The sequence below is a fragment of the Pelobates fuscus genome, chromosome 5 (genome assembly GCF_036172605.1).
Source record: "Pelobates fuscus isolate aPelFus1 chromosome 5, aPelFus1.pri, whole genome shotgun sequence".
Lineage (NCBI taxonomy): Eukaryota > Metazoa > Chordata > Amphibia > Anura > Pelobatidae > Pelobates > Pelobates fuscus.
The window spans coordinates 336,418,811-336,562,989 of record NC_086321.1 but is presented as its reverse complement, the minus strand read 5'-3'; the positions used below and the strand labels follow the sequence as shown (position 1 = coordinate 336,562,989).

At 42.8% G+C, this 144,179-nt stretch overlaps 1 protein-coding gene across 4 annotated transcripts; it reads right to left on the bottom strand.

The window, feature by feature from the left end:
- Positions 1 to 37,549: 37,549 nt before the first annotated feature.
- Positions 37,550 to 106,938, bottom strand: RALGAPB (Ral GTPase activating protein non-catalytic subunit beta). 4 transcript variants are annotated; one of them, XM_063455743.1, is made up of 31 exons: positions 106,821 to 106,938; positions 102,237 to 102,448; positions 99,033 to 99,235; positions 90,829 to 90,992; positions 88,670 to 88,856; positions 84,938 to 85,069; positions 81,020 to 81,198; positions 79,929 to 79,976; positions 77,290 to 77,438; positions 76,315 to 76,531; positions 65,089 to 65,290; positions 64,351 to 64,518; positions 63,185 to 63,299; positions 61,921 to 62,068; positions 59,365 to 59,429; positions 57,468 to 57,594; positions 54,015 to 54,148; positions 53,121 to 53,303; positions 52,521 to 52,675; positions 51,591 to 51,778; positions 50,247 to 50,353; positions 49,125 to 49,277; positions 47,587 to 47,796; positions 45,639 to 45,797; positions 44,996 to 45,161; positions 43,311 to 43,433; positions 41,376 to 41,509; positions 40,821 to 40,929; positions 40,536 to 40,614; positions 40,308 to 40,456; positions 37,550 to 39,958 (listed from the first exon to the last, which is right to left on the bottom strand). In XM_063455743.1, exons 2-31 carry the CDS (start codon positions 102,420 to 102,422, stop codon positions 39,765 to 39,767), a joined length of 4,533 nt encoding a protein of 1,510 aa, XP_063311813.1. In that variant the 5' UTR covers positions 102,423 to 102,448; positions 106,821 to 106,938; the 3' UTR covers positions 37,550 to 39,764. The 4 variants fall into 4 exon arrangements, with proteins under 4 accessions (XP_063311813.1, XP_063311814.1, XP_063311815.1 ...); XM_063455744.1 differs by having other exon boundaries at positions 54,015 to 54,136; XM_063455745.1 differs by lacking the exon at positions 79,929 to 79,976.
- Positions 106,939 to 144,179: the final 37,241 nt, after the last annotated feature.

Genomic DNA, 144,179 nt, shown 5'->3' with positions numbered 1-144,179 from the left:
CACTTTGATAAAGCCTATTGTCTGGCAAAACGCATCAGTGTATTTTTACTTTGCCTGTTTTATATAAGTATATTTTATATACTTTATACTTACCTTGGACCTTCCTGACTGTTAGAATATTTTATCAAGAGGACTCTAACTTCTAAATCCTTGCCGGGGATACTACCTAAGTTATAAGGACTGAGCAAAACCTATTTTTATTCTCCTCTTGTGAGTATCTCTTCGTTTATACTGTTGTATCTCTTTTTAGCACAGAGCACTATTTTTGTTTTATTTTTATATAACATTTGCATCTGTGATTTGATGCTACTACGCTTGGAAGCAATGATTCCTATATGCTACAACCGGGACCGGATCTACACACATCTTATGCTGAATACCAGTTCAAGACTCCACCATACCAGCATATCCACAGGCGGAGATTGTACCGTCCAGGCGCAAACATTTGGAGCTGATCAGAAGCTCTAAATAACAGTAAATTGCATTTCTTTACTTACCTCCCGATTACCTATGTTGTGTTTCCTCTTTTTTGCATATTGACTTATTTTGTTTTGGATCTGAGGACACCTACAACGCTGCTACCCTGCCACCATGAAGCAATTTTGGTGTATAGATCATGCCTCTGAAATCTCACCGCTCAATTATCTGCCATTTAGGAGCTTAAATTTAAGCTAAAATTGTTTTGGTGCCTATAGTGTCCCTTTAAATTTAAAGTGCATTTTGAATTCTCATCAGTGAATATCTCTGATAGGCTTCATCACATTATAATGTCACTCCTGAATCATGTAGTCAAACAGAGAGCTATTCAGACACACAAATAATCTACAGCCATCTTTTATGGGAAGGAAGTAGCAATGTTTGGGCTCTAAATTAGAGCTTTCGATACCACTAGCCAAGGTGGGGCTCAAACGACGCTGCTCTGTTCCAATTTTATTGCATTATTGGGTGTTTTGTCCACTTCAGTCTGCATGGCAAGATAAGGAATAATTCCATTACATTGGCATGTGCAGTCCTATTCCCAATGCTTCTACACTTGAATCTTTTTGACGGTCACCCTCTTATATTTTTACACGTGTTATGTGTCTTGATAAAAGTCTCTGTAGTAGATTAAAATGTTTGATTTAATGAACCCACTGAAAATTAAATCCAAATGCACCTTTCCTTTGATACTTTCTCTCTCTCTGTCTAAAAGTTTACAAGGGAACTCTCATTTTTTGGAGACCAATACATACCCAATAGCCCAATTTATTATTCAAGAATATCAAATGATACAGTCTTTTAATTTGAGGAAATTTACACTACAAACTACTGTAGATTGTTCTGGTTTATTTTGCAAGATCGCCACCTAGTGGCTTTATTAAAGGAAACATTTCATTTGTTTAAAGTTAATCAGTCCAAAAACATGTCATCATGCAAATTAACCACTAGAAATGAACAATGGTCGCAGTGCATCAGACAGCTCCTAAAATGTGGGCGCAAGCTAGAAGCGGCAGGATGTCTTGTGGAGTTGCCTATCAAAACCATATTTGTAGTTTTTACTGCAATGCACACGATATAACAGTAAAGGGTACGGAAGTAAAAAAAAAAAAAAAAAATGGACATAATGTCCTCGCTCTAAAATGTATAGATAAGATTTTAATTATGCAGTACATGATTTAATGGAAAACTGTCATCATCTTACTTTATTACTGCAATTAAAAGATTCAGTGTGCATTTTGTTTGTAATGAATATATGAATAACTTATTAGAACATCTTGTGACTTACACTTGCCATGGTGCCCTGGTGTCATGGTGCAGAGATCTTTAGCACTCTTTGGTCAGAATAACTGCGTATCTGCTTATATCATGTACAATTTGATGATGTGAAAGCATCCTGCAGGCCATGTTGTAAGTGCCCTTTCCTTACTCCAATAATTCTAGGTTTTATGAACACACTAGCACTTGATCAGTGGCGTCTCTAGGATTCATTTTTAGGGGGGGCACATGGCGGGCCAGGGACAAAAGTAGGGGGGCACATTTAACCCCGCCCTCACCGCAGTTTGACCCCGCCCCTGCCGCATGTTAAGCCCCGCCCCCGACACAATGTTTTTTTTTTTGCTTTTTTAAAATAATCCCTGGTGGAGAATTCATTATTTTTCACCAAGGATTATTAAAAAACAAACACATTTCCCTTGATACAGTCCACACACACACACACACACACACAGACTGCTGAGTCCTTACACACACAGAGACACAGACTGCTGACCATACACACACACACACAGACTGCTGATTCCACACACACACACACACACACACACAGACTGCTGAGTCCATACACACATACAGACTGCCAGGGGAGGGCTGGCAGCCTTAGGCCTGGGGGGCAAAACCAGTCAAGTGGCCCATTGCGCCACCAAATCAGTTCACCATCCATGCCCACCTTTTTCTGGTTTTATAACGGATATTGATGTTATGCTAATCAGTAGCTCTTTGCCATACCCGCTCCTTCACGGCTCTGACTTTCAATGTTGTCAGAGCACAGGCTGAGAATCTCTGAGCCTGTGCTCTGACTCACTAACTGAGCGCCGGAACCACGAGGGAGAGGATATGATCTGACTGCACCTACTGCTGGTGCGCACCAGTGGACCACCAGCGAATCGTTTAAATTAAATATGCTGGTGTACCCAACTTGTGAGCTGGCCCTTGTGGGCTGGCCCTGCTGACACACACTGATGTTACTACTTAGACATCCCTCAATATTAATATTGAGATGAGAGTAAATACCAATAAACTGTGGAAACAGAGCTGATCCCCCCAAATTTATAAAGGTTTGCTTAGAGGATTTATTCAAGATTAAATCATGCCTCTTCCTCTCTCCCCCATGTGCTGCTCTGTAGGCTGGGAGGAAGTGAAGAGTAATCACAGTCTCCCAGCACAACGCCACCTGTGGCTGCATGGGGAACAGCTGTTTAATGTAATGCTTGCAGGACGGCCAGCTGCCGCAGAACCTCTTTGTTTCCGTCTCTGCAAAGGGCTCCAGGCACTGCTTGTTGTGAGTGTGAGCCACTGTAAATTAGGGGCAGAGGGCACTTGCACTGCGGTCAAGACGGGTCTGGGCAGGAGGAGAGTGCAGTGCAATCAGTGCACTCCCCTCCTGTGGGTCACCAGTAGACTGGTGCACCTGCCCAGGATCAGAGCCGGTGCAAGGATTTTTGCCGCCCTAGACAAAATATAAATTTGCCGCCCCACCCCCATGTGACATCACAATGCCCCACCCATATGATCTGCCATATGAACTAACGCCAGTGCTGCACACAGTGTGTGTTTACATTAAAAAGCCTGCAGGGACCAGCTATTGACACCAGAACCACTTCATTAAGCTATAGTGTCCCTTTAATGTGAGGTAAATTATAGATTAGTGTCACTAATAATATACTAGATTGCCTACTTACAATTAGAAGAGGATGATGATGGGCTGCAGTTTGGCTCCACTGGTCTGGTGTAGAACAGGACCTCTGGAGGCTGTTTGCAACTGTGGTCACAAAATTCAACGTTCTGGGAGAATTGGAAGCAGCTCCATTTTTTGGGGGCCTCTTACACAGCTCATGGTCTGGGCCCCAGTGCCTGACGGTGAGTATGCCCATAAGGCCCGCTCATAAGTCCACTTATATGTTCCACCCACCCATGAGCTCGCTCACAGGGAGTGGAGTGTGTAGGGGATGTGTTATGTGTTATCTAATATGTGTGCTTATGGTATGTAGTGTATAGGGATACCAGTTTGTGCAGGTGATGCAGTGTGTTTGTGTGTAGTGGAAGCAGTGTGTATTTGTGTATAAGGGATGTATTATGTGTTTCTGGTTGTGTGTGAGGGATGCATTGTGTGAATCTGTGTTTGTAGGCATAAGGGATGCAAGGTGTGTGTCTGTATGTGTGTGCATTGAGTGTAAGAGATGCATTGTGTTTCTGTGTGTATGTAAGAAAACAGTGTGTGTGTGTTTGCATGTGTGTGTAAGGGTTTGCATTGTATGTTTCTGTGTATGTGTGCAAATGATGCATTGTCTTTGTGTGTAAGGGTTGCATTGTGTGTGTGCAATGGATGCATTGTGTGTTTCTCTGTGTGTAAGGGAAGCATGTTCTGTTTCTGTGTATGTATAGGGATGCATTGTGTGTTTCTGTGTATGTATAGGGATGCATTGTGTGTTTCCGTGTATGTATAGGGGTGCATTGTGTGTTTCTGTGTATGTATACGTATGTATAGGGATTGTGTGTGTGTGTGTGCGCGTAGTGTTAAAGAGCTCCCTGTCTTGCCCCCTGTCCTATAGAGCTGTCCCTTCTGTCCCTTAGAGCTCTCCCCTGCCCCTTAGTGGTCTCTCCTCTCCCCCACCCTCCCCTAGCGGTCTCTTCTCACACTCACCCACCCTCCCTGTGCTCTTCTCATCCCCCCTCCACCCTCCCTGTGTTCTTCTCACTCCTCCCTCTGTGTGTTCTCACCCCCCCTGTGTTCTTCTTACACCCCCTCCTCCCTGTGTTCTTCTTACTCCCCCCTTGTTCTTCTTACCCCCTTCTTATTATTAATCCCCCCTTCTTCTTACCCCCCTTCTTCTTCTTAACCCTCCTACTTCTTCTTACCCCCTCTTCTTCTTCTTCTTACCCCCTCCTTCTTCTTCTTACCCCATTCTTCTTCTTACCCCAATTCTTCTTCTTACCCCTTCTTCTTCTTACCCCCCTTCTTCTTCTTACTCCCCCCTCTTCTTCTTACTCCCCCCTCTTCTTCTTACTCCCCCTTCTTCTTCTTACCCCCCTCTTCTTCTTACCCCCTCTTCTTCTTACCCCCTTCTTCTAATTACTCCCCACTCTTGTTCTTACTACCCCCTTCTTCTTCTTACCCCCCTCTTTTTCTTATCTCCCCTCCTTCTTACTTCCCCCTTCTTACTCCCCCCTCTTATTATCCCCCCTCCCCTCTTCTTACTCCCTCTCTTCCATCTTCTTACTCCCTCTCTTCCCTCTTCTTACTCCCCCCTCCCCTCTTACTCCCACCTCTTCTTACTCCCTCTCTTCCCTCTTCTTACTCCTCCCTCCCCTCTTACTCCCCCCTCTTCTTACTCCCCCTCCCTTCTTCTTACTCCCCCTTCTTCTTACTCTCCCCCCTCCCCTCTTCTTACTCTCCCCCCTCCCCTCTTCTTACTCTCTCCCCCTCCCCTCTTCTTGCTCTCCTCCCCTCCCCTCTTCTTACTCTCCCCCCTCTTCTTACTCTCCCCCCTCCCCTCTTCTTACTCTCCCCCCTCCCCTCTTCTTACTCTCCCCCCTAACCTCTTCTTACTCTCCCCCCTCTTCTTACTCTCCCCCCCTCCCCTCTTCTTACTCTCCCCCCCTCTTCTTACTCTCCCCCCTCCCCTCTTCTTACTCTCCCCCCCTCTTCTTACTCTCCCCCTCCCCTCTTCTTACTCTCCCCCCTCCCCTCTTCTTACTCTCCCCCCTCCCCTCTTTTTACTCTCCCCCTCCCCTCTTTTTACTCCCCCCTCTTCTTACTCTCCCCCCTTCTTACTCTCCCCCTCTTCTTACTCTCCCCCCTCCCCTCTTCTTACTCTACCCCCCTCTTCTTACTCTCCCCCCTCCCCTCTTCTTACTCTCCCCCCTCCCCTCTTTTTCTACCCCCTCTTCTTACTCTCCCCCCTCCCCTCTTTTTACTCCCCCCCCTCTTTTTACTTCCCCCCCTCGTTTTACTCCCCCCCTCCCTTCTTTTTACTTCCCCCCTCCCCTATTTTTACTCCCCCCCCTCCCTTCTTCTTACCCCCTCCCCCCCTTCTTCTTACCACCCCCCCCCCCTTCTTACCCCCTCCCCTGTAGGTGGCCGAGCTGCACTCCGGTCCGCGGTCCCGGCCGGAGTGATAGGATGGTGCTCAGTGTGCACCTTCCTGTCAGTCCGGCCGGGTACAGGAAACAGAAACTCCTGTTCCGCGCGGAACAGGAGTTTCTGTTTCCTGTACCCGGCCGGACTGACAGGAAGTGCACACTCAGTGTGCACCTTCCCATCACTCCGGCCGGGACCGCGGACCGGAGTGCAGCTCGGCCACCTACAGGGGAGGGAGGGAAAAGCTGTTGCAGCCGTCTGAGCGCTCTTTACAGAGCGCTCGGCGGCTGCAGCATTTAAAGGGCCGGCCCGCCGCGGCCGGTCCTAAAAGAATTTCGGGCGGCCTGGGGGGCAATTGCCTCCCTGCCCCCCGGCCCAGCCCGCCCCTGCAGACTGCTGAGTCCATACACACAGGGGCGGACTGAGAACCCTCAGGATCCCCAGGCAAAATAAATCAAGGGCCCCCTTACAGGCCCCACCTATACTCCGCAGCAAGCACCACCCATGTCCCGCCTCCATGCACCGCCTCCAGCCACACCCTACACAATCTTTAGACACAAGGAACAAAAGTGTAATAATCCCTTCAAGGCCCCAGTAGAGACTACAATTGAGGGCTAATGGGCCATGGAGGGGGGTCTTTCTAGCAGAGGCTATCTCAGTGTCCTTTAGAGAGTGTGTTAGAAAGAATCCCCTCCAGGCCCTATTAGAGACTACAATGGAGTCTAATAGGCTTGGAAGGGGGTCTTTCTAACAGAGGCCATCTCAGTGTCCCTGCTGGAAACAGTCGCCTCCAGGCCCCAGTAGAGACTACAATTGAGGGCTAATGGGCCATGGGGGGGGGGGGGGAGCATTCTAGCAGAGGCTATCTCAGTGTCCTTTAGAGAGTGTGTTAGAAAGAATTTCCTCCAGGTCCCATTAGAGACTACAATGGAGTCTAACGGGGCCTGGAGGGGGTCTCCAACACTCTGGTTCCTATTCACAATATAGCAACACAACATAGCTCGCTGATACCTAGGCCAAATTGGCTCCTCTTACCTTAATTACTGTTGCTGGCTGGCAGTCTGTGGGCTTGCTGGAAGGCTGTGGGCTTACTGGCTGCGGCTGGCAGGCTGTGGGCTTGCTGGCTACTGCCGGCAGGCTGTGGGCTTGCTGGCTGCGACTGGCAGGCTGTGGGCTTGCTGGCTGCGGCTGGCAGGCTGTGGCTTGCTGGCTGTGGCTTGCTGGCTGTGGCTTGCTGGCTGGCAGGCTGTGGCTTGCTGGCTGCAGTTGGCAGGCTGTGGGCTTGCTGGCTGTAAGCCTAACTGGTGGCCTGTGGGCTGGCTGGCTGGCTACTGGCCAGCCTGTGGGCTGGCTGGCTGGCCGGCCTGTGGGCTGGCTGGCTTGCTGGCTACTGGGGCACTTGTAGATTATTTAAAGAAATAATCCATGCACAATAACCACTACTGCTCTGTGTAGTCGTTATGGTGCCAGGAGGGCCGGGCCCCCCTCCCAGAGTAAGTAGTCAAACCGTTTAAGAACAGTTTGACAACTTACCTGGGGTCTGCTGGGATGTGAGGCTGTAGTAGGGTATAGGAGCAGTGTGTAATGTGTGTAAGGTGCAATGTGTAAGGGGTGCAGTGTGTGTGAAAGGTTCAGTGTGTGAGTGGGTGTAGTGTGTGAATGTGTAGGGTGTGTGGGGCAATGTGTGTATGAGGGAGCTGTGTATGTGTGTGGAAATTTTAGTATGGGGGGCTGTGTGTGTATGGGTGGGCAGTGTATGTGTGTGTGAGGAAAAAACAGGTTATGCAGACCACATAGCTTGCAAGAAGCAGGTATATGGGCTGCAAGGTGTCTGGAAATCGTCAAGTAATCAAAAATAGTAATAATGTAATGATAATATCCCCTTTAACCCCTTAAGGACCAAACTTCTGGAATAAAAGGGAATCATGACATGTCACACACGTCATGTGTCCTTAAGGGGTTAAATCAACAATATATTGGTATCTTAAAAATAGATAGGGTAAATCTAATTCTTCCAAATAATATTCGTGTAGAGTCTATCTATGCATATCATATATCCAATGAACTGAGCTTTAATGTGTCAGGCTCAAAATGGTCCTTACTAGATATGCTGACTCATGAATTTAGAAGTAGGAAGAAAAAATGCAAGCTTGCCACTTAGTTAGAGTTGCCAGAGTGGATACTTCTATCTGTGGATACAACTGTATGTGCATAAATATGCCTCCATTATTTAGAATAAAGCCGATTTAAGGAGTACATTTAAGGAGTACATATGTATGCTATACGAGTTCCACCTAGGACCCAGAGTAGTCGCTGTATATATCAAGAGAAAGTAAAAAGATATTATGGATATCGTGATGCTTAGAATGCCCACGGCATATCCATGTATAGTATAGCAGTAATAAAGAAAGATATATATACAGATTTAGTCCCTTAGAGTTGCTAGGTTTGTAATACAAAGTAATATTCTCAATGGCAACACAGTCTCCAGTACATATAAGTCTGCTTGGTCAGACCTCCTCAAGTGGCAAAAGTTTGCTACTATCTATCAATACCAAACATGAAAAAACAAAAACATAAGTGCCATAATTATAGTGTCATACTGTGAATAAGTGAAGAGAAGTGTGTGCTGTCTATAAATAAGACAGACAGGCGTTATGTACTGGAGACTGTGTTGCCATTGAGAATATTACTTTGTATTACAAACCTAGCAACTCTAAGGGACTAAATCTGTATATATATCTTTCTTTATTACTGCTATACTATACATGGATATGCCGTGGGCATTCTAAGCATCACGATATCCATAATATCTTTTTACTTTCTCTTGATATATACAGCGACTACTCTGGGTCCTAGGTGGAACTCGTATAGCATACATATGTACTCCTTAAATGTACTCCTTAAATCGGCTTTATTCTAAATAATGGAGGCATATTTATGCACATACAGTTGTATCCACAGATAGAAGTATCCACTCTGGCAACTCTAACTAAGTGGCAAGCTTGCATTTTTTCTTCCTACTTCTAAATTCATGAGTCAGCATATCTAGTAAGGACCATTTTGAGCCTGACACATTAAAGCTCAGTTCATTGGATATATGATATGCATAGATAGACTCTACACGAATATTATTTGGAAGAATTAGATTTACCCTATCTATTTTTAAGATACCAATATATTGTTGATTTAAAGGGGATATTATCATTACATTATTACTATTTTTGATTACTTGACGATTTCCAGACACCTTGCAGCCCATATACCTGCTTCTTGCAAGCTATGTGGTCTGCATAACCTGTTTTTTCTATATACAATTTGGGGTTAAGCCCCCTGAGATCTCTGGAGTCTCTAATAGGTACTAAACAAGTTTATTGACACCGGTAGAGCCAACCTTGTCAGGCACTACATGGTAGAAGTTTACTTGTTACATGCATGTTATGTGTGTGTGAGGCAATGTGTGTAAATGTGTATGGTGTGTGTGGGGGCATTGTGTGTGTGTATGGGGGGCAGTGTGTGAATGTGTATGGTGTGTGGGGGCAGTGTGTTTATGGGGCTAGAGTTCACTCTCACCACTGCGACCACCAGGAATCCCTGGTGGTCACAGTGTTGAGAGTGAACTCTAGCCCGTAGCTCCAGGGCTAGAATTTACTCTCGCAAGAGCCGTAACGTTGCCGTGGTAACCGCGGCAACGATCTGTGCTCGCGCAAGAAGGACCCAGAGGAGCTGCAGGCTGAGCTCCCGGGTCCTCTCTTCCTCCCTCCCCTGCCGGCTGCCCGCACGGTGCCTGCGGACAGGGGAGGGGGCAATTGCCCTCCTCTTACTCCCCCCTCCCCCTCTTCTTACCCCCCTTCTTACTCCCACCCTCTTCTTACTCACTCTCTTCTTACCCCCCTTCTTACTCCCCCTCCCTCTCTTCTTACTGCCCCTCCCTCTCTTTTTTATCCCCCCTCCCTCTCTCTTCTTACCCCCCTCCCTCTCTTCTTACCCCTCCCTCTCTCTTCTTACCCCCCCTCCCTCTCTATTTTTACCCCCTCTCTATTTTTACCCCTCTCTCTCTTTTTACCCCCCTCCCTCTCTCTTTTTACCCCCTCCCTCTTTACCCCCTTCCCTCTCTTTTTACCCCCCTCCCTCTTTACCCCCTCCCTCTTTACCCCTTCCCTCTTTACCCCCCTCCCTCTCTCTTTTTACCCCCCTCCCTCTTTACCCCCTTCCCTCTCTTTTTACCCCCCTCCCTCTTTACCCCTTCCCTCTTTACCCCCTTCCCTCTCTCTTTTTACACCCCCTCTCTCTTTTTACCCCCCTCCCACTCTCTTTTTACCCCCCCTCCCACTCTCTTTTTAACCCCCCTCCCACTCTCTTTTTAACCCCCCCTCCCACTCTCTTTTTAAACCCACCACTCTCTTTTTAACCCCCCCACTCTCTTTTTAACCCCCCCTCCCACTCTCTTTTTAACCCCCCACTCTCTTTTTAACCCCCCCCACTCTCTTTTTAACCCCTCCCACTCTCTTTTTAACACCCCCCACTCTCTTTTTAACCCCCCCTCCAACTCTCTTTTTAACCCCCCCACCCCACTCTCTTTTTAACCCCCCCACCCCACTCTCTTTTTAACCCCCCCACCCCACTCTCTTTTGAACCCCCCCTCCCACTCTCTTTTTAACCCCCCCCACTCTCTTTTTAACCCCCCCTCCCACTCTCTTTTTAAAACCCCCCACTCTCTTTTTAACACCCCCAATCTCTTTTTAACACCCCCACTCTCTTTTTAACCCCCCCACCCCACTCTCTTTTTAACCCCCCCACCCCACTCTCTTTTTAACCCCTCCCACTCTCTTTTTAACCCCTCCCACTCTCTTTTTAACCCCCCCTCCCACTCTCTTTTTAAACCCCCACTCTCTTTTTAACCCCCCCTCCCTCTCTCTTCTTACCCCCCTCCCTCTCTTCTTACCCCTCCCTCTCTCTTCTTACCCCCCCTCCCTCTTTACCCCCTTCCCTCTCTTTTTACCCCCTCCCTCTTTACCCCCTCCCTCTTTACCCCTTCCCTCTTTACCCCCCTCCCTCTCTCTTTTTACCCCCCTCCCTCTTTACCCCCTTCCCTCTCTTTTTACCCCCCTCCCTCTTTACCCCTTCCCTCTTTACCCCCTTCCCTCTCTCTTTTTACACCCCCTCTCTCTTTTTACCCCCCTCCCACTCTCTTTTTACCCCCCCTCCCACTCTCTTTTTAACCCCCCCTCCCACTCTCTTTTTAACCCCCCCACTCTCTTTTTAAACCCCCCACTCTCTTTTTAACCCCCCCACTCTCTTTTTAACCCCCCCTCCCACTCTCTTTTTAACCCCACTCCCACTCTCTTTTTAACACCCCCCCACTCTCTTTTTAACCCCCCCTCCAACTCTCTTTTTAACCCCCCCACCCCACTCTCTTTTTAACCCCCCCACCCCACTCTCTTTTGAACCCCCCCTCCCACTCTCTTTTTAACCCCCCCTCCCACTCTCTTTTTAACCCCCCCTCCCACTCTCTTTTTAAAACCCCCCACTCTCTTTTTAACACCCCCCCACTCTCTTTTTAACACCCCCACTCTCTTTTTAACCCCCCCACCCCACTCTCTTTTTAACCCCCCACCCCACTCTCTTTTTAACCCCTCCCACTCTCTTTTTAACCCCTCCCACTCTCTTTTTAACCCCCCTCCCACTCTCTTTTTAAACCCCCCCTCCCACTCTCTTTTTAACCCCCCCCTCCCACTCTCTTTTTAACACCCCCCCACTCTCTTTTTACCCCCTCCCATGTAGCGTGGCCGAGCTGCTGTGCGGTCCGCGGTGCCCGGCCGGAGTGATAGGAAGGTGCACACTGAGCACCTTCCTATCACTCCGGCCGGGCACCGCGGACCGCACAGCTACAGGGGAGGGGAGGTGAGAAGCTGCAGCCGCCTGAGGCTCTTAAGAGAGCGCGCAGGCGGCTGCAGCATTTAAAGGGGCGGCCGGGCCCCCTGATGGCGGGCCCCCCTCCCGGCCGGGCCCTCGGTCAGTCCGCCCCTGCATACACACATATAGACTGCTGAGTCCATACACACATACAGACTGCTGAGTCCATACACACATACTGCTGAGTCCACACACACACACACTGTAGCGGTACTTACCTTATCCGGGGGCCGGACGCGGTCCTCTCTTCAAGCCGCGCGCGGTCCTGCGGCTGCACGAGCCGCGCGCGGCTCGTCCGACTGTTCTGACAGGAGGGCGGGCAGTGACCGCGAGAAGCGGTCACGTGTCCCGCCTGCAGCTAAGAGCGCGCCGCGAATCTCGGGCGCGCTCTTAAAGAGACAGTGGGAGCCTAAATTGCAAAAAGGCTCCCATTGGCTCCTGTCATGCCAATCACCCCATACACTTACCTGTTGGGGGAGTGGAAGTGACAGGAGCCAATCACATTAGTTTGAAGGCTACTTATACTTACCCTTTTCCCTTAGTTCCTTGCCCTATCGTGGTTTCTGCTACAGTTCCCTTTAGTGCTTGTTGTGTTCAGTTGTGTTTCTCCGTATTTGACCTTGGCTTTGTATTCTGACTTCGTTTTCGCTTTATCCTATTCTGTACTGTTTGCCGGCTTGCTGATTCCTGTGTACCAGTCCCCGGCTAGTTTTCGTTTACGCTGTCTCTTTGTGCCCTTGACCTCGGATCGTTCCTGACTCTGTCTTATCCTATTACGTCGAGTCCGGCCACTCTAAGGTCCGGTAGACGTATCTCTCCTCTGTACTGTCATCTGTTAGGGCTGGATCCTGCGTGTAGGGGTATATACTCGTTACATTACGATAGGGCCATGGACCCAGCAGATTTAGCTCAACAGATGGCGACCCATGAGGCTAGATTTGTAGAGCAGGATCACCGTATGGATCAAATAGCTCAGGCTCTCCAGACGCTCTTAGCTAGAACCATTCCAGCAACCGCACCTAACCCTCCTGCTTCCTGAAGTATCGACTATGCCTAACGCTACAGCACATTTAACGCCTCCTCCTAGGTATGGAGGGGATTCTAAGACATGCAGAGGGTTCATTAACCAAATAGAGTTTCATTTTGAAATGTATCCACGTTCATTTCCCACAGAGAGGTCTAAAGTTGGGTTCTTTATGCACCAACTTACCGACAAAGCACTTGAATGGGCAAACCCTATTTGGGAGGCTAATGGACCTATGGTGCATAACTTTCACAGTTTCCTAACAGCTTTTCGCAGAACTTTTGATACTATGAAAAGGTCTAAGAATGCCGCTAGAGCATTAATGAGGGTTAAACAGGGTTCTAGGTCTGTGGCTGATTACGCTATACAGTTTCGTACCCTTGCCTCACAGGTCGATTGGACCAATAATGGGTTAACTACGGCCTTCATGGAAGGTTTATCAGACTCTATATTGGATGAGGTAGCAGCTAAGGAGCTTCCTATTGCCTTAGAGGACCTTATTGACTACCTCATCGATATAGATAATAGGATTCGTGACAGGCTCTATACTAAGAACAGGAATAGACGTTTTGTTACACCTATTCAACCCAGAGTTAATATACCGGAGAGTGTTAAAGTACCTGAAGAGGAACCTATGCAATTAGGGGTTGCCAAACTCTCAGATACTGAGAAATTACATAGGAGAAGGGAGGGACTCTGCCTATATTGTGGTAAGAGAGACCATATGGTAAAGGAGTGTCCTCTGCTCCCGGAAAACTCTCGCACCTAAGACCTTATAGGGGACTGGCCTTGGGTGTGATTTCTAAGTCTCCTACATTGCCTCCTAACCGACTGCTTCTCCCTGTTTCTTTACATATGGGAGAGAGTTGTATAGTTGAAAACATAGACGCCCTGGTTGATTCTGGGGCAGCCGAGAACTTTATAGACTCTGGTTTTGTAAAGAGAAACAATATTCCCATCAGAGAGAAGGAGATACCCTTGGCCGTTGAGGCCATAGATGGTAGACCATTGATATCTCCAGTTGTTACTCACGAGACTGCACCGCTACACATGTACACAGGGGTTCTACACTATGAAACCATTCGGTTCCAGGTCATCACCTCTCCCTCTTCACAGTTGGTGTTAGGGTATCCATGGTTACGTGCCCACAATCCCATTTTTGACTGGGAGACAGGGCAGATAAAATCATGGAGTGAAGCCTGCTGTCACGATTCGGGGAACCCAACACGCTAACATACACACAGACACACACACAGAAAGTGTGCAGTACCGGTCCTTAGAGTGGCCGGGCTAAGCACACACAGAATAGTCAGGAGACAAGCCGAGTAAGGGGAACCAGAAAACAGAATAACGAGAAACAAGCCGAGGTCAAAGGGTAGGAGAAAGTCACAAAGTCAGTATAACAAGCCAGAGAGTACGTAACCAGAAATCACACGTTCAGAATCAATACTATAAAGCAAAGACCACAACAGGGCAGGGAGGAACAGGAAAGGTAAGTATATAAACCAGAAGGTTAATTCTGATTGGCTAATTTCCAATCAGAATTAACAATCACACGTGGGAGATATCTAAACCTCCCACTGTGATTGAGGCACTGTGCCTTTAACGCCGGGTCAGGTGACTGACCCCGGCGTGTAACAAATTGGCCGGTCTCCCAGCGTGCAGCGTCATGCATGCTGCCACTGGGGGACCCGGAAGAAGACGCGGACGGCACCCGTGGCTGGGAGGATGCCGCCCGCCGAACACCTGGCAGGAAGGGGACCGTGGACGGCTGGAGGGTGAGTGCCGCGAGCGGACTGCAGCCTCCCCTTGCAGCCGCCCGCGGGGTCCTGACATTACCCCCCCCTCGAAGACCGCCCAGAGGGCGGGAAGCAGAAGGCTTCAAAGGAAACCGGGCATGAAAGGAGCGGATCAAAGAGGGAGCGTGCAGATCAGAGCACGAAACCCACGACCGGTCCTCAGGGCCGTACCCCTTCCAATCCACCAGATATTGCAGCCGACCCCTAGAAACGCGAGAGTCGAGAAGGGCAGCCACTTCGTACACATCACTGGGGACAGCGCGAGGGGAAACAGGCCGCCCGAGGGGACGAGAGAACCGGTTGCAAAGCAAGGGCTTCAAAAGCGAAACGTGAAACGTGTTCGGAATGCGCATGGAAGAGGGCAAGTCCAGGGAGTAGGAAACGGGGTTAACCCTACGTAACACCTTGTAGGGACCAAGGAACCTGGGAGCGAACTTCATCGAGGGAACCTTGAGGCGGAGGTTCCTAGAGGACAACCATACCCTATCACCCGGAACATAGGAAGGGGCCGCACCCCTATGGCGATCAGCAAACTTCTTCTGAGCAGCCGCTGAACGGGACAGCGCAACATGGACCTGATCCCACATCTTCCGCAAAGAGGCGAGGTGCTGGTCCAAAGCGGGCATGCCCTTGTCGGAGAACGCACCGGGAAGGACGGAAGGCCGAAACCCATAAGCAACCTCAAAAGGACTTAAGCCAGTAGACGAATGAGACACCGTATTCCTGGCAAATTCAGCCCACGGAAGGAGGCGAGACCAGTCATCCTGGTGCGCATTAGTGAAGCAGCGCAAATACAACTCCACAGACTGATTAGCACGTTCGGCTGCACCATTAGACTGCGGGTGATAGGAGGAAGTAAACGACAAGGAGACCCCCATCTCAGCACAAAAACCCCTCCAAAACCGAGAGACAAATTGAGGACCCCTGTCAGATACAATATCCTCAGGTACCCCATGCAAGCGGAACACTTCCTTGGCAAACACCTGAGCAAGCTGAATCGCAGAAGGCAGTTTCTTAAGCGGAATAAAGTGCGCCATTTTAGAGAACCTATCCGTCACAGTTAATATCACTGTCTGACCATCAGAAGGAGGAAGGTCTACAATAAAATCCATGGATAAGTGGGTCCATGGTTTCTTGGGTATCGATAGAGGCATCAGGAGACCCTGGGGTCTCACATTAGGGGACTTACACTGCGTACAGACCCGACAAGCCTGCACAAAATCCACCACGTCTCGTTTGAGTGAAGGCCACCAGAACTGTTGAAGGAGGCCCTTATAAGTCTTGGTAACCCCTGGATGACCAGCAGTTTTGGCGGTGTGAAATAAAGTTAATAACTTCTTTCTGTCATTCACTTTAACGTATAGTCTGCCAACAGGCGTCTCAGGGGGTGCTTGAGTTTGGTATGTTTTAATATTATCAAGAACAAGAGACGAAACAACCAAACGGGTAGCAGCTATTATCTGAGACGCAGGTACAATAGGTTCAGGGGTCGGGTTAACAGATTCTAGAGGTTCATACTGTCGAGAGATAGCGTCAGCTTTGGCATTACGGCAACCAGGTCTATAGGTAATCACGTATTGGAAGCGTGAAAGGAATAGAGACCATCTAGCCTGCCGGGCGGACAACCTTCTAGCATCAGCTATATAGGAGAGGTTCTTATGATCTGTTATAACCATAACTTTGTGTCTAGAACCCTCTAATAAGTACCTCCATTCCTTAAAAGCCAACACAATAGCTAATAGTTCCCTGTTCCCAACATCGTAATTCTTTTCTGGATCAGATAACCTTTTTGAAAAGTAGCAACAGGGATGGAGGGGTTCGTCATACGATGATCTCTGTGACAGTACTGCTCCCACGCCTGATTCAGAAGCGTCCACTTCCATAACAAAGGGAAGGGAAGGATCAGGGTGGCGTAGTACTGGAGCAGAGGCAAATGCCTTCTTGAGAGTTTCGAAGGCCTTAAGGGCTTCAGGAGTCCAAACCCTAGGGTGTAGACCTTTCTTAGTCAGCTTCGTTATAGGGGAGATAAGTGGTGAAAAGTTTCTTATAAATTTCCTGTAATAGTTGGCAAATCCTATAAAACGCTGGATAGCCTTAAGACCTTGGGGAAGCGGCCAGGATAGTATGGCTTCTAACTTAGCAGGATCCATACTGAAACCCTGTTCGGAAATTATATATCCTAGAAATTGCACCGAGGTCTGATCGAACAAACATTTTTCTAATTTACAATAAAGTCCGTTCTGTAATAACCTTTTCAGCACCATCCTAACATGATTATGATGTGTCTGCAAATCAGGGGAATATACAAGGATGTCGTCAAGGTACACCACGGCACAGACATGCAATAGATCCCTGAGGACATCGTTTATTAGGTCCTGAAACACAGCGGGAGCATTACACAGTCCAAAAGGCATGACTAGATACTCGTAATGTCCGCTACGTGTATTGAATGCTGTTTTCCACTCATCATTCTCCTTTATACGAACAAGGTTATAAGCCCCCCTGAGGTCTAATTTAGTGAAGTATTTAGAACCTTTGACCCGGTCAAATAACTCCGTGATGAGGGGAATAGGGTAGGCATTTTTAATCGTTATATTGTTCAGGCCCCTGTAGTCTATACAAGGCCGTAGGTCACCCTCCTTTTTGGCAACAAAAAAGAAACCAGCCCCAGCAGGAGAGGAAGACCTTCTGATAAAACCTTTACTTAAGGCTTCCTTTATGTACTCCTCCATTACCTGGTTCTCTTTTTCAGAAAGAGGGTATACCTTACCCCTAGGCGGCATAGTACCAGGTAAGAGGTTTATGGCACAATCATATTCACGGTGCGGTGGTAGTTTATCTGCCTCCCTTTTTTCAAACACCATAGCTAGGTCCGCATACTCAGGAGGAACATTAACAGAAAGTGGCTTGGCTGTGGGTACATTAAGCAAGCCAACAGGACAAACACGAGTCATACATTCCCTTTGACAAGATTTCCCCCAGGAGAGAATCTCCAAACAACCCCAATCAATCATCGGATTGTGTTTAACCAACCAGGGGAAGCCCAAAACGACAGAGGCTGTAGGGGAGTTGATTATTTGAAAGGACAATCTTTCCTTGTGCAAGGCACCCACAGACATAACCAGTTCTTTGGTCTCATGGGTCACCAGAGGTTTCTCCAGTGGTCTACCATCTATGGCCTCCACAGCCAAGGGAGTGACCTTTTGGATCAGAGTCAAAGATGCGGTTTTAGCAAAACTCTCATCCATAAGATTGTCAGCAGCCCCTGAATCTATCAAGGCTTTGGTAATCACGGTAGTATTACCAACAAAAAGGGTAACCGTAATAAACGGTCTAGTAATGGGGACGTGAGGGGTAAACGACATAACACCCGAGGCCGACCCCTCTATAGGCCTTGGGTGCTGCAGTGTTCCCCGCAATTCAGGGCAGGTTCTTAGAAGATGTCCCCTTTTCCCACAGTAAAGGCATAACCCTTCCCTTCTTCGGTATGATTTTTCTACCTCAGTTAACCCAGTAACACCCAATTGCAAGGTTTCAGGGGGAGGTTGGCTAGAAGGGGGTAATGCCAGTAACGCAGTACTGGGTAAAGCAGGTAACATCTGAGTATACATACGCCTCTGACTACGTCTCTCTCTAATACGATTATCAATACGGATGATATAATCTATAAGATCATCCAGAAGGACAGGCAATTCCCTGGAGGCTATTTCGTCCAGGATGTAAGCGGCCAAACCCTCCTGAAAGGCTGTAACGAGGGCATCATTATTCCAAACCACCTCAGCTGCTAGAGTGCGGAATTCGATAGTGTAATCCGCTACAGATCTGTTAACCTGTCGGACCCTAAGCAGAGCTTTGCCAGCAGAAGCAACCCTGCCGGGTTGATCAAATGTGCGTTTGAAAGCGGTCAAAAAGTCTGCAAAGGACATTGGGGAAGCATTCTCCCACATGGGATTAGCCCATGCTAAAGCTCTCCCTGACAAGTGGTTTATCAAAAAGGCTATTTTAGATCTGTCAGTGGGATAGGAACGTGGATTCATCACCAAATGGATGTCAATTTGGTTGAGGAAACCACGACACAATGCCGGGTCACCGCTGTAGCGCTGTGGCGGCGTCATATGCACTACATGGGCAGGAACGGGTGCCGGAGTGGGAATGGGCTCGGGCACAGCAGCAGCCACCTCCTGAACGGCAGGCTGCAAGTGTGCAGTGCGAGCCAGTATGGTTTGCAAAGCTGGAGCAAACTGATCCATGCGGTGGTCCAAGCCATCCATTCTAGCCTCCTGATTAACTAGGAGCTGTGGTATGTCAGCAGGTTCCATTATGGCCCTGTTGTAATGTCACGATTCGGGGAACCCAACACGCTAACATACACACAGACACACACACAGAAAGTGTGCAGTACCGGTCCTTAGAGTGGCCGGGCTAAGCACACACAGAATAGTCAGGAGACAAGCCGAGTAAGGGGAACCAGAAAACAGAATAACGAGAAACAAGCCGAGGTCAAAGGGTAGGAGAAAGTCACAAAGTCAGTATAACAAGCCAGAGAGTACGTAACCAGAAATCACACGTTCAGAATCAATACTATAAAGCAAAGACCACAACAGGGCAGGGAGGAACAGGAAAGGTAAGTATATAAACCAGAAGGTTAATTCTGATTGGCTAATTTCCAATCAGAATTAACAATCACACGTGGGAGATATCTAAACCTCCCACTGTGATTGAGGCACTGTGCCTTTAACGCCGGGTCAGGTGACTGACCCCGGCGTGTAACAAATTGGCCGGTCTCCCAGCGTGCAGCGTCATGCATGCTGCCACTGGGGGACCCGGAAGAAGACGCGGACGGCACCCGTGGCTGGGAGGATGCCGCCCGCCGAACACCTGGCAGGAAGGGGACCGTGGACGGCTGGAGGGTGAGTGCCGCGAGCGGACTGCAGCCTCCCCTTGCAGCCGCCCGCGGGGTCCTGACACCTGCCATGAGTCATGTACTATTGAAGTCACGCCTGTGAATTCTATTAACGTTCCTACTGTTCCTCCTTTATCTACGACTATACCCTCTCAGTATTTAACTTTAAAGACTGTCTTTGATAAAAGAGAGGCTGACAAATTACCGCCTCACAGACCCTACGATTGTGCTATTGATTTGTTGCCTGGTACTATACCTCCTAAGGGCAGGGTGTACCCCCTATCGGTTCAAGAAAACCGTGTCATGGAGGAGTACATTAAAGAGTCATTAGACAAGGGATTTATTAGAAGATCCTCTTCTCCGGCTGGAGCGGGGTTCTTCTTTGTATCAAAGAAAGAAGGTGATTTAAGACCTTGCATTGATTATAGAGGTCTTAACAAGATCACCATCAAAAATGCTTACCCTATACCTCTAATAACAGAATTGTTTGACAGGCTCAAACATGCTACGGTATTCACCAAATTAGATCTTAGAGGAGCATACAATTTGATACGTATTAAAAAGGACCACGAATGGAAGACAGCCTTTAACACTCGGTCAGGTCATTATGAGTATACCGTCATGCCATTTGGGCTTTGCAATGCCCCAGCAGTGTTCCAAGAATTTATTAATGATGTCTTAAGGGATTTTATTCACTCATTTGTTATTGTGTACTTGGATGACATTTTAATATATTCTACAGACATTCACGCTCATCACAGACATGTTACAACAGTTCTGAAGACCCTTCTTGCTAATGGTCTTTATTGCAAATTAGAAAAATGTCTATTCGACCAGTCCGAGGTCCAGTTTTTAGGGTATTTGATTTCCGCCGAGGGTTTTCGGATGGATCCCCAGAAGCTCGCTGCAGTCATAGAATGGCCTCTGCCGCAAGGTCTGAAAGCCATCCAGCGTTTTCTGGGGTTCTCTAATTATTATAGACGTTTTATCAAAGGTTTTTCGTCTATAGTAGCGCCTATAACTCGTATGACTAAAAAGGATGGCAATACACGTGTCTGGTCTACTGAGGCACTTCAGGCTTTTGACTTTCTTAAGACTACGTTCGCCTCTGCCCCTATTTTAGAGCATCCTGTCCCCTCATTGCCATATATACTTGAGGTTGATGCTTCCGATATAGGGGTAGGTGCTGTCTTATCCCAAAGAGAGTCTCCTGACAAGCCATTGCATCCTTGTGGCTTCTTTTCTAAACAAATGTCCAAGGCAGAGAGGAATTATGATGTGGGTAATCGCGAACTCCTTGCTATCATTTTAGCACTCAAAGAATGGAGACATTTGCTAGAAGGAACTAAGGATCCTATTCTCATATTTACAGATCATAAGAACCTATCCTACCTTAGCGAAGCTAAAAGATTGTCTTCAAGGCAGGCTAGGTGGTCACTGTTCTTGTCTCATTTTAATTATATAATCACCTATAGGCCAGGTGACCGGAACACTAAAGCGGACGCTCTGTCCAGACAATTCGAGACTATTGACAAACAGGAGATTGATGTCACTCCTGTCATTCCCCCAGACAGGATAATAGCAACTACTATATTGTCTATTTCCTCGTCCCTCTTGCAGGCCATACAAGCGAAACAAGGCATGGCACCCAGCGAGAGGCCTAATGATAAATTGTTCGTTGACATTCCCGAGAGACGGGATATTCTGTCACTTTATCACGATACTAAGACTGCTGGACATCCTGGTATTTCCAAAACAGTGTCAGCCGTTTCTCGGTATTTCTGGTGGGATACCTTACGTAAGGATGTTACTGACTATATAAGTGCTTGTACTACTTGTGCATGTATGAAAACCTCTCGTAGAGTTCCTTGTGGGCTGTTGCATCCGTTGCCCGTTCCCGAGAGACCTTGGTCTAATCTATCAATGGATTTTATTGTTGAATTACCCCCTTCGAATGGTAACACAGTCATCCTAATGATAGTAGATCGATTACATGGTATTCCCTTATCTATTGTATCCGATAGGGGTAGCCAATTTATTTCCAGGTTCTGGAAAGCCTTTTGTTCGGAGATGGGTATTTCCCTCTCATTTTCTTCCGCTTACCATCCCCAGTCTAATGGAGCTGCTGAACGTGCCAACCAGTCTCTAGAGCAGTACCTCCGTTGTTTTGTGTCTCACCATCAGGACAATTGGTCTGACCTGCTTCCTTGGGCTGAATTTGCTCGGAATAATGCCACTCATGATTCTTCCGGCAAAAGCCCTTTTTACGTTGTCTATGGCCAGCATCCCGTTGTTCTTCCGGCTGCATTCTCCTCTCAGGGCATGCCAGTTCTGGATGAGCATTTGGCTGGTTTGCGTAATACTTGGGAGCAGGTTCAGCGTTCTTTGGTGGACTCTGCTGCCCGCCAGAAGGCTCAGGCTGACAAGCATCGAAGAGCGGCTCCTTCCTATGTTGTGGGGGACAGGGTTTTGCTTTCCACACGGAATATTCGCCTCCGGGTGCCTTCTATGAAATTGGCTCCCCGCTTCATTGGTCCTTATCGCATTATACATAAGGTTAATCCCGTTTCTTATGCCTTGGGTCTGCCTAAGAATCTGCGTATACCCAATGTATTTCACACCTCTTTGTTGAAGCCTTACGTACACAACCGCTATACCCGGCATACTCCCCCTCCCCCTCCTGTCTCTGTGGAGGGTCATGAGGAGTTCGAAGTATCTGCTGTTATTGACTCTCGTTTTCTTAGGGGTCGGCTTCAGTACTTGGTACATTGGAAGGGTTATGGGCCTGAGGAGCGCAGTTGGATTTCTGCGGACGCTGTTCATGCTCCCCGCCTTGTACGTTCTTTCCATTCGCGTTTTCCTGCCAGGCCTGGTCCTGCCCGCCCGGAGGGCGTGTCCTCAGGGGGGGGTACTGTAGCGGTACTTACCTTATCCGGGGGCCGGACGCGGTCCTCTCTTCAAGCCGCGCGCGGTCCTGCGGCTGCACGAGCTGCGCGCGGCTCGTCCGACTGTTCTGACAGGAGGGCGGGCAGTGACCGCGAGAAGCGGTCACGTGTCCCGCCTGCAGCTAAGAGCGCGCCGCGAATCTCGGGCGCGCTCTTAAAGAGACAGTGGGAGCCTAAATTGCAAAAAGGCTCCCATTGGCTCCTGTCATGCCAATCACCCCATACACTTACCTGTTGGGGGAGTGGAAGTGACAGGAGCCAATCACATTAGTTTGAAGGCTACTTATACTTACCCTTTTCCCTTAGTTCCTTGCCCTATCGTGGTTTCTGCTACAGTTCCCTTTAGTGCTTGTTGTGTTCAGTTGTGTTTCTCCGTATTTGACCTTGGCTTTGTATTCTGACTTCGTTTTCGCTTTATCCTATTCTGTACTGTTTGCCGGCTTGCTGATTCCTGTGTACCAGTCCCCGGCTAGTTTTCGTTTACGCTGTCTCTTTGTGCCCTTGACCTCGGATCGTTCCTGACTCTGTCTTATCCTATTACGTCGAGTCCGGCCACTCTAAGGTCCGGTAGACGTATCTCTCCTCTGTACTGTCATCTGTTAGGGCTGGATCCTGCGTGTAGGGGTATATACTCGTTACACACACACACACACACACAGACTGCTGAGTCTATACACAAACACAGACTGCTGAGTCCATACACACACACACTGCTGAGTCCATACACACATACAGACTGCTGAGTCCATACACACACATAGACTGCTGAGTCCATACACACATAGACTGCTGAGTCCATACACACACATAGACTGCTGAGTCCATACATACACACACAGACTGCCGAGTCCATACACACATACAGACTGCCAAATCCATACACACACACAGACTGCTGAGTCCATACACACATACAGACTGCTGAGTCCATACACACACACTGCTGAGTCCATACACACATATAGACTGCTGAGTCCATACACACATATAGACTGCTGAATCCATGCACACACACACACACTGCTGAGTCCATACACACACACACACACTGCTGAGTCCATATAGACTGCTGAGTCCATACACACATACAGACTGCTGAGTCCATACATACACACACACACAGACCGCCAAATCCATACACACACACAGACCGCCGAGTCCATACACACACACACACACACCGCCGAGTCCATACACACACACACACACCGCCGAGTCCATACACACACAGTGGCGGATCCAGAGCCTGATCTCGGGAGAGGCACTTGTAGATTATTTAAATAAATAATCCAGACACAATAACCACTACAGCTCAGTGTAGTGGTTATGGTGCCAATAGTGCCTGGACCCCCTCCCAGAATTGCCCCGTTGCCCCCCCCATTGGTACGCCAGTGTACACACACACACACATACTGCCGAGTCCATACACAAACAGACTGCCGAGTCCATACACAAACAGACTGCCGAGTCCATACACACACAGACTGCCGAGTCCATACACACATATAGACTGCTGAGTCCATGCACACACACACACACTGCTGAGTCCATACACACATACAGACTGCTGAGTCCATACATACACACACACACAGACTGCCAAATCCATACACACACACAGACCGCCGAGTCCATACACACCGCCGAGTCCATACACACACAGTGGCGGATCCAGAGCCTGATCTCGGGAGGGGCACTTGTAGATTATTTAAATAAATAATCCAGACACAAAAACCACTACAGCTCAGTGTAGTGGTTATGGTGTCAATAGTGCCTGGACCCCCTACCAGAGTAAGTAGTCAAACCGTTTAAGAACAGTTTGACAACTTACCTGAGGTCTGCTGGGAAATGGGGCTGTAGTAGGGCATAGGAGCAGTGGTGTGTGTGAGTGGTGCAATGTGTGTGTGTGTGTAAGGGGGACAGTGTGTGAGCAGTGTGTGTGTGTGAAGGTTGCAGTGTGAGAGTGAGGGGTGGCAGTGTATTTCAGGGGTGCAGTGTGTGTGTGTTAGGGAGCAGTGTATGTGTGGGTCAGTATGTGTGTGTGGATTGCAGTGTATGTGTGTGTGGGGGCAATGTGTGTGTAGGGCAATGTGTGTATGGGGGGCAGTGTGTGTGGGGGGCAGTGTATGTGTGTATGGGGCTGTGTGTGTGGTGGGAAGTGTATGTGTGTGGGGGGCAGTGTGTGTATGGTGGGCAGTGTATGTGTGGGGGGGGCAGTGTGTGTATGGTGGGCAGTGTATGTATGGTGGGCAGTGTATGTGTGTGGGGGGCAGTGTATGTGTGGGGGGCAGTATGTGTATGGTGGGCAGTGTATGTGTGTGGGGGGGCAGTGTGTATATGGGGGGGCAGTGTGTATATGGTGGGCAGTGTATGTGTGTGGGGGGCAGTGTGTGTATGGTGGGTAGTGTATGTGTGTGGGGGGCAGTGTGTGTATGGTGGGCAGTGTATGTGTGTGGGGAGGCAGTGTGTGTATGGTGGGCAATTGCCCCGTTCCCCCCCCCCCCCCGGATCCGCCAGTGTACACACACACGCACATACAGACTGCCGAGTCCATACACACACACAGACTGCAGAGTCCTTACACACACAATGCTGAATCCATACACACATACAGACTGCTGAGTCCATACACACATACAGATTGCTGAATCCATACACACACACACACAAGCTTCCTCACTAGCTGTAACGAGAATATACCCCTACACGCAGGATCCAGCCAAACAGAAGACAGCACAGAGGAGAGATACGTCTACCGGACCTTAGAGTGGCCGGACTCGACGTAATAGGAGAAGTACAGAGTCAGGAACGATCCGAGGTCAAGGGCACAAAGAAACAGCGTAAACGAGAACTAGCCGGGGTCTGGTACACAGGAATCAGCAAGCCGGCAAACAGAACAGACAAGGATAAAGCGAAAACGAAGTCAGAATACAAAGCCAGGCGGGCAGGACCAGGCCTGGCAGGAAAACGCGAATGGAAAGAACGTACAAGGCGGGGAGCATGAACAGCATCCGTAGAAATCCAACTGCGCTCCTCAGGCCCATAACCCTTCCAATGTACCAAGTACTGAAGCCGACCCCTAAGGAAACGAGAGTCAAGAACAGCAGACACTTCGAACTCCTCATGACCCTCCACAGAGAGGGGAGGGGGAGGGGGAGTATGCCGGGTATAGCGGTTGCGTACGTAAGGCTTCAATAACGAGGTGTGAAAGACATTAGGTATACGCAGATTCTTAGGCAGACCCAAGGCATAAGAAACGGGATTAACCTTATGTATAATGCGATAAGGACCAATGAAGCGGGGAGCCAATTTCATAGAAGGCACCCGGAGGCGAATATTCCGTGTGGAAAGCAAAACCCTGTCCCCCACAACATAGGAAGGAGCTGCTCTGCGATGCTTGTCAGCCTGAGCCTTCTGGCGGGCAGCAGAGTCCACCAAAGAACGCTGAACCTGCTCCCAAGTATTACGCAAACCAGCCAAATGTTCATCCAGAACTGGCATGCCCTGTGAGGAGAATGCAGCCGGAAGAACAACGGGATGCTGGCCATAGACAACGTAAAAAGGTCTTTTGCCGGAAGAATCATGAGTGACGTTATTCCGAGCAAATTCAGCCCAAGGAAGCAGGTCAGACCAATTGTCCTGATGGTGAGACACAAAACAACGAAGGTACTGCTCCAGAGACTGGTTGGCACGTTCAGCAGCACCATTAGACTGGGGATGGTAAGCGGAAGAAAATGAGAGAGAAATACCCATCTCCGAACAAAAGGCTTTCCAGAACCTGGAAATAAATTGGCTACCCCTATCGGATACAACAGATAAGGGAATACCATGTAATCGAAACACTTCTCTAGCGAAGATAAGAGCCAGTTCCTTGGAAGTGGGCAACTTGCGAAGAGACACAAAGTGAGCCATTTTGGAAAACCGATCTACTATCATTAGGATGACTGTGTTACCATTCGAAGGGGGTAATTCAACAATAAAATCCATTGATAGATTAGACCAAGGTCTCTCGGGAACGGGTAACGGATGCAACAGCCCACAAGGAACTCTACGAGAGGATTTCATACATGCACAAGTAGTACAAGCACTTATATAGTCAGTGACATCCTTACGTAAGGTATCCCACCAAAAATACCGAGAAACGTCTGACACCGTTTTGGAAATACCAGGATGTCCAGCAGTCTTAGTATCATGATACAGTGACAGAATATCCCGTCTCTCGGGAACGTCAACGAACAATTTATCATTAGGCCTCTCGCTAGGTGCCATGCTTTGTTTCGCTTGTATGGCCTGCAAGAGGGACGAGGAAATAGACAATATAGTAGTTGCTATTATCCTGTCTGGGGGAATGACAGGAGTAACATCAATCTCCTGTTTGTCAATAGTCTCGAACTGTCTGGACAGAGCGTCCGCTTTAGTGTTCCGATCACCTGGCCTATAGGTGATTATATAATTAAAATGAGACAAGAACAGTGACAACCTAGCCTGCCTGGAAGACAATCTTTTAGCTTCGCTAAGGTAGGATAGGTTCTTATGATCCGTAAATATGAGGATAGGATCCTTAGTGCCCTCTAACAAATGTCTCCATTCTTTGAGTGCTAAAATGATAGCAAGGAGTTCGCGATTACCCACATCATAATTATTTTCTGCTTTGGACATTTGTTTAGAAAAGAAGCCACAAGGATGCAATGGCTTGTCAGGAGACTCTCTTTGGGATAAGACAGCACCTACCCCTATATCGGAAGCATCAACCTCAAGTATATATACTTAGAAAGTCTCACTCTGCATCTGACTTTGTCCACTATAAATTTATGCTGCGCTCCTACAGCATGGCTCTTTCCTCTGCAAAAGTAAACTACTTCAAAACCCTCATAAGCACACTGTCCCATCAACCCAAACACCTGTTTCACACTTTTGATGCTCTTCTTCGCCCTGTGACTACCCCTCCTTCCACCACCTTGTCCGCCACAAACTTTGCATCTCATTTCACTGAGAAGATCTCTACAATCAGGAAAGAGATCTCTAATCTCTCTCCTTCCCCTATCATTATATCACCCAACCCCACTCCCCCTGCCATCCTATGCACATTTGCACCTGCTACAGCACAAGAGGTTTCTGCACTGCTCCTGTCCTCCCGCCCCACCACCTGCTCTCTCGATCCTATTCCCTCGCATCTCATCCGCACTTTGTCTCCCTCTCTTGCTCTTCCTCTCGCTAGCATTTTCAATCTCTCCCTTTCCTCTGGCACATTTCCCTCACCCTTCAAACATGCAACCGTAACCCCGATTCTGAAAAAGCCCAACCTTGATCCCAACTCCCCATCCAACTACCGCCCTATCTCGCTACTCCCATTTGCCTCCAAGATCCTCGAGAGAGTTGTGTACGCCAGATTGACAGACTTTCTCGAATCCAACTCTCTGCTTGACCCCCTTCAGTCTGGATTCCGCGCTGGTCACTCTGTCGAAACTGCTGTGACCAAAGTATCCAACGACTTAATTGCCGCTAAATCTCACGGCCAATACTCTATCCTAATCCTCCTTGATCTTTCTGCCGCATTTGACACTGTTGATCATCAACAGCTTCTTCACATTCTTCGTAACTTTGGTCTACGGGATACTGCTCTCTCCTGGTGCTCCTCCTACCTCTCCCAGCGCTCTTTCAGTGTTTCTTTCTCTGGTTCTGCCTCTTCTCACCAACCCCTCTCTGTCGGCGTCCCCCAAGGATCTGTCCTCGGCCCCCTACTGTTCTCTATCTATACTGCCTCCCTTGGTAAACTCATCAGCTCCTTTGGTTTCCAATATCATTTATATGCAGATGACACGCAAATCTACCTGTCCTCCCCTGATCTCTCTCCGCCCACCTTGACTCGTGTTTCTGACTGCCTCTCTGCTATTTCCAACTGGATGGCTGCTCACTTCCTTAAACTCAACCTGTCCAAAACAGAACTTCTAGTTTTTCCTCCCTCAAGTGCTGCTACTCCTGTTGTCTCCATCCAAGTCAACGGCGCTACTATCACCTCTACCTCGCAGGCTCGCTGCCTAGGGGTTCTTTTCGATTCTGACCTCTCTTTTACTCCCCATGTCCAATCGATAGTCAAATCCTGTCGCTTCCAACTCAAGAACATAGCGCGCATCCGCCCATATCTAACGCCGGACGCGGCTAAGATATTGGTTCATGCTGTTGTTCTCTCTCGCCTCGACTACTGCAATCCCCTTCTGACCGGTCTTACATGTTCCCAGCTTGCACCGCTGCAATCTGTAATGAACGCGGCTGCGAGGCTTATTTTCCTGTCCGGTCGCACCTCCCACGCCTCCACGCTCTGTCAGTCCCTGCATTGGCTTCCAGTTAGATATAGGGCCCAATTCAAAATTCTGGCACTTGCTTACAAATCCCTACATAATGCTGCTCCAACATACCTATCCTCCCTCATACACAAGTATGTCCCGTCGAGACCCCTGCGCTCATCCCAAGACCTACGCCTATCCTCTGCCCGGATCCCCACCTCTGACGCTCGCCTTCAAGACTTCTCTAGGGCTGCACCTATTCTGTGGAACTCACTTCCCTCCTCAATCAGACTTTCACCCAGCCTCCACTCCTTCAAAAAATCTTTGAAAACTCACTTCTTCGTTAAAGCGTATCAATTAAACTGTCAGCAGGCTTCTCATCCCCCACCCCTTGACTCCTTCCCTGCAACTGTCAAAAATGACCTACCAAGCACTCAATAAACCCTTCTCTAACAAACTATTTAATTCCCCTACTTTAACCCGTTTGTGTCACTATACCCCACTCCCTCTAGCATGTAAGCTCATTGAGCAGGGCCCTCAACCCCCTCTGTTCCTGTACGTCCAGTGGTCTGATCTCAATTATGTGTCTGTTAGTCCACCCATTGTACAGCGCTACGGAATTTGTTGGCGCTATATAAATAATAAAATAATAATAATAATAATAATATGGCAATGAGGGGACAGGATGCTGTAAAATAGGTGCAGAGGCGAACGTAGTCTTAAGAAAGTCAAAAGCCTGAAGTGCCTCGGTAGACCAGGCACGTGTTTGCCATCCTTTTTAGTCATACGAGTAATAGGTGCTACGATAGACGAAAAACCTTTGATAAAACGTCTATAATAATTAGAGAAACCCAGAAAACGCTGGATGGCTTTCAGACCTTGCGGCAGAGGCCATTCTATGACCGCAGCGAGCTTCTGGGGATCCATCCGAAAACCCTTAGCGGAAATCAAATACCCAAAAAACTGGACTTCGGATTGGTCGAATATACATTTTTCTAGTTTGCAATAAAGACCATTAGCAAGAAGGGTCTTCAGAACTGTCGTAACATGTCTGTGATGAGTGTAAGTCTGTAGAATATATTAAAATGTCATCCAAGTATACAATAACAAATGAGTGAATAAAGTCCCTTAAGACATCATTAATAAATTCTTGGAATACTGCTGGGGCATTGCAAAGCCCAAATGGCATGACGGTATACTCATAATGACCTGACCTAGTGTTAAAGGCTGTCTTCCATTCGTGGTCCTTTTTTATACGTATCAAATTGTATGCTCCTCTAAGATCTAATTTGGTGAATACCGTAGCATGTTTGAGCCTGTCAAACAATTCTGTTATTAATGGTATAGGGTAAGCATTTTGATGGTGATTTTATTAAGACCTCTATAATCAATGCAAGGTCTTAAATCACCTTCTTTTTTTGATACAAAGAAGAACCCCGCTCCAGCCGGAGAAGAGGATCTCATAATAAATCCCTTGTCTAATGATTCTTTAATGTATTCCTCCATGACACGGTTTTCTTGAACCGATAGAGGGTACACCCTGCCCTTTGGAGGTATAGTGCCAGGCAACAAGTCAATAGCACAATCGTAGGGTCTGTGAGGCGGTAATTTGTCAGCCTCTCTTTTATCAAAGACAGTCTTTAAAGATAAATACTGAGAGGGTATAACCGTAGACAAAGGAGGAATGGTAGGAACATTAATAGAATTCACAGGCGTGACCTCAATAGTACATGACTCATGGCAGGCTTCACTCCATGATTTTATCTGCCCTGTGTCCCAGTCAAAAATGGGATTGTGGGCACGTAACCATGGATACTCTAACACTAACTGTGAAGAGAGGTGATGACCTGGAACCGAATGGTTTCATAGTGTAAAACCCCTGTGTACATGTGTAACGGTGCAGTCTCATGAGTAACAACTGGAGATATCAATGGTCTACCATCTATGGCCTCAACGGCCAAGGGTATCTCCTTCTCCCTGATGGGAATGTTGTTTTTCTTTACAAAACTAGAGTCTATAAAATTCTCAGCTGCCCCAGAGTCAACCAGAGCGTATATATTTTCAACAATACAACTCTCTCCCATATGTAAAGAAACAGGGAGAAGCAGTCGGTTAGGAGGCAATGTAGGAGACTTAGAAATCACACCCAGTCCCCTATAAGGTCTTAGGTGCGAGAGTTTTCCGGGAGCAAAGGACATTCCTTTACCATATGGTCTCTCCTACCACAATATAGGCAGAGTCCCTCCCTTCTCCTATGTAATTTTTCATTATCAGAGAGTTTGGCAACCCCTAATTGCATAGGTTCCTCTTCAGATACTTTTACACTCTCCGGTGTATCAACTCTGGGGTGAATAGGTGTAACAAAACGTCTATTTCTGTTCTTGGTATAGAGCCTGTCACGAATCCTATTATCTATATCAATGAGGTAGTCAATAAGGTCCTCTAAAGCAACAGGAAGCTCCTTAGCTACTACCTCATCCAATATAGAGTCTGATAAACCTTCCATGAAGGCAGTAGTTAACCCATTGTTGGTCCAATCTACCTGTGAAGCAAGAGTACGAAACTGAATAGCGTAATCAACCACAGACCTAGAACCCTGTTTAACTCTCAATGCTCTTGCGGCATTTTTAGACCTTTTCATAGTGTCAAAAGTTCTGCGAAATGCTGTAAGAAAACTGTGAAAGTCATGCACCATAGGTCCATTAGCTTCCCAAATAGGATTCGCCCATTCAAGTGCTTTGTCGGTAAGTTGGTGCATAAAGAACCCAACTTTAGACCTCTCTGTGGGAAACGAACGTGGATACATCTCAAAATGAAACTCTATTTGGTTAATGAACCCTCTGCATGTCTTAGAATCCCCTCCATACTTAGGAGGAGGTGTTAAATGGGCCGAAGTAGTAGGCAAAGTGGATACTTCAGGAAGCAGGGGTGTAGGAGGGTTAGGTGTAATTGCTGGAATGGTTCTAGCTAAGAGCGTCTGGAGCGCCTGAGCTATCTGATCCATACGGTGATCCTGCTCTACAAATCTAGCCTCATGGGACGCCATCTGTTGAGCTAAATCTGCGGGGTCCATGGCCCTATCGTAATGTAACGAGAATATACCCCTACACGCAGGATCCAGCCAAACAGAAGACAGCACAGAGGAGAGATACGTCTACCGGACCTTAGAGTGGCCGGACTCGACGTAATAGGAGAAGTACAGAGTCAGGAACGATCCGAGGTCAAGGGCACAAAGAGACAGCGTAAACGAGAACTAGCCGGGGTCTGGTACACAGGAATCAGCAAGCCGGCAAACCGAACAGACAAGGATAAAGCGAAAACAAAGTCAGAATACAAAGCCAAGGTCAAATACGGAGAAACACAACTGAACATATAACAACCACAATAGGGCAAGGAACTAAGGGAAAAGGGTAAGTATAAGTAGCCTTCAAACTAATGTGATTGGCTCCTGTCACTTCCACACCCCCAAAAGGTAAGTGTATGGGGTGATTGGCATGACAGGAGCCAATGGGAGCCTTTTTGCAATTTAGGCTCCCACTGTCTCTTTAAGAGCGCGCCCGAGACTCGCGGCGCGCTCTTAGCTGCAGGCGGGACACGTGACCGCATCTCGCGGTCACTGCCCGTCTTCCTGTTAGGAGAGTCGGATGAGCCGCGCGCGGCTCGTGCAGCCGCAGGACCGCGCGCGGCTTGAAGAGAGGACCGCGGCCGGCCCCCGGATAAGGTAAGTAACGCTACACTAGCAGACAGTCAGACAGACACACACACACAAGCACATTAAAGGACCACTATAGTGCCAGGAAAACATACTCGTTTTCCTGGCACTATAGTGCCCTGAGGGTGCCCCCACCCTACCCCCTCCCGCCGGGCGCTGGGGAGAGTAAAGGGTTAAAACGTACCTTTATTCCAGCGCCGGGCGGGGAGCTCTCCTCCTCCTCTCCGCCTCCGATCCTCCCTTTCGGCTGAATGCGCATGCGCGGCAAGAGCTGCGCGCGCATTCAGCCGGTCTCATAGGAAAGCATTTACAATGCTTTCCTATGGACGCTTGCGTGCTCTCACTGTGATTTTCACAGTGAGAATCACGCAAGCGCCTCTAGCGGATGTCAGTGAGACAGCCACTAGAGGATTTGGAGGCTGGATTAACTCTAATATAAACAAAGCAGTTTCTCTGAAACTGCTATGTTTATAAAAAAAAAAAGGGTTAATCCTAGAGGGACCTGGCACCCAGACCACTTCATTAAGCTGAAGTGGTTTTGGGTGCCTAGAGTGGTCCTTTAAGCCTACCTGTCACTGGAGCCTGTTGCTGGGGGTCAGGCAGCCATCTTCCATCCTTTCCAGCAGCAGCATGGGCTGCTGCTCAAGGCGGGGCTTATGTGCGGGAAGCGGGGCTTCGTTTGGGGGCGGGGCCTGTGCCAGGGAAGCTGCTGGGTTCTGAAAACACCCAGCACTGTTCCAGCTGCTCTGCCCTGCATTCCCTGGGGCTATAACAGACTGTTACAGCTCCAGGGAATAGAATTTAAACACATGGCCAGCAAGTTGCTGGCATTTGGGGGGCCCAAGGAGGGGCACAGCATGATGTAGGGGGGGGGGGGGGGCATGGCCCCCTCCCCCCCCCCCTAGCGACGCCACTGCATTTGATTACCTGCATGTTTTTTTGATTGGATACGCTCTCCTGCTGATCAAATGGGCTTTAAGATGGCTGCTCTCTGTCATGATACCGGTCCATCGCGGAGCTGTGCAATCACAGATGATGCACACCCACTCATCCCTAGCTTCCTGGTGCCTCATTATGACATGACATAATACATGGAATCCTTCGATTGGTTTTTTATAATATCAGTCTATGTGGCATTTGTGACATCATGATCCTCTGTAACCAATCACAACCCAGTATAGGGTATATATACTTCCTGGTTGTCTTTGTTTCCTTGACCTGTTGTGGTTCTTGTGTTTTATATTGTTTATTGGATTTACTATTTTCTGACCATGGCTTGACTATTCTTCTTCTCTGTTATCCTACACCTTGGTTTATCTCTAGTTTATTCTCTGTCTGCTTGCAGTCATTTAATTTACCTGTCTTAAGCACTATCCCGACCACTCTAAGGACTGGTACATGTTCCTTTACGGTTTCCTTTGGCTTTGCATGTTAGGGCATCTCCATTCCTGATACCCCTCCTGATACAGGGCCGCCACCAGAAATTTTGGGGCACTAACTCAGCTCAGGGTCTGGGCTCCCTTGGGCCCGCCTCCAGTGCTACCCACAGGGTCCGCCTCCAAATCCCACCCACAGGAATACACACACAGACACAAACACACACACACACACACACACACACTGATACCTACACACAAATACATACTAACAGACACGCATATAGGCATACCTACTGACACACACATACTGAGACATACACACATATACAGACACACAGGCATACATAGTGACAGACAGACAGACACATACTAACATACATACAGACATACATGCATGAGGACATACAGACACATACATAGAGACACTGACATACACATATGGACATATGGATTGACACCTGTCCTCAGAGACCCTGATACACACTGACACAGAGCAGAATAGGGAATGTTCCCCCTACCTAGGGTCACTTGGCAGATATGGATTGACACCTGTCCTCAGAGACCCTGATACACAGCAGAATAGGGACTGTTCCCCCTACATAGGGCCACTTGGCAGATATGGATTGACACCTGTCCTCAGAGACCCTGATACACACTGACACAGAGCAGAATAGAGACTGTTACCCCTACATAGGGTCACTTGGCAGATATGGATTGACACCTATCCTAATGATCCATGATACACACTGACGCAGAGCAGAATAGGGACTGTTCCCCCTACACAGGGTCACTTGGCAGATATGGATTGACATCTGTCCTCAGGGACCCTGATACACACTGACACAGAGCAGAATAGGGACTGTTACTCCTACATAGGGTCACTTGGCAGATATGGATTGACACCTGTCCTCAGAGACCCTGATACACACTGACACAGAGGGCGGACAGGAGTGCTTGTCCGGTGTGACTCTCTGCTTTCAAGCAAGTCAAACCCAAGACGGCCGTATCCGGGATGTGGAATAGTACCTGGGGAGCTGGGGGGTGCCGTTGATGTGGAGCAAGACGCAGCAGCAGAAGAGGACTCAGCCGAGGAGGTTATGGAAAAGGATGGAGTAGGAGGAGTAGAGGAGGGTAAGTAGAGTAGAGTAGGGGTAAGGTTAGAGGAAGGTTGGGGTAAGGGTTAGATTCCTATCATCATTCCCTTAATTTTACCTCCCCTCTCCTGTTTTGCCACTTTTCATAAATCCAAAGCACTTTGGCAATTCGGTTCATATCGGGGCTTCCGAAATTCGGAAGCATCCGAATGTCTGAATTTAAATTCGGACCGAAACAAATTGCACATATCTAGTCCCTACTTTTTATTAGTATATCTTTTGACTGGGCTGGAATTTCAGTGAAATTCCAACATAGTCAATGAGTATTTCATAAAGATTTTGCCTTCTAAAGACATTTTTGATTACATTAAAATTAAGGGATTTCTAGATTCAAACCTATACACCAATAACTGCAATAAAAAATTGGAGACATTTTTTAACGATAAATGCCACTCAAAATATTTACGAAATGCTTTAGACCATTTACCTCAGAAAATCAAGAAACACCAAGTCCTGTAAGCATAAGGTGGTCTCAAGTTTAAAATATTCCCATTGATTATAAGGAATGGTTGATATCTATCAGATTAACCAACAATCTAATACATTGTATGAATATCATAGAAGCTACATAGGTGGTATCTAGTTCCTTCCGAACTTGCTGTCATGTACCCTTAATATTTTAACAGATGCTGGAGGTGCAGAACCAAGGAAGGTTTTCTTTTGCACATTTGGTGGGAGTGAGATTTAAAGGACCACTATAGGCACCCAGACAACTTCAACTATGAAGTGGTCTGGGTGCCAGGTCACTCTAGGTTTAACCCGCAGCTGAAAACATGTTTCACTGAAGGGTTAATCCAGCCTCTAGTGGCTGTCTCACTGACAGCCGTTATAGACGCTTATGCGATTTTCAGTGTGAAAATCAGTGAGAAGACGCTGGACGTCCATAGGAAAGCATTGAGTAATGCTTTCATATGGGCTGTTTGAATACGCGCGCGGCTCTTGCGTCGGTAGGGGGTGGAGAGTTCTCCAGCACAGAAGGAGCCCGGCGCTGGAGAAAGGTAAGTGGCTGAAGGGGTTTTACCCGTTCAGCCCAGCGGGAGGGGGGGCCTAATGTCCCTATAGTGCCAAGAAAACACAGTTTGTTTTCCTGGCACTATAGTGCTTCTTTAATTAAACCCTTATGGTTACTAGTATTTGATAAGTTATAATTACTTACTAAACTCAACTTAGAAAAGACCAGAAACTGCTTTGCTCCAATTAAATTGGTACAGAGTCTCTAACCTAAAAACAATGGATAATTATACACTTTTTTGCTGCTACAATTTTTTTTTGATATCCAGAAACTGGAGTGAAACTAACCCTATAACCTGGTTACACCTAAAAATCAAGTCCTATATTAACACAGGCCTTAGATGGTTAAAACTTCAGTCATCACCAAAAGCAATTATGCCTAAAAGTGGTGGGAGTATTATCAAAAACAATAATATTCTCTTTATCCATTCACTTACTTATCTTTCCTTTTTTCTTTCTTTATCAGGAGATGTCCTTCTTATGGTTCATAATTTGTCTTATAAAAGTTTAACAGTATGTTAGTAAACCAATAACATTGAGTATTGCTTGTGTATATGTATTGTTATGATTATGTTAAAAAAAAAAAAAAAAGGAAAAAATGTGATATATATGAAAAAAGTTTTTTTAAAAATATTTAATCTTTACAAAATACTAATTTTGCAGGGGGGGTTACAGTGCTACTTTAAATATAATTTATAAATATCTATCTATATCGAAATAGTCTGGATAATTAATACAATGTTAAACAAAAATCTGCACACCAGTCAAGTCATAAGACTTGCTTTTCCCACAGAAATCACAAATCTGCAGTGATGTTACTATTGCAAAGGGTTCTGGGTGGGCATATGCAAATAAGTTTAACAAGGAATCACATTTTTACCTCATTCAATTTTAAACATGGGTGTATATATAACACACCTCAATCTATAAATTAAAATGTTTTTTTGCGTAACTATGTTGACTGACACCAAAACACCAGATTAGAGATGGGGAAAAAAGACAAACAAAATAAATAACACAACAAGTACTTAAATAAGAATGTTCTTTAAAATTTATTTGACTAAATGTGTTACATTCAATATTTGATGTGATCCTTTATGGAGAAAGGAGATTGGCATGAATAGAAACCATTTTTCGTGGCCTAACAGGAAAGAGGTAACAGGAAACCCGCAGCACGGAGCCCAAGTCTTTCTATATACAGTGACTTGAAAATTCTGTGCCTACGTCTCTTATTTACATTAAAATACAGAAAGTGGGGAAGGTTGTGCGTTTGCAACACACAAATATTCATATAGTGTATATATGATTACAGAAGTGGGACATTAAAAATTACATACACATAAAGCTACATTCTATAGTAGCAAACCGTGAGCTACTAAACATAAAATTTCGCTGAGATCTGAAAAAAAGTAATTGCTTTAATAAAACGTTTAATAGCTTAAATTAAATGTGAAATGCTAATAATATACTCAGAGTTTCAATTAATCAATTAAACGGGGAGAATACGTCCGTGCACAAATCTTTTGATCCGCACTAAAATATGCAATGGGTCAAATTTGGGAAAAGAAGACTTTTTTTTTTTAAAAAGGAACAATATGAAATATATTCGGAAACAAAATGCCACGTGCCTAAATTTTAAGTGAAAAGTATTTCAGGCAAAAAATTAAATAAAAAATAAAATAAAAAATTGAAGGCTAAATCTAACAAAATGTATGTACATTTAAATGTCAAATATGCTTAGACTATTTACCCTTAAAGAGGGACCAGCCCCCTGAACAGCAAAAGTGTGAATTCCTGGCATTTGGCTCTGCATGTACATAATTTGGATCACCCTAGATCGTTGAAGGAATTTAGGAATTTTTTTTGTAAATCATGTAGGTTTGAAAAAAAAAAGACTTTTATTTCAGATTGCATTTATTAATAAATACGATAAAGGCTAAGCAGGCTGGAAATTTGCATGGGGAGTCCAGAGCTACAGTGCAGAGTACAGGGACGGAAGGATTTGTTTTGAAAATGGTGGGTCAAGTTACAGGTGTCACATCCAGAAGTGATTGAACCATTGCCTAGGTTGGTGCAACCATGACCACATTTTATGTATTTTTCTAGATGTGATCTTCGGATATGAGCCTATATTAGAAAGAATGCTTGAATGTGATTTTATAGTAGGATGCAAATAAGTAGCTTGGCTGTGCTTAGTACAACTGACTCTGAAGAAGACTGCTGGAGAGGTAACAGAACAAGGCATTGTTCAATTGTGGAGTTTTCTATATAATGTCAAATCCAGAAAATACAAAAGGTATAGTGATTTCAAGTAATTGAAAGCATCTAAAAGATATATTAGAGAAATATTTCTGGCTTGATACAAGTATAAGCCTTATATAGAGTGTTTTCTTGTTGAACAGCTGCAGTAAAAAACAAACAAAAAAAAAATTGGAACTTGAAAGGCAGACACATCTATTTAAGATTGTCACAAAACAATTTCCAGAGGTTCACACTTCCCAAAATATTTAAAACTTATGGGTAGTGGCAGAAGCATGAAAAGTGCAGTCCTACATTTTTCTCTTCATTGACAAATATCGACTGATATTATGACCTGGGCATTGCCTACATCAGGCCTACCCAAACTCCGGACCTCCAGATGGTGCTGAACTATTTATAGAATCATGGGAGTTGTAGTTCAGCAACATCTGGAGGGCCAGAGTTTGGGGAAGCATGCCCTACATGATAGAGAAGATGGCTTTCTAGAATGCAACCACTTGTGATCCAGAAAAATGTGTTTCATCAACCATTACACTACTCAAAAATGACCAATGGTTTAACAGAATAAGCAAACACATAAAACATTATCAGTCATAACTAAACACACAAAAAACAAACAAACAAAAAAAAAACAGTTCTTAGATTAAGAAGAGTGAAATTAAAATACACAAACACACACACATAACTGCAGTGTCAGACTACTTAAAATATAAATATGCAGAAGCCATGTTTAATATGGTAGTCTCTTTAGAGGCACTGCCCAATAATAACCACATACATACTTCCAGCAGGAGATAAATGGAAATAACCCTGAAGATTACAAATATGTTCTCATATCATTCGCTAAAGTGAGATAAAGAAATAGTTCAATTGAAGTGTAAGGTGCATATGGTCTGCTGAGAAATTACTATGGCAGATATGTTTGTCTGTGAAAAACAAGGATTGCATACATTTTGTGAGTACTGAACTTTAACCTCAGCTAAAAAAAGTTTCCTTACGATCTCCTTGGTTGCTAGCAGAAGACTGCAAATTTACCAACAGGCTGCCCTTCTCCTGCAGAACAGGTGTGTTATCTACACGATGTGGTCTATTAACACAGTGCATGTTTGCATGGGATATCATTCCTTTTATACCCTACCTAGATGGACTCCTCTCATATCAATTTAGTCAGTCCTTTCAATTAATGGATTCAGTAGACCATTAGCCATTAAAGGACTGCAAATGCATCTACAATACAAGATTCAGTAAACAGGTTCATCTTGGTTCTCAGGTAGCCCAGAAGGCAAATGATTGTAAGATGATCCACATGCGGCATAACAGATGAATCTACAGAGGGTGGTTGGTGCCAAATTCATTGCTAGCGCAAGCCTTTATGTTAATCCAGAGAGTCAATTTCAGTTTGGATTTCTCGGTGGTGTGTTACAGAGGCTTCTCCATGACACATTCAGTGCATCAGCTCTTTTTTTTTGGTTTCCAGATACTACTGGAGATGTCCATTCAGTGTAATCCCTTTTCACGTGGAGCCCCATTAGGGGCTGTGGTTTAAGGGGTGCAGCTTTTCAGGCCAACATCGTGGAAAAGAGATGTGTAAAACTCAGGTTCTAACTGTCTGTTTCTGTATTTGTTGACTATGTCTGTGATCTTCTGCTTTCGTCGCACATGTGGGGGGTTGTAGGAGTCACTCTCTAATCTTTTCCTCCGGCATATATTGATCACTGTCTGTCTTACTAAAAAGCCTAAAAAGAAGAAAGAAAAACATGTTCAGTTGGACTATGAAAACCCATAGAAGAACTGGTCTAATTTTCTATTTATGAGTTTAAAGTATTTGACTTTTCTCAGATTTGATTTAGATTTAACCGCGTTTGTCAGATGGGAGGCAAGACAATTCTGAAAAGCAACTCAAACACCAACTACCTAGAACAAGAAATAAGGAGGCAAGGCATTTAATGTAGGAGACAGAGATTTAGATAATTATAGCTAGAAGGAAGACTAAAACTTGGGATGACCATTGAATGATAGGATGATTATAAACCCCACTTTCCCCACTCTTTTCCTCCAGCCCCCTAAGAAAGAAAAACAACTCACCCAAGGCTCTTCTGCTAACCACCATTCCATCGACCAAGGGAATCACCATGTTAAATTTCCCCGAAGCTCCATGCACCTTGACCCGAAAAAGACCAGTGTACAAGGGGTGGATGAATATCACTGGCACTTCTTTCTCAGGTGCACTGTTTCTGAAAAACAAACAGAAAACATTTCAACTAAAAGCCCCAGTACAATATACCAAGAACAACATGATGTTTTGACTCTTACTTGAGAGAGGTGCTGCTGTTTGTAGTGGTTTCAATCCCAGTGCTGGTTTCTGCCACTAGGTCAGACAATGGGAAGTTGTCTGCATGGACAGGGTGTAGAGAGACACAAAGAAAGAGAAAACACAATATAGTATTACCAGACTGGTTTTACCTGACCATTATCCACAAAGTAATGAAATGTGTATATGTCCATAAGGTAGATATTTTATAGGATGAGTGCCGTTTTGAATGATGTATGAAGAGCTAGGAACCAGCATACAGTCCAAGTTCTGTAGAGTGTCCATACCTAAATCATCATACTGCTCTAGCCACACAACTGCCACCTTGGTCTCTGGACCCATGGGAGGAACTGTACGTCCCTGTGGTAATTTCTTAGTGCGAGATGTTGGACTCAGCTAGACAAAGAAAAGAAACATGTATTGTGATCTTTAAAATAAGGTTTTAGGCTTACCAATACACTGCTCATCATTTGTAACAGTGCAAGATAGTCCATAATGATTGGTTTTCTAGGCTCCTCTGATATGAAGAACACACCTAGAAATGCCAACACTAATCTTTTTTACACACTTATGATTTAATGAGACCCAAAAGGTTGAACAATTAAAGAAACAGATTTGGAATGAAGGATTAGTCCACACGTGCAGTCACTATTTGGAAAGAAACTGATCGATAAACAGAAATATTTTATTTTTCTGTAATAGTGGCAGCACGCACAGCATGTCTTCAGATGGACTATGAGCATCAAAACCACTACAGTTGGCTAATAATGCTTCTCTAGAAAGAAGCCATGAACTGAAAAAAGGAAGAAAAAAAAAAATTCACTGAATTCTTTTTATTTTACCCGATGTGCAGAGTTCAGGGTTTCTGTGTGATTAGGGAATAGTTCAAGGGTTAGAGGTTGCTTTAGTATCCCAGGCAGAAGATCCATATTTGAGTCTCCATCAGTTTCAGACACAGTACTGTCCAAGGAGTCCGCTATGAATTAAAAAAGTAAAGCATTAATTAGTTTATACTACTGCAGACCTTTTTGCTGTGAGGGTAGCATTTGAATGTAAAAACTAGGGATACGCCGAAATAAAAAAATTCCTTCACGATTTTCGGCAGATTTGACCCATTTTCGGCACATCCCTAGTAAAAACAAACCATTTTTTTCTCTTTCAACATACAGTATATAAACCAATATACACTATATGGACAAAAGTATTGGAAAATGTGACCATTACGCCAACACAGACTTTTATAACATTGCATTCTAAATACATAGACCTTAATATGAAGTTGCAGCTTCAACTCTTCTGGGAAGGTTTTCCACAAGATTTTAGAGTGTTTCTGTGGGAATTGTTGCCCATTCATCCATTAGAGCATTTGTGAGGTCAGGCATTGATGTTGTATGAGAAGGCTTGGCTCGTCATTTCCATTCCAGTTCATTGCAAAGGTGTTTGATGTGGTTGAGGTCAGGGCTCTGTAAAAACCAATCAAGTTCTTCCACACCAAACTAATCCAACCATGTCTTTATGGACCTTGCTTTCTGCACTGGGGCACAGTCATGCTGGAATCAAAAAGGGCCTTCCCCAAACCATTCCCACAAAGTTGGAAACATAGCATTGTTCAAAATGTCTTAATATCCTGAAGTATTAATACCGATGTTCCCCCACGAATATAAGAAAGAGGCATATTAATTTTTGCCCCTAAAGCAGGTCTATGTTCGGGGAAATTCTCCCGAACATAAACAAGTTCACTAGGGCATGAAATCCCGCAAATCTAGGTTTGGGAAAACTTCCCTGAACATAGATGAGCTTACTAGCGCAGGGAATCCCGCAAATCCATTTTCGGTGGAAACTTCCCCGAACATAGATTAGCGAACTTGCGACTGGGCTTATTTTCAGGCTAGGGCTTATATTACGGCTATGGCTTATTTTCGTGGAAAAGCTATTTCCCTTAACTGCAAGTAACCCCTGAAAAAAAAGCCCCGTACATTTCCCTCCTCCACCAAACTTTAAAACTTGGCTGTCAGGCAATGTTCTCCTGGCACCTGCCAAACCCAGACTCGCCCATCAGACTGCCAAACAGAGAAGCGTGATTTATCACTCCACTGCTCCAGAGTTCAGTGCCGGTGTACTTTACACCACTCGAACCGATGCTTAGCATTGTACTTTGTGATGTGAGGCTTGCATGCAGCTGCATAGGCAGCAGATGTTTGGAACTCTTCAACTATGGTATCAGCGTTTTGGCAATTTTTACGTACCACACACCTCAGAACTCTGACGCCGCTCTGTGTCTTTATGTGATCTTCTGTTTCATGAGTTGCTGTTCCTAAACGCTTCCACTTTGCAATAATACAACTCACAATTGACTGTGGAATATTTAGCAGTGAAAAAAGGTCACAAACTGACTCATTGCAAATGTGGCGACCAAGCTCTTCAGAATGACCCATTTTTATAACAAATGTAATTAAAAGCAGATTGCAAGGCTAGGGGCTTGATTCTCTACACCCTTGGCAATGGGTCTGATAGAAACAACTGAATACAATAATGAAGAGGTATGTACCAATACCTTTGTCCATATAGTGTATTTTCAGTACAGTGCTTCCTTACCCCAAATAAAATCCATTAGCCTAACAGCACATATCAATCTTAGAATGGCAAATGTCTGAAATGACAATTGCACGATTATCTCTTCCTTTCTTAAATAAAGGAAAACATGCATATAAAATATTTATAGATAGGACATTGTTTTTTTGGACAATCAAGATAAAAGTTTGGATGAAAATACTGACGCAGAGACTCTGTGGGGGATGGAACAACAAATGCAATCTCGGTCAATGCATCCGCGTAGTATAAAACTTTCTTCTCTCCGTTGAAAACACTTCCACCGGTTTCATTTGTGGAAGTAACATCCTCTGAAAATAAATCACAGCTTTAGTTGCACAAATAATATAGATGGACCAGCCAGTTTTGTGAACAAGGAGCAGATCACCAACTGCAATTCACGCTGGAAGTTACCAATCATCATGTGACAAAAGCAGAATCATCAATATATTAAAGCAACACTATAGTGTTAGGAACACAAAAGCTGTATTCTTAACAATATAGTGTTCCTTTGACTGTGGAACCATTATTCTGAACTTCCATTGTAACACAATATTACCAGCAGATTGCACTTGGGACTTAAAAATGACTGGAGGGATTTAATCCTATAGCATGCATCTGTAAACATTGCCACTTTCCATCAACTATATTTCAAAATAATGCACTCCATGTTGTAGTTATTGTTTAATATTAATCAAACAAACCCCTCTATAAATGTTACATACTGATGGAGAGTATGTGGGGGCTACCCATTTCAAGTTGGAAGTGCTAATTCACTCTACTGAAGAAGCATGAGAATGGCACACAGTAGGTGAATATGCATTTCTTGTTTTGCAATGCAATAGTTAAATATTCCAGTTTATTCTAGATAAAGTGCAGATGTTTGTCGTCTCTAGTATTCAGAATGGTTTCCTGCTAGCCTTGATGAATCAAGCACAGGTTTACCCCTTAAACCTCCATTTTTGTTCTAGTAACAGCTGCATTAGAATTTAACCAGGTCTATCAAATGTATATTGTGTTTATTTGAGATGAGAATGCATAACTCACCCATAAGACTTGCTATACACCCATGATGACAATCTGATAATTTGGATATCAACGCTATGCGCTTCAGACAAAAAAAAAAAAACACCAAACAAAACACCTTCACGAATTTAGTAGAATCTACACATTTTATGATCTGCAACATATATGGCCTAACACCAAGAGCCGACTCGACTGCTAGGCGGATTAGGCTGTGACCTAGGGTGCACCTGCCCATGGGGTGCATGTTCGGGTGACCGGCAGGAGAAGAGCGCACAGCGCAGTGCTACCCTTCTGCTGATCACTGCATGCAGCGTGGCTGAGCTGCAAACTGCGAGCCCCTTGGGAGAGGGGATAAAGTGTCCCACAAACGGGCTGGGAGACGGTGGAGAAAGAGACCCACAAAGGGGCTAGGAAGGGGGAGAGAGACCCACAAAGGGGCTAGGAAGGGGGAGAAAGACCCACAAAAGGGCTAGGAAGGGGGAGAAAGACCCACAAAAGGGCTAGGAAGGGGGAGAAAGACCCACAAAAGGGCTAGGAAGGGGGAGAAAGAAACCCACAAAATTGCTAAGGAGGGGGAGAGAAAGAGATCCACAAAAGGGCTAAAGAGGGGGTGAAAGAGACCCACAAAAGGGCTAAAGAGGGGGTGAAAGAGACCCACAAAGTGGCTGGGGGCGGGGGAAAGAAACACAATGGGGCTTGGAGAAAAAAAAAAGACACACAAAAGATGGCATTTTTTTGGTTGGGGGTAAGAAGCTGTCTTGCCTAGGGCATAAATAGGCTTGCACTGGCCATTCTAACACCCTTGTTATATATTGCTAATCCTTTATTCTCAGCAGTACTGTCATACCTTGATCTTGCTGGTCATTTTCCCCATTGCAGTTTATTGACCAGCTGGTAGAAACATGACCAGTCCACCCTGGGTGTTTCCCTACATCCACAGGCCAGCCCAAGGAAAGGAGGAACTCCAGAAAGTGCAGCTGAACATTACTGGCATACTCCACATTCTTTAGTATCTGAAATGACATCTCTTAATTTAGCCTTTAACACCTATATCCATTAGTTTTGGCATGCAAGGACTAGAATTGGATCATAAGGAGCAATGGAAATACTAGCCGTCCTTGCCACAATATACCAATAAAAACTTGACTGTACATAAATATTCAAAAACAGAGTTTGTTTAGCTGCCAATTCAGAGGAAAACCTCACTTGGCCCTCCATAATGTATCTATTTCTTTGCTTGAGAAAGTTTTGGTATCTTTATTTACATATACTAGAACTTTAAAGTCAAGCAGAATGTCCAGTATAACAAAGACATAACCAGCATACAACATTTCTCACAGAAGCAGTCCATGTATAGGATATTATATTTATTCACATTATTCTGCAGTGCTTTACAATACTATAAAGATAGATTATATATACATACACACACACACACACACACACACACACACACACATACATATATACACACACACACAATTCCATACCTCTTGGCTGGTTTTCTGACCAGCCTTCATGTAGAAAATAAAAACGGTGTCAAAAGGGCGGCAGGGCAACAAATCCAAATACCCAATGTCATCAAAAAAACCAGGCATGTGTGAGTCAAGTGCAATGAGGTGAGGAGGTAGACGACTATTTGTAGACTCCTAAAAAATCAGAAAAAGTTTGGATGTTTAGATTATAAAATTTGACCAAAATACAAGGAAAAACAGACATTAAAGTTCTAATCGATAAATAAGAATAAAATTAGTTACTCGGATACCACTCACTACATACGACCACTTCCGATACCTTCAGATAAGACATTTCTTAGATACCACTGAATATAAAAGAGCAGGGCAAACCCCCCCTCAATGCTTTCGAATAAACATGCATCCACAACCCCATACAGAAAAATCAGATCTCCATGACCTACTCCCTACTGGTCAAAGCGACACAAAACACGCAACTGTCTTACGTCTCGGCTTGGGAGAGGGACCTGGGCCCCCCTGATGAACCCACGGATTGGACAGCCATCTGGGAGGCCAGTGCAACCGTTACCATCTGTGTTAATCACAAAGAACAGGCCTATAAGACACTAATGCGGTGGTATCACACTACCCTAAAGTTAAAACAGATGGGACTCTACATCAGACCGGTGCTGGAAGGGATGCGGACAAAAGGAGACATACTACCACCTTTGGTGGGGCTGCCAACACCTAACACAGCTATGGTCAGACTTGACTACCTTCGCATCTACAATTCTACCTACTAACATCCCCGGGGACCCCTGGCTGCTTTCAACCAGAGCACAAAACAAGTTACTGGTCAAACAAGCCTTAGTAACCAGAAGATCCATTGCCACACACTGGGGCGTATCCACAGTCCCGACAATAGACGACATTAAAAAAAAAAAAAAAAAAAAAGGATGGACAAAGCTAGGAAAATGAACAGCATGTCAGCTCTTATTTATGACACAATCATACATTGCGACAAGATATGGGACCCTTGGCTCATCGAATTCCCAACTTCCACCTAACACCAGGAGGGCTGCGAGAGAGCGACCCCAACAAACCCCAAACCACGCAAGACGTGCACACACAATGCTACTACCCTGTAATAGGACTCTGATAACGATATATTTGTTCTGTATCACCCCTGTTTTCCCCCTTCTCTTTTCTGTAGCAAACTGTTTTAACGGTGCATTCCCACAGTCTACACGCAACATATGTAATATTTGCGAAAATCAAAATAAAGAATGTTAAAAAAAATAAAAAATAATATATACATATACACACACACACACACACCGTTATATAGTTACTCGGTGCGTTTATCCCATCACACAAATGTTTTCATAGTTCAGGTAACAGAACTACATAGGCCATAAGCTATGTAATATGTTCACGCAATACGTTAAAGGGTTACTCCAGTCAACATATTGGGGAAAAGACCCTGTTGATGCCATGTTTCAGCATAAGATGCCACCAATACAGACATGTTTTGCATTTGTTAGCAGGGTGTAAGGCCACTTCTGGATACTGCCAATCAGCCATTCAGAATTGTTCAACTGGACTAGATATGTTAATTATATTCAATTCGCAAATGCTGAAAACAGGCTTCCCTACTTGCATATTATCTCGTCTAAACAGACCAGCAAGTAAAGGCTGCATGTGCTTTGTGGATGCACAGCTTAATCCTCCCCCATAATGCTCTGAAACTTCTTGCATTTTTGATTGTGCAGATTGCCAGATCTGCTCACTGTGTCCCCAAAGCTTTTAAGAACGGATTGTACACTGTCCAACACAACCATGGAAATATGAGTTAGCCTGGAAACTGTGCAGGCAAATCTGCATTAGTTTATGTTAACACACACAAAAAAAATTAAGATTTTAAAGGCCATCATCGAATGTCATTTAAGTAATTTATCTAACCAGTCATTGCCTTGATGCTTACCTTCAGTGCTTCAAGAGATAGGAATCCAAAGTGTGAAAGCAGCAAGCGTGCGGTCTGGAACTCCTGTGCTGGAGATGGAGGCTTGCACTCAGTGACTGGGTCTGGATAGTTTTTCTTCCTCCATTCCTCCTCTTTCGCCTTGTCCAGTGTTGTCTCATATTGGATTTGGTTCGACATTCCAAGCCTCAGTTTTTCATGCCTTAATTCTAACTGATAAAACCAGACAAAGAACATAGCATAAACCGTTATGAGTGCATACTTGTCTAAGAGCAGATAGCCAGGTCCATTTCCGGAGGGAATTACAAACCATCTATACAATTTGAGAGACATATGGAGTACTTGCTAATCTTACAGTAAGTTTTTCTCTTTTCTTGGCCAATGGGTTGCACTCTGGGATCACAAATGGTTTAACGCCTTAAGGACATGTAATTTTTTCTAACTATAATGGGCTTTAATGCCTTTAGGGCGCATTGACAGATTTGGTGTGAGAAGGGTTAAATCCCTGCTAAAACCAGAGAGTTCCGGGTATTAGTGGATACATGGGCACCCCTGTGTCACTTTGGGTAATTTTTTGTGGCCCAGGACTTTTTGATGAGTTCTTTGCAGTGCTGGAAATCAGAGCTACAAACAGCTGTTTAAATAGGCATTTAAATGCCTTTAACTAGATCGTGGTTTTAGCATAGTTAGATCACTTCTCACACCTGGAATACCAGAAATCAATAGATTCCAGGGGCTCCCCTCTTACAGCTGTGGCCATTTTTAGTGTCCCCAGACTGACCGGTTAGCTGCATGCAAAGCGAGATCAAAATGCAGCTTTTTCATTGGGGATTAAAATGTAGTGTGATCAGAGTTAAACCCCTGCTCACATTTGGAAAAACTGGTATCAATGGATACTTGGGGCTTCCCTTCTGTCAGCTGGAGCAGATCCCTCATTGTAGTATTTGTAGATTCACAACTGCAAGCATGCTTCCAGGATGACGCAACCCAAGGAGGGGATCGTGGCAGTGCCAAGGGAGATGATGCCATTTTTAGTTTAACAGTAATCAATCTACACAGATCCTGGTCACTGACTGATTAGCTGCTATAGAGATGAATGAAGATTCTGACAGTGATTAAACATGTCCCCCATATCTGAATTACTACCGGGATTTCACTTCATTTGCATTCCAAATCATTTATAGTACTGATTAAAAAGTGAAATCCGTGTCCTAAATATTACACGCCTGCATCTTAACTGGTGACTGCACTGGAATTAAAGAGCTCTCTCTGCCCCCTGATTAAGCTTACAGCATAAGGAGACAATGGTCTCCCTGCTTTTGGAAATGCAATTTGTGATTGGTATTTAATTTATAAGGGTCGAATTGTTAGGATTTTTTTGTAGACTGCAAAATCGTCTCATTTGGATGTGAATGGTGAGCTGGAGTATGCATTTCATTAACCTTACTAGCAACTTTTTCCAGGCTTCTATGAATAATATTTTGTCAATGTAATAGATCTAGCAGATGTGCGCCTATACTGGCTAGGGAAGCTGCACTTACCTCTTCTGTAACAATCTCATGCAAGTCGGGAATGCTTAGGTCAGCTTTAACAAAGGGGATCTTATCCACCTCTTCTGGAAATGGACGATGCTTCACATTGTACTTAATGCCAACATTGCTTTTTGGCTCCGGCCTGCTCTCGGGAATAAACATCTGATAGGGAGAGAGATAAGATATAGATATATATATATATATATAGATATATATATATATATATATATATATATATATAAATACACACACAAGACTCACTCAATATAAGAACGACTCTAGCAAGATGGCAGTTTTTGATTAGTGAGGTAACAGAAGGGTTAACATGTGCAGTGATGACTAAAACATGAACAGGAACACTCCACACTAAAAATAAAATCCCCATCTAGTACCTCCAGAGAAAAACAAGCAATCATTTTAGTTATGCATTTTATGTTTAGGGGAATATTTAAACACAGCTTGCAGAAGCTGCAGTTCGTATGTCTGCAGCCTTTGCAATCCCTACCCTTTTTCCCCTAGTGCAAACTTCTCATTGAGAAGCCTCTGCTTCTCAAACACAAGCTTTGAAAGTGTGCATACAGCGAGGGGGAAGCAGAAGAAAGCTAGGGGAGAACACAGGAGCTGGGTTGCTGTACAATATTAGTTCACTCTATTATTAACATTCACACTGCTCCCTATGCTCTTAACAATAGGAATGACCACATATTTGGGTACCTCTTGGTTAACAGAGGATCCAAATTATTTAAGGAACGATTTGTCGGTAAGATGCAATCATATCTAATCTATTTTAATAAGATCCTTGTTCAGAGATAATTTGGTAATTTTGCACTGCTGGCTAAACATCTGGATCCTACATGCAAGATTCAGGACATGCCCAATTATTTTTTTACAATACACACACTGCATTGTTCTGAACTTATGTGCATATTTGTTACCACTGTATTGCCTTTAGCGTCTGATTTTCACACATACCTTTGGTGAATAACCAATGTGCGCTCAGAGAGTGCAATATCTGCTTGCAAAGCATATGGTTGTAAAAAGTTGCTATTCATTTTAATTTGCAGCAAAACAAAACAAAAAAATAAAAATAAGTCTTATCCCAAGATCAGTATCTAATTGATTATTATTTACCCTCTGACTGGCTCTTGCTGCTCTGGGAAGGTGACACAGTTGCATGGACCAGGCGTGGCGTCCTGACATGCCTCGAATCAGAACAGTGATGGATGGACTGGGATTGCCTGCCAAATAAAAACAAGGAAAAAGTCTATTTAATCTCTATCTCACAGACTGTCAGACATCTCAATGGATGAATTAAGCAAGGTAAACACGCACGCACGCCAAAGTTATTTGGCAAAACTGCCAATAAATGGCTTATAGCAACACAGCCAACCAAATTGAAAATGTTGCTTTAAAAACATTGAAATGTTGGTGCAACTTGAATGGTAGTTTACGCCCATGTTTTTGTATGTACAATATGCATTGCACAATGCCTTAATACTTTGTTAATTTGCTGGAGTGTCTGATTCTTGCTAAGGATGTTTCTAAAGTCAGTCTGTTTACAATGTGCTTCTTCAGTAAAACCCACTTTTTTTTTTACATGTAATCAGCAGAATGAAATGAACTACATATGAACTAGGGATCGACCGATATTTGATTTTTAGAGCCGATACCGATAATATGTGAACTTTGCAAGCTGTTACTTACCTTTCCAGCAGCTCCCTTCATCTCGCTGTGTAAATCGCGATATTTACACTGGGAGCTGCTAGAAAGGTAAGTAACAGCTTGCTGCCGGCCCCCCAGGACCGCCGGGCTTGTAATGGGCCCGGCGGTCCTGGTATGTATTATCGGCAATATCGGTATCTATATTGGCCGATACCCATATTGCCGAAAATAGAGAATATCGGCCGATAATATCGGTAAAACCGATAATCGGTCGATCCCTAATATGAACGTATGCTTCTAACATGGCAGCGGTGGACAGTGGCTGAATTTGGTTATTGTGACTTGAAAGTGGAAATTTACCATGAATTCCTAACAATTTAAACTTTAGATTAGTGCACAACCTTGACACTAACAGGATGCGTTACTAAAGGGAAAATTGTCAGGAATTTTAAGTAAATTACAAAGTTAAGGACATGTTAAATTGGCATTACATTTAAATTCAATTTGAATTCTCAACAATTCTCAATATAGTGAGTAACCATGAGAGGCAGCTACTAGCTGTGAAACCGCATTCATTTTGACAAAAGCATTCAGTTTTCATTTGTTAAAATAATCCAAATAATCTATTTAAAAGATCACATAATCCTATCATGTTCTGTGGTTCTTTCCCTTTTAATAGAACCTGCAAGTTTTTGTTCTGCTACAGACGACAAAGGGATAAAGGGATCTTTGAACCCACACACAGGATGTCACAGTACTATTTGCTTAAGCAGTCTAAGTAGTCAAACTACCAACATGGAATGGTCTTCTTACTCTGTTCGTTGCCAAGTGGTTGTTCCAACATTGCTAGGATGACACTGTTGTCCAAGACAAAATAGCGGAAGCTATACTTGCTCACAGTGGGCAGCCTGGAGTAGGTAATCAGGGTCCTCTCATTCACTAGGCTGCAAGGGGAGGCTGGACCACTTGGAGGTGGAAATGCCCCAAGCAACTGCATGATACTACGAAGTAGGTCAGAAAGAAGAGCAAACCGTTACATTCAAACTATTACTATGGCAGGGATCTGAATTTCCACTCATCGGTAACCATCGGCGAGTGCAAATTTAACATCGGCCAATACAAAGTCTCACAGATTTTTTTCAGGCTTGCAGTGGCAAGTAGCATTTAAAGCTTGGCTAGTAGCATAAGACTTGCAATTTGATTTTGGTAAACATCTGTATTTCAGAAAAAAAAATGGTATAGTACACCACAAAGTAGCGGCTTATGGCTGGAGAGATCATTTTCACATCCTCAAGCCCAGGAAAGTTTCTTCATGTTCCTTTTAAAAGGTTAATGAACCCTTAAACCTTCCATATGAAGTTCTAGAGTATGTTTAGTACAGCAAGAATATAGAGAATATAGAGAATATAGATAAAGTGAGTAATGAAAACTATAGGGTTGAAGAAGAAGAAAAAATATATATAATAAAATATTTTTTTCCAGTCAAATGTGCACTTAAGTTGGCGTGCACTTGCTGCCTTTTAGCATATGGCAACAATTAAAATTACGATCGAAAGCTAATAAAAAAATATATATAAATAATAATAAAAACAAAAAAAACTGTAAAACCTGTACATGTATTTTGACATATCTATATGTTTATACAAACAAATCTTGACACATCACAATCTCAAAAGTATAAATATTAGTTTGCCCATGGCCATAATCCGCCAGTGCTTAACATGGAAGTATAGGAGCACTTACCATGTTAATGTGGCTTCTGCAGCATCCTTCACCCTCATAGAGGCCGGATTGTGCTCCTTGTCACCTTTATAACGTACCTCCTGCTGCTCAGATGTTTTTGACTTGCTGCCAGAAATACCCAATTCTACAATCTCTAACACCTCCTTCAGGCAGTCCTACAGAAAGGGTGGTGTTTAAAGTTTGCGTGAGGTTTCATTAAAGAATCAGGAATGCTAAATCAACAATTCTTTAGACTAATAGGAAGTATTATAGAGCAGTGAATCATGTGTACTTAAAGGAGTCAGATAGAGAAGAAGACAGAGTAATATGAGCTATGGGGAGAGGTACAAAGAGCAATATGAGCAGTTACTGGGAAAGGTTATTGGAGCAATATGAGGAGTTATAGGGAGAGGTAGACAGAGCAATATGAAGGTTTATATGGATACATGGAGCAATATAATGAGTTGTATGGAGAGGTAAATGGAACATTATGAGGAAGTATAGGGACCAGTGGGATTCAATGAGTATGTTACATAGTGCAGTAGGAATCGTTAAAGCAGCATACTCCTCTTACACTTTATTGAACAGCCTACAGATGTTAATGCAAACACAATTAGTCACCTTTTCATTTAACATGTCTGGATGCTCTGTGAGCCAGACACACAGGCACTGGAATGCAGCTACAATCATGGAGTGCAGATCGCGGGAGTGATGCGGGGCTGGTCGTGAACACTGGTATACAATGTATGTACATACAGAACTCACAGCTCCCTTCCTGTCTGAGGAGTCTATAGCAACCTTTACCTGTGAAGGAGAGAAGGAATAAAGGAATAGAGTAGAGCTTGCGGAAGTGAGTTAAACAAAACAAAACACAACTATATACTTTAACTCCATGCCTAGCATGTCATTGGGCCTTAATGGATTGAATGAATACACGCAGACCAAAGAAGACAGAAAAATTCAACCATTGTGCTGTCACTATGCTTTACCTTTTCCTTAACTAACCAAAAAACTGCATGTTAGAAATACAGACTTCAATCTGCTAGCAGGGAAATGACCAAATAGAGAAAACGACAGCAGCAGTTAATACCTACCTGAGTATTTTTAAAAAGGTGTCCCCTAGACAGATACTAACACAACATCTTATAATTTCTGAGTCTCTGATATTGTTAGAGGACTTGCGTGTATTTTACGGATTAATTTTAAATCAGCCTATTTACCACCAGTAAGCTCAAATATGTACTTTAACACTTTCAGATCTAAGGTGATTTACCGTGATAATTTCTTTGTTGTACATTTTAAAAGGTTCAATAAAATTTAAATTGCAATAAAAACAAAAACAATATATATATGAAGAATGGGCCATCTATTCGATCATAAGGTTCACTTGTTACATGAAAAAATAAAATAGATATTTTATAGTAGCCATTTAGTATTTATAAGTGCTTCTAAATAAATACTACAATTGCATTTGCAAAGCTGAATTTTACTATTCCATTAATAGTCGGCACTCACCTTGGCCAAACCGGACAGTAGTTCTAAGGCTGCTAATGAAATGCTCATGTCCGACCTCCATTGAGAGTTGAGCCTCTGGGTGACCAGATGAATACTGCGCTTGAGCAGACCGGCAGCTGTATCTGTATGAAGAGCTAGTATGTAACCGTAGAACGAATGCAAAGCAGGGGAGGGAAAACAACCAACCTCTTGTTAGTAATGGAAAGCGGACAATTCAGGCGCAGGACGCAGCCAGTGAGCACAGAAAAATACAAACCAGGGGCCTTCACCAATCCCTCTCCCTTGGATCACCATTAGTTGATACAGGTTGGTGTTAATCAAATAAAGTTAGAGGTAAACAAGACAAGTAAATTCACAGCAGGTTCACCTTGAAAGCACTGATTGTAAGTGCATATTTTGCAGGACTAACACCAACACAACATGAGAAGCACCCCCCAGAATCTAATCTCACACATTGGTTTTCTTCACACCAGTTACAAATCACCTGCAGATCTCCAGCTACCGCAAAGCTTACATCAGTTGGAGAGCTGTACGTTGGCAATCACAGGCAATGCGTGAAAAATAGGATCGTATCTGGGGTACCAAATTAGCCATCGCTGCCATATACATATCAAATGAAAGGTGTAAAGGACCAATAATACATAAATTATATAAGTGCAAACTGTGAGGCTAGTAGCCTCTCAACTCAGGGTAATATGACTTCAGCTGTGTGTCTTCCATATAACTGCATTTCAAGAAGTAATAAACTATGCAATAAATCAGGGCTCAGAATTTCCGCTCACGATTGGAAAGTGAAAATTTAGCCCTGGCAAGTAAGAACTCACTGGATGGTATACTATCGATAACAGTGGTGAATAACGTTTAAAGCCTGGCTAGTAGTATAGGACAACTAATTTTACACCCTCAATATACAAGTATAATTCACTTTTAATTTTGTTTCAGTCTATGTGAGAATTGAAATCAATATCTTGAAAGAAAAAAATAAAAATATAAAAATACATCCTAAAAATAATAATAAATCCACTCAGTATGCATAACAAACTAAGAATTAGATAAACACCAATATTCTATAAAATGCAATGAAATGCAGTGGTCTATGTACTCCTATAAAGGGGCACTCCAGGACTGATTTTATCCTCATGCTCCTAAAAATAGAAAATAGTTTTTAATTTTTTATTTTGCAGAATTGCATTAGTTCTGAGGCTCTGAGTTGCACGCAGTCAACGTAGTTTCTCGTATACATTCATATAGGCAAGTTACTAAGCATGCGTGTGTGCATGACAGCAAACCAATGCATGCTTAGGATCTGCTTCAACTGAGGAGTTGTTTTGTGGGCACCCACGGACTCCAGACACTATAACCATCTCTAATTGCTTACTCACGGTTTAACAGAAATTCTCAATCCCTGGCCACCTGCAGCTCAACCCCTTCCACCATACCATTGATTTGGGCAGTGGCTGACAGCAATAAGCTGATGCTCTCAGTTTATCACTGCCAACTACCCCTGGTATGGCGTGAAGTGGCGCATAGCTCCAACCCACCCCTTTTTCTTAATTGGAGGCAGTGAATAACTCCTATATGATGAACCAACAGTTACGGGATCCGACACCCACGGATTCCAAGAACTACATCTCCCAATAGCTGTACATAGAATCACAGAGTATAGTATTACCAAACTACTTTTGCATGCTTCTTACTAGATGTCATGACACTTCCTGTTGGAAGTGAGAGACAATGTACTTGAAGTTACAGTGCACTGATTTCCCCAATCCATTCATCTTTCATCACCACCTGCAAAGGACTGATCCAGGTACCAAAACATCATCCAAAAAATAAAAATAAAAATATACTTATTTGGAAATCTGCTGTGAATTACCTGAACTTTGTAATCAAGCATATACTATGAAAAATCATGCAACATACATTTAATGGGATTTGAGATAAAATGGTATACAAAAAGATTACAAATGTGCATTCCTGGTATTTAACCAAAAGAGTCCTTGTGGAGGTTAGTAATTAATTTGCACTTGAGAAGTACTGAGTGGATTGGTGTCATGAATAGAGAATTAAAAGAATTACAATATTGTGTGGTTCGACTGATACCTGGATATCCTACGGGAAAAACAACAGCAAAGAGAGGAGTTATTGTTTTCCTATGAGACTCTTGGGATATGGTCTGCCGCACTAAAAATCTCAACCCACACGAATTAGCAGTATTTTAAAACGAATTGCATCAGTTTAAAACAGAGGTGTAATTATCAACAACTACAACTCTCTCGATGCTTTAAGAGGGATGTCATTTAAAACATCTGGAATGGCATGCATTGTCCATTCCAGGTTTAGAAGCTTCCGATTTTATGTTTTGTTACTCAAACAGGAAAATGTGCATAAAAGGACATATGGGCAAAATAAAATAATAATAATAATAATATGAATTAATAAAATGTAAAAATTTTAACCAAAAAAAACAACCAAAACCTTTTTTACAGCATACTGTAAACGTGCATGTAATGGGTGTCCATTACAGCAAAGAGGAATTCCGGGGAAGACATGTTAAAGTTTGTCCACACTAGCTTACAGAATAGCTCCTGCTTTATAAATAAGTAAAAAAAAAAAAAAAAAAAAAAAGCAGCATTTTGCATGATGTCTCATTATGTCGGGCTATATTACACTGCATGGCGTGTCATGAAAGATATTTCTAAGAATGTTTAAATAATGGCATCAAACATGGCACTAATCATTTTGCACAGGAGGATTCATGCGTACTTTGTTAATGAAAAACAGGAAAGTTTCAAGGCTTCACAACAGCGTATCACGCGTCTGAAAAAGGAGTTCATGAACAGCCAAAGTGCAGATCTATATACTGCAAACGTCAGTCCGACTAGTTACTCTATATTATTTATATCCGCACATCTGCTCAGCATGCACATGCCCTAAGACAAGGTTAATTATCCAATAGTTACAAGATTTGTGCATACACTTCATTCCTACAGCACAGTCCAGGGGTGATTACATAAGCCTTAACCAAATTACTGGGTGTGAATGGTCAGCTATTTACAGGATAAAGTATCATAAGCCTGTTAAAGCTTTAGTTTCTAGCAATGGAGTGTTATTTCTGATTTCTTTATCCTGATCTTTAAAAGGTAATCAGAGAACACGTTTTGCTTAGGACATACAAGTAAATATGTATGCAATATATGCATGAAAATAGCTCCCAATATCACCTAATCTGATACTCGATTTGAAAAGACAAAATAAAATATAAAAAGTATTTCTCTCTTTTTTTTTTTTTTTAAACAAAATTCTCAGAGAAAAGAGATTTACTCCTCATTGCTCAAAGGGAATTTTGTGATTTCCACACCCTTCTGGTTTTGTTTGAATGACAAGCAATTAGAATAAAGCTTTGCGAATAGAGTACTCTGACAAATTGCCGAGAATCTACTTCAGGCTTACCATAGTCCCTCATTAGTGCCTGTGCTGGTCTGTCACTGTCTGGTGTAGTGGGTTCAGTGCTGCCACCACTCGCTGTGCTTATTCCACTGTTGGTCCGACTGTGGCTTTTCAGCAGATTATTTTCTATCTGAAATACATCCCCACAAAACAAAAACCACCCAGAATTATTCATTTGTATGTAATGTGCTTAGCATGCAGTAATCACTCCTTTGAACATCTACAGAAAATAACTAGCACATGCCATGCATCTACAACTGAGTGGTAAATTGTTAAACAAATTTTATTGATAAAAGTGAGTATTTATTTTATGAGGAATAACTTCAAGTGTAGCCATTGAGGTGGAACATATGCATTGACACCCTGACTTTATTACATTTCAGTAGTAAAATGATTTAGAAAACCAAAATATTTTATTTACATATTGCGTAGTTTGTGTAATTTAAACATACGTTGCTGTGCATTTATATTGATGCAGAGCTATGTAATATACACAAACATTTTAAGCTCCTGAAAAAAAATAATAATAATTTCAAAGTAAAAACAATAAATCAAAAAAATTAAATGGTTATGGAGAAAATGACACCCTGGTTTCCCCATTATTCTAAGTAACCAGGGCAAACCCGACAAGTGCAGGGTATAAGGTGTTTATATAGATTTAAGAACCAAGTCTATAAAGGAAACTAGCTCAACAATCCGTCCTTGGATGTATTTGGTTGAGTTTAATATGCGTCTCCTGATTGGAGGATGGCACAATGTTATGACCAGTGGGGTTGGGGGCCATCTCGCTCCAGGCCTGTATATTAAGGTAGCACTTAGGACCACGTGACAAACATCCATGGTGTTTGGGGGAGTGGCTTAGCAGGGGGCCATGGGTTATGGTTCAACTTTAACACTCAATTCTATAGCACCAGGGGGATCACAGAAAGGGTTACGAGCATTGCACAACTCGTGCAAAATTACCTTATACTGGAAAAAATTATACCCAAAGCAGTACAATTTTCATCTGTAAAGAGGAGACCAATCATGGGCCCCCAATCACTTTTCAGTTTATTTAGTTTCTGTGTAGTGGGAGCCAAGATCTCATAACATTCTGCTAAATATCTTTTGTGCAAAAACCAAAGGTTTGAGCATTGAAGACATACAGCATTTCAATGAGAACAAAACCAATCAAATACACTAAAATTTGTATTGATGTTCGGAGTGTCCTTTTATCATCACTTGTAAGTATGTTAAGTAAAATTCTCAAAATATATACATCCTTTAAAAAAAAAAAAAAAAAAAAAAAAAATCTTTAAGTTCATTAAATGTGATAAACTTAAAAAAACAAGAAATGAATATCAGATGACAAATTGTCCTTTAATATAGAAAAAGCACTACCATACATTGAGATATATATAATATATATCTATATATCTATATCTATCTATCTATCTATATTTATTGTTTAAAGACACACACAATATACCCTCAAAGACTCCCCCCTGCTGGATGCCCTTATCACAGGTGGGTTACTCCATACGGTCTCATTCTGGGCATCTCAAGTCAGTCCTGACTGAATTTCATTGCAATTCATACTTAATCACAAAATAGTAATTGCAGTGGTGGTCCATGAGGACTGGTTTCTAGAAGCATTGGACGTTATTTTCTATAGGCACCCAGACCACTTCTTTTCATTGACTAGAGGAACTCCCTGCTTGTTACGCGACTTTTAGTCAGCTTTGTATTCCTAGCACTATATTATCACTTTAATTAGAGTTCTAATTTGTAAAATTTGAATATGTTCTATATCATTATACGGTGTGGATAAAACATACAAATAAATTCAACATGACATGTCTGACATCAGTAAGCAATATGCAAAAAAAGTAAATTATACAAATCTGCTAAAAACTCTTACCATTTCAACCTGGTTGCCAGTTGCTTCCAAAAATGCAGAGTCTTGAACAATGTTCAGCATGGCTCCTAAAAAGCAAAGCATATATTGAACAAAATTGACGCTACAGATTACTCTCTGGTAAGGCTGTTGGAAGTACAGTAAACCTAACTTTAACAACAAATTAAATCCCTGTCTTCTCAAAACTTTAGTATGAAATAGTCTGCTTCAAAGCAAAACTTCCTTTCTTTCTCACAGAACAAAATGGCACGTAAGTAATCATTTCAGAAGAGAGGAAAAAAAAATAAAAAATCACGCATACATGAGCTATCACTGCCTATATAACTCACTATTCTCAAATGTCAAATCAGACGATAGGATAGATCTATATACTTGCATATAAAGAGTAGATTGGATTAGCCGTATTAGTCCAGTAGACAAGATGCTAAAATACCAGATTATTGCAGTATGCAATGATACCATTTTTTATTGAACTAACATAATATTTCAAAGACAAGCTTTTGAGAGTTTTCCTCTCTTCCTCAGTTCTGAAGCAATACTGATCATTCTGATATACCGTATTTATCGGCGTATAACACGCACTTTTTCTCCCTGAAAATAGGGAGAAAATCATGGGTGCGTGTTATACGCCGATATCCTACATTTACTTACCTGTCTTGAAGCGTGGGCCGGCTTCACAGCGCGCACCGCGGAACTGGAACTTAAATTTCAGGTTCCGGTTTCCAGGGGGACTGAAAGGAAGTGTGCACACTATTGTGTGCACACTTCCTTTCAGTCCCGCCGGTACTGGAACTTAAATTTCAGGTTCCGGTTTCCGGCGGGACTGAAAGGAAGTGTGCACACTATTGTGTGCACACTTCCTTTCAGTCCCGCCGGAAACCGGAACCTGAAATTTAAGTTCCAGTTCCGCGGTGCGCGCTGTGAAGCCGGCCCACGCTTCAAGACAGGTAAGTAAATATGGGACAGAGGGAAAGTGCACTAGGGGACACTATGGGAGGGGGGACACACTATGGGGTTGGAGAATACTATGGGGGGGGAGAATACTATGGGAGGGGGGAGAGAATATTATGGGGGGGAATACTATGGGAGGGGGGAGAGAATACTATGGGAGGGGGGAGAGAATACTATGGGAGGGGGGGAGATTACTATGGAAAGGGGGGGGGAACACTATGGGATGAGGGGGGGGAATACTATGGGAGAGGTGGAAATTTCCTGGAATTTCCTTCTGGAAATGAGGTGCGTGTTATACGCCGGGGCGTGTTATACGCCGATAAATACGGTAGTTTATTACTTAAAACAACTGATGCTAGAGAAGGGGAGGGGCTGGGGGTGAGTGGGGTGTCATAAATAACAGAAGATGGGCTTAAAAGTGAAAGGTGCAGGTTGGCTGAGAATAGCCAGAAAAAGAAAACAGCATAGCAGGGCATGCAAGTATTTGGCTGCATTTTTTATATAAATTGATCCAATAAAAGGTGAAACGAGAATATTGAAAAAGAACTAGATCAGACATTAAGATGTGTGTTTAAAAAAAGTTTTGGTAGTGTGTGAGAAAGCCAGAGTCTACATTAAGTCCTTTATTTCTGGTGTTGAAAAGTGTGATCGTTTTTTCATCTTAAATGTCTTTCTTTCATGGGAGTCTTTAATCCTGAGGTTTTGGATGGAGTGACCAGTCTGAGTGAAGTGATGGCCAACAGGGGTACAATATTTGTTTCCTTGTGGTTCTTGATTGAGTGTCTGTGTAGATTCATTCTGAGATGCAGCTTAAGGCCACTTTCTCCAGTGTAGCAACCTTTGTCACACACTGTACACTGTATCATGTACACCACATTCACAGATGTGCACGAATATGATCCCTTAATGTTGTATGATTTGTTAGTGTGTCTGGCTGTGCTATTGCCACATATATGTTGACACAGTTTGCAGAGTGATTTGTTGCATCGTACAGGGCCATTTTGTGTGAGCTCCTGTTCTGTGGTCAATTTGCTGCGGACCAATCTCAGTCTCAGGTTAGGTGGTTGTTTGAATGCAAGTATGGGGGGTTCAGGAAATATTTTTTTTGAGTGTGGGGTTCTCTGAAACTAATGGTTGCAGCCCTTAAGTATGAAACTTATCTTTTTTCCAGCACCACGTTGTGCAGCACCTGTAGTGGCCATCTGAATAACTGCCACTGGAGGTATCCATAGGCAGCAATGTAAACACTGCCTTTTCTATGAAAAAGCAGTCTTTACTGCCTGTCCCTGCAGGTATTGTAATGTAGATACCAGAACAATTATATTAAGCTGTAGTTATTCTGATGACTAGAGTGACTCTTAACTATTTAGTATAGGATGAATTGTAGAAGACAGATGTGCTAATTATTGTCCAGTAGTGGTCCTTCATGTACTAGTCACACAACTTGCAAAGGTTTCAAAAGCAGTATTTCCTCTAGCCAGTTTCTAGGCTGTGCACAGTTATTTAGTTGGAAATGTGACTTTTTGATAAGGACATCTAAATACAATTTCTAGACCACCTGTGTGTCAGACCCCACCTGAAAGGAAAAGTAACTTGTGAGTATTGTACCTAGAATCATTTGAGTGTTGTTGGGATCAGTCTCTGTCTGTAGCGCTCCTATAAGAATATTGACCAGTCTCAACTTCAGGGAAAGAAAGGTCACTGGTTTATCACTGCCCATGCTATCATCGTTGCTAAACTTTCCCTCCAGCAGCACCTTTAAAATAAGAGTAACACATTAATGTATACAGAACCAACTTTAAAGTTGTATTTTTCCCCTTCATTAGCCCTTTTACAGTGGAAACATTATACATTTATATAATGCTAATGACAAAGTAGTAACTAGTTGATCCATTCATTGTAAAAACATGCATAAGTTACTCTCAGATTTAGGTCTGTGGCCCACCACCCATCCTTTAGAGGTCAAAGATGGACTCCTGGTTTGTTCAAAGCTGGAGAAGGGACACGTAAAATGCACGTAAAATGCAATTTTGTAAACTTTACTGGAAATCAAGCTATCATTCTGTCATTTTTCTGTCATTTTTCCCTTCCTCGAAGAATAACATGGAAGGAAAATGTATGTTCTGATATCATTCCACTAAAACTGTGTCACTGGTCTATAGTCTGCAGAGCTGGATTGGAACATTAGAAACACAATATGAAGAATTTTACTATGCAAAGCAATTGAATGTTCCAGACGAACGCTCCATTTTTACCACTATTGCTCAAAGTTGCTCGATATGGTTTATATAGTGTAAAAAAAGCGGGCAAATATCCATCGTAAGCAAAAACATTAAACACGAGTATTCACTGCAGGTAACACATCTAGAAATTACGGTGATGTTATTCATAAAATACTTTAGAAGATTTTACACGCAAGGGAAGAGCGAAAAAAAAAAAAAAAAAAGCATAATTAAGTAGTAAGAAAAGACAAGTCCATCAAGTTCAGGTCCTCACATATGCATTTAAGACTTGCTAAAAATGATCTTCCAATACTTCCTAAGCCTTAATTTTCATAAAAACATAGCCCAATGTTTTTGTATCAATAGCCTAGATTCCACTAAACCGTATACTTCTTCAGAATAAAATCACGTTTAAAACATTTAGTGTGTGTTTGTTATAGTATGGATTCAGATATGTCCGTAGGGGACCTAAACAGAGGCCAGAATGTCATGATATCAACGTATAATGACTAAGATTTGGCACTGCCACCCACACTCAACCCCCAAAAAACTAAAATAAAAACAAAAACAAAAATCCAAAAAGTATTGGAGAAAGTGTGAGAGAGAAACAAAAAGAAAATGTACAGAAAAGAAGAGTCAGTGACGATTACCTCAGACTTAACAGTTCCAAAGTGGTGTGGTAGAGGCAACAGTGATACCAAGATGTGTATACTAGATCTCCTCAGTTCTGTCGCATTTACATACGATTTAAACCTTGAAAGTTCCCTGTAAAAAAAAAAAAAGTCAAAATTCTAAGTTTTGAGACTATGTTTGTTAAATATTTCAAAAAGAATTGTTCAAAATTATACAGTCAATGGAAAATTCAGGTTTGTGCTACGAAACTCAAGGTCGATTGTTTGAGCAGTAATCAACTGGAGTGCGGAAACACATGAATTAAAATACATGCTTATTTAACATTTCTATACACTTTCCTGCATAAAAGGTAAGTAAATGAGCTCAAAATGTATACTACAGATACGTCATCTTATTTCAGTGGTTATAGTATCTGAAATCTCATTGGTGCCATCCTATTTAGCCTTAATTTTTAATGTAGCAAATCCCCTCTGTGCTGCTTGGGCTAATGAGGAAGCATTAGCCTAAGCTGCAGTGGCTGGCTGTGAATGTTCAAGAGTGTCAGCTGACCACTTTCAGCCTATCACAGCATCCATTTATGGTATAAATTGGTATGGCCAGAAGGAAGTGTGTCATCTCCTCCTTTAGCCATACCTCCAGTAGGGACTGAGCTATGGGCAATCAGGGTCTCCATATTCTATGTTAAACTGCTTGAAAATTGTTGAATATTGAATGGAGGGATAGCACCAGGAAACTCCGGGCACTATATCCAATTCAATTAGATTCAACTACGACCGTCCTATTTTTAAAAGCAGTAACTATTTTCTGAACTTTTTGTCAGAGAAACTTAAGTCCATCGCACACTCCCTTTTTTATAAAGGTTTTCACATATAAAAGTTTACAAATGAGATACAAGAAGTAGTGTTACATCTCATAACATCGGCAGAAAATAAGCTGAGTTAGCATTCACACTCACCTTTGTAGAGTGGATAAAGATTATATTTGAAATATTTGTGCTTTACAGAAAAAACTTGAGTGCAACCACTAGAGGTTTGAGGCACTTGAGTGATACATTAGGTGGGTCTGGCACACTCAGCTCGAACATATTACCTTTTGTTCTGGATTTCTATTCTATAGTATTAGGAAGAGATCTCTTACAATAGCAAATTGACATTATTGCACATTCATCCCTAGCAGATTTTACCTGTCTGGCAAAATAGTTTCAAGTGCAGAAATGAAGTAAGGAACCACCACGTTAATACCCTTGAGATCACAGCAGAAGAGAGGAGGGGAGTTCAGGATGATGCTTGCAAGTACAGGATGGCAGATAGAGTCTCCTATTTGCAGCCCCTGGACCAAAACCATGTAAAACCTTAAAAGAGGAAACAAATTAACAAAATATGAAACAAGATAAAGCATAATGGGGTGGTTTATAGTGATGTATGAAACCATTATGTTTTCAGAAGATCATTACTTCTGCAAAAAGTGTTGCGTTCAAATCAAAATAAGGACAGGAACTGCTACATAATGAACTCTCTACATGTCTTCTAGAGAAAATAACTGGCCACCAATGTTGCTTTATACTGTAAGTGAAAACATACTTAAGTATGCTTCTCCAAACTTGCAAGTATTTTTCATTCCCCCCTACCTCCCCCAATAAAAAAAAAATTTCTGCCCATTTAATTCACTGACAACACTATTACATTCACTATTTATTCGAGGAGTATGCTAAAATGGCAGTGTTGGACTGTAAACAGTTGATTGAATTTTTTTTATTTTTTTTTTTTACTTGACTACAGGAGACAGGATTACCCCAACTCATTATCCAGGCTACCTGCTTGTCCTAGAATGTAAATAACTCACCTATCAAATTCATGTTAATCAACGCAGGCATTGAAAGGAAATAAAATATTGACCAAAAGTCTTGGCCTTGAAAGGATACCTGGAAAGGTAAGCAGACAATATCTCCTCCCCAGTCTTCTTGCTGCAGAATATTCTACACAAAGTGCCGCAGGCCTCGGCCCGTCCTGCCTCGTAATTTTCTGGGAATTCATTAGCATCAAACATGGTGTTTGAGCTCATTGTATCTGTGGACAACTGGGATCCCTTCCGACGAAATTCCACTGTGGCCTGTGTGGCTATTGCTGCAATAAAGAAAGGTACGTTATTTAATTGGTCAACACAGGCAAGGCAGAGTGCAGGGGCTCATGGGAAACAAGTGCACAAAGATTTAGAGTGGAATTAAAGGAATCTGTAGCATGACATAGGGCTTAGGCTACGCCAGTAAGTTTTCACTATCATACACACGGGTCAGTGATGGGTAAACTTGGCACTATAGAGAACTGAACTAAACCATCCTTGATGGCCAGCCAGATATTATAAAATAAGCTTCAAATCACACAAAATTAGCAAGTCATACGTTTATGGTTCACAAATTTGAATATACAAATCTTGAGTGTCACGTTATTGTCATTTCTATAGCGCTAACATATTGCACAGCACTTTACAATATTATAAAGGGGGAAACTGAACAATGCATGAGACATTTACAAAATGTTACAGTAACAATAGGATGATGAGAACTTTCAATCTAGACTTAAAGGACCACTCTAGGCACCCAGACCACTTCAGCTTAATGAAGTGGTCTGGGTGCCAGGTCCAGCTAGGGTTAACCCATTTTTTCATAAACATAGCAGTTTCAGAGAAACTGCTATGTTTGTGAATGGGTTAAGCCTTCCCCTATTTCCTCTAGTGGCTGTCTCATTGACAGCCGCTAGAGGCGCTTGCGTGATTCTCACTGTGAAAATCACAGCGAGAGCACGCAAGCGTCCATAGGAAAGCATTATGAATGCTTTCCTATGTGACCGGCTGAATGCGTGCGCAGCTCTTGCCGCGCGTGCGCATTCAGCCGACGGGGAGGAGAAGAGGAGGATCGGAGGAGGAGAGCTCTCCGCCCACCGCTGGAAAAAGGTAAGTTTTAAACACTTTCCCCTTTCCAGAGACGGGCGGGAGGGGGTCCCTGAGGGTGGGGGCACCCTCAGGGCACTCTAGTGCCAGGAAAACGAGTATGTTTTCCTGGCACTAGAGTGGTCCTTTAAGATGATGAAGGGAATTTGGACACAATATAACTGGTTGGACCATACTATCCCAGGTCTCAAAACCAAAAATGTTCCATTCAATGTTTATATTGGTGCAATAATTTCTAGATCTCCTGGTTTGACAGTTTATGCATCCTCTTTTTAAAAAATAAAAAGAAATTCTCCCCGTAAAGGACATAAGATTAGGATATATTACTGTTCCCAATTCCCGATTGTGTCTCAACTAGAGCTTAAAAAAATAAATAAAAAAGTGTAGGTTGTTACTTTAGCTATTTGATCTTGAAACTTAAACTCCTTGACAATCCACAGGGTATTACAGAAAAACAAGAAGGCATATAATGGGTTATTAAGGAGCCAGCAGCCCAGAACAAACTCCACTATGAAAAAATAAATAAAAATAAAATATTTAAATGGACTGGGCACCGTGTTCAGTCAGTCATTTTCTTGTTGGACTGAAAAACAAAACTAAAGTGTATATAGTTTATTTTCTTTTTTCTTTTTACCAATATGCCTTTCTAAAGTACATTTAACTGCACTGAAAACGTTCCAGTTTCAAATAGTATTAATTCATAGTGTTGTTCCCCCTATTACAATATTACCAATTTAAAGGGACAGCATAAGCTCCCAATCCACTTTAGTTTAAGGAGGTGGTTTTAAACATAAATCATGCTTTTTTAGTCTCACGCAACATTGAACATATTAAAAAAAAAAAAAAAAAAAGGACTGACAAGCACAAAAGCAATGGGAGGAGCCCGTTTTCATGAAGGCAAAAGCAATTCGGACTAGAAGCAGGCTAACAGTCAAACTATGAGCCATGGTCATGGGCATAGAAAACAAAGCAGACTTTGTGTTCGAGCCAAGGTCAGGAGCATTATAAACACACACTTACTTGAAAAGTTAGTTGTCACTGTAAGCAAGGAGGGTTCATGGGACACTCACAGCAGTTAAATTCTACTCGACAAGGACTATAGCTAATGGAAATATAATACACATGCACGCCCATACTTTGGTAATATTTTAAAAAGGTTTTATTGCCAACGGTATCTACAGAAATCTACGTCTGTGCTCCTTTGCAGGTCAAGTTTGGAACTCTGGGATAGATGTGGAAACGTGATTTCTTGAGTTTGAACCCATGGGCAGGGGTCAAGTCCTGGGTAAAAAAGTGCAGGAACTCACCCCAGATCCAGATCCACACCCCGCCCCCCCCCCCCCCTCCCCCCCAAAAAATTATACGCATGTATGCAGGGGCTGAGTAAGGGCACGGGGCTGAGGAGGGGGACAGGAGCTGAGGAAGAGGGACAGGAGCTTAGGAGGGTGGGGGGGGGGGGGGGGGGCATGGGCTGAGGAAGGGGACATGGGCTGAGGTAAGGGATAGGGGCTGAGGAAAGGGACAGGAACTGAGGGGCTGAGGAGGGGGACAGGGGCTGAGGAAAGGGACAGGGGCTGAGGAAGAGGGACAGGGGCTGAGGAAGAGGGACAGGGGCTGAGGAAGAGGGACAGGGGCTGAGGAAGAGGGACAGGGGCTGAGGAAGAGGGACAGGGGCTGAGGAAGAGGGACAGGGGCTGAGGAAGAGGGACAGGGGCTGAGGAAGAGGGACAGGGGCTGAGGAAGAGGGACAGGGGCTGAGGAAGAGGGACAGGGGCTGAGGAAGAGGGGCAGGGGCTGAGGGGCAGGGGCTGAGGAAGAGGGGCAGGGGCTGAGGAAGAGGGGCAGGGGCTGAGGAAGAGGGGCTGAGGAAGAGGGGCAGGGGCTGAGGAAGAGGGACAGGGGCTGAGGAAGAGGGACAGGGGCTGAGGAAGAGGGACAGGGGCTGAGGAAGAGGGACAGGGGCTGAGGAAGAGGGACAGGGGCTGAGGAAGAGGGACAGGGGCTGAGGAAGAGGGACAGGGGCTGAGGAAGAGGGGCAGGGTTGAAGAAGAGGGGCAGGGACTGAGGAGGGGGACAGGGGCTGAGTAAGAGCACTGGGCTGAGTAAGGTGGAAAGGGGCTGAGTAAGGTGGACAGGGGCTGAGTAAGGTGGACAGGGGCTAAGTAAGATGACAGTGCTGTGGAAAAGGGACAAGAGCTTAGGAGGAGGGGGGGGGGACATGGGTTGAGGAAGGGGCCATGGGCTGAGTAAGGTGGCAGGGCTGAGGAAGAGGGACAGGAGCTTAGGAGGAGGGGGGCATGGGCTGAGGAAGGGGCCATGGGCTGAGGAGGGGGACAGAGGCTGAGGAGGGGGACAGGGGCTGATGAAGGGAGCAGGGGCTGAGGAGGGGGACAGGGCCTGAGTAAGAAGACAGGGACTGAGGAGGGAGACAGGGACTGAGGAGGGAGACAGGGACTGAGGAGGGAGACAGGGACTGAGGAGGGAGACAGGGACTGAGGAGGGAGACAGGGACTGAGGAGGGAGACAGGGACTGAGGAGGGAGACAGGGACTGAGGAGGGGGACAGAGACTGAGGAAAGGGACAGAGACTGAGGAAAGGGACAGGGACTGAGGAGGGGGGCAAGGACTGAGGAGGGAGACAGGGCTTGATGAGGGGGGCAGGGACTGAGGAGGGGGGCAGGGACTGAGGAGGGAGACAGGGACTGAGGAGGGAGACAGGGACTGAGGAGGGAGACGGGGACAGGGACTGAGGAGGGGGACAGGGACTGAGGAGGGGGACAGGGACTGAGGAGGGGGGCAGGAACTGAGGAGGGGGGACAGGGCCTTAAATAGGGGGACAGGGACTGGGGAGGGGGACAGGGACTGAGTAAGGGGATAGGGCTTGAGGAGGGGGGCATGGACTGGGGAAAAGGACTAAGGAGGGAGACAGGGACTGAGGAGGGGGGACAGGGCCTTAAATAGGGGGACAGGGACTGAGGAGGGGGGACAGGGCCTTAAATAGGGGGACAGGGACTGAGGGGGGGCAGGAACTGAGGAGGGGGGACAGGGCCTTAAATAGGGGGACAGGGACAGGGACTGAGGAAAGGGATAAAAAAAAACACACAAAAAAAACCTAAAGTGCCTTCCCCCCTCCCTGAGGCTTACCTTGGGCCAGGAGGGGTGGGACAGGATCTGGAACCTGCAGCCTGCAGTCAGTGGAGTAAGCCGGCCTCTCCTGATGATGTCAGGAGGAGGGGGCGTGGCTTCCTCTGCTCCCCAGCGGTCCTGTGAGAAGAGCAGAGAAAGTCACGCCCCCTCCTACTGACATCATCAGGAGAGGCTGGACGACTCCACTGACTGCAGGGGGAGAGGTGAGTTTAGAAATCCGAGTCCCCAGTCAGAGGCAGGGGATTCGGATTTGTGCTCCCCCTGCTCTCGCAGCCGCTTGTGCCAGCCCTGGGTCCTGCAGGACTAGTAATGGGAACGGCGTTCCTGCTGTGGAAAAAGTGCAGGAACGCCGTTCCCACGCGTTCCTGCAGGACTCGAGCCCTGCCCATGGGGAACTTTGCAAAGTACACAAAAAAAAAAAAAAAGAGCTTGTGTGGCTACTGTGGGAACATGGCGGATGGCGAGTGAGGAATCTGAAGGTACAAGAGAGCACCATGCATGCAGTACACCTGACAATTAGAACCATTCAAATAAATGGTTTGAAGCAAGGAATGCATTGCATGTTGTATACAGTGAACTCTGCTTAGATGGACAAAGTGAGAGAAAGTGAGGAATGGCAACTAAAGGGGTGGAGTTTCTCCTACTTTTTCTTTTTTACTAGAATGAAAATAAAAAACTAAACAAGTAACATTTATTGAAAGACTATCTTTAAACGATTAGGAAATATTTTTTTTTGCTTGTATTCGTCTTACCAGGGCACTAGATAGTAAGTATAGAAAGCCTCACCTACACATCTAGCTTCTTAACTTGGTAAGCAAATGAATATACTTTGTACAAGTTATGTGAACAGTTTTCATAATTTTTATATACAAATGATAACGAATAAATGTAGCTGTATACAAATATTAATAGCAAAATAATAAAATGTCAATACGAAAAAAAAGAAAAATGCAATCTAATCAAGACCCAAAACATATTATTTAACTTTTTTTTTTTTTTTAAATCAAATATATTACTACATTTATTCTTCCTACATTTTAATTGTATTTTAAAAACAAACTTCCAAGAAACCACGGGGTACAATGTGCCTGTAGAATGATATAAACTATCAAACCATTTTCTGTTCCTTGCTTCCATTTCATATAATAACTATTTAGATCAGCTTGTAACAGATGAAGGTACATTCTATTGTTAATGAAATGAATGCCAAACCCGGACTTCTGTGTCCAAGGTGTGATCTTGGACAAAAAGTATAACTCATGACAATGAAGTCATACCTGGATGCTTGATGCCCAAAATGTAATAAGTATGTAATATTGCTTAAAGGGGAATAAAACTAATCCAGAGATTGTGCTATGGGAGGAATCGCATTGATTTGTCTGCTTCCAATTAATCCTTTGCATTTTTCATTCATTACACAGAATGGATCAATTAAAATGCAAATATTATATTAAATTATAATAAGAACATTGTTATCTGGTTCAAGTCTATTTCAAGTAAGACAATGGAGGAGAATGTGGCCTGAAAGCGGTGGATGAAACTTGTTTTCTCAAGCCAGTCAAAAGGAGGTAGGGGTATATATATGAAAAAAATGTCCTGGCACTCAGCCTTTCTCAAGCCATCACAGATAGCGACAGAAACATTGCCTGTGTGATATGTTCCATTAAAAAGTGGTCAGAAAGCTTAGAACTCCAAATGCATGGACATATTCATTTACATACTGTAAAAAAAGTAAAGCCAAGACCATCCTTTGGTCTGGAGCATTGCACTCTTCGCGGTTATGTTGGCAGTATTGTGATTGGAGGTGATGCCGATGAATGGAGAGCAATTCCCTATATTGGATATTAATAAGGGATTAGGGGGGCAGATTTAGGTTCTTTCAGATTCTGCCATGAAACGGTAACGAAGAACAAAGCTACTTCAAGAATCCAAAGTACATGGACACTTTACAGACGAACAGAGACTGGTAATCCACACCCTGTTCGACCCTTGCAAGTCAACGCAAGAACCTGCTGAAATTTTAGGAGATGTGAAATGTTTACGATATGTGCTACATATAGAAACCGAAAAAGAGCAGTAAAAAAAAACAACAAAAAAAAAAAAACGAAAAAAAAACCCCTAAAATAAACTTAATTGTATTACTGGTTCAACCTAAACATACAAATAGATAGACTGTATCTTCGCCAAATCAAGGGTTACTCCAAGCATCATAACCATTAGCATCCACTGTAGTGGATATGATGCCATGAATACCCTGGCACTGTTCACCGGTAAGTGAGCAAAGCATTTTCAATGGTCTTCTGCTTAACAGAGTCCCGCTGGGCACTGGACCACAATGAATGGTGTCTGAGGGACTTCCAGCTTCTGCAGCCATTGAGCATCTATGCATAGAATATGTACAGAAATATCGTTAGCAAGCTTAGAACTCTTGCTAATAATAGAAGTTGCCGGAAGTAGAGTTACATCTCTTGTAGCTAGCTGCAATATCTCAGTAGGATACACTGCACATAGAGGGCCCTTACGCCATGATCACTTTAAAACACTAGAGTGGTCATGGTGCTTAGAGTAACATTTTAACACTCCCAACAGTATCAAGCACACACCCACTCTTAGCTTTTTCTTTCAACACAATCAGATAAATCAAAGATAAGTGGACAGCAATTTTAACCATTTACCCGAACAACACTAGTGAACCATTTGTTAAATTTTATTTGGCAGATAAAATATTTTTTTCAATTGAACATTGAGAACTATAAGGCAGGGTATTGATATTAAACAAAATCTTTATGCATTTTCCCCCATGAGCCACTTCAAATTTAAGTATACCAGAAATAAGCTAAATTTAATGAAATGTCTACTAAATAAAAAAAAAAACACATGCACAAATACCAAACATTACATCCATTTAGAACAAAACATACAAAAAAAAATTAAATAAAAAAATTCAACAAAAGTGAAAGTAAAACATGTTTAGTGCAAAAATCCTGAAATTCATGACATGACACAAATGGGGAAGATTGAAAACAGATTAATTTGACTGTGACAACAATCGTTCCCATTCAGGCTGAAGAAATGAACCGTTTCCTCCCCACACTCAAAAAGCAGTAACAGAAAAGGATTTCTTTAAATAAATATATTCAAAGTATAAGAAAATAAAAACATAAAAGGAAAGCAACAAGACAACAGATGTTAGGAAGAAACCGAAAAAAAATACGAGCGGTTATGAAGAAATGGAAAAAAAATAGTAAAAATGATGGCAATTGAGGAGAAGCTACCGATTCCTACTTACAAGATTTATAAGAAAGAAGAATTTGGATAAAAGATGCTGCAAGAACAGAAATAAAATGGAAAGAAATCAAAGGACAGAAATAGTTACAAGAAAAGTACTTTAAATATGGTGAGAAATTCACATAAAAAAGGAAGGATTGTTTCTAATTTTGGTTTTAAATAAAGAAGAAAAAAAAAAAGAAATAAAGAAAATATATATGAAAAGGGTTGTGTAACAGCAAATAGTGAGTTTAGACGACATTGTGCACCACAGTGGGTAAGGAATTACCGAATGGATGAGAATGATTTTTATTTACAGGGCTTCATTGATGTAATGAAATGCATTGAACCTTTCCCAGCTTTATCCACAAGTTAATCTCACTATGCTGAAAACTGCGCACACACACAAATCTTTTCAAAGTTGGCAATTTTACAATCTTTTTCTTTCGTTTAAGAGAACAGTGAAAGTGATTTAAGTTCCAAAAGTAGGGTCCCCCCTCCTCTTAAATTAATTTGCTGCAGAATGCTTACTATAGTCTGAAATTAACAATATTTCCAAACTGCATTACTGATTTAAATTGTGCTGCGTTACGCTTTCCTAACAAGAGATTTTTTTTTTTTACTTTCTCTTTGAATAAGAAATGCTTAATTATAATGTTACATCTAATATGGCCTTTTCTCCCACAATTTTGTTTCTAAACAGAGCGTGCTGGGCAGGTAGAGACTAAGGAGGATGAATGACCAAAAGAACTTCAGCTTAATGAATCAATTTTGACGTATAGATCATACCAATGCAGTCTTTCTGCTCAAGTGCTTGCCATTTAGGAGTTAAATACTTTGTTTTAGCCACCCCTTGCAGTAAAACACACAGCCACCATGAAAAAAAATAAAAATATAGTTTTCATTTTAATTCAAGATCTTACAGCACAATGTGTTTCCTTTACAATTTCTTATCTCCAGCCCTTTTAGTTAAACTTGAATAATAAACAGGTGGCTCCTGCAGCTATTAATAAAGAGGGAAATAAATTCTAAATTAAATTTTTTTTTTAAACTTTTTCAGGAAGTGTGTAGAGAGTCAGGGAAAGGTTGTGCTACTTACCTGAACCTGTCCCTTGCAAGCGCCACCTTCTTCCGGCGATTCTTCTTCAGCACCAGGAACAGACGTCACTGCTATATGCTCTCTCACATGTGCAAGAATGCAGCATTGAGGTCTATGGAGGATCCCAGGAGATCCTGCATAAACAGAGCCAATTCCCTGCAGCAGCCGTCTGACCCAATAACTGTCATATCCAAATACCGTCTGACCCAATAACTGTCAAATATTCAAACACCGTCTGACCCAATAACTGTCATATCCAAACACCGTCTGACCCAATAACGGTCATATCCAAATACCGTCTGACCCAATAACGGTCATATCCAAATACCGTCTGACCCAATAACGGTCATATCCAAATACCGTCTGACCCAATAACTGTCATATCCAAATACCGTCTGACCCAATAACTGTCATATCCAAATACCGTCTGACCCAATAACTGTCATATCCAAATACCGTCTGACCCAATAACTGTCATATCCAAATACCGTCTGACCCAATAACTGTCAAATATTCAAACATCGTCTGACCCAATAACTGTCATATCCAAACACCGTCTGACCCAATAACTGTCATAACCAAATACCGTCTGACCCAATAACTGTCGTATCCGAATACCGTCTGACCCAATAACTGTCATATCCAAACACCGTCTGACCCAATAACTGTCATATTCAAATACCGTCTGACCCAATAACTGTCATATCCAAACACTGTCTGACCCAATAACTGTCATATCCAAACACTGTCTGACCCAATAACTGTCATATCCAAACACTGTCTGACTCAATAACTGTCATATCCAAACACTGTCTGACTCAATAACTGTCAAATATTCAAACACCGTCTGACCCAATAACTGTCATATCCAAATACCATCTGACCCAATAACTGTCATATCCAAATACCGTCTGACCCAATAACTGTCATATCCAAACACTGTCTGACCCAATAACTGTCATATCCAAACACTGTCTGACCCAATAACCGTCATATCCAAACACTGTCTGACTCAATAACTGTCATATCCAAACACTGCCTGACCCAATAACCTTCATATCCAAACACTGTCTGACCCAATAACTGTCATATCCAAATACCGTCTGACCCAATAACCGTCATATCCAAACACTGTCTGACCCAATAACTGTCATTTTTGTTTTCCTCAGAGGAGGAGTGGTTTTACTGCATGAATACTGTTGCTTTGTGTGCCAGTAAACAGACCTGCTTGACCCTTTCTTGAAGCCTTGGCTCATGCTTGGGGGATGGGATAACTCCACTCTGGGGATTGCTATAATCACACTATACTCCCCAGGGTAAGCTCTTGTAAAAGTTGTTCGTGTTCCTGCTATGCTCTCTGGAGGAAGAGAGGTCTGCCCACTGGAAGCTGGATCCTGGCCTTGGGTCCATGGTGGATGAAGGACAGCGAGACCCCGGCGCAGCTGCATCGCTGGAAGTGAGGTCAGCAAGGCTGACAGTGTCGGAGTGCTTGGAGTCCTCGGCAAGCACTAGGAGCATTGATTGGCAGAGGTACTAGCCCCCCCCGCCATGCCTCCCTAAATATAGCTAAATCTTACTTGTATTCAAGCCTGAAGCTGTATCTCTGCATGCGATTTGTCTCAGACTAGCAAGCAGTATGCTGACATCATCAGAAGTGGTAGCCTGATCCAATCACAATGCTTCCTCATAGGATTGGCTGGGACTGCCAAGTGTATTTCTAGCTGCAAATAAATTGTAACATGGACTGGCGTAAGGATAAATGGAGCCCAGCGGAAGGTGCTAGTGCCAAGCAACTACATTCAAATCCATGTTGATTGGGAGCATTAATGGGCATTTAGTGGTATGTCATGACTTTACTACTTCAGTGCCCGATGGCTTCATTTGCTAAGAGCCATGACATTCTAAAATAGGGGTCTATCACAGGGGGTTCACAGATGATCTGCCAAATGCACAGCATTATGTCAGATGCATCCATTGCGCCCTGCTCAAGATGGTAAAATGTGGCAGTGGACACTCCACTCAACATTGTGCTCAAAGACAGTCTAGTCCATAAAAAAATGTATATTATTTTGTTATTATATCTCCAGATTGAGTCACAAATGTAATAAAATATCAACATAATCTTTGAGTTGTCCTATCAAGATTGTGGTTTTCTGTTGCAGAAAAAGCACTGGTATGATTGTGCTTTATTGTAACCTCAATTTAAGGCATAACCTATAGGGAAGCTAGAGATTTTCTTATCTGTAAGTAGACTTTTCATCCACACATTTCATAGATAATAGGTTCACTTTAATCATTAGGAAATCTCAAATGTACTTTTTACATTGTATTTGAGCCTGTCAGGCAAAGACTAACAACTGAAATTCATTGGGATGGGGGCAAGCATATCTAACTGTGCCATAGCACTGAAATAACAGATTTACAATGGTTAGAGAACTACAACTGCCAAAAAACCTTTGCAATTTAACAAGAATACTTTCACTTATAAAATGCTCGGTGGATGTAGCTGAGAAGGTTTAAACAATGGCCATTTCATTAATGTGGTTAAAAACAGATGAATTAAGTTATGTACATCCTCAGAAGATCCCTCCCAACCTGCCCATTCATTCACAATTTTAATCTTGCAGGTAGGAAATATTGATTTTCAGAGATGATAAAAGGAATCCACTTTGAATGTACAGGTACCTACCAGTCATGCTGCTGTCCCGGTTAACTCCATTTTGCAGTTTACAATGAACCAAAGCAGCATCAAATAGCCAGGAACCAAACAGGTTCAAAATACTATTAACTTTGGGCCTTGTAGGGGCTGGTAGAGGACGGGGCTCAGAGCTGGTTTGGTTTGGGCTGGACAGAGGAGAGGTGGAAGTGGTCTGTTGTTGGACTCTTGTGCTGTGTGTAGTGCTAGCCTGAAAAAGAAGAACAAAGAACAGATATTTCAGTAGGTAATTTGGTATTGGCAATACAGTTAATATTGTAAGATGTACATCCATTTTACTGTTGGAATCAAGAGCTGGAGTTAGGGCTTTGCAGCCAACGTAAGGTTGGTTGAACTCCTCCAAGAAGACATAATTGATTGAAAATGTCAAGACAAGGAATTGTCTAACTCTTTAGATAATATTGTATTTAAGCAGCTTTTTGTGTGTGTCCCACCCTCCCCATTATAAAAACGAGGCACTACCTATCTGTATGTATACTTACCACATACTAATACGCTTTGACAGTTATTGTATTGGCTATATTGTTTGCTAATAAAAAAAAATAAAAACACACTTTTATAAAACATATGGAATACAATAAACACTAAATCCATAAATGAAAAACAAACTACAATCTAAATAATAAGTTGGGTAAATTACAAGAAAAGACATAGGTTTTCAAACCTATGTTTGTGGCCAATAAATTCTATTCATATAAAGCAAATCCTTTTAATATCTACAGACGGGACAAATATGCTTGTGGTTACAAACACGCATTACAAGATACTGCAATACTCCACTATTTTAATCTGCTTTACTGGACTAATAAAAATCAGTGAGGTAAAGGAATTACCCCTTTAAATAAATATTTAGACTAGGCAAATGACTGTGGTATGCCTTTAAAATTAACAAACACATTTTAGATATTTTATTATTTCTTGAGATACACCTCAAGCACAAGAACTTACTGAGCTGGGTTTCACAATGGTCCTGTTCACAGTGACTGCACGATGCCTTCTGTTGTGTGGTGGGGTGGTATTGGCGACTGTATTTTGAGGCATGCTTAGCCGGTTTACTGGCGTAGGAGGGGCACTGTCTGCCCTGGGACGAGAGATACCTGATGAGAGACAGACAAGTCACCGGAGGTAAGCCTCATTCCTGCTGCCCCCAAGGAGTAAAAACTTTTATAATAAAGTTGATTAGTGCAAGATTGAGTCCCACATACAGCAATGGATGTTAAATTTACAAAAGCAGTTTCTTTCTGTTCAAACAAATCTAATCACTTTGGATTCCACTGGGTGAGGCCAATTGGGTTAGAATTGATGTAGCTTAGAGACCATCACGATATGTACTTCAGCAATGTGCTCTCTGCTTTAGCTTTCCCATAACAATGAGTTGTGGGCAACAAAGTTAAAAATAGTAAAATAGGAGAGGTTTTCTGATCTGGATATTTTTGCATAAATTGTGCTGTACTTCATTGCAACTGGCTCAGTCATAGGTTCACAAAGTCCTGTCATACAAATGGACTAGAATGTATTATTCCTCAGAGCCAGACAACTACGGGTACTACCAATGGCCTTGGATAATGTAGGAGAACATAGCCTTGGACCACAAATCAGAACTGGGCTGCAAGCATTGATATCTTTAAAAGACTTTGGTATTTTCACATGAACTGAAGATGGGCCATTAACCATCTTTCGTCGGACACTCTACATTCTCAATCAGGTTCTGTTAAAATGTATCCAGCATGGTTCACCAGCTTTACAGTTGGGAATAACTACGTGCATAGCTCCTACATCTCTGGAACACTGAAGGACAGTCATGATTTGAGACCTTAGGTTCTCTGTTTTTATATAAACTTTCTCATTCTTTCTCTGGGATCCTGATCTTGGGGAAAACAAAGTCTCTACTGAATGCTTTAAGACATTAAAAGTCATTTGGGCTGCATGAAACTGGCATTGAAAGCCTTTTTGTAGCACATTGCACACCTAGTTGGCAGGCCAACAAGAGGTGCGTCAGCAAAGTGCCCATGCACGCCAAGCTAAGTTTCGCCCTCTATGGCTGCACATCTTCCAGTTTCACGAATTATCCAAGCATGAGTTTTGTATCATACAGTCAATTAATTTTAGCATCAAACACATTAACATTGCCAACATAGCAAAACAGAGTGCAAGAGAAAGCGGAGAATGGGTATGAATTTTAAAAGCTTGTTCTACAGTGGGTCCATCCTCTCCTGCACTCTGTTTAGATGGATTCCTGAAACCATAACATACCCTGCACTAAACTAGAATTATTTAAACTTCAAGGTAGGAAGTTATAAATATGGCATTGCCAACTCATCCTTTCATAATTTTGATGATGAAAATAGGAGTACCACTGAGTGGGTACTCCGGTACCGATTCATTTAATTATGATAAAGTGTGCCAAGATCATTGAGACTCATTAGGGGAAAACAAAGCACAATATGTATAGTAATAACTATGAGAGCTACATTGTCAATCATGAATGGTTTCAAACTCATGACAGCAATGAGGCCCCTGAGTGCATATCATGATTGTATAATTCAGTTTAACAGAAATAAATTTGACATGTCAAATCATGAAATGGAATGCTTATAACAAATTGGACCATTCACAGTGAAATCTAATTTCGGAAAAATCTGTGCAGATTACAAAAATTGCCCGTCACCAACACCCCCAAGAGATAACCTACTTTGAGGTGCAAAATGAGTTTGTATAATCTGTATAGAAACATGCTTCACAGCTAGTTATTTTAAACAAATCAGCTCTACACCATGATAGCAGCATTCTGTTTTCAACAGTCATGTAATATGGTGGTAGTTTTATTTTGAAAACCCCTTGTGTGTTCTATATTAACAGCTGGGTGGTAAATTGTTTGAACATGACAAATTCGCACAGATCTGTGTAATACCATTTTTACATAATTCAAGGGGGAATCATATAGTGAGAATAATAAATTTAGAGTGAACTACTACGGTGATTTTAGAGAAACTGATCAGATAATAGACGAAAGCCAGCATTAAATGCTTTGACAGCAACACCGAAATCCGGAAAGTGGCACTATTTTACATTATTTTTTTTTATAAAAAACAGCCAAGGATCTCTAGTCTAAATACTTTATATTTCGCAACCTAAAATATTTGCCTTTTGCCAACTTACTTCCTACAGAGCAAAACTTATTATATTCATAAGAAATAGAAATGACCCTAAACAAGTTTCTCCATAAATTTAAAGGTAAAATGAAGACTTCATTCATGATGTCATTGGTCACCAGTCACCTTGCAAACCACCACTACAGATTAGCTGGTGTACATATTACTGTGCAACGATCAGTGTAAAAAGGTGCACAATGATATCGGTTGCCAAGCTTACAAGCGTCATGATTTAAATAATGTGCAATAATGTGTGTTATTAGCTGTATTTACCAGCACAGCTAACCGATTTAAAGACTGCAAACAGAATGCTGCATATTTTTGGAATAGTAAATTGTGTCCCCAAAGGTTAAACAGAATCAGTGGTTATTAACAGACATTTTCCCTGATTCTTTGTACCCAACTAAGTGCATGTTAGGAAGGAGGCTTGGATACCATAGTAAGGTAATCTTTGGAACCCAATTTTCTTAAAAACCGCAACTCCTGAAGAAGAAAGATATTTTTTTTTACTGCTGTTAAGTCTGAATGCTGGTGTTTATTCCATATGCTGCTGCATTAACACATCCCACATGCAAGATGCTTACTTCGGGGATTGGGAGCACACCCCCTTGAAGAGAAAAAAAACAAAAAAAAACCCTCACCAATCCACTGTATGCTGCTCGTTTGCTTTTTATATAAAATTTCAATAGATGCACCTAATCAGAATACGGAATTATAACCTTGCTATGAGTTTCACTCTAACATGAAAGCGGCTATCACTTTCTGGGTTCTTTGCAAGACCGCAGACTGACTGCTCCACTTGCAGTGCAGTGGTCTAGGGAAAGTTCGTTTTCACTTATATGAACCGGTCTCTCACAGCCTCCACCATCTGCCAAGAGCCAACGTTACCACTGTACTCTTGGGAAGGTGCTAGTGATGGTGAAGGGCTTGACAACAGTAGCTCTACCTTTTTGTCAAGCGTAGGAAAAACAAAAAACACATAAGACAAAGTAGTCCCTACTTTGCCTTATATCTTTTGACTGGGTTGGAACGTCAGAGAAATTCCAGCACAGTCTTTATGAGCATTTCATGAAAAAAATTCTTTCTGAAATGCTCCTTTTTTGCGAGGGGGTGACAGAGCCGTAGTATAAATTTAATAAGTCCGGTTTAAAAAAATAAAATTATATATTTAAACACAATATGTTTTGATTTTCCCTTAAATTGATGTCAAAACCGTACACTTAAAAAAACACAATAAATACACGCACGATTCAGTCAGCATAGAGGACTTTTATCAGCATCACTTGATATTGCAACAAGTGAAATACTGACTTTGAAATCTGAACATAGCAAAAAGAAGTTTGTTTTTAAATATGTACTGTGTTTCATAACATTTTAAAGTTATTTTTGTATGAGGATTGTAACAAGACAATGAACATAGTTAAGGCTGAGAAATGGGGAAAACAAATTTAATAGTAACAAGGAGGAGAGCATAAAAAAAAAAAAAATATGGTTTATATGGTTTTATAAAAATATTTGTACTTTACCTAAGAAAGCATCCACTAAGCAGCTAACCCCACGCATGGCTCGGAAGAAGATATGGGGCAATTGTTTAAGACAGGAATACTGGTTCAGTTCTTGAGTCATCCCGCTGACGTTTAGGAACTGCTCCTGAAATTTGGGTGTTGTGCCTATAATACTTGGGTTGCTTAGATCCACAGGATTACTATGACAGATACAGATTAAAAAAAAAAAAAAAACCCATAAGAACTCTGTGAAGGTACTTAGACAACACATGGGGATTATATATAAAGAACAAATCAGGGCAATCAGCAGGACGATCTTAATTGTTTCCACAGCAATTGCTTCACTTTAATAATGTTTCCTGATAATATTCTTTATACATTACCCTAATAACATAATTACTATATAGTATTAGTCATGTAAGGCACAACTTGCCTTGTGAGCTATAAAAAAGAAAAGCACAAAATAATAAGCACACAAACAATAATAAATATCGGTAACTGGCTGGCGGGGCCAGACTGCAAATGCGACAGGACATGCTACCTATGATTAATTCCTAGCAAACTGCTCTCCTAGACTTCATTCTGGGGCAGGCATCATCAGCCTAGATCCCCGAATTGACTGACTGCCCTTGGCAGCTGTCCATCCGAAATTCTTTGTCGCCACTTGTATGGCCTGGCAGGAGCAGTGGAAGGTAGAGGAGGCGATCTCCCAGTGCGCCACAGGCAAGATATCGACAGACTTGAGATGGTGCCCATTTACCCCCCCGCCCACCACTGGACCAGCGAAGCTAATCCCGATCCCCTCCCCTAGCAGTGCCACAATCATAGACTATTGTGACAATGGTACTACCAAGATGGCAGACCCCACATCTACCCTTGAACAAAGCATATCCCCTACTCTACATCGCCTGGATGCAATATTTCATATAGCAGAAACTGAACTGCAGGAGACCATACCTGCTCCATGAACTGACCGAGTGCTTGTGAGTCCTAAGCATTTTTACTTAAACTAGATCTACGCTCTGTTCAATCACTGCAGGATAAGGCCATCTACAAATTAATGCTACTTTCGATTTTTAGTTATATGTGTGCATAATCTCTATGAGGAGATGCTGATTGGTGCAGCGCAGTGTTTCGCCGTGCATGCACAATAGCCTTCCAATGCTTTCCCATGGGAAAGCATTGGATTGGCTGAGTTAAATCACTTCTGATGATCTCAGTCAAGGAGGTGGATCGAGGGCAGAGTCAGCGCCTGCTTGCACTGGAAAGGTACGTTATCTACTTATCTAAGGGGGCCAAGGGGAGGCGGGGGAGCAAACGTGTTAGTGTTTGTAACATTATAGGGTCAGGAATACATGTTTGTATTCCTGACACTAGTGTTCCTTTAATTTTGGGAGAGGGAAGGGGAGAGTATTATTATTATTTTTTTTAAGTGCATCTTATGTTGACATTACAGGTTCTACTCACATACCTATCTTCAGTGTTCAAATTCACACCATATATCACTGCTAACTTATGTATGTAGCACTGCACTGCACAAAAAATAAAATAATAATAATAAAAAAAAATTATAGATTCCTTCTCAATGCACAAACTCACTAACATTCACTAAACTGAGAACTGCCAGGATTTTGAAGTGCATTTCAAGAATTTAAAATCCAATGTCAATTCTGTTTTCAGTTCGGCTATTTTGACCTTGCATTTGAAAAATTCACTTTTAAGTCCCGACAATTCTCACTTAAGTGAAGAACCCTGTATGTGTCACATGTTCTCTCTCCAGTACAGTATAATGGAAACATCCTTCTCTCCAAGCGAATAGAAATAGGTTGGTATATTTAGGGAGATTGATCAAGCACACCAGTGTGATCCAGTGTTCTTGTCCCAATTTCTCACCAATACTTAATTTCATTATTTCCCCTTTATTAGCAAAAGAGTTAGTCAATGGCTCCTTAGCAATAATCTCACATTCTGGTCTGCTGGTGGGTCCCAAAGACAGATGCTGCCCAATAGCACAAAAAAAAAAAAAAAAAATACACATAATTTTTTTCTTTTTGCATTAACAAATGAAGATACACCCCTCTGAATGTCCATTGTTTGTTACACACTCCAATGAAAGTACTCAGCAAGCTACTATCAGCGGACTTGCAGATTCACTTTGCTTGCAGAGTTGCTTTATCCATATCAAAATATCCATATTCCTTCAAATTTTAATTGTAAAAATAATGCAATACCTTTGATCAGTCACGTGAAACAGCATGAAAATGTTCATTTTTAATATGCATCTGTAAATTGCAAAATATAGTACCAATTTCATTACTCTAACTACATTATACATGCATAACTAAACATTAATGCAAAATTGTGCACTCAGTTAATGCAGAAAAATCAGAAGCATTTCAATAAGTTACGGTGCCACTGTTGTCGCTAGTAAAATTAAGGCTTAATTTTCATTATTTGAAGATGTTTAAGTAGCAGATTTACACTTGACCCCTGGGTTGGGTTTTAAATCAGGCTCTCCATTCTAAATTTCCGTGAGTACATGTGGCTGGGCCAACATCACACATTTCGTTAAAGCAACGGCCGACAGTAAAACGGTTTACTGTAGCAACAAAGGAGAACTCTTTCATTTCTGTAAGAGTTTCAAGGGAAACTATAGTCCCAGGAAAGCAAAGTTGTTTTCCTGGCACTATAGCTCCCAATATTGCCCCCTGCGTCACAGCTCAGCCCCCCACGCGTTACAGAATGGCTTCTGTCACTTACCTGATACCTTTGCCTCCGCTCCTCCCTAGCCGTTGTCAGCTGCAGAGGAGACCTAATGTGCATGTGCAGAGAGGGTCGTGTTTGCATTAGGACATCCCCCATAGGAAAGCATTATACAATAGCAGACAGCAACTAGAGATGGAGTTAACACTCATAAGGTAATTATTGCAGTTTATACAAAACTGCAATAATTACCTTTGCAGGGTTAAGGTACCTGAAACACTGCACCCAGACCCCTTCATTGAGCTGAAGTGGTCTGGGTGCCTACAGAGTGCCTTTAAGGCAGGCTTTCCCAAACTCCAGCCCTCCAGATGTTGCTGAACTACAACTCCTATGATTCTCAGCCTATTTCATTCATAGAATCATGGGAGTTGTAGTTCAGCAACATCTGGAGGGCCGGAGTTTGAGGAAGCCTGCTTTAAGGAATATATTTTGGTATATAATGGAGAGAAAAAACAAGGTCTCATGACAAATGTCATACATACATGTCAAAAGATGCTAAAGGGAACCTATAGTCCCAAAAATACCAATAGTTTTTTCAGGACTATTGGTTCCCTTCTGTCTATCTCCCTTTTATTTTATAAAAAATAAATATATTTAAAGAATGATTACTTACTTTGTTTCCACCTTCAAATAGGTCAGTGGTCTGCTCCAATCTAATGCTTGTCATAGAGAAGCAATGGAGATGAAATAAGCACGTGCGGTCAAATAGGGTGCTCCTCCAATCAAATGTTGCTATCAGCAGCATTTGATTCTAGGACCAAGTTTGACTCTGTTCTGGAGGAGAAAGTGTCTCTAGTGGCTGGATTGCAGGGTTAAAATAAAAGGATCACTGTAGATAAACCATTTCATTGAGATAAAGTGGGCTATACGTTTCTCTGACAAAACACTGCATTTAGTTTAGAAGGGCAATATTCCTGGCTGAAAACAAACGGTCATGTAGCCTAGTTCACTGAACCATTAATGCAATTACTAGGGAAATGCCATGAGTGGACTCCACAAGCTCCTTTTTTGAGCTCCCTGCTAATCAAACTAGTACTTCAAAACCACATAGAAGTTGATTTAGATGCTTAGCATTCCACAGAACGGAGGGGAAACAATTGATGTTGGCTAGTTATAGCAAATTAAATTCTCCCTTTGCTTTAAATTGTAATTGCAGTTCTGCATTGATTTTCAAACCTTAGCATGTGAAGGAATCGGAACCATGTCTGTGTCACACATTCATTATCCATTTCAGCTGGGATGAGGCTGGCATCTTCTTCAGGAATCTTAAAAGGAGGAAATGATGGTCCGTAGGTGAAACGCAGCAACCTGCACAGAAGCCATGAAAATTCAAGTCACACAGGATAGGAAGGAAACATGACTGCCAAGAAAAAATAAATAAAAAAATTTGCTTCACCACATAAAATAAATCAAAGTGGCGATACCCCAAGGTTTGAAAGACAATCATTTGAAATTGTAGACATAGTGAAGAAGTCTTCTTTAGTTTTCTTATTTGACGCCAGGGGTGTTGCTAGTTAGAAATAAAAAAGCCCTGGGGGTCTTCAGTCCAAGGATAAACCGCATGCTCCCTCCTCCCTTATATATGGAAGTACAAAATTCACCCAAAATTGTGTCCTAAGGCTACAACCCTAAACCTTAACTAATCTTTGTTATACATAATTCTATTTAATAGAAACCGCAGAAATCACATCTACTGCATTAACCCTACACCTGCAGCACTAACCACAAACGTGAAGGATTAAACCTGCACCCTACCCAATGCATTAAAACCTTGCTCCCACAGTAATACCCCAATTAACTCCAAAAACAGTGCTAATGTTAAGTAGGAACGCCACAAATTATGTAATTGGAGGTGATCGTACATCAAACCTGGGGGATTCAAGACTCCGTTTGGGGATGCCCTGGCTTGACACAGGGCATGATAATTTATTTGCTTGCAGTCAAGGTTTAGCTTTCCAACATTCTGACAGAGTTTGTTGGACCAGATCCCTCTTCTTAAGTAGTCTGTAATCTTAACTGATATTTACCATTCACCCATTCTGACTATGCACCACATCAGATGCACTACGACCTCAGCTTGACAGATACTTTGCATAGGATAATATCCAGAATGTTCTTCTAAACCTGAAACCACTATTTTTCTAATGTCCTCCTTTCAGTGGCGTACTAAGGCCCCCTCTTCATCATGCTAGAAGACACAGGGGCTGCGAAATGTTTTGTATGCAGTGTCTGTTTGTGTAGTGCATGTACTGTGTTTGTTTATTGTGTGGGATAAGTACTGGGGGTAGGGGGTGCAGTTTTTTTTTTAATTAGTTGGGCTTATTTCCCCTCTCCCTGCCTCTTGCCTGTGAAGGGAAGGGGGAGAATAAGCCCAACTAATTAAAAATCTGCTTTTTCCAGTACTTATCCCACACAACAGACACTACATGCAATATACAAACACACTGCATCGGCTATATAAAACACACATACTGTGTACCTATCTATCTGCATATGTATCTGTGTGTGTTTGCATCTGTATGTCTGTATTTGTTTGTGAGAGTGTTTGTATCTGTATGTACGACTGTGTGTCTGTATTTGCATGTGTGTACCCGTGTGTCTGTGTGTCTATGTATCTGCACGTGTGTACCTATGTGTCTGTGTATATGCATGTGTGAGAGTGTGTGTCAGTGTGCATCTGTAGGTCTATATTTCTGCAAGTGAATGTGTGTGGGTATATATATATATATATATATATATATATACACACACACACACACACACACCTCAACATCTTGCTAACACTACATACAAATACACACCTGTATTCAAACCTCAACACTACAAACACAGATAAGTATTAGACCACCACCATTATATATAAATACACCACTGTATTTATTAAAAAAACAAAAACAAAAAAAAAGATGCACGCCTGCATTTTGTATGTAGTGCCAACACTACATACAAACACGCAACTTACATTTACTTACGTACTCCATAAAAAAAACATGCTTACATTCAAACAGTGCAAAATACATTAAAAACTGTTTGCGTTTGTTTTTTTACATTAAAATAATAAAAAAAAAAAATCTTTATTTTGTCGTGCATGAGATAAACAAGGAAGCATGCAATGCCACAACAGCGATTGCCAGACAGTCAGTCAACATAGAAAAACAATTATTTGGCATAAAATAACATTGCACATTTTATATTATAGCGGAGAATAGTCAGCTCTGAGACAAGTTTTTGTGGGACTGAGTCAGATTAATCATACTGACATTTGACGTAAGGATTTTATATAAACAAGCTTGAATGGGACATTTCCTACTTAACGAGTTGTGAAAAGACAAGGTTTTAAATGTCTACAGATTATCTGCTACATCCAACTGGGAGTGAGAGTATAAATATGGTCAGCAGGGTAGTATGTTGGGAGTGTGCAGTAACTAAAACAGAAATGCAAACAGAAGAAAGAAAAAAGGATGCACAATAGTCACACTGTAATTTTACTCTCATGTAGGTGTATAGCTGTGTTGCTTTCTGCTAGTACGGCCATGTGAGAGGTAGCCAGTTATAGGTCACGAGTCCCATAGAGTCCTGTAGTGTCTCCTTGGTCAGCCTATGCCTTCAGGAGTCGTAGGCCAGACCTGCAACAAGCCAACCAGGTTTTCAAGCCAGGGTGGAAGTCGGCGGACCTGTGGGTGCAGGAGGCACGCAGGTATTCCATTTAGACCAGAAAGGGATTGCACCAGAGTGCTCTGGCTGGGTAAACAAAGTGTGTTCCTGTTAGATATTGTAGAGAGGCAGTTGAGCCTTGAGGCCTTTACCTGGCAGGTCAGGGCACTGTGCCTGTGTGAGGGGCGGCACTGCTGCTTAAAGTTACGCAGGCGCCTCTTCTGTCTCCTCTGTAGGGTGCGAAATTGACATGTGCGTTGTAGCCCCCATCTCCCACGATTTTCAACCCCGAAAGAAGTGTTGCTACCGTTTACGGGGGTCCATTAATCCTGTACGGCATGCGGTGCTTAGGAATGGATGTGTTAGATTTCACGGTTCGTGCGGTCTGCAAGGTGGGGGATGCCGCGGCTTCTGCACGGAGTCTTATCTGCTCTTAAAAAGCTGCACAGATGTGATCGAAAGCAGTCATTAGGCCCCTCAGAGTCGTGCTCCGTCTCATTGTGAGGTGCCGACCTCGAGTCCTAGCGGGTGTACTGTGTGTACAGGTCAGTCCCAGGGGTAGAGATGCAGCATTGGGCGCCGGGTTATCCCTCACCGGCAGGGGGGGGGGGGGGGTAGAATTCGAGGTATCTCACCAGGGCGTTCTTGGTAGTTTGTGGGTAGAGGGATCGGCCGCCTCCCTCACTCCCGTGGTAGGCCACAACTAGGCCTCAGGCTTGCTCCAGTAAGATGCTGACCAGTTGACGAGGTGCCAACAGCCAGATTGGTAGCCCGGGGTTGCAGTGTCACAGCAGGGTCTTCTGGTGTCAGGTTGGCGTAGCAAGAATCAGCTTAAGAGATTATAAGAAATCTTCAGGAGCTCATGCCAGTCAAGCCCCGCCACCCCTTTTCTTTACATTTTTTGGGGAGTACCAAATTAGAATCCGCCCCGGGTGCCAAATGCTCTACGTATGCCCCTGCCTTCTTTATTATCATACATACACACAAACCACAAACAGCAGATCACACACTACAACTTTACTCTGTCTTCTTTCAATCTCAATTGTTTTGCAATATTGCTTTGGTTTCTGTTCTCAAATTTATTGTTTTACATTTTAAAATGAACCTATATAACTTTCTTGTTCGGGAGAGAAAAAGATATAAAAATCTACAGAATAAAACGATATTCCATTCACTTATATATACACACACTTTAAGCTTATTTATAAAAACTAATCTCCTGCCTTCTCCCTTGTAAACCAGCATGTTCCTTACCTAGAAGTAAGAGCACATATGGCTTTATTCCACTGCTCTACCACAGCAGGATGGTGTCTCCAGTTGGCCACCATTTCTTTGGCTGTCTTCCAGTAGGGTGGAGTGGGAAAGCAGCGTGTGCAGGCCAAAAACCAGACCTCAAAGAGCACACCAATCAGCTTATCAGCCAGGTTCTCTGCAATGCCACCTTAGGGAAACAAAATCCAAAGTGTTACCAACAAGTAAAAAAAAAACCCCCAAAAAACGGAACATATGCTTTGACTGGAATAGCTTTTCATATTGTAAACTCTTCAGCGTAACGGCTCCCCTTCTTCTGTAATGTAACCTGTCAAATACATTGTAGGAATATATAAAAAAAAAAAAAAAAATCTACCCATAGCTTACCAAACTAATAAATCTGAAAAAGCCATTAATTAAACAGGAAAGCTTCTAAACCTGACATATACGTTGCCATTAAGGGCACATCTAAATGTACCGGCTTTACAAAGATGAAGAAGCAGAGAAAAAGAAAGCCGGAATCTCAAACATCTCTGGGCTTGATAACTGTTCGATGTTGTTTCAATGAGTAAGTTCCCCATAGATACTTTATACCACTCTTGTAAAGTAAATCTTTTGTCCGTTCTCATAATCTCCGTTTTTGTTACAGAGAAACCTCTATAGCTTGTCCTTCGGTTAGTTCACACTCGGATCTCAAACACATTTTTGCTCAGTTGAGTCCCAACAAAGATAACCTATACCATTTGCAAATTAGACTGATCTCAGCTATCAAGGTAGTCCAGATCTGAAATGCTGGCAAGTTCCTTCTGCATGAGTAATACAGCAACCCTGGACAATCATTTCAGACTTCTTTGGGCCTAGTCTGCAAGGTGTAGTTGATAACCCTCTAGGCACAGTGATCCCCCTTTCTTCCTTTTTTTTTTTTTTAAAAAAAAACATATAGGGTTGCTATAACCCTTTTCTCCATAATCTATTTTTAGCTCTATTATTTGCCATTATTAACCCACCACACCACCTTATTTGATATAAAAAAAAATAAAAAAATAAAAAAAGAGCACACAACCTCTTTACCCCCCAAAAAACAAACAAACAAACAAAAAACGGTTAAATGATCAAGCATTTGATTGGACAGTTTTCCCTGGTTCATAGTGCATGCACACACTCTGAGCTGGGGAGGAATTAAAATACTACACACACACACACACACACACAGCAGAGGCCAAACAAAGCCTGTGTATCTTGGCAGAATTTTTTTTTAAAAAAGTTTTATTTTTTAGTTTTAAAGAAATGCATTTGCTTAAAATATAAAGTTAACTATAAAAATAAGTAGTACAATTAAATATAAAATCTATCTTTAAAATTGTAGACATGGTCTACCCTGCGGTCTCTTCACAAACCAAAGCAAAACCCACAAGGGGCAAAATGGAACAAGTTAACATTGTTGTCAGCTTTGCTGCAGAGGAAATCAACAAAGGGTGGAATTCTATTTCACAAAAGGAAATGCGAGAACAATAAGTCATGTCCTGAAACTGGAGGATCATGGGAATTAAAAATAGCACTTTAAAAACATGCTACAAAATAAATGCTTTTTAAGAATGCAATGTAGTCTGCGGATTAAGTGTGGACATGTCTATTCTAAGTGTAAACAGGAACTCATGGTTTAACTCCTTTGGGAACAGGGCTAGCCAAATCCATTTTTATCATGACAGCAGTGACATGCCTTAGTCCTGAAGGAGTTAGAGTACCAAATGGTAGAGGGAAAAGAACAAGATGTGATTCTAAATTATACAATGAAATGCCTTTGCAGTAAGGCAATGCATTTTCAGCATTAGGGATATTCAAGTAGTTAGGAGAACATATATAAAACCCAGCAGAATCACAAATACAGAAATACTCTTTCCAATGTCATTGCCACATAAAACTTCACCACCACAAGCATTAAGAGAGGAGCACTCAAAACCAGTGCAGGAGCTTCCAGGCCGCACAGAAGGATGTGACTCACCCCCACAGTAAATTGGTTTGGCTTCACACGGTGGGAGGGAGCCAGGGCAATCCTGGCACCACAAGCACTACAGTGGGCTGTAGTGGTTATGGTCTTCCTTTAAAATTTCCCAATGATTTACCCTTTAGTAAACAACCCTGATAGTTTGAACTTAGCAAACCTGTCACCGTGGGAGCAGCCAGAAGGGTGTCATTTATTTGCAAAAGAAACAGGAGCAGAACCTCCCAGGTCTCACGGGTCATGCTTGCTGAATCCCTGGCCAGCTTCTGGACAGATCGTAGAACTTGCAGGCAAAGTCTACTTTGACTCCCTGCTGAGTCCTGCCTATAAGAGAAGTAAAAGAGGAGTTTAAACATAAATCTATTTGCTTTAAATTTTTTTTTTTTTTTTTTTTTAAACTTCACATTAACTGTACGCTCTGCATAATATTTGCAAACAAAAATAGTATCAGCAATGTTAAACAAGAAAGGAACAACCAAGTATTCAAACAATAAAACACCACTATTCTAATTCTGAGTGGATGTGCGCATGTTACCAACTTCCTGGGAAAAAAAAACAAAAAACCGCTTCTCTTCATGTATAAATGGTTCTGATAAGGACAACCATTTAGACTTTAACCCCTTAAAACCAAACTTCTGGAATAAAAGGGAATCATGACATGTCACACATGTCATGTGTCCTTAAGGGGTTAAGAAAGGGAATTTTACCTGCATTAGTGGACAAGGTTAAATGATCTTTACAGTAAGAACAATAAAGATGTGGAATTATCTGCCTAAAGAGGTTGTCTTATTAAATTATAAACATAGTTTAAACAAGTTGCAACAGGTTCGTGCATAGTGGTAACAACCGTTTGCACTGCCACAACAGCTGGTGCAGACAAATACGTAAACATCTTAAAACATTGGTATGGCATCAAAAACAGTGCACATTTGATTTTTGAGAGTCAAGACATACGGATTACAAGCACGATTTTTTAGTTTGCGCATGCGTAGTTACTTAGATCATTCTTTAATTTTATATAACGAAGTTTCCTCAAGCTATAGAGCAACCTGTCAGTTATAAGTGACTATTCATTAGGTACACAGTGTGATTTTCCGACTGACTATGGCATATAATTAGAGGGTTACAAGCTTATTAGAGTACGTTTAGAGTAAGTTTCCACCAGGCATAGTGCGCCATCGGCATCTTAATGCAGAAAGTCAACACCAAAGTGGCATTCACATTGAACATTAGCTTAAGCATTAACATTATCCTGAACATTAGCCTTAACTTTAGCTCTATCAGAGAGGGTGTGTGCGTGTCGATGTCTGCAGCCACCGCGGCACCAGGTGGGGTTAACTCAGAGATATGTAAGCTGTGTGTGCCTTAATAGTGATATACAGGCTGGGGTCACTGCCAGCTCCGACTATTTGCGTTCCCTGTGCGTGGGAATAGTCCCTGTGTGATAGCTATCATGGCTACAGAGTCCCAAAGTCCCACTGCTGAGTGCAGTTATTGAGGTCCGTTCCCATCATTTCTCCTTGCTGTTGGGTGAGTATGGGTACGGTACCAGAGGTGCCCCCATGCCATGGAGCGATCTGCCGCGGTGTTGAGTGGGGGCATGGGAGTGGTGTCACTGGGTGCCCTCCAGGTGCAGGTCCGTGGTGCAGGCTTCAGGGTAGTTGATGGGTCCTGGGAGTGCCACTGCTTTGTGGGAGTGCAGGAGTATGCAGGCTTCTTTGATGCTTGGGTGTCTTGGGGTCTTTGCCAAGGCTGGTTAGCGTGGAGGTCGAGAGCTTTTCGTGGGATCTCCCACCTTGCCGGTTCGGGCTGGGTGAGTCTTGCACGCCACTCTGGTCTCTGGAACTGCTGCACTGCTGTCGGCCATTTTAGTGTGGCCTCGCGGGATCTGTCTGCCTTTGTCGTGTGACTGCATAAGAGAACAGTGCAGACTTGCCTGGTGGGGACCGGGATAACCCCCACCGGTCCCAAGGGGGGGGGGTAACGGGGCTCTTGGAGGCTTCAGCACCAGCCTAGGACCCGCTAGATTGGGAAAGCGGCCCTCCCTCCCGCTCCACAGCTCGACTAGGCCGCACCGTCCCCTCCGGTACCTTCTACCTCGGAACTCGGCCCCCAGCCGCTGCCACTCGAGCCTGCCCCGTTGTAGCTCCGGTATGTGTTCACCGGGTGCATTTCAGAGGCGAGATGTGGCCAGAGTCCGGGCTAAGGTTGTGTTCAGGCGAGGAGCCCATGCAAGGCACATCCGATCGCCATGAGTGTCAGGCCCCCCCACCCCCCGCAACAGGTTGCTTTTTTTGGCAAAAAAAACAAAAACACAAACTCAAGGATGTAATCGTTAACATGTAGGGGAAGAAGACATGCCATTTCAATTTTCACCTCAAGAAATAACAGAAAACAAAAAAAAAAATGAGTTTTCCAGCTTTTTTAGCTTAAAAGTTGTAACAAAAATGTACAAATGACTGAACCTTAAAAATACACTATAGTCACCAGAACAACTACAGCTTATTGAATTTGTTATGGTGAATAGAATCATTACCTTCAGGCTTTTTGCTGTAAACACTGTCTTTTCAGAGAAAATGCTGTGTTTACATTACAGCCTAGTGATAACTTCACTGGACACTCCTCAGATGGCTGTTAGAGATCCTTCCTGGATCATGGCTGCCTAAAATGCATCCAAACATTCAGTATCTCCTCCCTCTGCATGCTGACACTGAATTTTCCTCATAGAGATTCATTGATTCAATTCATCTCTATGAGGAGATGCTGATCGGCCAGGGCTGTGTTTGAATCATACTGGCTCTGCCCCTGATCTGCCTCCTTGTCAGTCTCAGCCAATCCTATGGGGAAGCATTGTGATTGGATCAGGCCACCACTTCTGATGAGGTCAGTAGACAGCTATTTTTTCTGAGGCAAACAGCATGCAGATCTACAGCATCAGGCTTGAATACAGTAAGATTTTGCTATATTTATGGAGGCATGAGGGGCCCAGGAGGGCTAGATGGTGGTTTTAACACTATAGGGTCAGGAATACAGGTTTGTATTCTTGGCCCTATAGTGATCCTTTAAGGACTGTATTTGTATTATTATTTTTTAGCCAATATATATGCTTTAGCAAGCAAGGAGTGTTCTAGTGCACTTTAACCCCTTAAGGACCAAACGTCTGGAATAAAAGGGAATCATGACATGTCACACATGTCATGTGTCCTTAAGGGGTTAAAAAAAAAAAAAAAAAAAAAAAAGTAATATTCTTTATTTTATCCAATCACTCAAATATACATATATTTTGCGAGGTTTACACCACAATACAGTACTTTGGACCGTTTTGGTTGTACATGGTCAAATCAAGCACAACGCATCAACGTAACATAGTATGTTTCGAAAAGGGAGAGAGGGGAGAGAGGGGGGAAAAAAAGCTCCTTGTGAGGAGTACTAAAAGAGAAGAAAAAAGTAAGAACATTAGTGCATCTCTTTAGGGTTTAGGATAAAGTAGAGAAGAATATAGTGCTGTGATGGGGGGAAAAAAAACCAAAACTGTGTGTGGCCTCCCCCTCCCACCGCCGCCTTTTCTCTCTAATGTGGATTATAAGATTCCAGAATAAGTGTAAGGCATACGTAGTTAAGCATTTAGTAGCTATTCTGTTTATCATATGGGATGAATGGAATGGACATATAAATGGATGGCAGATGTAGAAGCAACTATCAGTTTTACGGACAGCTACATTCAGATGATATAGTATAGCATCTTCCTCTGAAGTTAGGAACTGAAGCAGCAGGTTTATATCTGCTGTTCTAAGTAAATGCACAGTATACTGTGTTAAATCATCAGTTATGCTGCTTGGGATCTTCCTTTAGCTGAAAATGCTGGACTGCTTACACACGTGTCTTGTATCTACTTTAAGTAAATTAATGCTTTTCATGATGCCATATGAAAGGCATTCCACAATCGTCTCAGGTTGATTTGATGTTTGTTTTAAATTTGTTTATTGATGTCGCAAATAAAAAGGCGTGAGCAGACATTTTATGAATCTGAAAATAACAAATGGTTGCCTGCGCAGAGGCATATAAATCGGAGTAATCAAGCAAAAGAATAATTTGGATGTACATTGACTTTGCATCATATGGTATATCAAAGGCATTAGACAGGTATATTAATGCATTTTACTGGCTTATTAGTCATCTGGGCAATACCCATGTCTAACTACGTGTGTGATGGCGCTTTCAGCGCGTGTAGCCACATATGTAATTTAATAAACATGCAAATAAGTAGATCAAGAGTATATAAACTTCGTAACAGTTTTTTTTTTTTCCCAGATAACACCTAATTTATGTCAGTACTGCGCCTGATAATATTGCGCCTGGCTCAAAAGCTCTTTTTATATCTAGTAGCATGGTTGCATGAGCGCGGTGTAAACACTTGTCCTAGACCAGTTGTCACCCGTGCATAAGCACGTCTATCAAGTCAGTTAATGTACGGCGACCTGACTTAATATATCTAAGTATATGTGTCATAGAAGCATCATAAGGCTGTGGTAGGTCACGGCCAGCGAACTATGGCGTAGGCCTGGGACAACAATCTACGCAGGAGAGATGAACATAATAAAAGCTGAGCTGATAATAATATGCAAAGTAAGTGAAGGAATGTATAAACAGGTGATTGCTGTTTCAAACGGAAGAACTGTAAATCCCTTTATGGTAAAAGCGGTGCCTCCATCTGGTACCATGAGGCTATAATAAAGCTTAGCTATTAGCAGTGTGGCCTTAACTTAAAACGTACACACATTTAAGAGCATGTCCCGTGTATATGAGCTCATGTACGAAGGAACATTAACATGGTAGGCCCTTGCGGAGCAGGGTCTAAATTTTAACAGACAAGTCACTTCACTGGAGGGGGCGTAATGGCGCCCGGCATGGTGAAACCGTCCGATGTGCATTTGGTGGCATTCTTCATGGCTTTACTTCGGGGCTTCCCTCTGGTGTGACCTTCCCATAGCTACCTCGGAATGGTAGTGCACGTGGTGTGTCTGTCGTACCCCCCTGAGTCTCCCCGGTTCCCCCGGGTATGGCAGTTCCCCTCCCTTTCCCCTCCAGGCAGGTTACCGTGTCTTTAGGGGGCCCCACCCCGCTGTGGGCACTCGGTGACCGGAGCTGTCCGGCGGCCTCCCCATCCTTAGAGTCCGCTGTGTGCTCGCCTCCTGCACCTCCCCAGCGTCAGCAGGGCCTACCTGGGGCCCCAGCCCTGTCTCGCCTCACCCTCCTCCGGCCACTGACATGTTGCCGGCTCGTGCCCTCTAGCCACCGGTCCGCCAGAGGGCCAGCGCTTCACAGCCCCACCGGGCTCGCAGAGTTGGGGGCTAGTACCTCCCGGATCACCACCAAGTCCGGGGTACAGGGCTGGCTCTCCATCGACCCGTCCGCCGCCCGGGGGAGTCCAAATGTGAGTTCCACCGCCCCGGGGGTCCAGGTACCCCAGCATGGGGTTCAGTTTCGTGCGTGAATGCTGTGCATCTGTCGGCCTGTTTAGCCCCGTGTATTGGAGCGTCATGCACCGGGTGTGCCACCTCCTCCTCCAGCCTCTGAAGTTCTGACTTTTGGGCCGGGATCACCCCCCCGGCCGGGTGGGGGGGGTAGCAGGGCCGGGCCAGATCATCCGCGCCTTACTTGCGCGCCATGTGTCCCGCTCAGGCAGCGTGGTTCAGGCCTCGGGGGTCGCTGTGTGCGTCGAGGGTTTCACTCCCCGGTTCCTTTCCACCCGCTCTCCTCTTCGATTTCTGTGTTCTGCAGGTGCCGTGAGTTTTTCCATACGGTTCATGTTGTTTTTATGTTGTTTTTAGGCTCTTCGCCACCGGAGCCGGTGTGAGGTGCGACCGCTCGGCTCGGCGGCCCGGCCCCGCCCCCCTGATTTGATGTTTGTATATATGTGAAAGTACCAACCAATTTACATATCTGAGAAATATTCTCACACTTTTTAAACATGTAGTGTATTTGCAGAGTCATAATTAAATGCTCAAGGAGAAAATGTCTGCTGATCCACGCATAAAGCAATGATGTGACCTTTAAAGTGACAGTGCTGCCACTTACCTGGTGAGAAGGATAATTTCAGCCTGGCTATAAATCGTATTTATAATTTACAAACGATTAGTGTAGTACCTATGGATGTGGTAATTGTGAATGTTTTGAGAAAGTGCAGCAAAATGTTATATAAAATACACAAAAATAAGTCCTGTGCTCAAACTCCTGGGCGGCAGCAACGACCATAGCACATTTAACCCCTTAAGGACCAAACTTCTGGAATAAAAGGGAATCATGACATGTCACACATGTCATGTGTCCTTAAGGGGTTACATAAATTGAGGTTATTTAGTAACTCCAATGCCCAAAAAGTTATATAGGATACAGCAATAGATATATAGACTGAAATACAATAATATAGCTTATTCCTCGAGTATTATATAAGGTTTTCTAGAATTATTGTACTTAAAAGGTGAAGAAAGAACCATTTTTGAAAGAAGTCAGTATTCAGCGAGCAAGCTGCATGGTTTACATTAGCAGTGTTAATGTAAGACATACACTTTACTCCTTCACCGCAAGTCAGACAGGAGCCACTGAACTCACAGCTTTATCTTCAGTATATACAGACAAAATCCTATTTTAAACATTTTTGTTTATTTTTTTATATAGTGCTTCTGATTTTCTACTCAACTGACTGCCAATTACGTAGGAGAATACATTTTCACTCTCCTGGAGCTGTGACATCCGAGGAGCTGGTTGTAGCACTAGGAACTTTTTTTTGGGGGGTGGGGGGGTTGGTTTAATGAAAAACGCAAAAACTCAAACCCTTTTTGAGCATTCCCATACAGGATCTCAAAATATATATATATATATATATATATATATATATATATATATATATATATATATATATATATATATATATATATACACACACACACACACACACACACATACATACATACATACATATATACATATATACACACACACAGTGCAAATGGGGGCGGGGCCGGACCGCCAACGGGATCAGACGCGCTCTGTCTGAGCTCCCGCTTTGGGGGACCGAAAATCGGCGCAAACTGGAGGCAAACTCTCCCTATCAACCGGCAACGGAGATCAAGCGGAGCCCCAGACCCTGGGGTACGAGGAGATACCCCTCAACGGCAGCACCCTCCCAAGATGGCCGCCGCACGCCAGCCACATGTGCGAAGTACCCACGGACTGGAACTTGCATCCAGAGGAAACCATCCAGCGCCATCTGAGCACCACAGTAACCTGCTACAGAGCAGGGTCAGCTCACTACACTACGTTACACAAAGTGAGGTTAGTGGTGTATGTGTGGGGCGGAAAAATTTCTTTATGCGAGTGGAAAGCCTGAACACAACCGCAGGCCACACGTCTAAAATGGCGGCAGCCCTCATCGTGAAATCTCGCACAGACAAAGCTGACTCAAATATCAGTGCAGCAAGCGGCTTTCATGAGCTAGGCAGCGACCGAGCAGCTGAAACTGAAGAGGCTGGTGGCAACCAAACCACAGAAGCAATCAGGGGAGAATGCCCTACGTCAAGAAGCCTCACTCACTCCCCTAAATGCCAAGCACCGGCACACAGAAGGGAGCAGACTGCTCCAGCGCCTCATAGCCTTCACCCAAGACGGAACATGGAAGTACCTTTGAAATTAATGGGCGGGCATAGTAAACTCGGTGGCTGAAGGCAATGAAAACCAGCTGATTGTAAGTACCACATGATTACATGTCCTATATAAGTCTTTTCAGTTTTATAAATGTTTGTGTCCTGATGAAAGCTCCCCAGTGGAGCTGAAACGTCAAATTTTTCTTCCGCAATAAATGGAGAAGTTATCTTCTGGAAAACCTTGAGTGCCGGTATTTTCACTTTGTTTATGATTAAGCCACCAGAGCACCAGGTACTGTTTTTCTTTAGTTGGAGTGCAGGGGTATTTTGTGTGTGTATGTATATATATAATCCTCTTTGACCATTCTCATCCAGAAAATACATATATATATATATATATATAAAATTTATTTTCTGGATGAGAATGGTCAAAGAGGATTAACTTTTTGCTGTTTTTTTTTCACTATCCACCAACCCCCTCTCAATCTCTCCTACTTACATAATATAAAATGATTTCAATATTATGAAGTGGGGAGTAAAATAAAATGTAGGATCATCAGGAATTCCCACAGTTCTACCATGATATATCTGCTAGCAGCTCATACTTTATTTTAATCCAAATAAAACCGATCCGATATGTACACTGCTAGGGCATACTGAACGGGTGATGATCAAATTCAAATATAGGTTTCATCTGTCAGCTACAAATGCTATTTCTTACCTTGGAACAAAGACATTCTGTAGATGTTTGAGAATGATTTGGACATACATGTTGGGCTCTCTGACAACTGGCTGCGGAATGGAATCCTTTGGAGACACGAGGGCCATCATCCAATCAGTGTAAACATCAACACAAAACTTTACAGTATCCCCTTCCAATGGCAATGTGAGCCCATAACATATCACCTCCATGGTCCATTTTACCTGGTAGGTTTGACACAAACATTAATTACTAGAAATTGCATATGAAAAACAAGTGTTTTCAATTCAGGTATTATCTGTAATATAACAAACATACACTACAAGCTCATGCTCACACTCTCTTTAATTGATGAGTAAATGGGAGAGATGTCACAGCTTGGTACATTTCACATGTGCTGCTAAATGAACACCGCAAGCTCCATCGCCACTATAGCTCCCTGGCCGCTTCACCTCCAATGCCAGTATTCAAACTGTTTTAGAACGTTTAGACTTATATAGGATATGCCAGGCGCTGATCCCACTCTCTCAGCCTGGAGAGCCCAAAGCTACTTCCATTAGCTCTCTTGATGGTTAACTTATCAGCTGAGAGAGTCAGAGAAAGTCCAGCTCTCTGGCTGAGGTAATGCAGGCAAGGAGCAGCAGCCATCATACACAAGGAAATAAGTCAAACCATGGCAGTTGCATAAATGTCCTAGTTCCAAAACTTCTGTAGAAATTACTTTATTAATGTGATGCTATTTAGGTTTTTCCAGTTTACGGTGTCATAGGGTAAATTTTGACAGCAAATTTTGATTTAGCTTTAGTCTTTTGACTTAAATGCCATTCAGCTTAAGTCATGAATTGTGTTAGCCAACGAAATCTACTGTATAAAATCTAATGGGTTTAGTTAAAGTGTAATGCATTATTTAACCCCTTAGTGACCAGACTGTTTTTCAAATTTCTTACCGTTAAGGACCAGGGCTCTTTTTAAATTTTTGCGGTGTTTAGCTGTAATTTTCACTCATTTACTGTACTCACAAACATATTATATACCGTTTTTCTCTCCATTAAATGGTCTTTCTAAAGATATCATTATTTTCATCATATCATAATTTACTGTAAAAAAAATGTAATATGAAAAAAAAAAAAACACTTTTTCTAACTTTGACCCCCAAAATCTGTTACGCATCTACAACCGCCAAAAAATACCCATGCTAAATATTTTCACAATTTTGTCCCGAGTATAGAAATGCCCAATGTTAACATGTTCTTAGCTTTTTTGGGAAATATATAGGGCTAAGTACAAGTACAAATTTGCCATTTCCAAACCATTATTTTTTTCAAAATGAATGCAAGTTACATTGTAACACTGATATCTGTCAGTAATCCCTGAATAACCCTTTACATGTATATATATATATATATATATATATATATATATATATATATATATATATATATATATATTTTTTTTTTTTTTTTTTTAAAGAAGACAACCTAAGGTATTAAACTTGGGATATTATGACACTTTTCATGCAACCATTTTACCACCAATCTATGCCAAATAAAAAATAAAAAATAAAAAAAATTGACACAGCAATTTAAGAATACATGTGCCAGGTCCCTCAGGTTTTAACCCTTCAGATTTAAACATAGCAGTTTCAGAGAAACTGCAATGTTTACACTGCAGGGTTAATCCAGCCTCTAGTGGCTGTCTTCCTGACAGCCGCTAGAGGCGCATCTGCGATGCTGGATGCGAAATTCGCATTCAGCGTGCAGAACGTCCATAGGAAAGCATTGAGAAATAGTTTCCTTTGGACTGTTTAAATGCGCAGCGGCACTTGCCGCGGATTCGCATTTCGCTCCACTCGGGAGCTGACATCGGCGGGGGAGGAGAGGTCACCAGCGCTGGATTAAGGTAAACTGCTGAAGGGGTTTTAACCCCTTCCTGACACTATAGTGATCCTTTAAGGGTTACTGCCAAACACCCAAATATGTGTTCCGAAACATCTCCTGAGTATAGTGATACCCCTTATGTATAGGTGTGTCAGGTTCTCTGGGGGCTATTCCACGAAAAAAATAAAACCAATTCACATAAAGAAACAAAATATGGCTATGCTTTTTCACAAAAGACCAGTAATTAGATCTGTATAGATTGTATCAAGTCGCGAATGACATTCATTCTTTCAAGAAGTGCAACTCTAAAATATGAAAAATAAATAAAAAATAAATCTGTATTGGCCAAGTAAAATGCTATTGCACATATTACCTCTACCTGAATATAGGAAATTAGAGTTATCTGTTAAAGGGACATGCATCAGCAAGATCCACCATAGACAGAGCCTTTACCCCTCAACTGTCACTAGTCACTTGACAAGCTTCGACAAGGCTTGATGCTGCCTTTTGTCAAGCAGAGAAATTTATGTCAATATATATTAATTTAAAAAAATTACATTATTTATTTTGATAAAATACAAATTTTGGAGGGGGTGGGGACATAGTTGACAGGGCCACTTTAAAAATATCGTCCCTTCCCCACCTTGTCAATCAGTAGCTGGCATAGAAGTTTACACCTCTGCACTAACAAGTGACAGGGGAATGATAACCCTTCTAAGGGCTATTCTCCTGCTCTTCGGTAGAGCAACTAGAGTGCAAGCTCTGTAGCTGCTGTGATAGTACTCTGACAACTGAGTCTCCATTCTGACACGGATCTGGTGGCAATGTGTTAAGCGGTAGAATAGCCCTGCTTGCGGAAGCAGAGGAAAGACAGAAGCTGGGACTTGTGTTACACCCACAATTGACAATATGATCATGGTACAGGAGAGAAGGCAATAGGTAAAATTAAATATTCAATGTTTATGGGAAGGGGGGCTATATACGTAAACCTGTCATGACATGGTTTACTTTAACAGAGCACAAGAGATAGGATCACTCTCGATTTCGATGACTTCTAATCTCATATAAATCAGAATTATGAGCATTTCAATGCAGCTGAATTATGTCTCAATGACATAAGCAACAACTGGCCCATTATTTCCTGTTTATACATAAAAACAATCTTTGGATAATTCAGAACACTGTTTTTAAAGAAGAAAATCTGGACATACATATATAACAGGAAAAACCTCTTCTACATATTCATAGATATTAATAGAACAATATCCAAACACAGAATTCATGGGAGGAGCCCTTTTCCCAGAGCATATTTTTAACTAACAAAAGAAGCTGCAGCTGAGGAGCTTACCTCCTTGTCGGTTTTTAAAATGCTTTCATTTCCGATGCTCGAGGGAGTATTAAGTACTTGTCCCAGTGGTCGAACCACTGAATTTGCAACTTCTCGGCCCACGTTCTCAGGATAGCAGTGAAGCACACTGGTGTTACCCTGGTCATTTTTTATGACGAGGTGCAGAGTCCTCCACTCAGAGTACATTATGAGTGCTTCTTGCAGCTCGATGTCTGAAAAGAGAAGAATTGCTTAGAAGATGGCAAACGTCTGGAACAATTAAACAGTTGTAACCTTTTGAATAAAAAGGGTGAGGTGGCGAAGTGATAAGCATTCAGAACACTGAAAGGGGTGCGTGCGCACGCTCACGCACGCACGCACACACAAAATTATTCAACCACCATTGAAAAATCAGGATTGTCAAAATTCAGACTTTCAACTGTTTGCAATTAACAAAATCAAACACCAATTGAGCAAGTTTAATACAACAAATGCTGCGGTTTCCCCAAATCCAATTGAAAATGCCTCTTATAATGACTTCTCACAATTATTCAACCCCCTAAAGAGAATCCATAACAACAGCACAAATAAGCAAAACAGGTGTTGTGTCAATCATACCTGATGCACCTAATGAAGCCTTTGATTGTTTGCACCTCGTGTGCTTAAGCTGGAACACTTAAAATACCTGAACTAGCTAGGGGTTTGTTGAGGTTCATGTTTGACTGCATGTTAGAAATATGGTTAAGTCAAAAGAATGTCCCACAAGGTTAAGAGAAAACATAATTCCCTTCACAAACAAAGAACAGGATACAAAAAGATAGCGGAGGCACTGAATATTCATAGAGATACCGTTGGAAGCAAAGTTGAAGGAATGGTGGTTACCTGGACAGGGCAGAGAAAATGCTTTGTGGTATTTTCAGACATTCTATGGTAATTTTGCCTAAATTTATGTGATGCATATGAGATCTACAAGGAAGGTATTCCAAAAGACATGTGATTAACACTGGGTGCATGTGATTTCCACATACTTCTGGGGAGCCCTTTCATGCACGAACACTGGAGGATTCAGAATTCCACATATGCATAATCACAATGCAGACTTAAATTTGATGCAGGGGGGCTGCTGATTGGTCAGGAGTGGTAAACTGACACTCTCAGACAGACAACCAGTAATTCCCCATTCACAAAACTGGCTTGGAAAGAAACGTACCTTTTGCCAAGCCAGTTTTGTGAATGGGGAGTCACTGATTGGATGAGAGTGTTAGTTGACTGAGCACTGCCGATCAGCAGTGCTCCTGTCAGTTGACACCTCCCACGTCCTGGATCTAAAGTTTCAGCAGCCGGATGCCGCCTTGGTGGGAGCTGAGATCAGCGCTGGAGGCAACTTCGGGGTTAAACCGTTCAACAACAGTTTAACCCCTGAAGGTAAGAATGCACCCGGGGGCTTCATTTAGATTGGGCTGTTTTGCCTTGAGTGTTCTTTTAATATAAATTAATATTTCCACCTACTACCTAATAACCCTATAGTGCCAGGAAAACTAGTTGTTTTCCTGGCACTATAGTGCTCCTTTAAGGGTGCTGGGACAGTGCACCCAGGCCACTTCAATGAGCGTAAGTGGTCTGGCTACCTATAGCCAGTGTTTGTGACTAAGTGGCTACTAAAAAAGACTGAACATACCCCATTTGCAATACCTTGGGTTGTCTACTACTGCCATCATGGGGGTAATTTTCATTCCTGGGCTACCATACGGTCTCAAAGGCAACCTGGCGAATTTTAATGTAAAAAAAACTGAAACGCAAGCCTTATATTTGACTCTAACTTTTGAAAACACCATAAAACCTGTACATGAGGGGTACTGCTATACTCGGAAGACTTTGCTGAACACAAATATTAGGGTTTTAAAACAGTAAAACGTATCACAATAATTATATCGTCAGTATAAGTGCCATTTGTGTGTGAAAAATGCAAAACATGTCACTGACGATATCGTTGTTGTAATACATTTTACTGTTTTAAAAAAAAAACACTAATATGTGTACAGCGAAGATCACTGCTTAATAGATATACTCCCAATGAAAATATCACTGCATTTCATCATGCATTTTTTCCCATTAGAGGTAAATCTAAAAAGAGCCTGCATAAGCTGCAAATATCTTGTCTGAAGCCTTTGCAAGTCACCCTTCTTCTCCAGACAGACTTCTTTCCAATGCAGCTCAATGAAAAGTCTTTGCAAAGCAGGTACACTGGGCAACTGCCTACATCTTGAATTTAGCTTCACAGATCTAAACAACCTGGAAGTAGGAGGACCGGATGTCTGAATGATAGGTTGTCTCACTTGTGGTTTAGAAATGTTGAGTGTCCCTTTAAGGTCAAATTAAGATTAAGTAGTCAAACTAGATGCAGTTGACTTAGATTTGGCTATTTTGGCCTTTAATTAGTAATTCACTCTGAATTCCTGATATTTAGCACTTTTAGCTCCCCACTGCCAGGGATGAAAGGTGATTTGAATTGCCTTTTCTCCCACTCACCTTCATTCTCCTTTTTGTCAGAGATCATCGAGCTTCTTGATCTCAGCCAATCCTATGATTACCCATAAGAAAGCATTGGGAGGCAATTGCACATGCGCAGTAAAATGCTAGGCTGTGCTAAACAGATGGTCTTGCTAAGACCATCTGATTGAAATAGTAGCGGTCAATTCGACAGCCAACCCTGACATGAAAACATTGCTGTTCCTGCAGTTATTTTTTTTCAAAAAGTATACAGTAATGTACTTTGCAAGCTTTTCACCTAAACAATTACATTATACAGTTTTTGTGTCTCTGAAATTCTTTCAATTCTCGGTCTTATTTTTAGTGGATACAGTAACACACCAAGGGAATAAACAAAAACACTGCAAAAAACTGTCCTGGGTGACTTTGTAAGTACCAAACTACATGATCTATTTTAGGAATGTTAGCCCTTTGTTTACAGCAGCAAAAGACTGCTATGCAGTTTCAAATTATAGTATGTTTATCCAATATTTAGCATGTTTGGTAAATGTTTAATAAAACAACTAAACACATTCAACATTCCAGCATTTTAACTTAGCAGCTGAAAGCCACTTTATACGGAATTGTACATTTGGCAATTCTCTTGAATGTAAGGACCAATACTACCCATTTTTCAAGGGTTATACCATTAACCCCTTAAGGACCAAACTTCTGGAATAAAAGGGAATCATGACATGTCACACATGTCATGTGTCCTTAAGGGGTTAAACTGTGCCCATAATTTCCTCAGTCTTTTTGCATCCCTTGCCAGGAAATGCTCTAAAGGAAACCGCTTAAGAAGTGGATATGATTATTGGATGAACTGAAAGATTAACAGTGACAGATTTTTGCACAAGATGAAAACTAAAAGTTAATGTAATATTTTTATTTATTTTTTTAAATAAAAAAAAACAAAAACTCACTAGTCACCTGTCTCCCTGCTTTTCTTTTTTTGAAGGGACATGAGCTGAGGTCATGCTCGACAGCTCCAATTGCATAAATGAGCATAAAGCCATCTATAAAACTGATAGCAGCTTCAGTGTACTTGCTCTTCACTCATCCATTGTGAACTAGAATTGCTGTGAATGCTAACTTACAATAAACTCCTGCTCAGCACAGGTTTATTGGTAAAAACAGTAAACACAACAATGAAAAACGCTCACTTTAACCCCTTAAGATCCAAACAAAACGTAAACAAAACCTGGCATTTGCGCTATATGTCTGTCGAACCGTAATTCACCTCTTTCATATTAAATGCACCCACACTTATTATATATCATGTTATTCAGGGGAAACAGGGCTTTCGTTTAACATCAAATATTTAGGTATGGAACATAATTTAATATGAAAAAAATATAAAAAATGGGAGAAAAATAAGAATTTTTTTCTACGTGACATTTTAACTGTGAATGTCAAAATATTGTTTGCTTTTACTGCAGTAACATACACATATTTGGATTCAGTGATGTCTCACGTGTAAAACAGTACCCCTATGTACATGTTGTATAGTGTTTTGGGAAGTTACAGGGTCAAATATAGCATGTAACATATTTTAGTTTTTTCACATTGAAATTCGCTAGGTTGGTTACGTTGCCTTTTAGACCATATGGCAGCCCAGGAATGAGAATTACCCCCATGATGGCATACCATTTGCAAAGTAGACAACCCAAGGTATTGCAAATGGAGTATGTCCAGTCCTTTTTAGTAGCCACTTGGTCACAAACACTGGCCAAAGTTAGTGTTAATATTTGAAAATGCAAAAAACTAACCCCTGGTGTATGGTATGGTGTCAACCATCTCTACCTCACCAAGGGATATAGCATCACCTGCCTCCCTGTTGTCAGGATATTGTGTTCTCTCTCTCCTCCCCTAACACACCACATAAGTAAACTCCAGTATTACTAACCTTATTCATCTATGGGTACCACAAACGAGCTTATTAAAAAGCTGCAGATCTGACAAATTCCCATAACCCTGTCTGTCAGTTTGTTTAGCTTCCTTAAACATCCTCCCCTCCCTTTTATATTCCTAACTCCTTCATCCCAGCAATACACAAGCTGTTCTCCCCTCTCTGACCTTTTTACGCATCAGTCGGGCTTTTCCTTTAAAAGGTACCCAAGGCCCAGCCGGATAACTGCTTCCGCAACCCACAGGGCGGATAGATAGTCTACTACACAGCAACCGCAGCAAGATGGCTGGCTTCTCGCCCCGGTCACGTGACGAAAAGCGGAGCCGAGCGCCTATTGGTCGCCGTCTGCTAGCTTGCGCCCTCTGGCCAATGGCAGCTCGCGCGGGGCGTGTCGTTACCCGGAACAAGGTTGTTTTTTTGTGTGTGTGTGTTTTTTTTAAGGGAACCTGCAGAGCGAGGCTTGGAACGCACTGTGTTGACAGTGACAGTTTGTATAGGAAGCCGCGCATGATCTGTTGTTGTGTAAGGTTGTGCTGTGGGTATGTGTGGACCAAGGCATGTCACATCCGCCGAACTGTATTTTATATACATTATTTTATTATAATTCCAAATCACGTGGTCTAGTTTAATGTGGTTTAAAAAAAATCTTTTAATTTTTTTTAATTTTTGTGATTAATTTATCTGTCTACATAGTTTAACAAGTAGTGATGGTGCCAAACTCAACTGGCAGAAGGTAGGGTTGAAAAAGCGCAACTTTGAATTGTGTAAAAGGCAAGGTTCATATTAGATAAATGTTTAGTCTGTCCATTATGACTGTGAAATTGCAATAAAACGTATAAATGTAAAGCATACCTCCCAAGTGCCCTTATTTGGGAAGGACAGTCCCTATCCTGGACCCAAATCCTTCTATTCCTCTTTTGTAGGAGTTCCAGATTGTTTGAGTGTTTAACAGAGCTAAAAACAAAAAAAACAAAAAAAAAACAACATAAAATTAAATTAGGAACTGAATAAACAAAAATCTTAAAGTATGTATATCACAGGGCTGCATCACATATAAATCGAGTGACTTGAGGATCTGTAATACATACATAGAGATTAAACTGAATATGTGAGCGCTCCAACAATAAAAATCATCACCAGTCCCAGTTTAGACTATTAAACAATATAACTGAATAAACAATCTAACCAATCTCAGAATTGTAGCAAACGTACTTATATGTATCACCAACTATTTATGTTGCACACATCAAATGTCTAACACATTTATCTCTAAGTCAACCATCAATAAATAGGTAAGATAATAAAAGACAAGCTTTTTATTTACTCAATTTAAAAAAAAAAAATATATAAGGCAATTCACCAGTATATAAATACACACAGTATTATAAAGTGGTCCAATGACATATAGATGAATTTTCTGTATCTAAAATGAAATACATAAAACACGTATAGAGCATTGAATCAATAATAAAATAACCGTGTAAAAAATAAGATAAATATCCAATGTCCCGGATCCAACAAAAAAAGATAAACAGAGTAATTCGTACTAAACAGTGTGATGGTCGAGGAGGATAAATAAAACCCGGAGGGCAGGGAGCTCTAAAACACACCCGACAGTTAAAGGGACACTATAGTCACCCAGACCACTTCAGCTCAATGAAGTGGTCTGGGTGCCAGGTCCCTCAGGTTTTAACCCTTCAGATGTAAACATAGCAGCTTCAGAGAAACCTCTAGTTGCTGTCTTCCGGACAGCCACTAGAGGCGCATCTGCGATGCTGGAGGCATGTTTTGCCTCCATCGCGCAGAGCATCCATACGAAAGCATTGAGAAATGCTTTCCTATGGATACTTTTAATGCATGCACAGCACTTGCCGCGCATGCGCATTCGGCTCTACTGACATCGGACAGGGGAGCTGACGTCGGCGGGGGAGGAGAGGTCACCAGTACCGAGGGAGCCCAGCGCTGGATTAAGGTAAGCTGCTGAAGGGGTTTTAACTGTTTTCCTGACACTATAGTGATCCTTTAAGTGCCAGCTAAGGGTGCTGCACTGGAGGCCCCAAGTTTGAAAAACACCTTTTTAACCAGAGGTAAGGGGACAGGGGTGCTAAATGGTCATTTAGACCTATAGTGTCAGGAATACATGTTTGTATTCCTGACACTATAGTGTTCCTTTAAGTATGGCACTAGAGGTGGCTGGGTGGGCTGGAATGTGGTTGTGACAAGGGCATGCTTACCCAAAGAGACTTTCTGGCTGTCCTGTTTAGGGCAGTCCATACTCAGAGTGCTCCTGAAGCTGTCTGAGGAGTGATAGAGTGTATTATGAAGTGTATTATGAAGTGCTTGCATTATGCTGATTGGGGATATTTCCCTGGTGTACCCTGATGCGGGAGACCAGAGAACTAACCCAGGATGTCCAAACAAAATCCCAAGTCTGAGAAAAAATGCCTGACTGGCACAGTTTTGTAATAATTTAGATCACTATAAAGCAACCATTTTTGTGTTTATTTGCACAAAAGTATCTGTAATCCTCATTGTTGTTCCCATTAGAATTGTATAAATTGCGGTATCATTCATGTTGCAGAGATATGCCCTGTCTAATCCATATTAATCCAAATGTAAACATATTTAATACCACTCTCAATGATGTCCTGTATAGTCTACTGAATTCCAAGTGTATCTTTTCTGTTGTTTTTTTCCCGTAATCTAAACTTCGAAGGGCTGAACTTCTGTCTACTACAGTTTTTTATTTTTGTAATTCCTACTGCTTGACAATCCCTAGTCCCTCGTAGGGCTTCTAGCCTTGTATTTAGTATATTAGTTCTTCGTCCTGCTTTAACCTAAAATTTAAAATTCACCCTGAATCCCAGTCACTTAACAAGTTAGTACATTACATAGTTACATAGCTGAAAAGAGACTTGCGTCCATCAAGTTCAGCCTTCCTCACATATGTTTTTTGCTGTTGATCCAAAAGAAGGCAAAAAAAAAAAAAACAGTTTGAAGCACTTCCAATTTTGCAACAAGCTAGGAAAAAAATTCCTTCTTGACCCCAGAATGGCAGTCAGATTTATCCCTGGATCAAGCAGTTATTACCCTACATTGAAAGATTATATCCTTGAATATTCTGTTTTTGCAAGTATGCATCTAGTAGCTGTTTGAACATCTGTATGGACTCTGATAAAACCACTTCTTCAGGCAGAGAATTCCACATCCTGATTGTTCTTACAGTAAAAAAACCTTTCCTTTGCCTTAGACGAAATCTTCTTTCTTCTAGTCTAAACGCATGACCTCGTGTCCTATGTAAAGTCCGGTTTGTGAATAGATTTCCACACAATGGTTCCACATCAACTTGCTACATTAAATCACCAAGCTGAGATATAAAGCATTAGATGTAACCAGTAGAAGAGCCTATAACCAAACAGATTTTCTGTTTGTTTTTATAAACAGAACGTTTGTCACTCCAGACATTCAGGATGCTTGTAGACGTTAAACCTAGTTTCTTTGAGGTTCTCATTGATTCAAACAGCCAGTTTGAGTCCATGGGGTTTATTCACTAGAGAAAGAATTATAAAAAAATTGTAAAGGAAATTTCAATTTTAATGAGGACTTTCCTGCATACATTTCTTGGAAGATCTTTGAATTTTTTTTTACAGACAGGAGACTTCATATCTGTAAGATTAACGCTCATTTACCTCTGTATTGGAAACGTGATCTAGTGGTTTGAAAGAAATGGTCCTAAAATAAAGTTGGTGAGGCATATCTTCAGCCCCCATAAAATCATTTGTACTACCCTTAACATGAATACATTTGACTGGGGACCTTTGGTGTATGCATGGCAAATGCCATGCTTTCCTAACTAAATGCTTTTTAATAGAGTAAAACTGTGTTTTGCATTGCAGAGAAAAGAGACATCTATTGTTATTATTATTAATTTTTTTATTATTTATATAGCTCCAGCAAATTCTGTAGCGCTGTACAATGCACCATCTATGCACCAAAACCACTACATTAAGATGAAGTGGTAATTGTAACAATGTACATCTAAGTAATCATTTCCAAATAGGTGTTTACGTTACTGAAAAACATCTACATATATATGTTGCTCTGAAATTGCTGATCTATAAGCATTTAGTGCCATCATCAAACCATTCTGGTAAAATATTTACAAGATTCGCTAACTATTTAGATATGGGTTCCAAACATTTGTGCCCTTCCTATTTGAAATTACTCAGGCAGAGAAATAAGCCTTTTAGTAGCTTCTGACCAACATGTAGAGACAATAGACTTTTGTCCTAGTTTTTCAGTATTCATGAGATGGAATTATATCTAGACCTGATTCATGTAATTGCTTTCTGGACCATTAACCCTGCACAGTTTTATGACTCTTGCCCCTTAATATATGTTTAAATTGACCATTTCTCTCTCTTCTTTCTATGTAGCTGATACAATTTTTATTAGGACTTGCAATATAACTGCACTTCTTTAGATATATTGACACATCCTTTATCAAACTTCCTTCCTCATACTCTGTTATCTCTATGCAGTCTCACATTCACCTCTGCAGCATCCCTTTCCTTGTTTCACCATATCCATTTTTTTGGAAGTGTGCCAAATGTTAAGCACTTAGTTTAATACCTATTAAACAGCAGCTCTTAATCGCACAGTGCACAGACTTATCTGATTTTACACTATTTAGCGCTCCACTATTCTATATAAGTTTTATCACTTATATCACTTGTGTTATGCTCTTATGTCACTTAATTTCTGCCCTGCATCCAACATATTACATTCCTGTCTTCTTTACTTCCCCCTTCTCACTACCAAAGCTTTCTATTCTCCCATTTCCTCTCCTTTTATACACTCTCTTAGACTACCACATGTCCTTCTATGACAACTTCCCTATATAACTCAACCTACCAAGTACCATGGGTAAGCTATGTACACTCACTGCCCGCCCTGTCTGTCAAACTGAACACCAACCCTTGCTTATGGAATCCACCCAATACCTCCAAAGGTGTTAGAGGGTGGCAAAAAGTTACTGTGGTTGACTTCCTGCATTACAAATTTATTTTGCGATCCTGCAGCTGTGCCAGTGGCAGAACTAATGTAGAGAGGGCTCTGGTGCAAGAATTTGTTTGGATCCCCCTATCGCAAGGGTGGCTAAAAGATAGATCCCTATCTGTCATACAACACCCACAATGATTTGCCAGCTGAGGATCTACCATTTGCCAATCATTGCAGGGTTGTATTTAGCACTGAGCAGTGCTTGTGTGTTTGAATGTAAGCATGTTTTTGTATGGAGTATGTGTGTGTGAGTGAATGTAGGAGTGTTTTTGTATGTAGTATTGGCATTTGAATGCAGGCACACATTTGTGTGTAGTGTTGTTTTTGAATGCAGGCGTGTGTTTTGTATGTAGTGTTAGCAAGATGCTGAGATGCATGCACACATACATATAAACACACTGACACATATGCAGATACACAGACTTCCAGATACACTGACATACAGTTGCAAGAAAATGTATGTGAACCCTTTGGAATGATATGGATTTCTGCACAAATTGGTCATAAAATGTGATCTGATCATCATCTAAGTCACAACAATAGACAATCACAGTCTGCTTAAACTAATAACACACAAAGAATGAAATGTTGTCATGTTTTTATTGAACACACCATGTAAACATTCACAGTGTAGGTGGAAAAAGTATGTGAACCCCTAGACTAATGACATCTCCAAGAGCTAATTGGAGTGAGATGTCAGCCAACTGGAGTCCAATCAATGAGATGAGATTGGAGGTGTTGGTTACAGCTGCCCTGCCCTATAAAAAACACACACCAGTTCATGGTTTGCTTTTCACAAGAAGCATTGCCTGATGTGAATGATGCCTCGCACAAAAGAGCTCTCAGAAGACCTACGATTAAGAATTGTTGACTTGCATAAAGCTGTTCATCAGTCCACGGTAAGACAAATTGTCTATAAATGGAGAAAGTTCAGCACTGCTGCTACTCTCCCTAGGAGTGGCCGTCCTGTAAAGATGACTGCAAGAGCACAGTACAGACTGCTCAATGAGGTGAAGAAGAATCCTAGAGTGTCAGCTAAAGACTTACAAAAGTCACTGGCAAATGCTAACATCCCTGTTAGCGAATCTACAATACGTAAAACACTAAACAAGAATGGATTTCATTTGAGGATACCACAGAGGAAGCCACTGCTGTCCAAACAAAACATTGCTGCACGTTTACAGTTTGCACAAGAGCACCTGGATGTTCCACAGCAGTACTGGCAAAATATTCTGTGGACAGATGAAACCAAAGTTGAGTTGTTTGGAAGAAACACACAACACTATGTGTGGAGAAAAAGAGGCACAGCACACCAACATCAAAACCTCATCCCAACTGTGAAGTATGGTGGTGGGGGCATCATGGTTTTGATATAGTATAATTTAGAAACAAACAAATATGTTTAAATGTCTATCTGTTCCTGTCCAAATCTGAGATGAATAAATTGCGTATACGCAGAAGTAAATTCAGACTGACACACGGAGTTCAGGTTAAAATAACTTCGAGGAAATTTATTGGCATCTGATTAAAAGCGGGCTCGCAGGCCCTTATAACAGCGAAATTGCATCATCATTGAATATCAAGATATCAGTAAATAAACATCATTAATTGGGTTAATTGTTAAGTGGCTATGTCAATGTCCACCCATCAATATTATTAATTGGCTCAAAAACTAAGTGGTTAGCTAGGTGTCCTCCCACCGAGAGGTGGTATTGTTCTGGACACGGGTGTGGACAGATGGCTCAAGCGCCATCTTTCCCAGCACGAGGCTTACTCGGTGGAAAGGGGGGCTTGGGCGTCATTTTGCGTAGTTAGTGATGTCAGTCTCGTGGTCAGGTTCAGGGTTCTTTTATGAATAGAACATTTCATTAGGCCAGCTTTCTCATGGCCTTCAGATTATACTTTGTTGCAAATTACAGGAGATTCAGCAATCCCGGGGTTAGTCATGTCTTTATAGAAAATACAGTCTCTATTCATTATACTAAATGCTGTTAGGAAATTCTGTCATGTAATGTAGTCAAAATGGAGGTTCTGTCATAATGTGAAGTTAAAATGGAGTTAGTACAATAATTCAATACAGGTTCAATAAAGATTTTCAATAATTCTACATCAGTCCCCCCTATGAAATGTTAGATTCTAAAAGATAAACTTTATTAGTTAGTATCAGAAGACGTGTTAGCCCAAAGGCACAGAAACCCCGTGGCCGCTAGCTAGGTGTTATTGCAAAGTGCAATTCTGTCCCTTAATCTGACCCTAGTAGGCTAATTCATCCGTCAGTATGGCACTCGAACGCTTCACTACCATGGGTGGCCCACGGTGGCTAACCCACCACTTCTCCACACGGTAGTCTTTACCCATACAGACAGATGCTGTCCCTAAGCTGGTCCCTACCTAGAATTCTCGCACTTTATCAATAAAAGGGATAGTTTGCAGCGGTATACAGGGTGAGTTGAGATCTTGGAAATCTTGGTCATCAACTGTGAGATGTGCGAAAGTGGGTGCCGCTTGGTCTACAGTCTTCAGGAGGAATTTTCTCAGACAAGGGAGGACACAACAAACGAGAAGAGCAAAGATAAAAAGAAAAATTAGTATTGCTATACCAATATGCATTAAAGCTTTTTGCCATCCTGTCATCCAACCAAACCATCTTTCCCAGGGATCTTTTATCCCAGAATTCCTTTTTAACTCTTCAGAGAGCTCATTTAATTTCTCTATGGCTAAGGTAACTTTACCATTAGGGCCTGTGTTTTCTGGGATGTAAGTACAACATGTCATGGTGTCGGGCAAAATTTTACATACACCTCCTTTTTCAGCTAGAATCATGTCTAAGGCCATTCTATTCTGGAAGGACATTTGAGATGTAGCCTGCAGCTGTTCGGCTAAACCCTGGAGGGCATCCCTGGTGTAATTAACAAAGCGTTGTTGGTTGTAATAAATGTAATTTATCCAATTTAAATTCTTGTTTGCAGTAACTATGGTGAAAAGTGATTCAAATCCTGCAGCAACTTCATCTCTTGCTTTAAATTCATTGGGTACCCCCCTAGGCACCCCAACGGCATCAATGTAAATGTGAGGGTCAAAACTGCCTTTTATTGGGGCTTCGCGTTTTACCTTGGTTGGTGTGTGTTTGGACTCATGTGTGTCAGGGTGTGTGTCAGAGATAATGTGTATAGGCATGATGGCTTTAGCCAGAGTACACTCCCCCCACCATTCCTTGTCCATCCTGGATCTTAACTGTAAATCCCCACACAACCAGTAAATATCTCCCAATGACCTGGTATGGAATTTTAACAGGTACATAGGAACAGTTCTGTAGGTGGCACAATAACCTTTAGAGAAATTACCCAAAAATTTACCAATTCCATCATAATTCGCATAACAGGTGTAATTACCTTTATAAACTGTAACACCGTCTGGGGGTTTGACATCCTTGGCTAAGAGAGGATATTCCACTGTCCATGCTTTGCAGAGGGACCTATTGAAATTGTAGTGGTAGGCAAAAAGACTCAAAAACACATTCTTCTATATCTACTGGTAAGGTTAAAGGTGAGGCCGGGCACCACCACACACATAGCATGCGGTTCTGTTATGCTTGTTGGCATTATATTTCATCCATTCTAACCATAGATTAACATCATTAAAACCTGTTTCAGCGGCCATGGTATCTTCAAAGGTGGGGTTAGCTATGGCCATCATGTCTTTAAAGGACTGGATATGTGGTTTTAATGGATTTGAGACCATATGGGTGGTCCCTTGCCACTCTGAAGAGTTGCACATGTCTTTAAGGTAGAAATGCCCTAGCTTGTTATAGGAACCTTTTTTCCAATACATTCCCATTACATACTGGTCTGCATCTGTTGGACTGGGATGCTCAATATTTAGGATTAATTTCATTGGTATACCTCCTCCAGGCTTTCTCAGAGTCATTCTTTGGAGAAGGGATCTACCATGATCATCTACTTTAGATAAGGCACTTTTTGGTTTGTAACCCCAGGCAGGCCCGGCATTCCATCCCGCCGCCCCCCAATGGTTACAATTGTGCCCCCATTGTTTGTCAACTACACAAACATAGGGGTCCTTTGAATGAGGGATATCTCTATAGATATTTTGAATCTGTGATGTAGGGAATGGGCATTCTACAATGTCACAGTAATCAAAAGTATAAGTAGCCACACGGGTACATGATGAATTGTACCAGAAGGTGTACCCACTGGCATCTTTGGTGATGGCTACTTGCTGGGCCTTAATTAAGCTAATTAAGGAGATAATGTACCAGAGGTACATGGTTGTGCGGTATCTGCTTCCTCTGGGGCAGGAGTCTTCTTGCAATGGGAAGCGTGGATCCAATGTGGCCTGCCGGCCAATTTGACGGAGGTTGCAGTGATCAGGAGAACTTGGAATGGTCCGTCACATCTTGGTTCCAGGGTATGTTTCCGCACAAATTTCTTGACCAGAACCCAATCTCCGGGAAGCAGGTTGTGGGTACCCGTATCAGATTCTGGATCTGGAATTGAAGAGAAAACTTGGGCATGTATTTTGTTTAAGGCACTTGCAAGTTCAGTTACATAGTCTACCAAAACATCAGTTTGAAGCTGCAACTGTTGTGGGTAATAACAACCTAGTCTGGGTGCAGTCCCAAATAGAATCTCATATGGGGATAGTGAGTGCTTCCCTCTAGGTGTGTGCCTAACGCTGAATAAAGCTATTGGCAAGCTTTCTGGCCAGGGCATCTTTGTTTCTTGTGACATTTTTAGCATTCTGGCTTTTAGGGTGCCGTTCATGCGTTCCACTTTGCCACTACTCTGTGGGTGGTAAGGGGTGTGAAAGGCTAGGGTCACTCCCAGAGCAGTCCAGATTTCTTTAGTCACTGTTGCTGTAAAGGCTGGGCCCTGGTCACTTTCAATAACTTCTGGAAGTCCAAATCTACATACAATGTCTGTAAGTAGACGTTTTGCTGTTGTTTTGGCAGTAATATTAGTGACTGGATAGGCTTCTGGCCAGCCTGAGAACATGTCCACTATTACTAGTGCATACTCATGAGGCCCACTCTTGGGCATTTGTATGTGATCAATTTGAATTCTCTGGAATGGGTACATGGGCTTAGCCAGGTGTTTCAAAGGCACTTTTTGGTTGGCTTTCCTGGATTGCATTTTGCGCAAATGACACAGGCCCTACAGAAGCTATTGATCAATGTTGTGATTCCAGGTGCTTCATAATACTTTTGTATGAGGGCGGCCATTAAGTCTTTTGACAGATGTGCAGGTCCATGTGCCCATTGAACAACTGCTGGATATAAATTCTTAGGAAGGCAGAATCTAAAGTTGTTGTAATATATTCCGTCCTTTAGGACTGCTCCTTTCTTCTTCCATTTCTGGATTTCTTCGGGGGTAATTGCAGCTTGCTGTTCTCGCAAAATTCTTAGGTCAGTAGGAAGGGTCTGCAAGGTAAAAATAGGAATTTCTTCTTGTCCGGACACTTCTTCATCCACTTCCTGCAAATTTCTTGCTGCTTGCTTAGCAGCCTGATCAGCCACATGGTTGCCCTTTGCTTCATCTGTATCCAGTTTCCCATGTGCCTTAACTTTCAAAATGGCCACTTCTTCAGGGAGTAGGAGGGCATCCATTAGTTCCTTGATTGCAGAGCTGTGCTTGACTGGTGTACCGGCAGTGGTAAGAAATCCTCTTGTTTTCCAAATTAATCCGAAGTCATGTGCCACACCCAGGGCATACCTTGAATCTGTGTAGATGTTGGCACGTTTTCCTTCGGAGATTTTGCATGCTGAAGTCAGGGCTTGTAATTCAGCTTCTTGTGCAGACATTGCTGGTGGTAGGGATGATGATTTGATAACTTCATCTGTTGTGGTCACGGCATATCCTGTGTGGTATTTTCCTTCTTCATCAGCATACCTTGAGCCGTCCACAAACAGAGTGAAATCAGGATCTGTTAATGGATTCTCATGTACAGTTGGTAGGTGTATTGTCTCCATTTTCATCTGTTCAAAACAGTCATGGGGTGTCTCTGGGTCATAATCATTCACTATGACCAGATCCTAAAATTCATTTTCCAGGAAATGGCGTGGCCATGCTTCAAGATGGTCATTTGCTGGGTATTTGGCAATGCCATTTTCCTGTAGCTGTGATTCATCCATGGTGGCCCATAATTTTGCCATGGGCCCAAGATCATTCCATGATTTTGTTTTCAACTTGGTGACAGGGACATGTGGAATGGCAGTGTCCCAATGACGGTACAAGTAGTTGAGTTCTGAAGGTAGTTGGATCAGGACCATGCTATTGCCTTCAGAGTCACAGTAAAAGTCTTGAGCAGTGAGTTTCACCTCCACCTGATGATAGAGCTCATCTTCATAGCAAGGTTCAGGAGTGATGTTTGGTTTGTACCACATGGTACAGAAGGCATATCCTGCTCCCTCGCAGAGAGGTGTTTGTCCATCATGAAAGGTTAAATCAGGATGCATTCTCTTGATGGTACCAGTGAGAAGGTAGATGTAGGTTTCATCCATGATAAACCCATAGTGGATACCCCCCTCAGGGAGTGGAAGAAGAGTGGACGGGTTGAGAACCTTACATCTTTGAATGGTGATGTTGTCAGGTAACAGGAGGTGACATTGAAGGCGTAGGTGTCTTGCAGGAGACACATGCTTGAGTTGTACTTGGTTGATGATGGCAGAAATGTTATGAGGGGCCAAGACAACTAGAGGGTGGCCAAGGACCAGGTCTGCAGTTCTTTTAATAAGTTATCTTGCTGCAAAGACTGCCCGAAGGCAAGATGGGGTCCCTCTGGCCACAATATCCAGTTGGCAGGAGAAAAATCCAATAGGCCTCTGGCGGCCTCTTAAGTCATTTGTTTGGGTAAGGACTCCTGTAGCATGGCCCTGTCTTTCAGAGACAAACAATTTAAAGGGTTTGGTATAGTCTGGCAGGCCCAGAGCAGGAGCAGATGCAATGGCACGTTTTAGTGTATGGAAATTATCCAGTGCTTCATTGGTCAGGCAGAATGGGTCTGACTTGAGTGCATCATAGAGTGGTTGCATAAGCAGAGAGGCTTCTGGGATCCATGCTCGGCAGTAGGAAATGAGGCCTAAGAAGGCATGTTAGAGATTTTGAAGTCCTTGGAGGTGGAATATCCAGTACTGCTCTGACTCGGTCCCGAGTGAGATGTCTGGTACCTTGAGATAGGCAATGACCAAGGAAGATTACTGTAGGTTGACAGAATTGCAGCTTGAGAAGTGAAGCTTTGCATCCTTGTTCTGCTAGATAGCAAAGGAGACTAATTGAACATTCTTCAGTTGTGGGTATGTCATCTCCACAGAGCAGTAAATCATCCACATACTGGAGCAGGACAACTTTTGGATGGTCCGCTTGCCATGGATCAAGGATGGAGCACATGGCCTTTGCAAATTGACTTGGAGAGTTTTGTGCCCCCTGGGGCATGACAGTCCATGTATACTGTTGCATTTCATGAGTGAAGGCAAACAGGTATTGGCAAATGGGATCCAGGGGCACACTGAAGAAGGCATTTGCCAGATCAATTACTGTGAAGTATTTTGCTGAGGGTGGGACCCCAGAGAGCAGAGTGTGCGGGTTAGGCACAATAGGGGTGTCCAGGACAGTTGCTTCATTGACTGCACGGAGATCCTGAACCATTCTGTACTTTTCTGGTTCACCTTTTGGAGTTTTCTTCTTCACAGGAAATAATGGGGTGTTACATTTTGATTCACATTTCACGAGAGCACCCTTCTCCAAGAGTGCTTTGATTTGGATTGAAATAGCTGCAGCTTGTGCTGGCTTTAAAGGATATTGTGGTTTTCTTGGTAATTTTGCTCCTGGAATGAGCTTTACCACCACAGGTGGAACTTTTAGGTGGCCTATGTCTTCTGGGCCTGAGGACCATAGTTTTGCAGGTACCCTTGTCTTTAGTGAATCCGGGAAATTGGACCTCAGTTCCTTTGCCTCCCCATGGGGTTCTTCTAAATGGAGCATCAAAGGCAGGGAGCACAAGGCTGAGGTGTCTGATACAGATAGAGGGGTAGACAGTTCCACCTGTCCATCTGGGGTGAAGATGATAGAGGCCTGCAGGCGAGAGAGGACATCAGCGCCTAACAGGTTAATTGGGCATGTGGAGGATACTACAAAACGAGCAAGCAAACTGGGGTAGTTGCCAACTTGTAAAGGAGTTGTTAAGGGATTGTGTCTTGGTTGGCCATCCACTCCAACACAAGAGATATCAATATTTGACAGAAATGATGGATCTGGCAGGTCTTGTTCTCTTAGAACACTTCGGGCTGCACCTGTGTCAACCAAAAAGGTAGTAGGTTGTCCTTCAATGGGTAGAGTCACAGTGGCAAGTGGCCCCCCCTTATCCCCTGAAGACACTGCCATGACAGGGGTTAATGACACAGGCTTGCCAATTTCCTAATCATCTGGTTCCTCAACAATTGGAACCGTTTTTGTGGCCTTGGGGGCAGGTGCAGGCTTGGACACTCTCTTGGGTTCTGGGCAATCATTTTTGAAGTGTCCTTTAGCTTTGCAATTAAAACAATATCCATCCTCAGGTTTAGTGCCTTTTGGAACTGGCGCGGGGCGGGACACCATGAGAGGAGCTGAAGTGGGCCTTCTGGGAGTCTGGGCAGATTCCAGACCTCTAGCAACTAAGAGTAAGGTATCCAAAGGGACTACCTTATATTCAGGGCGTGCAGCAATGATTCCCTTGCGTATGGAGTCTTTAACACCTTGGACAAATGCACCAGACAGCATTTGTGAATGGATCTTGTCAGTAAGATCAAACCCCAAATCTGTAAACATTTGAAACAGTCTTGCATGAAACCTTTCCACTGATTCTCCTTTGTCTTGTATAATATCAGTAAGGCCAGCAGCCTGATCTGCAAGTTTGTCCTTAGCCCACTCTTTTAGTTGGTTGCAAAAAGTTACTCCGGAGGGGTAATCAATGTCACTTATAAGCAGATCTGTACTGAGGTGGCGGGCCATGCTGGGCCAATATGCATCCCCGGCTTTAATAGCACAAATGCTCAGTAAGTCACGCCATGCTGCGGAATAAGTCTTTTGAATCTGAACTATCCCTCGGTAAAAAGGCATAGATTGCTTTTCTGGGTCAGGGAGTGATTTCATTAGAGCACTAGCTTGAGTAGGATTAAAAGCTACATATTTAGGAGGGGCCCAATCACCCCGGCCTGTATTTCCGAAAGGATCATCGAGGGAACGGCGGGGCTGGGGCCCCGTGACCTCCTGTGAGTCCTGAGATCCCTCTTCATCCTCATCTTCATCTGTGGCCTGGGCCCCTCTGCGTAACGGGGCCACCTGAGGTGTCAGAACCGGGGGAAATGAGGGATTCCCAGATGCTGGAGTGGCTAGTGGATTATGAGCTTGGGGTGAATAGTCATCGGGAAGTACCGGCATCAGGGGTGCTGGATGACTGGGGGCCGCCATATTGGAGGCGTGAAAGGAAGCTGCGTTAGGGTTAAGGGAGGAAGTGGCGGCCATGTTGGATGTGGGCACATCCGGGGCAGACTGTGCCGGACTGGGCATGACCGGGGTCTGGGGAGTGGCTTGGGGGAGAAAGTAGGGATAATTTGGATAGGGCAGGGCCATGGGGTAGGGGAAGGGGTATGGCCAGGCCATCTGGGTGGGGGCTAGGGCGGAACCTGGGGAGGGCGGGATAGCTGGGCAAGGATTAGGGAAGGAGGTGGGAACCTGGGCTGTGGGAGGAGTGGGTAAGGGAGAGAACGGAGAGGGATTAGCACAGGTGGGTGTAGTAGGAGGAACCGGAGCGGGTGCAGTAGGATTGGCAGTAGCAAGGGAGGAGGGGTTAGTGAACTGGGTGGATGCAGACGGGAGGGTAGGATTATCAACGGAGAGAGAGCGTAGAGAAGGAATGGCGGATGAAATGTTTAGATTAGACACAGAAGGTAGTGCAGGGATGGATGAGGATGATGGGAATGTTAGGGATGATGATGGGGAAAATAAAGATCCATCAGAATTCAGGACCGGGCAAACAGGGGAAGTGACTGGATGGGTGATGGGAGGATTGGGAGTGGGGAACATGGTCAGCTGGCTGTCACCCATTGCTGACTGAACCTTGGGAATGGACATCCCCTGGGCGCCATTTTGGGGCGCTGGCTGAGGGAATGCCCCAGCAACACAATTATTATGATATACATACAATTTTACACCTTTGTGATCTATTTCTTCCTCAACCCAACCTTCCTGCTGAATAGCTTTCGCTACTCTGTACCATGCTTCAGCAGTACGCAATAAATAATTATCTGTAAGCTTGCCTTTCTTCTCTGTCAGTAATCTACGCCAGCTTTCTGGCTGTAATCTACCACATGTAGGCACAGCAATTTTACACACTTTAGCAATCTTTTCAACTCCTTTAACCATCTCCTCACCCTCTCTGTCTTCCACTAGATCACATGCTAACCAGCCCCTACCGGGCTTCCCCAATTCTTGACCCATCTCCTCTATAAAGGCGTCCCAGATATAGAGGAAAGAAGGTTTTTGAAAAAGAGTGTCTACAATGCTCGACTGCCACTCGGAGAGGGTGGGTCCCAAGTGCGTCTTCCCAAAACGTAGACTAGTCACTAAATCCGTGTAGGTGGGTCCCCCCCAAGTGCGTCTTCCCAAAACGTAGACTAGTCACTAAATCCGTGTACCCGAGGTGGTAGCCACGGATTGGAGCGGGGTGAGAAGTGTGTGACCAATCACTTCTCTCACAAGAGAAATAGGAGTGGAAAGTGTAAAATAATACAGGAAGTAGAGTAAAAAGTAAAAAGTAAAGTGAATGTAGAGACAGACACAGGAGTTTGAATGACTCCTAATTAAAACAACAATTCAATTGAAATACAGTGCATGCATCACAGTTCAAATAAATTCAACAGTAATCCCTTTCCTTTACTCATGTGGCCAAAGCCACCTCCCTCAACCTCGTAGTGTCCCCGCTCGGAGAACGACTTTCGTAAGTCTCACTACCAGCGGCCACGGAAAACAACTAACACCGGCCCGAGATCCGTAAGCCTCCCTCGTTACAGCAGTCCACTAAGTGTGGCCACCTCTATCCTCACCCTCGTAGTGCCCCTATGGACCCACCCATAAGTCTCACTACCCGTGGTGATGGAGACAGCAATGCCTGCCCGAATCCACGCACCACAAATAACAATTGGAATGCCACCAGCCTCAGCGCTCGAAGCTGGAAGGTACCACCTCTCTGCAAGCAGAGCTATGTGCACAATGAGGCTAGCTAGGCTATCAAAGTGACACCAGAAGGACCCCCAGGAAGCTATGAGTCTACACAACCTTTGCAGATCCAACACCCTCTTTTTCCCTACAGCCACAGCCACGAGGCTCCTAAAAGAGGTAAACAGGCAAAGAAGACCCCCAGGAAAACTTCCACAGGTCCACCCCCCTTTTTCCCTACAGCCACAGCCACGTGGCTCCTAAAAGGAGTAAACAGGCAACAGAGGACCCCCAGGCAAACACCCACAGGTCCACCCCCCTTTATCCCAAAAGAGGTAAACAGACAAACACTCTACCCGGGCACTTAAGCTAAAACAGGCCAATACAAACACACCCAGGCAACAGATAGACTAAATGCAGGTAAACAAGTGAATAACAAGACACCGGGCAAGATATTACCTGTCTTTGATGTCCTCCCGGCAGCAGTCACAGACACTTGGACGGGTCAATCAAAGGGGCTGGAACATACCGGATAGGCTCTGCAGTAGTCTCTACCGTGTACAGGGAGGTGATCAATCTCCTTTCCTTCCCCCCGGATTCCTCCGTCCAACAGCGTCTTCCTTAGGACGGCTTACCGGCCAGAGGCCATAGCCCGGTGCCCCACGTTGGGCGCCAAATTGATATAGTATAATTTAGAAACAAACAAATATGTTTAAATGTCTATCTGTTCCTGTCCAAATCTGAGATGAATAAATTGCGTATACGCAGAAGTAAATTCAGACTGACACACGGAGTTCAGGTTAAAATAACTTCGAGGAAATTTATTGGCATCTGATTAAAAGCGGGCTCGCAGGCCCTTATAAGAGCGAAATTGCATCATCATTGAATATCAAGATATCAGTAAATAAACATAATTAATTGGGTTAATTGTTAAGTGGTTATGTCAATGTCCACCCATCAATATTATTAATTGGCTCAAAAACTAAGTGGTTAGCTAGGTGTCCTCCCACCGAGAGGTGGTATTGTTCTGGACACGGGTGTGGACAGATGGCTCAAGCGCCATCTTTCCCAGCACGAGGCTTACTCAGTGGAAAGGGGGGCTTGGGCGTCATTTTGCGTAGTTAGTGATGTCAGTCTCGTGGTCAGGTTCAGGGTTCTTTTATGAATAGAACATTTCATTAGGCCAGCTTTCTCATGGCCTTCAGATTATACTTTGTTGCAAATTACAGGAGATTCAGCAATCCCGGGGTTAGTCATGTCTTTATAGAAAATACAGTCTCTATTCATTATACTAAATGCTGTTAGGAAATTCTGTCATGTAATGTAGTCAAAATGGAGGTTCTGTCATAATGTGAAGTTAAAATGGAGTTAGTACAATAATTCAATACAGGTTCAATAAAGATTTTCAATAATTCTACATCAGTTTGGGGCTGCTTTGCCGAGTCAGGGCCTGGACGGAATGCTATCATTGAAGGAAAAATGAATTCCCAAGTTTATCAAGACATTTTGCAGGAGAACTCAAGGCCATCTGTCTACCAGCTGAAGCTCAACAGAAGATGGGTGTTGCAACAGGACAATGACCCAAAGCATAGAAGTAAATCAACAACAGAATGGCTTAAACAGAAGAAAATACGCCTTCTGAAGTGGCCCAGTCAAAGTCCTGACCTCAACCCGATTGAGATGTTGTGGCATGACCTCAAGAAAGCGATTCACACCAGACATCCCAAGAATATTGCTGAACTGAAACAGTTCTGTAAAGAGGAATGGTCAAGAATTACTCCTGACCGTTGTGCACGTCTGATCTGCAACTACAGGAAACGTTTGAGGCAACTGACATTTAATGTGGATAAGTGCAAGATAATGCATCTTGGATGTAAAAACCCAAGGGCAGAGTATAGAATATTTGATAGAGTCCTAACCTCAACATCTGAGGAAAGGGATTTAGGGGTAATCATTTCAGATGACTTAAAAGTAGGCAAACAGTGTAATAGAGCAGCAGGAAATGCAAGCAGAATGCTTGGTTGTATAGGAAGAGGTATTAGCAGTAGAGCTCAGCGCTCCCTCCTGTCACTCCCTCACTGTAGCGTGGCCGAGCCCTGTATGGTCCACGGGTACAGGGAGCATCTGTCTCCTGTACCCGGCCGGACTAACAGGAAGTGCACAGGTACGGGAGGGTGGGACCGTGGGGGGATAAATGGAAAGGGGGGGAATAAATGGAAAGGGAGGGGGGATAAATTGACAGGGAGGGGAGGGGAATAAATTGAAATGGAGGTGGGGGAATAAATTGACAGGTAGGGGGAATAAATTGAAAGGGGGGGAATAAATGGACAGGGTGGGGGGAAGAAATTGACAGGGGGGTAATAAATTGACAGGGAGGGAGGGGAAATAAATTGACAGGGATGGGAGGGGAATAAATTGACAGGGGGGAATACATTGAAAGGGGGGGAAAGAAATTGACAGGGTGGGGGGGAGAAATTGACAGGGAGGGGAATTGACGGGGTTGGGAGGGGGAATGAGAGTGGGGAGGGGAGAAGAGAGTGACAACGGAGGAGACGAGAGTGACAACGGGGGAGACGAGAGTGACAACGGGGGAGACGAGAGTGACAAGGGAGCGGGGAGAAGAGAGGGACAAGCAGGAGAGAAGAGAGGGACAAGGGAGGGGGGAGAAGAGAGGGACAAGGGAGGGGAGAGAAGAGAGGGACAAGGGAGGGGGGAGAAGAGAGGGACAAGGGAGGGGGGAGAAGAGAGGGACAAGGGAGGGGGGAGAAGAGAGGGTCAAGGGGGCGGAGAAGAGAGGGACAAGGGGGCGGAGAAGAGAGTGACAAGGGGGGGGAGAAGAGAGTGACAAGGGGGGGAGAAGAGAGTGACAAGGGGGGGAGAGGGGGAGAAGAGAGTGACAAGGGAGGGGGGAGAGATTGACATCCATCACACACAACAAATGCACCCCTTACACACAAAGACAATGCACCCCTTGCACACAGAAAAACACACAATGCATTACACACACAGACACAAGCAATGCAACCCTTACACACAATGCATTCCTTACACACACTCAATGCACCCCTTTCATACACAGAAACACACCTTGCAGCCCTTACACATACAAACACAGATTCATACAATGCATTCCTTACACACATATCAGGACATCCCCAACTCCACCTCCTGTGAACAAACTCATTGGTGGAACATGAAGGTGGACCCTGGGACACAGACCATGAGCTGTGTAAAGGGCGTTAAAAAAAATGGAGCTGCTTCCCGCTCTCCCAGAACATTGATTTTTGTGACCACAGTTACAAACAGCCTCCAGAGCCAGTTCTACACCAGACCAGTGGAGCCAGACTGCAGCTAGAGACCATCATCCTCCTCATCTGGTTGTAAGTAGGCAATCTAGTATATTATTCATGGCACTAATCTCTAATTTACCTCACATTAAAGAAACACTATAGTCCCCAGAACCACTTCAGCTTAATGTAGTGGTTCTGGTGTCTATAACCTGTCCCTGCAGGCCTTTTAATGTAAACATGGTAGCACTGCAGCACTTGCGTTAGTTAACATGGCAGATCATATGGGTGGGGCATTGTGATGTCATGTGGGGGAGGAGGGCGGCAAACTTTACTTTTGCCTAGGGCGGCAAAAATCCTTGCACCGGCCCTGCCCCCAACTGCATAGGTTCGGGTTCGGACTGTACAGGGAGGTTAGACAAAACAGGTTTAGAGAATTGAGGTGCTAGGGACATAGCCATATGTCTGGTCTTGCTTCTGGTGACTTCTCTGAGTCTTAACCTATTATCAATATACATGACAAACGTAATAAATTCGTTAAGACTTTTAGGTAATTCTTTAGCGGCTATCTCATCTAGTATAGTCTCTGAGAGACCCTTTTTGAATGCTGAGATTAACCCATTGTTAGTCCAGTCTACCTCGGAAGCTAAGGTACGGAATTCAATAGCATAATCCGAGATAGACCAGTTACCTTGTCTGATGTGCATTAGGGCAGTGGAGGCGTCATCCTCTCTATCCAATGGCTCAAACGTGAGCTTGAATTCAGCAAGGAATTCCTGGTAATTATGAGCTATGCTCCGATTACTCTCCCACAACGGATTAGCCCAGGCAAGGGACTTGCCCTTTAATTAATTCATTAGATAACCAATTTTTGCTCTGTCCGTGGGGAACGACCCTGGTGAGGCCTCAAAACGGTACTCCACCTGATTAACCCCTTAAGGACACATGACATGTGTGACACGTCATGATTCCATTTTATTCCAGAAGTTTGGTCCTTAAGGGGTTAAGAAAACCCCTGCATTCCTGGATATTGCCATCAAACTGTAGAGATGGCGATAAGGAGATGCTAGGAGTCCTATTAACAGTGGGTGGAGGTACACAGGGTAGAGGTGCTATAAGAAGAGACGCTGCAGGCTGCAGATGCACCGTTCTAGCGAGAAGCGTACTGAAAGCCTGAGCGAATTGATCCATGCGCTGATCATTCTCCTCTAATTTCCTCTTGCAAGCAGCTATGTGCTGACACAGTTCTACAGGATCTATGGCCATGTCGTAATGTCAGGATTACTGTTTGATCCAGCACGTAGAACTGTATAGCACGGATGACAAGTAAGTAACGTATTACCGGTCCTTAGAATGGCCGGATTTAACGTACATAGAATAGTCAAAAATACTAGCCGAAGTCAGGGAACACAGAAAGGGACGCAGCGATAAGGAAAGCCAGGAGTCAGGATACCAGAATATAGAGAAGTCAATAAACAAAGCCAAAGTCAAAAACCAGGTAGAAAACTAAACACAGGAACAACCACAAGGGAAACCACGACAGGGCACTGAGCAGGATGAGAACTGGGCCTAAATACCCCTCCTTTAGTTCTGATAGGCTGTAACCGGCCTTTGACCCCAAAGTCAGTTACCAGGTTTCATTTGCATAATTGCTGCTCAGCATTAAGCCTTCTGTGGATTAGGTTGCTGCTCGGCACAACTTTTCCTGTGTGGACAGTAAATGTCATTAACCACATTTCTATAAGCGGATGAATACGTGACATGTTGTCACTGATCTTGAAATCCATGTGTTTTTAGATGTTCAACAATCCTATCCCTTAACATGGTTTCCATCACTTTCCCCACTACTGAAGTAAGGCTTACTGGCCTATAGTTGCCCGACTCCTCCCTATTACCTTTCTTGTGAATGGGCACAGCATTCGCCAACTTCCAATCTTCTGGGACTACTCCTGTTAACAATGATTGGTTAAATAAATCTGTTAATGGTTTTGCTAGTGCACCACTAAGCTCTTTTAATAGCTTTGGGTGTATTCCATCAGGTCCCATTGACTTATTTGTCTTTACTTTTGACAGTTGAAATAGAACCTCTTCCTCTGTAAACTCTCCACAAGCTCAGACAAGCCGTTCCAGCCTTTGAGCAAATGCAAGGATTCCTGCATGCCATAAAGGATTACTGGAGAACGGATACTTTGCTACTTTACAAGTGGACCATATCTCTGGACTATTGGAGGACTACCCATATTAACCTTAAGTATATCTTTCAGCTATTTGTCTGCAATATCATTTATTAATGAACTAATGCTTGCTTACTCAAATCTTCATTGCTTCAAGTTACTAATCTCATGAAGGACAACTCCCATCATGCTTATGCACTATGAACTGTTTCTTGCTTTGCAATTACATTCAGTGCTTCAAGTTACTAATCTCACGAAGGACAACTCCCATCATGCTTACTCACTATGAACTGTTTCTTGCTTTGCAAATACATTCAGTGCTTCAAGTTACTAATCTCATGAAGGACAACTCCCATCATGCTTACTCACTATGAACTGTTTCTTGCTTTGCAAATACATTCAGTGCTTCAAGTTACTAATCTCATGAAGGACAACTCCCATCATGCTTATTCACTATGAACTGTTCTTGCTTTGCAAATATTCTTAGCTACTTGATTATTGTTCCTATTGAAGATTATTCTCATGAACTAATGTTACTTAATGCATCTCTGAAGAAATACGTAATAATGAACTTTGTGTTGTTGATTACTTGCACTTCTTCTTACTGGATTATTGCCTAAATGCAATTCATTTAAGTTTAACACTTATTAAAACTTCGGTTGAATCAAGTTACCAGTGATTCTCTCTTTTCTTAAAGCTACAGTATTGATACTTAAGGATTCTCCATTTCTTCACTATTGTAATTAGGGAGGTTACAAGCTGCAGTTGAGTTCCAATCCAAATCACCCCTTGTAGCGTAACAGCATGAGGATATCCTAGACTTAAAGGGACACTCCAGGCACCCTGACCACTTCTGCTCATTGGAGTGGTCTGGGTGCCAACTCCCACTACCCTTAACCCTGCAAGTGTAATTATTGCAGTTTTTTTTAAACTGCAATAATTACCTTTCAGGGTTAAGTCCTCCCCTAGTGGCTGCCTACTAGACAGCCACTAGAGGGAACTTCCTGCTCTTTAGCACAGGCTGTGTGAGGACCTCCAGCGTCGCTCTATTCCCCATAGGGAAGCATTGAAATTCATTTTCAATGCTTTCCTATGGGGTGCGCTAATGAGCATGCGCGGCATTGCCACGCATACGCATTAGGTCTCCTCGGCCGGCGGGCGGGATTAGTCTCGCCCACTGGCCGACAAAAGCTGAAGGAGGAGCGGCGGGGGAGGAGGAAGCAGCGACGTGGGACATGTCGCTGCCTCTGGTAAGTCACTGAAGGGGTTTTCACCCCTTCAGCAACTGGGGATTGGGGGGTGGGAGGGAGAGGGACCCTCCAGTGCCAGGAAAACAGATCGTTTTCCTGGCACTGGAGGTCCCTTTAAGATAAGGCCAGGGACTAATGAGAGTATTTAAAAAATTGGGCAAACTAGATGGGCCGAAATTATTTAACAGGCATTAACATAATGATTAGTGCTTTCTGCCTGGCCCCCAGGTGCAGCGGCCCACCGGGAAATTTCCCGGTATCATGTGCCGCTCTTTGCCAATCAGCATCTCCTGATAGAGATGCATTGATTCAATACATCTCTATATAGGGAAGAAAAAGTGAGCCGCCAAAATGTGAACTTTTTCAGAAAACCTAAATAGTAAATACAGAAATTATATGGCACTTGTATCGATAGAATAAAAGAAACATTTCCACATAACACAGTAAAGGAGGAGACTATATAGAAAAGAAGAAAAGCTACCACGGCAAGAGTACATAGTCTTAAATTAGAGGGGCAAAGGTTTAAAAACAATATCAGGAAGTATTACTTTACTGAGAGGGTATTGGATGTATGGAATAGCATTCCAGCTAAAGTGGTAGAGGTTAACACAGTGAAGGAGTTTAAGCATGGGTGGGATAGGCATAAGGCTTTCATAGACTTTAGATAAGGCCAAGGACCAATGAGAGTATGTAGAAAATTGGGCAGACTAGATGGGCAGAATGGTTCTTATCTGCCGTCACATTCTATGTTTCAATGTTTAATTCTAATATGTGAAGACAATTTAAGTCTACAATTTTTTTTATTTCTGGTGGGTCTGATCGTGTCCGATTCACATGCTCTATAATAACATTTCTTAAAGGTACACTAACATTTATTACTTAATGATTTCAGACAAAATAATGCTTCCTCATAAGGAAGCATTGGGAGGCTAGTGCACATGCACAGCAAAGTGCCGCCAGGGCTGGACTGGGGATACAAAGCAGCCCTGGAAAAAAATTTGTAATTGGCCTGGAGTTGTGGGAGGGGCATGTGTGACCTATATAAGGGACTCCCCCCTTACCTGCCCTACCATAATAGGCCTGATCCTCTCCACTCCCTTTAATCTTAACTGTTCCCCCCATTTATTATACTTAAGTGGGCCCACTTTATTTATCCGGCCTACCGCATACGTCAGTTCCGGCACACATCAACTGACTTTTTCCTCTATACATGTTACGTCAATACAGAGTATACATTAATCTTAACGATGGTTGCCCCGAGCACAAATATATGCTCGGGGCAACCCTCGTCAAGCCTCCATAGCAAGCCAGTAACCAACCTCATGCTGATGAGTTGCATTAAATATAAAACAGCTGTCCATGAGTGGTTCACTGGCTTTGCTCCTCTTCCTGAGTTGTATTTCAAAGCTGTTGTATACAGCAGACACATCTCCAAAAATGCATGTATAAAGTGGAATTTTGAGGCAAAATTTTGGTTCTTTGTTGAGCTCATTTCCATACGTCTACCCAGAATCCCGTGCAGTAGGGAGAGCACTGTTAAATTGAGATTTCTGTGGGAGAAGCAAGTCATATGGCTTGACTGGTGTGTGTATTTGTGTTTAGCAATGTATCAACTATATATATTGTCATGCCTTAACTACCGGTATTTCTTTGTCTCTTCCGGGTTGACGGAGCTTAGCCACACCCCCTTCTCTGACGCGGTCTCCCCACGCTACATAATGCGACCGCGCCAGATACAAGACGCTGGATTATTGAACAGCGTTACCGCGAGATCAAACCGGCTAAAAGATTTCTCCAACCTTTAATTGTGAACCGAACCGGACTCGAAATCTACAAACCCTCCTTCTCCTCTCCTCGACCACGGCTAGTAACTGGACCTTCCTCATCCTGCTTTACAACTTCCTTCCCCGGAGGAGGACTTCGGGAAACCTGATCTTTCACCATTGAAAGCTAAGTCAATTGCTATATCCGTAATAGGAGATTACCGGCTCTCAAGCCTGCTAATCCTTCCTGCTACAGCCTGCTCTCAAGTCCGCTAAGCATTCCTGCTACAGCCTGCTCTCAAGCCTGCTTACCTCGAACTCCAAAAACTAATCACTCCTGCTACAACTTCATTTCTATTTTGCTCCGTTTCCATGAACTTGCAAACTCCAAGTACTATACTGCATGTTTGCCAGAAGCTGCTTACTCCATTTAAACAAACAGCGAAGTAATTAAAGATACAGTACCTGTATTATCCGTAATTAAAGATACAGCTCCTGTACTGTCCTCTAGTATCATATTCATCAATCTGAGTCCTAAGAGATCTGCAGTTGTGCTCCATTTAAATACATGTAAGCATTACATTTATATATATATATATATATATATAGATGTATGTAGATATATATATATATATATATATATCTACATACAGAGCTTGTCTGTAGTGAGCTTGTGTGTAGGTGTATTTATATACACATATACACAAGCTCACTACAGACAAGCTCACTGACACACACAAATGCTCACTACAGACAAGCTACCTGAAACACACATGCTCAATACAGACAAGCTCACTGGCACACAAATTCTCACTACAGACAAGCTCACTGACAGACAAGCTCACTGGCACACACACACTCACTGCAGAAAATTTCACTGGCACACACAAGAGGTTTTTACTATATGTATTGGAGCTGATGTGTACTGTGGTCGTTGCTGCTGCCCAGGAGTGATGGGAGTGAGCATAGGACTTGTATTTTTGTATTTTTATTCACTGTTTGTATCACACAGCTAGGTTACAATGCTCCCGACCATCCCATGTGTTCCCTATTAAGGGTAAATAAGTATATAGGGGTGTATATAAAAAATACCCCTCTCTGTCTCATTAGAGATATCTTTGCCAGAGGCTCAAGGAAGCAAGGTGAAGGGTCAGTGGACCTGTCTAGGGGGGCTGGCTTGATGTTGGCAGGCGGGCATTCCTTACAGTGGTCACTGGAGTAACTAAATGACATCCATTTGTTTAAATATACATAGGGATCAAGGAGAGAGCGCAGGTAACGTTTCTTTGGTTTTTACACCCAAGATCACTACAGACAAGCTCACTGTCACACAAGCTCACTACAAACAAAGCCACTGACACACACATGCTCACTACAGACAAGCTCACTGACAAACACAGACACACACATGCTCAATACAGACAAGCTCACTGACATAAACACATGCTCAATACAGACAAGCTCACTGACACACACATGCTCAATACAGATGAGCTCACTGACTCACAAATGCTCACTATAGATGAGCTCACTGACACAAACGCTCAATACAGACGAGCTCACTGACACACGCTCACTAAAGATGAGCTCACTGACACACACACTCACTAAAGATGAGTTAACTGACACACACATACTCACTGCTGACAAAGTCACTGATGCACACATGCTCACTACAGACAAGCTCACTGATACACACGTTCTCGATACAGAATAGTTCACTGACACACACAAATGCTCACTGACACACACAAATTCATACTACATACAAGATCACTGACACACATGGCTTACTACAGATGAGCTCACTGACACACATGCTCACTACAGACAAGCTTACTGACAGACAAGCTCACTGACACACACTCTCACTACAGGCAAGCTAACTGAAACACACATGCTCACTATAGACAAGTTCACTGACACACATATGCTCATTGCAGACAAGCTCACTGACACACATGCTCACTATAGACATGCACACTGTCACACAAGCTTACTACAAACAAGTTCACTGACACACACATGCTCAATACAGACAAGCTCACTACAGACAAGCTCACTGACACACACACAAATGCTCACTACAGACAAGCTCACTGACACACACAAATGCATACTACATACAAGAGCACTGACACACACACTCACTACAGACAAGATCACTGACACACACATGCTCAGTACAGACAAGCTCATTGACACATACATGCTCATTACAGACAAGCTTACTGTTTCATACATATGCTCACTACAAACTCACTGACTCACAAACATATAAGCTCACTCACTAGCAGGCACATACACACAAAATCACTAACATTAACTGAAGCTTACCTGGAACTGAAGACTGTGGTGGCAATTTTTAGGCCTCTTCCTGCTTGTGTGCGGGGGTGGGGCTTGTGTGTAGGAGGCAGGGTTTCAATTCAAGGGTGGAGCATGGGCACAGAAATACCAAGCATCGTGAAGAGGCTGTCTTCCAGCCGCGGACAGCCAAATTGTGGCCGCACATTGCTCCTTATTGCTTTCGGACTGACACAGGCTGGCACAATCGAGGGGAAAATTATTTAACAGTGTGATCGAAAGCAAGGAATTGTGCTGGAGGGAATCTATATACCTCCCTAGATTTTGCAAGGTTCCTACTTTGTGTAATTAGCCCCAGGGAAATGTGTTGTGTTACAATGAATATTGCACTTTAAATATGTGTATATTTGGGCCCTGGGGTGGAGCACTTGGAGAGTAGGGTGGGCCAGTGCTCCACTCCACATTTTGGAAGTTGCTTGGAACCTACAAGTGAGAAGTCCAGTTCCAGAGTTTCAATCCTAATTTAACATACCTGAAAAGGATTGTTAATTACAGGTGCTATTAAGTACTCCCCTGCCAAAGGAGGAGAGAGACTGTGTTTGATTTCTGTGAGTGGAAACAGAGAGCTGAAAACCCTGAAACACTAAGGTTGTATATGTTTATGTTTATGTTGGGAAATGGACAAGCCATCCAACCCAGTTAGCTAAGTATTTTGTTTTATATATTTTGTTACAACCATTTATACCTTACAGTGCATTTATTTTGGAACCACAATAAAAAGAGCAAGTCCTTTTACCTCATCCAGCGCATGAAGTGTCTCTAAAGCCTGAAAAGACTGTGTGTAACACCCCAATCCCAAGACAAGGTACCAAGGGAAAAGAGTACTTTTGTCACAACAGGCATTAACATAATGATTAGTGCTTTCTGCCTGGTCCCCAGGTGCAGTAGCCCACAGGGAAATCTCCCGGTATCATGTGCAGCTCTTTGCCAATCAGCATCTCCTGATAGAAATGCATTGATTCAATACATCTCTAAATAGGTAAGAAAAAGAGATCCGCCAAAATGTGAACTTATACAGAAAACCTAAATACCGAAATTATATGGCAGTTATGTATCAATAGAAAAAAAGAAACATTTCCACACAAGTCCGTAGAATGACTGTGTATTGACCTCCATCAACTGGTATGCACTGATCAGCCACAACATTAAAACCACCTGCCTAATAGCATATAGTTCCCCCTTGTGCTGCCAAAACAGCTCTTATGTGTTGAGGCATGGACTTCACAAAACCTCTGAATGTGTCCTGTGGTATCTGGCCCCATGACTATTGCAGCAGAAGTCCTGCAGGTTTTGAGGTGGGGCCTTGAACATTTTGTCATGTTCCTCAAACCATTCCTGACAACTTTGTGGAGTGTGGCAGGGCACATTATCCTGCTGAAAGAGGCCACTGCCATCAGGGAACATCGTTGCCATTAGGGGTGTACGTAGTCCGCAACAATCTCTAGATAGGTGGTACGTGTCAAAGTGACATCCACATAAAGCACCCAAGCTTTCCCAGCAAAGAATTGCTCATAGCATAACACTACCCCCACAAACTTGCCTTCTTTCCATAGTGCATCCTGCTGCTATTTCTTCCCTAGGTAAACAATGCATACGCAATTGCCCATCCACCTGATCTAAAACACAATATGATTCATCAGACCAGGCAAACTTATTTTGCTCCATGGTTCAGTTCTGACACTCATGTCCCAATTAAAGCAACTTTAGGCGGTGGGCTAAGGGTCGTCATGGGCACTCTGACTGGTCTGCAGCTTTGCAGCCACATATACAGCAAACTGTGGTGCATTGTGTATTCTGATACCTTTCTATTATGGCCAGCATTACATTTTTCAGCATTTTGAGCTACAGTAGGTCTTCTGTTTTTTTGGACCAGAAGGCCTATCCTTCACTTCCCATGTACATCAATGAGTCTTGGATGTCAGGAGTCTTGGATGTCCATAACTGTGACACTATTCTGTGTACCACTTTTAGTACGTACTAAACACTGTATACCAGGAACACCCCTCAAGACTTGCCATTTTGGAGATTCTCTGACCCAGTCATCTAGCCATCACTACTTGGCCCTTGTCAAAGTCACTCATCTTTTCGGTTGGACATTTTTCCTTCTAAAAACACATGAAATTCAAGAACTTACTGTTTACTTACTCCCACCAAAGATTTTCTTTGGGATTCAATAAATCTGATTTCCTAATGGGGTTGAATAATTTAGGTTACAACTTTACATAAACTGAGCTGCCTGTCTTCAGTTTGGCTGCTGTTTTTTTTTTTTGGAAGAAGAACAACCAATAAAAACCCATGCAAAACAAATCAACACTAAATAGAGTTTTGTAGCTGTAGTAATTTAAATGTTTATACATGCCTCCTTGTCACACATTGTGGCCTGACCTGCCATGCAGCCGCAACAGCAGGTGGAAGTTTTCCACATCTACCCCTTCTGATACAAGGGATATTATTTCTCCCAATCCTAGCAGCCCCAAACAATGGCAAAGAAAATTCTGATGCTAGTGTCAAAAAGTTTCACCTCACCTACCAAATTAAGTAAGTTCATTTGAAGCTCCACATACACAAGATTAATTCTGGAACATGTTCTATATCGCCTCAAAGTGCTGTTTATGTCTAAGCCGATAATCATCATCATCATCATCATCTAGTTTCCTAATAATATTACTAATGCAAGCTAACAAAAAATACAACACAGTGAAACATTAATGCATATCTGTCAACTGTCTTGGATCTGGTGGATAGTTATAATTTTGTACCCCCATTTCACCTTTCTAGGGGTTTTCTCTCTGGTGTCTTGCTTCTGAGGGTACCAGAGATGGACTGACTGTCCAGAAGACATTGTATTGTAATGCATTTGACTGGCAAGCAAAAACAAGATTGCAATAGAATGTTAACGTACACAAAGTTCTATTCCTACAGTTTACATCTTTGGTAAAATCCACAGGAATTCTGTTATGCTGTTGAGTCAGCATTAATACAAATATTTAAGGAATGTTCTCACACATTGTAGAATCCACCATCTTAAAAATTCAAACTGCCATAGAAGCAAAATGGGGTCTGAACTGGTAACAAATGAGTGTACCTAATAAAATGTCCACTTAGTCTCGGACTTAAATCTACTTGGAAACATTTCCTGTTTTTCCACTGGGTGGCAGTATTGCCACACACATATCAGGGCACTTCTATTCTTGCATTTTTTTTTTTTTTTTTACCACATTTCTAGATAGGAAAAAAATAAACACAGAATCATTTCTACATATTGTTCATTTGCCGAAGTTGTAATTTCACTTTTCAAGGCCATTTATCATAAAGCTGCCTGTTTTCCCTTTCCATCGCTCAAGGCTGCATGTTATATTTCACTCTGCTCCGCTGAGAACCAAAGAACTAGAGTTGATTCTATGGAAACAACTCTCAATGTATTACTGGAGTACATTTTATTAAAGTTGCTTCTCTGGACTCGAAATTGAAGAGTGTGCCATTCCAAAGTAATTTATTACCAGACGCTAGAACAACAATTCCTCTTTTAAAGTTGAGCTATTGGAATGGTGGACTTAACTAAAGTATTTTAAAACTGATTTGTGCATTCCTAAAAGGGCATTAAGATTTTCTTTTTTCCGTTTTCTGGTAAAGGGTGGTGGGGAGGAGGGAAGGGGGTTTAGTGATGTTAAACACCATAGAGAGTTGGAAACATTTACGACATATGACATTTAAAAAAAATATAATTTTAATCAATGCAGATGCTTAACAACATGCATTTTTCTTTTCTTAATTGGAATTATGAATCTGCTGCTTGTGAAATGAAATTAATTTCAAAAATTTAGAACTGATTCCACAAAGAGACATTCTGTCCAGCTGATATAGCCCTCTGTATACCCTGAAAATATATTGTTTTGTGGGAATCCATATTGCTTTTTTTCAGGGCTACATTTACATCTTCTTTAGCGTCTTTATTTACAGAATTCTCAGGCACCCCTGCCTTCATCTCAAAAATCAAGTTCTATTTTGCTTGCTTCCATGATGTGGAGGACATACAAGGCAGAAAGAACCTTACTTCATTCACACATATAAAAATGTCTCAAAATGACAAAATATTTGAAAATGTATCTATATATGAAAGTAGGTGCCTATAGGTAGCTGCCTACGCTTCCAATTTGCAAATACTGTAATTCTGATTATTATCAGAACTGTTGTATGGTTGTGGAATGTGAGTTTTTCTGCCCTGTCAAGACGAACCTTATAATGTAAGTCCTATTTTATATAAAAATTACACTTTAAGTTTGAAGTATTAATATAGAGTAGGGCTTGTCTAAAAAACTTTGCCTTGGCATGGGCAGATGAGGTAATATTTTCTGACCTTGTTAAGGAAATAAATATAATAAATCTATCTTGTTATTGATTTTAATGTTCAAAAAGGTTTGCAATAGTGTAAAGGTTTAATACGGGTAAATTTTTCAGCCCTCCCCCCTCCCCCCCCCTACAGTGGAGAAATTCGCAGATTACGATGTTACAAAAATACGACTGGAGTCAAAAACCTACCATTGTCATTTTTAATTAAGTGGTCATAATTTATGTATGTTTTCCACTGTCTTTGGACCTTATTTTCTGGCCATTGTCTGTTTTTCGTAAAGGACAACGGTTACCGTAAAACTATTTTTTAATACATAATTATTTCAAGCTTCGAAAAGAATTATATATATATTTTGAAATGAATTGTAAGTAAAAATAAATAGAGAAACTAATTCCTACCTTTAGTATATGACATGATTCTTCAGCCATATGCATACACCTTGGGTCAGACAACGTGTGAAAACCGACAGTCTCTATGGTCTTCTCTTGTTCTGTACAGGGAGTGAAGCAGGAAAGACCACAGAAACTAACTGCTGGTTTCCAAACACCGTCTGACCCAAGAGGCATGTTTATGGCTGGTGGATCTTGTCATATACTAATGGTACGGGTGAGTTTTTTCTCATTTTTTTCCATTCACTTCATTTACAAAAACAAAACTATTTCCTTTCAAAACTTGATGAAAGGATTACCATATTAACCATAGTTTTGATGCGGCAGTTGTCTTTCGGGTATTCTTGTTTAATGGAATGCAGATGTAAAAGTTGTACGTCTATTTCACAGAAAAGAAAATCATCCACCACAGCTTCCTTTCCAGACACTGCCCAGACAAGCCAAAACCCACAACCTTAAAATCTAGTTAGGTATATTTTCAAAATAGTATTGGTTGAGTGGGAGGGTAAGAGGTTATATGGAAAAGATCCATCCTTTTGTGTTCGTTAACTAGAAATCAACAATCGCGTATCTCCAACCATCTTACCTACTCTTTTTTGAACTGTCTCTAAATATCTATTGTATCTTCCTCCAGTTTAACCTTTACATACCAATACATACATAGAAAATGAAAAATAATCTCCAGCCTTTAAACATTTACTTCAAAACACCCGACTCTTGAGGTGCAACCATCATATCATCCTTTTTTCTTGGTTTTTATCAGAATCAACCATGGTACGCCTAACACAGTCGCCAATTAATGTTTTGTAGTGCAAGATTCCATTTTATAGTCATTGTGGAACATGTCATGTCACACTAGATGGCACTCTGAATCTTACTTTTAAGTGGTGATGGTGTTGCACCACCTATAAATGAGTGTCATATCTAAAGGTAATTGTTTTGGTAGAAGTGTGTAAAGGTGGTTATAGAGACACAAAAGAGAATTATGTTAAAATGTCTACAAGTAAAGTCAAGTTAAGCATTTTTTTTTAAATGTTGCTTTACCTTATGCTGTAATAACCAGCAACCAGTTATTTGCATTTATATAGCGCCAACATATTCTGCAGTGCTTTAAAATTATAGAAAGAGGATATTTAGAGTTGAAGATGTTCTTGCTCAAATGAGCTTACAATCAATGAGGATTTGTAGTCAGAAAAATATTTTTGGTGCCTTGCCCAACGACTCTTACTGGTAAGGTGGTCTGACCAGGATTCAAACCTGGGTTTCTCAGTTATAAGGCGTTGATGTTACTGCTGTAATCAGCCCATATATGTAGGTCATATATTTATATCCATAAGCTCTTTCCTTCTACTGGCTAAAGGGGATCATCGGCCATCTTGACTAGTTCTTCCAGTCCTTTTAAATGAACTCTTCTTGATGTACAAAACCAGTATCTGATCATGAAGAAAACAAATGAACTTGAACTGTAGCACCACCCTTTTGTATCCCACTACAAGGAAGAATTAATGAGATAATTAATGAACAAAAAGTATATTCCATAATTCCATTGTTACAAATCGCTATTTGGGGATATGTGAAATGTCTGTGTGTTATGTGTAAAAGGTGACTTTCTGTATTTTAAAGTGTTTTACTGTCTTTGTGTCCCCATGTGCTCAATGGAGTCTGTCTCTGTCCTGGGAGGTAATTGGATTACTTCTACCTTGTCTCCAGGAGAGAAGACTGTAAAACCGGTCTAAACTGGAAAGCCATGCTGACAGGGGTTTTAAAAGATACTTTACTAACTTTTGAACCCCTGGTCTGATTCATGCCATTCTTTAATATGTTGTTCCCCTGAATGGATTGATTGTGGATATGCATTTTTATGTGAATGTGATGTATGGTTTTAAAGTTACAGAGTATGTGTGGAAACTGTATATTTACTGTATGTAATAATTATGTTAACTGCTTATCTGAGGGGAGGGGATGTGTGGGTTGTACTGTTACTTGATTGGTTATTTTATGCCTCCCCCTGGGTGTGTCCTGTATGCAGGGCCGGCGCGTCCATAAGGCGGCACAGGCGGCCGCCTTAGGGCGCACGGGCTCTGGGGGTGCAAGATTTCAGTGACCGGCAGGAGGGAAGCTCTCCCTCCTGCCGGGCCACCATCTCGGCCCCCGGTGCTGCGTGCGGCTGTGCTGTAATCAGACGCGGCGAGGGAGCTCTAACCTCTCTGCTCTGCTCCCTCGCGCGCTGCCTGTCTGCTGATACCGCGGGAGCCGGAATATGACGTCATATTCCGGCTCCCGCGGTATCAGCAGATAGGCAGTGCGCGAGGGAGCAGAGCAGAGAGGTTAGAGCTCCCTCGCCGCGTCTGATCTCAGCACAGCCGCACGCCGCCCAGCAGCCCCACTGGACCCCAGGGAAGGATTCATCATCCACACCAGCTCTCCAGGTAGGGAGGCTGGGTGGAAAATATTTATTTATAAAATAATTAGTGAGTGTATGTGTGTGTGAGTGTATGTGTGTTAGTGTATGTGTCTGTGTGTGAGTGTATGTGTGTGTGTGTGTGTGTGTGTGTATGTGTCTGTGTGTGTGTGTGTGTGAGTGTATGTGTCTGTGTGTGAGTGTATGTGTGTGTGTGTGAGTGTATGTGTCTGTGTGTGTGTGTGTGTGTGTGAGTGTATGTGTCTGTGTCTGTGTGTGTGTGAGTGTATGTGTCTGTGTGTGTGTGTGAGTGTATGTGTCTGTGTGTGAGTGTATGTGTCTGTGTGTGAGTGTGTGTCTGTGAGTGACAGAGTGTGTGTCTGTGAGTGACAGTGTGTGTCTGTGAGTGACAGTGTGTGTCTGTGAGTGACAGAGTGTGTGTCTGTGAGTGACAGAGTGTGTGTCTGTGAGTGACAGAGTGTGCGTCTGTGAGTGACAGCGTGTGCGTCTGTGAGTGACAGCATGTGCGTCTGTGAGTGACAGCATGTGCGTCTGTGAGTGACAGAGTGTGTGCGTCTGTGAGTGACAGATTGTGTGCGTCTGTGAGTGAGTGTGTGCGTCTGTGAGTGACAGAGTGCGTGTCTGTGAGTGACAGTATGTGTCTGTGAGTGACAGAGTGTGTGCGTCTGTGAGTGACAGCGTGTGTGTGTGAGTGCGTCTGTGTGTGTGCATGTGAGTGTATGAGTGTGTCTGTCAGTGTATGATGAGTGTGTTTGTCAGTGTATGAGTGTGTGTCTGTCAAATCAGTGAGAGTATGTTTGTCATTGAGTCTGTGTGTGACTATCAGTGTGTCTGTCAATGAGTGTCAATCAGTGTGGGTCTGTCAGTGTCAATGAATGAGTGTGTGTCAGATCAATGAGTCTGTGTCTGTCAGTGACGTCTGTGTGTTTGTCATTGAGTGTGTGACTGTCAGTGTGTACAGAGTGTAGCGGAGCGCGGTACAGGAGCTTCTGTTTCCTGTACCTGGCCAGACTGACAGGAGGTGCTCACAGAGAGAGCACTCCCTGTCAGTTCGGCCGGGTACAGAAAACTGAAGCTCCTGTACCGCTCTCCGCTCCGCTACACTCTGTACACACTGACACACCAGGAAGGGGAGTGTGACCACTAAAGGGATGTGGGGTGCACCAAGGGACAGGGAGGGAATGGGAGAGAAACACCAAGAGACAGGGAAAAGAGGGGGTAGGGGAGAAGAACACTAAGGGACAGGGAAGGGACCATTAATGGTCAGGGAGGGGAGAGGGGCTGGTTAAGAGGCACATAGGTGAAGATGTTTTTTTTGGGGGGGAGGGGGGGGGGGGCGGAAAAATGCATCTTCGCCTATGTACCTAAAAATCCAAGCACCGGCCCTGCCTGTATGTGCACAACCGTAATAAAAACCAGGCTGGGTGTGCCAGCACATCAGACCTCTTCTGACCCTCTAACTTGCAGCCTTGACTCATGTTTGTAGGGGACAGCTATAATCACTACAGGGATTGCTATGCTCTTCATACTCCCTTAGCTACTGAGCTCTTGTAAGAGCTCTTGTTCCTGATCCTGCTTTGCTCGACAGAAGGAAGAGGTTCACCTACTGGAACCTGGAGCCTGGTCGTAGGTCCAGGGCGCAGAGCAGATGGCGAGATACCAGCCCAGCAGCGGTGGTTCGTGGAGTCTGCAGTGCTTATGGTGGCTAGGGTGCTGATGGTCCTTTGGTGAGCGCTGGGAGCATCCTTTTCTACGGTCCAACTTCCAGCCAGCCTGGAGGCACCCGTAACATCCATGATGTAGGAAATGTACAGCTATCTCACAACTTTGTAAATGCTAATCTCAGACCGTTGGCTGGTTCTGTTACTACTTTAATACTTCAATACTATTGTATTGTACATATGTACACCGAGGTGATGATGACAAGTGAAATATTAATGCTCTTTTCTTTAATACTTATTACTATATAATATAATTATGGAAACGTGATTCTAATGCTATAGTGATCTGCTTGTTGTTTGGTCTACCAGTTCACTGTGTGAATTAAAAAGGTAGTTTTACTTACCTTTACCTGCATCGTCACTGTGCTCTCTCCGCGACCACCCCACTTCTATGAATTAAATACCACAGCACCTTGATAACTGGATGCAAAAATAACTAATACTTAATTTTTTAGAATAATGACAGTAGAATACTGCTTAATTTGTGTAATTGTTATCCTCCATTATAGAAATGAATGCTCGATTTTTTCATAACTTTAACTTGTATGTCAAGACTCAATGTTTACCTTTTTTGCACTGTCAATATTTGAAAATCTAAGTATTTCTAAATAGTTTTGCAAAATATCACTATATTTGCCCTCAATCTTTTGCATTATATGCATTATGTTACAGCTATAATAGACTGCCCAGTCTTTTATATAATCATGCACTTTTTTCCACAGCTCTTTAATTTAGTAATCTATTGCGATCATGGTTTTTACAAGTCTTGCCTTCAAAGACCTTCGAACAATGCACAACGTTGGCAATAGTAAAAGGATCTAGTATGCATAGCCTGAGATAGATTCACGGAGCTTATATCTGGGCACAGGCATGTCTTCAACACGTAAACGCATGGAGAACACAGGCATGCTGGTGCTCTGGATTTATGGTGGGTAAGTTAGTTTCCTTGTTGAGTTTACTAATAAACATGTTATGTCTTAAAACTTTTATTTGTCCTGTCGAAAATTCCTTATGGATCTGAATTGTCGACTTCATTGATGATTACGGCTGTGGCGGAACCATCCTCGCCACTGGGCATTGGAGAAGCCTGTTTGCCCACCTCCTGCCTGCTGACTATGGCCCCTGGGAGATTTGACCCTTTAAATACAGGATTTGGGCATGTTGTATTGTATTATGCTGCTACTGGCCCTTTAAGAACCATCTGGGGACATACTGTGGAGTTACTGGGTGGCCACCATTTCATGTATCAGAGGCACATGGTGAGAACAATGGATGAAGCACATGGTGAGAACAATGGATGGCGGCCATTTTAACTCACAGACACTGTTGTGACTTTTCTACACGGTGCCATCTCGCCGGTATTTGGTGCACAGAGACATCGTGCAGTAGTTTTAAACTATACAACAGGGGACACATTATACAGTAATTATTTTTTATATAATCTGTATATGTTCTGCGGAATCTGCATTAAACTGTATCTTCCAAACTACTGAACGGATCTGGGTGAATGTGGTTCACCCAGATCCCCCGGTTCTGA

What these genes read in the sequence shown, in the direction of transcription:
- RALGAPB (XM_063455743.1), bottom strand. Translation starts at nt 102,422, where the DNA reads ATGTACTCTGAGTGGAGGACTCTGCACCTCGTCATAAAAAATGACCAG. An exon ending in GGCTGCTCCCACGGTGACAG is followed by an intron (nt 88,857 to 90,828) that starts GTTTGCTAAGTT and finishes TGTTTCCCTAAG; the next exon opens with GTGGCATTGCAGAGAACCTG. An exon ending in AGAGCAGTATGATGATTTAG is followed by an intron (nt 40,615 to 40,820) that starts GTATGGACACTC and finishes CTGTCCATGCAG; the next exon opens with ACAACTTCCCATTGTCTGAC.